This window comes from Aethalodelphis obliquidens, unplaced genomic scaffold, assembly GCF_003676395.1.
Source record: "Aethalodelphis obliquidens isolate GAN/ISIS:26980383/991018 unplaced genomic scaffold, ASM367639v1 scaffold25, whole genome shotgun sequence".
NCBI lineage: Eukaryota > Metazoa > Chordata > Mammalia > Artiodactyla > Delphinidae > Aethalodelphis > Aethalodelphis obliquidens.
The window spans coordinates 31827974-31971498 of record NW_020837969.1 but is presented as its reverse complement, the minus strand read 5'-3'; the positions used below and the strand labels follow the sequence as shown (position 1 = coordinate 31971498).

General features: G+C 48.1%; 1 protein-coding gene across 1 annotated transcript; it reads left to right on the top strand.

Annotated features, from left to right (window-relative positions):
- Positions 1–52019: 52019 nt before the first annotated feature.
- Positions 52020–95657, top strand: SFRP1 (secreted frizzled related protein 1). Its single transcript, XM_027122895.1, has 3 exons — positions 52020–52742; positions 57867–57944; positions 92302–95657. The coding sequence occupies exons 1-3, from the start codon at positions 52217–52219 to the stop codon at positions 92622–92624; spliced, it is 927 nt and encodes a 308-aa protein (XP_026978696.1). The 5' UTR covers positions 52020–52216; the 3' UTR covers positions 92625–95657.
- Positions 95658–143525: the final 47868 nt, after the last annotated feature.

Genomic DNA, 143525 nt, shown 5'->3' with positions numbered 1-143525 from the left:
ATAACTCATCTCACTAATTTTCATATGTACCATTATTTATTTATTTATTTTTGGCTGTGTTGGGTCTTTGTTTCTGTGTAAGGACTTTCTCTAGTTGCGGCAAGCGGGGGCCACTCTTCATCGCGGTGTGCGGGCCTCTCACTATCGCGGCCTCTCTTGTTGGGAGCACAGGCTCCAGACACGCAGGCTCGGTAGTTGTGGCTCATGGGCCTAGTTGCTCCGCAGCATGTGGGATCTTCCCAGACCAGGGCTCAAACCCATGTCCCCTGCATTGGCAGGCAGATTCTCAACCACTGCACCACCAGGGAAGCCCCATATGTACCATTTTTATTGTTATCCATTTCAAATATTTAAAATTTCCATTTTGATTTTGTCTTTATTCCATAAGTTATTTAGGAGTTCATTTAAAAATTTCCAAACATACATTTCTTAAAAATTACCTTGTTATTGTTTCTAGTTTAACTGGACCAAGCTCAGAGAACATGGTTTTTGTCATATTGGTTCTTTAAAATCGCTTGAAACTTTCTTTGAAATCTCAGATATGTTCAATTTATATAAAAATTTTGTGTGTAGTTTAAAAATTATGTTCCCAGTTTTGGGGTAGAGGAGTCTCTTTTATATGTACATGTGCTTCCAAGAAAGTTGACTCTAATAGTTGAGATTCAATAATTTGTAATTATTGAAAATTGTGACTTACCTCTACCATCTATTTTTTTTCTTTTTATTATCCTTTGCTTTTTTGTAGCCCCTATTTCCTACCTTTGAAGTATTTATAAATTTTTCTACATTTCCTTTTTTCCTTTCTCAGATGATTTGGAAACTCTGGGTCTTACTTCCACTCTTTTGAAACATTCATACTTAAGTATACATTTTTTGCAACAAAGTCTATAGTCATTCAGTGTCTTTCTTCCTCTTCTCAAACATGACAGAGAACTTATCAAATGTTGACAACTTTGGTATAAGAACAATCCTCTCTCCTGCCTCGCTGCCCCCATCGTCTTGAGATTGTTATCTAGAGCAGTGCTACTGTTTAAAATAACATATGTAATTTTTAATTCTGTAGTAGCCAACTTAAAAAAAATTTAAAAAATAGTGAAAATAATTTTAATAATGTATTTTCTGTAACACATATCCAAAATATTGTCATTTCAGTATGTAACCAATATGAAAGTCATTGAGATATTTTACATGATTTTTCACATGGAGTCTTCAAAATCCAGGGTGTATTTTACACTTCATCATACTCCAATTCAGATTAGTCACATTTCAAGTGGTCAGTGGTCACCTAGAGCTAGTGACTACCATATAGGACATCTTAGGTCTACAGTTTTCATTTTCACCTATTTCAAACATAAAAATTACCTATAATTACTAATTATAGTTAGGGTATATATGGATATATATTATATAGCAATATGTTATATATGTGGTATAGCTGTATGTTATATAGCTAATGTTAACTTTACCAACAAATCTACCCATTTTAGTGCTCATTATTATTTCATAAATCTCATGTCTTCCCTCTGGATTTGCTTTTCTTTTTGTTGAATCAAATGATTTGTAGTTCTTTGAGTGAGGGACCATTACATATATGTAACTTAATATATAGTTATTATATTAAGTTACATATATATAAAACTTTATGTAGGTCTGAAATGTTCTGCTTTACCCTCACTCTTGAATAATGGTTTGCCGGTTATAATCCTATGCTGACAATCATCTTCCCTTAGGGTTTTGAAGACACCACTCATTGTCTCCTGCCTTCAAGCAGTAAGTCTGGCTCCTGTCCCTTGTCTTGGTTATTGCACTTCTAGTGTCCTTTATCTGTAAGGAGCTGAACTCTGGAGTCATCTGCTTGTCTGTGGATGAAAGCTCAGCAGGCCCATAGCTTCCACTTTCCATAGTCCTTTGTATTTCTCTTCAGTTTCTGATCTGTGGTGATGCTTATCTTATTTTTGAATTAGCTATAGCTTTCTAGTATTCTATTTTATGTTTTATCCATCACTGACAAGGGTTGTGTTAAAGAAGGAGCCAATAGAACCATCTTGTCCAGAAATCAACGACTTTGTTAAAGTGGAGTCAAGTATTTTATTTATAGTTTTGTTGCATTTGTAATTTTGATCCTTTCCTTCATGGTATATAGGAAAGATATTGATTTTGGTACATGTGTTTGTAATTACACATCTTCCTTTCTAATTAGTTCTGCTTGGTTCTTCAGTTGATTTTGTAGATGAAAGGTAAAATAATTTGCATATAATGCATCTTTCTTTGTTTAGACATGATTTATATAATTTCCTTTTCTTATTTTATTACATGGGTTAGAACTTTCATGTTAATTAACAGTAGTGATAGCTAAAATCCATGTCTTGTCTCTGAATTTAAAGAAGGTTTATCTAATGTCTCATCATCAAATATGATAGCGGAACTTGATCCAAAATAAATACTCTTGATTAGGTTAAGGGAGTATCCTTTTATATCCAGTTTACTGTCTTTAAAACAAATCAGAAACAACTGTAAAATTCTTTTAAATACCTTTTAGTTTCCCTCAAGATATTCATATGTTTTGACTTATTATTGTACTAATATATATTGATTTCATAAGACTGAATCATCCTTCACTCCTGGAATAAGCCTTATTTGGTCATGGAGTATTATTCTTTTAATATACTGCTGGATTCCGTTACTAATATTTTAGCTGGACTTTTAGATTAAAATAACAAGTGAGATTAGCTTGTAGTTTTCCTTTTTGTGTTTTCTTCGGTTTTGATTTGAGAGTTATGCAGACTTTGTAAAATTAACTGGGAAGCTTTCCATCTTTTCATATGCTCTGAGAAAATTTAAATAGCATAGGAATTATCTGTTCCTTGAAAGTTTGAAAGAATTCATCTGTGAAACCATCACATTATTGTTTCTAAGTTGTTATTTTTGCATTGTGTTTCCTCTGTTTCACAAGTAATTTTTAACATTTGCAACCGGTTATTTAACCAGATTGCACCAGTTATACTGAACCCTTAACAGTGCATACTTAACCCTTTGTTTGTCTGATGTGGCTGCCCATTGCAATCATTTATTCCATAACTCTTCCATTCTTAAGCCCTCATTTGATTGAATTATATTTTAAGACTCTTTAAGGAAGAGTGTATATATTCAGGTCCCTTGCTCATATGATCGTATCTCTCCTTCATATATGAAATATCATTTTCCTGAGAGTAATTCTTGGACTACAACCTATTCTTCTCAAAACCATGTAAAACTTTTCATCTGACATTTATTACAGCAGTATAGAATTCTAAAAGTCTTGTATTTATTCCTTTGAAGAGAATATGTTTTAAAAATATGTGTATTACTCATGGATCTTTAGAAGATTTTTATCTGTATCTGATAATGTAAAAGTTCTAAGGTATCCTCGGGTCATTGCTTATTGATTTTCGCCTAGAACGTCATTTGCTCCTTCAGTATGCATTCCTGCTTCTTTTTTTTTTTTTTTTGGCCTTTAATGTAGTTTAGTTGTATGTATTTTACATACATATAAAGTTGTTGCTTTAGTTCCAGTTCTCACTTTTCATGAGGAATAATCCTTGGGCTTGATTATTTATTTGTATTACAGATATTTGAAGGGGGCTTATTCGGCACTGGGCTCTGATCTAGGTTCATGCACATAACTTGCAATTTTTCTTATAAATTTCTTCTCTTAGATTTTTCCTCTTTACTCTGGTTTGATTTGCTGATATACTTTTAGTTTCTTTACAGTTCTTTCTTATCTCAACCATATTTCTTTTCACCTCATCTTGTTAACCTTTTATCTTTTCATGTTGTATTCTTAAGAGTTTTATTCTTAAGAGTACTTGTCTCTGTTTTTGCATTCTTTGGCAGGTAACAAGATGTCTTATAAATTAGTCTCCTCAGTCTTGCATTAAATTATCTTCAGAAATATGTTCTGAAAAAAAAGAAAAGAAATATGTTCTGCTCCTGAATCTTTGGGTTGATTTTCCTTTCCTCTCATTCTGCTGTATCTTCTCATAGACCTCATTTGGTTTATTTCCTTTACGCTGGAATCTCTATGAATAATAGCCGTGTTGACTCAGAGCTTGCCCAAAGATTTTGAGAATCTCTCCAAGCACTCACTACATTCCCTCTTCAGGTCTGTTGACGTGTTCAGTTTTCAGTGCGTGGTAAACATCTATTGTTTTCCCTTCTCACTGCTCCACTTGTTTTAGGAACAACTCTTCCTGGAAGGAGTTTGTGCATATGTGCACATGTTTGTGCATATGTCTGACACCTGGGCTTTTGTGGCTGCTACCCAGAGGACGAACCCTTTGAATGCCTGGCTTTGGTGGCCAGTGGGGCTTGTGTTTGCAGGGTCCCACAAGATGTAGCAAACAAAGAAACAATTCTTAACTGGCTACCTGCCCCCAGTGCTCAGTGCAGAAGGAGCTGAGAGAAATTCCCACTTCCCAGTCTACCCCTGAAAGAGTCCTATTTGCATACTATAAAAGCTGCTGCCTGAGAGTTCAGCTTCCAATCATCCTGCATGAGGTGGTGACTGAGACCCTCCCCTTTGGGACACTGACAGGTCTTGGTACACCCTCAGCTACTGGGAGCCACTAAGAATGAGGAAGGTGGGTTAGACAATCATAAAGGTCTGAGAGACAACCAAGAGCTCAGGATGGGCTGAACAATAAGGTTCATCTCCTACACTCTTGCCACTCTGGTAAGACTGGGAGAGGTGGCTGTTTTATGCAGAAATCAACACAGAAAGTCAAGGAAAATGAAGAAACAGAGGAATATGTTCCAAACAAAAGAACAAGATAAAACTTCAGAAAAAGACCATAATGAAAGGGAGATAAGGTGATTTACCTGATAAAGAGCTCAAAATACTGGTCATAATATGCACACTGAAGCCAGGAGAATAATGCATGAACAAAGTAGGAATTTCAACAAAGAGGTAGAAAATATTAAAAAAGTACCATAGAAATCACAGAGCTGAAGGATACAATAACTGAAGTGAAAAATTCAATAGAGGATTTAACAGCAAACTAGATGAAGAGAAAGAAAGCATCAGCAAACTGGAAGACAGGGCAGTGGGATTCATCCAGTCAGAGGAGCAAAAAGAAAGAAAATAGCTTAAGGGACTTATAAGACACCATTAAGTGCACCAATATTCACATTATAGGTTTCACAGGAGGAGAAGAGAGAGAGAGTAAGAGGCAGAAAGGTTATTTGAAGAAGCAATGGCTGAAAACGTCCTTAACCTGGGGAAACAGACATCTACATCCAGGAAGACTAAAGAGTTCCAAATGAGAGGAATACAAAGAGACCCACATTGAGAAACATTACAATTAAATTGTCAAAAGTTAAAGACAAAAAAGAGACTCTTAAAAGCAGCAAGAAAAAAAAAACTTGTTATGTACAAGGACATCCTCAGAGGACTACTGACAGACTTTTCAGCAGAAATTTTACAGGTCAGAAGGAAATGGCATAATATATTCAAAGTGTTGAAAGAAAAAAAACTTCCAACCAAGAATACTCTACCTGAAAAATCCTCAACAAAATACTAGCAAACAGAATCCAACAGCACATTAAAAGAATCATACATCATGATCAAGTGGGGTTTATCCCAGGAATGCAAGGATTCTTCAGCATGCATGAATCAATCAATGTGATACACCATATTAACAAACTGAAGGAGAAAAACCATATGATCTTCTCAATAGATGCAGAAAAAGCTTTTGACAAAATTCAACACCCACTTATGATAAAAACCCTCCAGAAAGTGTGCATAGAGGGAACTTACCACAACATAATAAAGGCCATATATGACAAACACACAGCCAACATTGTTCTCAGTGGTGAAAAACTGAAACCATTTCCACTAAGATCAGGAAGAAGACAAGGTTGCCCACTCTCACCACTATTATTCAAAATATTTTTTGGAAGTTTTAGCCACAGCAATCAGATACGAAAAAGAAATAAAAGGAATCCAAATTGGAAAAGAAGAAGTAAAACTGTCACTGTTTGCAGATGACATGATACTATACATAGAGAATCCTAAAGATGCTACCAGAAAACTACTAGAGCTAATCAATGAATTTGGTACAGTAGCAGGATACAAAGTTAATGCACAGAAAAAAAAATTAATGCACAGAAATCTCTTGCATTCCTATACACTAATGATGAAAAATCTGAAAGAGAAATTAAGGAAACACTCCCATTTACCACTGCAACAAAAAGAATAAAATACCTACCTAAGGAGACAAAAGACCTGTATGCAGAAAACTATAAGACACTGATGAAAAAAATTAAAGTTGATACAACAGATGGAGAGATATACCATGTTCTTGGATTGGAAAAATCAACATTGTGAAAATGTATTACCCAAAGCAATCTACAGATTCAATGCAATCCCTATCAAACTACCAATGTAATTTTTCACAGAACTAGAACAAAAAAATTCACAATTTGTATGGAAACACAAAAGACCCCGAATAGCCAAAGCAATCTTGAGAAAGAAAAACAGAGCTGGAGGAATCAGGCTCCTGGGCTTCAGACTATACTATAAAGCTACAGTAATCAAGACAGTATGGTACTGGCACAAAAGCAGAACTATAGATCAATGGAACAGGATAGAAAGCCCAGAGATAAACCCACGCACATATGGTCACCTTCTCTTCGATAAAGGAGGCAAGAATATACAGTGGAGAAAAGACAGCCTCTTCAATAAGTGGTGCTGGGAAAACTGGACAGCTACATGTAAAAGAATGAAATTAGAACACTCCCTAACACCATACACAAAAATAAACTCAAAATGGATTAAAGATCTAAATACAAGGCCAGATACTATAAAACTCTTAGAGGAAAACATAGGCAGAACACTCTATGACATAAATCACAGCAAGATCCTTTTTGACCCACTTCCTAGAGAAATGGAAATAAAAACAAAAACAAACAAATGGGACCTAATGAAACTTAAAAGCTTTTGCACAGGAAAGGAAACCATAAACAAGACAAAAAGACAACCCTCAGAATGGGAGAAAATATATGCAAATGAAGCAACTGACAAAGGATTAATCGCCAAAATATATAAGAGCTCATACAACTCAATATCAAAAAAACAAACAACCCAATCCAAAAATGGGCAGAAGACCTAAACAGACATTTCTCCAAAGAAGATATACAGATTGCCAACAAACACATGAAAGGATGTTTAACATCACTAATCATTAGAGAAATGCAAATCAAAACTACAATGAGGTATCACTTCACACCAGTCAGAATGGCCATCATCAAAAAAATCTACAAACAATAAATGCTGGAGAGGGTGTGGAGAAAAGGGAACCCTCTTGCACTGTTGGTGGGAATGTAAATTGATACAGCCACTATGGAGAACAGTATGGAGGTTGCTTAAGAAACCAAAAGCAGAACTACCGTATAACCCAGCAATCCCACTACTGGGCATATACCCTGAGAAAACCATAATTCAAAAAGAGTCATGTACCACAAGCTCATTGCAGCTCTATTTACAATAGCCAGCACATGGAATCAACCTAAGTGTCCATCGACAAATGAATGGATAAAGAAGATGTGGCACATATATACAATGGAATATTACTCAGCCATGAAAAGAAATGAAATTATTTGTAGTGAGGTGGATGGGCCTAGAGACTGTCATACAGAGTGAAGTTAGTCAGAAAGAGAAAAACAAATACCATATGCTAACACATATATATGGAATCTAAAAAAGAAAAAAAAAAGATTCTGAAGAACCTAGGGGCAGGACACAAATAAAGATGCGGACATAGAGAATGGACATGAGGACACAGCGGGGGAAGGGTAACCTGAGACAAAGTGAGAGAGTGGCATGGACATATATACACTACCAAATGTAAAATAGATAGCTAGTGGGAAGCAGCCTCATAGCACAGGGAGATCAGCTCGGTGCCTTGTGACCACCTAGAGAGGTGGGATAAGGAGGGTGGGAGGGAGATGCAAGAGGGAGGAGATATGGGGATATATGTATATGTATGGCTGATTTGCTTTGTTATACAGCAGAAACTAACACACCATTGTAAAGCAATTATACTCTAATAAAGATGTTAAAAAGAATAAAATGAATACTCTACCTGGCAAAGCTGTCATTCAGAATTGAAGCAGAAGTAAATTGTTTTCCAGACAAGCCAGAGCTGAAAGAGTTCATCACCACTAGACCAGCCTTATGAGAAATATTAAAGGAAATTTTAAAAACTGAAATAATGGACACTAATTAGTAACAGAAAAACATATGAAAGTATAAACCTCACTGGTAAAAGTAAATATATAGTTAGATTCAGAATACTCTAATGTTATAATAGTGGTGGATAAATCACCTATAAATCTAGTATGAAAGTTAAAAGACAAAGGTATTAAAATAAACATAACTACAATATTAATTAATGGATACACAAGGTAAACAGATGTAAATTGTGACTTCAAAAACATAAAATGTTGGGGGAGGAGAGTAAAAGTGTAGTACTTTAGTATGTGTTGGAAGTGAAGATGTTATCAGCTTAAAATAGACTGTTATAAATGTAACATGTTTTATGTAAGCTGTGTGGTAACCACAAGCAAAAATCTGTGGTAGATACACAAAACATAAAGAGAAAGCATACCACTAAGCATAGCACTACAGAAAATCATCAAATCACAAAAGAAGAGAGCTGGTGAAGAAGAAAGGAACAAAAGAATTACAAAATAGCCAGAAAATAATTAACAAAATGGAAATAGGAAGATTATATCTATCAATAATTACTTTAAATGTAAAAGGACTAAATTCTCCAATCAAAAGACATAGTGGCTGCTGAATGAATGAAAAATCAAGACCCTATTCTATGCTGTCACAAGAGACTTACTTCAGCTTAAGGACACACACAGACTAAAACTGAAGGGATGGAAAAAGATATTCCAGGCAAATGGAAACCAAAAGAAAGCAGGGGTAGCTATACTTATATCAGACAAAACAGACTTTAAACCAAAGACTGTAAAAAAAGACAAAGGCATTATATAATGATTAAGGAGTCAGTCCAACAAAAGAATATAACAATTGTAAATATTTGTGCACCCATCCTAGGAGCACTTAAATATATAAAGCAAAAATTAACAGATCTGAAGGGAGAAATAAAAAGCAATATGATAGAAGGGAACTTCAATACCCCAGGTTTAACAATAGATCATACAAACAGAAAATCAATAAGGAAATATTGGACTAAATATTTACAGGATAAATTTCATCCAACAGCAGCAGAACACACATTTTTCTCAAGTGAACATGGAAGACTCTCTGGGAATTTTCCAACCACAGTGGTTTGAAACTAGAAATCAATTACAAGAAAAAAACTGGAAAATTCACAACTATGTGGAGATTAAATAACCTGTTCCTGAACAACCAATGGATCAAACAAGAAATCAAAATAGAAATGTAAAATATCTTGAGACAAATGAAAATGGAAACACAACTTAATAAAACTTATGGGATGTAGCAAAAGCAGTTCTAAGAGGGAAGCTTACAGCTATAAACACCTCTATTAAGGACAAAGTAAGTTCTCAAAAAACAACCTATCTTTACAACTCAAGGAACTAAAGAACAAACTAAGGCTAAAGTTACTAAAAGGAAGAAAATAACAAAGAGCAGAAATACATAAAATAGAGACAAAAAAGAGAAGAGATCAATGAAAATAAGAGTTGTGTTTTTGAAATGATAAACAATATAGACAAACCTTTAGCTAGACTTGCTAAGAAAACAAGAGAGATGACTCAAATAAATAAAATAAGAAATGAAAAAATATAAAATATGAACAGACCAATTTCTCTCTCTAGAGAACAAATCTCCAATTTTCTGCCAATGTAAGGGCAGGAGCAATCATCAGTGGCATCTAGAGATCTCAGAATCTCTTAGTCTTTTCTCCTGATTTTAGCTCCCCCTTCACCCCTACTTCCAGAGCTCTCTGGTGCTAACTATTGGGCATCCCATGATGTAAACTGGTTGCTACTCATATTTCTCCACTTTTCTCTTAGTATTCAATTTTCTGCAGGCTTGTGTAGTCAGTTGCATGTACATCCATTCACTTTCCAGCTTCCAACACTTCGTTGTTCTGCTTCTGTCCAGAATCTCTGTCTTATGGGGGAGGAAGAGGAAAATGATATATATGTTCAGTCCTCCATCTTTAACCGAAGTTCTTAAGCTCTGTGTCTTCTAGTTCATTGCTACTTCCATAGAGAAAGACTTGTGCATATGTCCAGGCTTAAACACACGTGACAAGGCAGCATTTGTTTGGGCAAGGTTGACCAAGGCCACCATCATCTTGATTTCTTCTGAGAGAGACCAAGTGCTCAGTGAACCAAGCAGTGAGCTCTGTGGCGTAGATGAAGAATTAAGGTGACTTTATTATTGTGAAAAATGTTTCAATAATCACAAAAGTATGTAGATTTCTCTAAGGCCCTATTTTAAAAGACAGTAAGTGACTTCCCTGGATGTCCAGTGGGTAGGGCTCAGCGTTTTTACTGTGGTGGGCCTGGGGAACTCAAATCCTACAAGCCACACAGTCCAGCCAAAAAAAGCAAGATAAAAAAAAAAAAGACAGTGCATATTTTTGTTAAAGTAAGGAGTGACTTCTTTTCTGAGCCTGGATTATATTACAAGAGCCACTCTGGTACCTGTAATGGCTCCTTCCTCTCCTGGACATGTGGTGCTACCAACAAACAGCATCTTTTAAGTTCTCCAGTGGAAGGGAGAGGGATATCTGGTCAACCCAACCATAGCAATATCTAAAAATGCTAAACAATACAGCCCCACAATTTAGCATGTTTTCCCATGGGATGATTTTGCTCTCCTGAAGTGTGATTGTCTTCTATCTGGTTTTGGGTGGCCTAGACTAACACAGTACTGTTATTGGAAATAAACGATATCCTGCAAGTCCTTCTGGCTGAGCGTCTCCTGTTTTACCCCATGCCTGGGACAAATGACTTACAGTGACTACACCTTCCAAGATGCAACAGAGCACGTCCCAGGACTACACCTCCCAAGATGCAACAGGGCACCTCCCAGGACTACACCTCCCAAGATGCAACAGGGCACCTCCCAGGTTCCCAGGCCGTTGACTTCCTGGGCCTTGATGTCCCTCTCAATGGATACAGAAAGCTTAGAAAGGATAGTTGGGGTGGATGGGAGCAGGACCTATCCAAAACCAACCAAACAAAATGGACCACACTTGGAAGTTAGAGGAATGACTATCTCATTTCCTGGACGTAGGTGAATCAGGAGGAAGACAATGAGTGTCGATAGGAGGTTTTCCAAACCTTTTTTCAAGCAGTCTTTATTTTTTAAAGCAAAATCTAGGGTAGGCTGTCAGAAGTTCTCTGCAAAAATACAGACCATTATCTGTATGTGTGGGAAACACATTCTTAGTCAAAATATTTATTTAAACATTTCAGCTGATCATTTGTTCCTTTTGGGAAGAATTATTTCACTGCATGTGAACCTCAGTGGAAAAGACATTGAAAAATTGAGTAGTTCATTCTACACAGCTCCAACTCACATTCTGCTTCCCTCACCCACACGTTTTTATTTCTATCGAAAATTCTTTTTACACCTTCCTTTGAGACAGGAACCGATACACAGCACTAAAACAATTTCAACAAATGTCAACACAAAACGCAAGAAGACATACACCAGGTGCGTTTTCCGAATCAATAAAAACGTTACTAATAAGAAAAGACATTTGTAGTTTGTAAATTTTCATTTTGCTGGGCAGGAAGCCAAAATTCTGGATCATCAGTTTAATAACCAGCCGCTCGGAAGCTGGCTTGAGAAGGAAGATTTTCCTCATTCTGCTTCCTTGGAGTGGCTTAGTGGCTTTTCCAACAGCGATCCCCTTCCTGGGGATGTTTCTCAGGGCTGAGCCTGTAAAGGGACTGGGGGCACAGGCCCTGCTGTTTGCTGCCCCCTGGGGCAGCCCCCTCAGTGATCAGGCCAAGAAAAGGCCCTTCCAGGCCTTGGTGGGCTCTCTAACCTGGTCCTAAGGGTTAAACAACCTTAAACTTCCAATCTCAGCTGTTTACCTCAGCTCAGGTGCATTAGAGAGATTATATAAAGGCCTTCCTACTTTTTTCTGGTTGTCGGATTCCAATGCTTGGGTATTGTGTTTTAAAAAGTTTATTAGTGAGACTCTTTTCTGAAAAAGTAGTAACCAAAGAATAGTTTTCTGCCTTTCTACTATGATTAATTGGTGAATCCTCTACCCAATTAACTGAGGCAAACTTCGCATTTGCATTATTGCTGCCTGTTCAGATTCCAATGGCACTTAAAAAAAAAAAAAAGTTCAATGGCTCATTTCAGCTCTACCTAAATGTCCTTACAGCACAAACGTTATTTTTGGCTCAGGGCACATGCTTTCAGCTATCTCCCTAAAGCTTTCCCCGCCCCGGCTGTGGAAACCCAGCTTTGCCGAGTCTATTCAGGCCCCCTCACATTTGCATGTCTATCAGGGGTCTTTCACAGCCCAGTGGCCCCAACAAGTACTTGCCAATGGCCGCATTGTTCTTCAAAACCACCCCAAATCAGGACTTGCAGCGTCCTTCTCGCCTTACCATTGAAACACCTGTTAGTTTTCCGGGACTTTGCTTTCTACTTCTGGGAGTTGTACCTTCCCTACTTGTTGAGATGGCTATTTGTGGGGAAATGCTTGAACTTCCTCTTGGAAAACTCTTTAGAAGTTACCTCAAGTTTTATATGATGCCATTTGATCCCCCTTAGCGCTCATTTCTGCTTGTTCAAAAAAGGCTGGATGGCCACATGGATGGGAGAAAGAAAAACTCTTGTTTCTCTCACTCTCATGTGCTTTATAAATTTAAAATTTCCCCGAAAAGAATCTGAAAAAGAATGGGTATATGTATATGTATAACTGAATCACTTTGCTGTACACCTGAAACTAAGACATTGTAAATCAACTATACTCCCATATAAAATAAAAATTAAATTAAAAGAATAATAAAATAAACTTTTCCCAAAGTTAAAAGTCTACATGAACGTAAAGTGATTATATTGTGAAACCAACATTTCAGATTAGACTATAAAACAACACCGTGTTCAGGGAGATGAATTAAAATCTATTGCAAATATTTAGTCCACAATTGCACAGGTCCAGGGAGCCCACTTAACATAAGAGCAGGGCAGGACTCTGAGTAGATATGTCTGTTTTGACTTGTGTGGTTATACATATGTGATATGTGTCTATGTGTACAGATACATACATTACACAGATATGTTTATTATAAATATATGTATATACGTGTATTTAAACATATATACTTTCATGGCTACGTAAGGCATTGAAGACTAAAAAGACAATATCTCTCATTTTTATTCTTTAAAATCTGTACTTAGGACCCACACAGGTTTCGGCTCATCTGGAAATCTAAGAAATGCTTTTGCAGACTCACATTTTGGTGTTCATATCAGGCCTGAGAGTAAGACAACTCACTATTTTTATTTCCATGTTATGAATGAGTTATTATTTTTAGTATTAATAACTACTTTATCATTCAGCTGTTCGGAAGTAGACCCAGGCTTTGTGACCTCTGGTCTTACTGTGCTTTTCTCCTTGTTCCCAGCTCAGTAGCAATTTCCCCCCAAACTGCAATCTTTTTATATGATCGTATAGCACTTTTATTGAGTTAGAGAATTTTAATAATAACAAGCAGATGATCAATTATAAAGCAAGTCGTAAAATATCATCGGTGTAGGTAATACTAACGTACACGTAAAAATAGTTTAAAATGGTTTATACTTATTGAGTTAAGGGAAGTTCTGTGCTTTAAGATTTCGCATTGTAGCTTTTTAAGCAACTTGGCTTCACAGCCCAAGAAGCGTTATTCACTGTTTCTCAGAAGGGTGGCAAATTCACATTTGGGCTGTTTTCAGCAAATCATTTTTGGGCTTCTTGGTAAATTGTATGCAAAATATTTACTCTATGGAGTCACGCAAGAGAAATGGTACACGTTGCCATTTTTGGACGTTTGTGAGTATAGCCAGACAAAGCTAAGTGGGGTGGAGTCTGAGAAAAAGCTTAAAAGCCTCGAGCACCTAAACAAATGTGGCATTCAGGCATTCAGGCTGGAGGTCCCCTGGTCCTCCAGCATCTCTGGGATACTGGGATGACCAGAGGAACAGTGGTGTGAATATTCAAAGCCTGACCTATTCCTCTGGGTGCCCCTTTCCTTCTCCTTCTGGGTGGAAGCATTTTCTCCACAGACTGACTCTAGTTCCTGAACTTACTGCAATAGGCAGTTATCAATTCCTCCAAATACATATATATTTTTCTTTTCTAGGGCTAGAGTGGGGCTGGCTGTGGGAAGGAAAAGTTAGGTCTATCTAACGGCAGGATGAAAGAATCAAAAGGATTATGTTTCAGAGAGAAACAATTGGCTGTGCCTCCTTGGGAAATGCTCCTAAACCGTTCAGGGCCTGAGATGGGATTAGACGCAGCCCAGCCTGAGGCAGCATAGATGCTCATTCAGCTCAGGTCTTTTTCTGCCCACTTTCCTCGGGGGAGTGACCAGGAGAGAGGGCAGCCGTGTCACCATGTTTCCCAAGGAGCAGACAGTGGAGGTTTCAGAGGTGAAAGGTTAAACACTGGTGTCACTAATGTGAAGGGGAGTTTGGGGACGGGGAAGGTCAGCAGGCAGGTTGGGGGAAAGGCGGGGGAGGTGAGAGCCAAGGCAAGCCAGTCCCAGGGTTGAGAGAAAACAGGCAGGCCTCTCCTCCCTCCCCTGACTCCAGACCCTACATCTGTGTGTTGGCGGTTGTGATGTGATCTCCTGCCTCTCTCCTTCAGCTCTGCGGTTTGGCATTAGCCTCGATGCTATGGCCTTATACACAGGATGTTCACAGAAGATGCTTGTTAAGTTATCGTGGTCCTGCCTAGACTTTGGCTCCCCTAGAAATACTCTGATTTTGGAATCACTTCCAGTCTTGGGGCACAGTTTTGCATGTGGCCTTAAGGGTTGCTAATTTCCCTAAAGTAAAGGTGGAATTGATTTTTGGAAGAAGTGTTGCATAATCGGAATAAAATCTGAAAAGGGTAGAAAATGAAGCATGGACTTATTGAAAATGAACCCCTTTGAAACATGGGGTTACCAGAAAGTAATACATTCACTTTTTTGTTAGGTATATATATATATATTTAAATATGTATATATGTAATATATTATATATAAAATATATTTATATATATTATATATATTTTATATATTTATATATATTTATATATATTTTTTTTTTTTCCTGAAAACATTCTAAAATAATTTTGCTAATAGTTAGTACATTAGGGTAAGTGTGCAACTTCTCAAAGTCAGTGGTCATTTTGGAGGTCCAGTCTGCATACAGAGTATTTATCTGGAAAGAAAGGCTGTTTTCTTCCCCTGTTGTCATATCCCCCATGATGGGCTCTTCCTTGAGAGCTGAAGAGAGGCTCTACTCACAGCCCAGGGGAAAAAAGACCCAGTTACCTCCTGGACCGCATTCAGGTTGGTTGCCAGGATCCCTCCTTTGAGGAATCTGCCACTTAAGTCAATGGAGAAGGGCATACTGTGTTCTGGGGTGAGATGCAGGCAGGGCCAGCCATTAGGGGACCTGGCTGGGATTGGGTCTACCTGGTAGCTACTTAGTGATATATTTCTTTGGCAGTTTCCCTCCTGACTTCCCGAATGAATTTAAAACCTCCCCCCACTTGGGCTTATATTTTCTTACCTATAAAGTAGAAAGAAAAAGAAGAAGGATTTCTCCCTTTGTGCAACCCAGTGCTATAGGGACGACTATGAAAACTCTTTGGGTTCAAAAAAGGAAAAAGAGAGAAAGACACAGAAAATCATAAGGAAGGATAAAAGGGAAAAACCATACAGAGAAAAGACTGGCAGGGAACAGGTAGGGAAGGGAACAGATGGGAAAAGGGAAGAGAGGAAGGAAGGACAAAGAAGAGAGGAAGAGAGTGAAAGGAGGGATGAGGGCAGAAAGAAAGAGCAGAGGAGAGGATGCCTCATCAGACCAGAGCCAGGGGAGACTGAGGAGCCCTAACGCCCCTGGGGAGACAGAGCAAATCTGGTCTGAAATCTTCAGGGATCTATTTTCTCAGATGTCCTGGGGACAGAATTCCAAGGCCTGGGAGACACCAAATTGTGTTCTTTCTGTGGTGCTGGGTCGTGGGGCTGGATGGAGGGGAGGGAAACCATCTGCAGAAGCAGAAAGTAATAGATTGTAGCCTCAGGCTTCTTATGTGGACACGAAACTGAGGCAGAGAGGGAGGAAGACAGATTCTCAGGTTTGGGGTTGGGGGGATCTGTAAGCATGTAAAGTGGGATAAAACTCTAATTTATGTGAAATCATATGTATAAAATTTGTAACACACAATTTTATTTGCTATAGGACAATGTATTTTTAAAAATCATTATAAAAGCAATCAAGATAGAAGAAATAATCCTAAAATTTATATGGAACCACAAAAGACTCAGAATTGCCAAAGAAATCATGAGGAAAAAGAACAAAGTTGGAGGCATAACCCTTTCAGACTTCTGGCTATACTACAAAGCTACAGTAATCAAAACAGGGTGATATTGGCACAAAAAATGAACATACAGATGAACAGAACAGGATAGCCCAGAAATACACTCACGCACCGATGGTCAATTAATCTAGGACAAATGAGGCAAGAATTTACAAATGGAGAAAAGACAGTCTCTTCAATAAGTGGTGCTGGGAAAGATGGACAGCTACGTGTAAACCAATGAAATTGGAACACTCTCTCACACCATATACAAAAATAAACTCAAAATGGTTGAAAGACCTAAATATAAGACTTGACACCATTAAACTCATAGGCAAAACATCCTCTGACATAAATCGTAGCAGTTTTCTTAGGTCAGTCTCCCAAGGCAAAAGAAATAAAAGTGAAAATAAACAAATGGGACATAATCAAACTTAAAAGCTTTTGCATAGCAAAGGAAGCCCTCAGGAAAATGAAAAGACAACCTATGGAATGGGAAGAAATATTGGTAAACGATGCAACCAACAAGTGCTTAATTTTCAAAATATACAAACAGCTAGTACAACTCAATATCAAAACCCCAAATGACCCAATCAAAAAATGGGCAGAATACCTAAATAGACATTTCTCCAAAGAAGACATACAGATGGCCAACAGGCACATGAAAACATGTTCAATATCACTAATTATTAGAGAAATGCAAATCAAAACTACAATGAGGTTCTCACATCAGTCAGAATGGCCATCATCAGAAAGTCTACAAATAGTAAATGGAGAGGGTGCAGAGAAAAGGGAACCCTTGTACACTGTTGGTGGGAATGTAAACTGGTACAGCCACTATGGAGAACAGTATGGAAGTTCCTCAAAACACTAAAAATAGAGCTACCATATGATCCAGCAATCCCACTCCTGGGCCTTTATCCTGAAAGACAAAAATTCTAATTCAAAAAGATACATGCACCCCAATGTTCACTGCAGTATTATTTACAATGGCCAAGACATGGAATCAACCTAAGTGGTCAGTAACAGCTCATTGGCTTAAGAAGATATTTTATATATATATATATACACATACATATATATGTATATATATATGTATATATATATGAATATTAGCCATAAAAAAGAATGAAATATTGCCATTTGCAACAACATGGATGGACCTAAAGATCATCATTTTAAGTGAAGTAAATCAGATGGAGAAAGACAAATATTGTGATATCACTTGTGTGTGGAATCAAAAAATAATACAAATATCTATACATAAAACAGAAATAGACTCACAGATATAGAAAACAAACTTTTGGTCACTAAAGGGGAAAGGGAGCGGGGAGGGATAAATTAGGGGTATGGGATTAAGAGATACAAACTACTATTTATAAAATAGAAAAGCAAAAGGGATTTACTGTACAGCCCAGGGAATTACATTCAATATCTTGTAATAACCTATAATGGAAAATAATCTGAAAAAAATGTGTAACTGAATCACTTTACTGTACACCGGAAACTAACACAATCTTAAAAATCAACTATACTTCAATTTAAAAAAATCAAGGTAGAAAAACCAGCCAACACTACCGTGGATGGACGCGTGTGTACCCACTCCCTGCTGACATCTTGAAAAGGTCCCAGCCCGGCTGTGAACCGGGAAGGGTCTCTGGCATCCTTGTTGGCACACTGTGTAATAGCAACCTTGTATTCCCAGCCCAAAATGGAAATATGCAGCTTCATGCACGGTCTGACACTGGGATGGAGTATTTAAAGTTAGACTACTGTGGGAACACATGGGATGTATAGGCTTCTCCATTTAGGCCCTAGCGATTCAGCCACAGACCTGCTTCCCCTCCCAGGAGTAACAGTCTCCCGTCTGCGTAGAAATGGAATCCGGGTTTTGCTCCTAGGGATGACTGGTCCTCAGATGAGATTTCCTTCCCCTTTATCCCTCCAAGGGGACAGTGTGAAGACCCCGGAGCGAACTCCCCGGGGAAGAGGCCGGGAAGGGAAGGAGCCACTGGCTGGGCCGAACTGGGGAAGCTAACAAAACGCAAACACCTCCCAGCCCCCAGCGATCCGCCACTTCCCACCCCCTCACCATCCCCGTCCCGCTGTAACGCACGGTGTAATCTCGCTTCTAAACACAGAATTACAGCAAACCAGGGGGAAAAAAGCCCCAAAGGAAGAATTAATTTCTGCTTCCTCATGCAAATCCTTTGGCCAGTCATTGAAGGTTCAGAGCAGGACCAATTCAGCTCCTTGTGCAAATTCCAAGCTGAAGGCATTTAGAAAAGAAGAGGGAGCGAGAAGGAGAGCAATTGAATGGATTTACTTTTCTAAGAACCAGCATTAACAAAGGTTCCATTTTCCATGGTTATGGGTCTGGCTAGCCGGCTCTCCCTGACAAGCTCTCCAAACACATGTGCTGGCCTGTTGAAAAGGCCTCGCTGTTGACTGACAGATAATTGAAGTGACAAATTGTTTCATTGTATTTGGCAGGGAGAGTGCTGTATTAGATAATTATGGGGAACGGAGGAGCTCTGGGGTCTCAGGTCACAAGACATGCCTGACCCTATTTTCTGCGAGGTCTGAATGGCGTTCTCGGTCCCAGAGGACCTGAGTGGGGGACTGTCTCTTTTTTCGTTGGTGTTGCGGTTTTTTTTCCTTCCCCTTTACCTCCCCCTCCCCCTCCCCGGCCCCCCCTCCCCTCCCCCTCCCGGCCACCCCTCCCCCTCCCCCTTTCCGATCTAGTGATTAAGAGCTAAAGCATATGGAGACCTCCAGAGCGGAGAGAAGGGCCCTGATCTCGCCCCTACCCTGCCCCCACCCCAATTCCTGGCCTTTTAGGAAAACAGTTTGTGGATTTTATCCACAGTAGAGAGTTTTCAAACTCTTCCTCTGATCGGCTGCCCACAGCGTCCTGAAAGGAGGCTGGCTAGTCTTGGAGGGAAAGTGGCTGGGGACGAGGGAGTCCCTTCAAATGGCTGGGGGTGGGGGGGCCTGGGGCGCGTCCTGGCAGGGTAAAGGGCGCAGAGCTGCTTCTGTGTGCCGCGTCCTGATGGGGGGTTTTCTGCGTCATCAGCTCTTTCTGATCCTGGTTTTCCTGAAGGAAAATTAGGAGACGCGGGAGACCTAAAGATTAGGAGATAGTAGAACCATCTCTTTTTTCCAGCTGAGCCCCAGGAGGACCACGCCGTTTGTCAGTGGAGAAGTAGGGGAGACCTCAGGTCGGGGGACTCCCCATCTGGCACTCTTTTCCCCCAAACACTGGAGCCTCCTGGGAGATAATGAAAAAAGTGTCTGCGAGTGTGAAATACAAATAACTTTGTCCGCCTCTGCCTTCCTAGCTGCCCTGACTGCTGTATAATCTTACATGAAGCTGAAAGCACATCACGTAGATGGATGGATGGATGGATGGATGGATGGATGGATGGGTGGGGGCTCCCTTGTGGCACACTTCCTGCCCTGCCCCACACCCTCAAGGCAGTCATTCTCAGGAGTTGGGGGAGAGACCCTGGGAATGAGACTTCCCCGATGGTTCAGAGGGACCCCAGAGCAGGCCAGAGGGGCTGGGAAGAGCCTGCTCCGTAGGCTACGAGGGAAAGTGAGTGGCAGGTCCTTCTGCCCTCAGCCTGCAGCCACTCAGGGAGGGGGGGGCAGGAGATTGGGGTCTGAGGATTTTCACTCTCAACCTCACTTGTTTTCTACAGAGCTTTGATGCTTTGGAAGATTCACTTTTCTTTCCAACGGGAAAGGTGTTAGAATTACGCAAACTCTTAAGATTCATTAGTTTCAGTTGAATTTTCACTTTGCCCCCATGGACTCTCTTTTTTTTTTTTTTTGCCTTTCTTTTGACTTTTCACTCTAAATATAAGTCCAGAAGAGAACCTCAGAAGGTGATTTGTCATTTGGTTTCCAAAAAACAAAATGGTGGGAACACCTGAAAATTTCTGCAGTGTGTGTGACCCATGCACTTTCTCTGACTGTTTAAAAAATCCAATAACTTAAAAAAAAGAGAGAGAGAGAGAGAGAGAGCTCTCTAGTGGGTTTTTTTTTTTTTAGATGTTGGGAGTTAATTAATTAATTTATTTTTGCTGTGTTGGGTCTTCGTTTCTGTGTGAGGGCTTTCTCTAGTTGTGGCAAGTGGGGGCCACTCTTTTTTTTGTGTGTGTGGTATGCGGGCCTCTCACTGTTGTGGCTTTTCCCGTTGCGGAGCACAGGCTCCGGACGCGCAGGCTCAGTGGCCATGGCTCACGGGCCCAGCCGCTCCGCGGCATGTGGGATCTTCCCGGACGGGGGCACAAACCCGTGTCCCCTGCATCGGCAGGCGGACTCTCAACCACTGCGCCACCAGGGAAGCCTAGGCGGGGGCCACTCTTCATCGCGGTGTGCGGGCCTCTCACTATCGTGCCCTTTCTTGTTGCGGAGCACAGGCTCCAGATGCACAGGCTCAGTAGTTGTGGCTCACAGGCCTAGTTGCTCCGCGGCATGTGGGATCCTCCCAGACCAGGGCTCGAACCCGTGTCCCCTGCATTAGCAGGCAGATTCTCAACCACTGCGCCACCAGGGAAGCCCTCTAGTGGTTTTAAGGCAGTCATTCTCTGAGTCAAAACCTGCTGTGCTCAGTTCAGGACTGGCTTTGACTGACTTATAGAACGTATGTCCCTAACAGAAGGCATTAATTAGAGGGATCGTGAATTTGAGGGGAAGGCAATAGAGGCAGCACAGGATCAGAAATGAATAAAATGGTTTTAGAATCTTGTGGTAAGAGAAGTTGTGGTACGAGTCTGAGGAGAGTTTCCAAGCATGGCTGCCACATGTTCCCTCCCCCAGCACAGGTATACTTCTCACCCCATCAGGAGGAGGAACTGAATTCCTCTGCTCTTGGACTGATCTTAGTGCCTTGCCTGAGCTGTAGGACGCGGTGGAAGGAACTTCCAGGGACTTCTAAGGCGAGGCCGCGAGCACTCTGCGGCTTCTATCTGGGTCTCTTACACACTTGCTTCTTGAGACACTCCTTCTTGGGACATTCCCTCTTGGGACGCTGCCACCATGCTGTGAGAAGCCATATGGAGAAGCCACACGAGGTTGTTCTGGTCGTCAACCAGCTGACCTCTAACTGACAGTATCACCTGTCAGCCATCGAGTTGAAATGAAGCAGGACCCTATGAAGTCTTCCCAGGACAGAACCACCTCCAACCATGTCCTCTGCCTGCCTTTTGTCTGTAGAAAGACTTTGGTCAAAGAATAAATTTAATCAGAGAAGTGAGAAAATGTAGAAGCAAAGGAAAGCATTCATATAGGACGAAATAATAATAATTGAGTCGTTAAACAAAGTCAAGGGCCTCTATTTAATTCCTCCTCGAGGGCTATACATAATATTCTGAGCCATGTCCTTTGAGTTGTTTTGTAGATACTGAAACCCCCAGCAGGTGGAAGAAGTTGAGTATGTGATGACCAGGCTGTCGCCATGATGCAAGCTGCCATAGTTCTGAGAAGTGGCCTCAAAGGAATGGGAAAAAACCAACCCTGGAACTGAAGACTAACTGTACTTAAAACAATCAAGATGACACTGATCAGACCACTGCATGACCAATTTCAAGATGATTGTCAGAGCTGACTGTGCCGTTCTGCAGGTAACCCCTCCAGCCACCCCTGAAACTCCCCTTTCAAAGTTCTTGCCCCCTGATTGGCAGGTGGGGATTTGGCCTTTGGACATGAATCTGCCTTCTCCCCAGGTTCCTTTCTACCAACACTTGCCTCTTGAGTATTGCTTTCAATCAGGGAGCAGCCGGACCTGAGTTCAGTAACAGACTGAAACAACTCCACTGGATGTCCAGTCTACTCAAGCCTTTAGATGACTCCAGCCCTGGCCCCTACCAAATACAACTCCATGAGAAATCTTAAATGAGAACTGCCCCGCTGACCCATCAACAGACACATGAGAGACAATAATAGATTGCTGTTTCAAACCACTATGTTTTGGAGGTGTTTGTTAATCAGCAAGGTGGACAGAACAAACAATGAGGCTTCCGTCCCTAAATCGTTGCCTTGGGGAAGGGGCTAGAGAGAGGGGGATTGCTCCAGAAGAAGTAGAACACCATCTACAAACAGTAGATAAAGCAAAGACCTAGGAGAAGGAGACATAGAAATTCTATGGTCCAAAGGATTTTGCCCAGCAACTGATGTAGGACATGCACCTGGCCCCAGATGCTTTGAAGTACTAGCAAAAAGTCTTCATGTTTTTCTCTCCTTCTTACTGAAAGGATGCTTTTCCTTATGAAATTGATCTGAAGGATTCATCATGGTAGGAAGCCTCTCCTCCCTGCCCTGCACTACCTGTGCAGTTGTGTGACAAGAGGGATTCAATTACCTTGAAGGGAAGGGAGTATAATATATGGGGCTCTCAGTGTGGGGTAAGTAGAGACTGAGGATGCTTTCATGAACGTGGGTTGTGAGTGAGGGTTCGCATCCAGAAGCTGGAGACGTTTGCAGAAATCCAAAGTCACCAGGAAAACAGGCTAGAGACTCTGTCAGCTTGGTCCCTTTGGCCCAACATAGAGCTGGATGCAGGAGAAATCACAAGCCAGTGACATCAAAGGTCCTTGTCATGGGGTTTCTATCTCTCTCACCCAGTGGACTTATTTGCTGTTTTCTTTTCCCTGCTGCACCATCCCATTGCACCCTCTGGCATAGACCCTCCTTCATTATTTAAAGACCTCTCTGGGGACTGATGATCTCAGCCCTTTCTCTTTCTAAACCTCCCTTTTGGAGTTAGGCTCCCATGTGGACCACATGCAACTCTGGCAAACAGGCACGCCCTCCTGGGGCCTTAGCCCTGCAAGGAGACTGCAGACAACCCACTCACTGCTAATTGTCTTCTCTGAAAGAAGAACAAAGAAGAGATGGATATTCCTTGAGAAAATCCAATATGAAAAATTCGGGTTTGATAGGATGTACATTAGAGAGTTATTCATATTGCAGGTAGTAGTCCTTTAAATGTCCACTAGTGCATTTAAATACAATTTGATTTAAAAAACTAACCAAGGTAGCGTTTCTTCAGGCCATGTTTACCATGTAAAGTGAGAGGGACAGATGTTTATAAGACGGGAATCCAGCAGAAAGTGTCTCAGTCTAGAGACAAAGGGAGCCCTTGATTGGTTTCCCACAGGGGGAGACATTTTTCCACCTTCTGGAGTTAAAACAAACAGCCAAAGAGGGGAACAAATCAGGCTTTCTGCAGTCAGTTCACTTCACCAAGTACTTTTTTAAAGAACCTACGTGCACCCGTTTGGAATATGCCAAATAAAGAGTTTCAAATTAGTAGAGCAGACTAGAGGAAAAGCCGTCTTCAAAACTATAACAAGGTGATAAAATGTTACTATTTTAAAAGGGTGTAATGTGAGACAACTTTCCTTATTTCTTTATTCCACACCATTTCTAGAAAAATAGGCTGACACTCTTAGGTGTCAGGAATGGAAAATGAATTTTGCCAGATTATCTAGGGAGAAATGTCTAGATCTACCTGTAAGGACCTTTACATTCTAAGTTAAACTTCTGCCTCAGGCAGATTCATTCTCTGGGTAAATCGAAATCAAATCCAAACAACGAAGCTAAACAAACTAACCAGAAAAAAAAAAAAGCCAACAACAACAAAAAAAGAAAATTAAAAAAAATAAAAGGCTTTGTGGAAAGAAATTACAGTCAGCGTGGAGGAGAAATGGGAGCTCAATTCGATTTGATTCCATTCACTTCAACTCAACCCAACCCAACCCAACCCAACCCAACCAGATCCAACTCATTCCAATCCAATCCAGTCTGATCCAACCCAATCCAATAAATATTTATTGAGTGCCTACTACCTGCTGGCAGAGCAGTACATTCCATGGATTCGGAATTGAGACACAGTCTCTGCTCCCAAGAAGTTCTGTTTGCAACATCTGCAGAGGATCAGACATTCATACATTAGAGAAGGTCCCAGGCTAGCCCGTTGCTTCCTGGCCCTCTGGGAAAGCCCTGCCCTTATGACCCCACCTCTGTGCCGCCAGGTTTAGCCAAGTGCCTTCTCACCTCTGCACAGAGGGGGTACCACTGCTCCGTGTGCATGGCCGTGTGGGTGTACATGGACATTATGCCTGGTCAGGTAGAACTCGTCTTTTCTAGCACATTTGCTAGAGCTTGAATTTCATTATGATCCCTTTTTTTCTCTCTCCACTGTCAGTCTAGCGCAAATAATAATTATGAAACCCCTTTTCCCACTATCGAAATAAAATACAGCCAGAGAGCTAAAGCACAGCCCGTCCACTGAGAGCCGACTGAAGCTGGGTGAGACCAGTAATTCAAAACAGATGAATGAGCGGCAAATACTATGGACTCAGTATTCCAGGCTGACCTGACCTTTAAAACTTGCTGAAAGTTATCCTTGAAATTCCCCAGAACTCCTTGAATAACTTCTGTAAAAGGCTTATTTATCACAAAGTCATAAATAATATTTGCTAGGTATTTGCTCCGTCCGTCTAGAAAATGAATTAGGTCAGAAGACACGAGCTCAGTGGCTGAGCTGGGGTGAGGGTGGGATGGCCTGGGTTGTGGGGTGACCGTTCACAGATCTGAGAAGGAAAGTACCGAGAAGCTGCAGCTTTCTGTCTTCCATACATGGGGGTGTAAAAGGAGGGGTGCTCAAGGAATGTGGTTCATTACGGCAGATTTTAATTTCATTGCTTCGACACAGAGGTGGCTGCAGATGGCTGTCAAGAGACATAGCTCTGGCAAATAATTCAAGTGATAACTTTTACAATCACTAAATTGTTTCTGGGCAAGATCCCAAAGTCCCTTCCCCAAGAGCTAGATGCTCTGTAACTGCCTTCCGTCAAAGCTGGAGGCTTCATTCATTCAACAAATCTATCCAAAGACAGCGTCCTAGTTCTTTGGGGGATATAAAGATAAAAAGGACTTAGTTACATCTTTCAAGGAATCTTTGTCTTCAGGAAGACAGAGAAATATGCAAACACCTAGGACACAATGTAGAAAGTGATAAGCATGTTAGTACAGGAACAGAGACAGGGCAGTAGGAATTCAGAGGATGACTTCCTGCTCATGGGGGTGGGGGGGCAGGCGGTGGTAAGAGGGGGCAGGGGAGGAGATGAGAGGATTTTTAGAGGAAGCCCCACTGAGCTTCTTGAAGGCTCGGTAGGATTTGGCAGGGCAGGGGTGAAGCCTTCCAGGATGAAGGAAGCGTGGGAAGATCAAATATAGGCGTATACAAGGCTTGGCCCAAATAGGCTGTGAATTTAAATACGGGGGTGATGGTAGGAAGGGAGGTGGCAAACCAGGGCTGGAAGACTGACAATGGTCCCTATAAGATCTAAGGAAGATGCTGTTGTAGGAATGAAGAGAAAGGGATGCTCCACAGCCATTATAGGGGGTGACAGACAGAAGTTGGCAACTAATCATGAGGGTGGGGCAGGGGGCGGCGGGAAGGAAGGGGAAGGGATCCTCAAGCAATAATGTTAAGATCATTTCCTGGGTCGGGCTTCCCTGGTGGTGCAGTGGTTGAGAGTCCACCTGCCGATGCAGGGGACACGGGTTCGTGCCCCGGTCCGGGAAGATCCCACATGCCGCGGAGCGGCTGGGCCCGTGAGCCATGGCCGCTGAGCCTGCGTGTCTGGAGCCTGTGCTCCGCAACGGGAGAGGCCACAACAGTGAGAGGCCCGCGTACCACAAAAAAAAAAAATAAAAAGAAAGAATAAAAAAAGATCATTTCCTATCTTGAGTGTGTGATGCTATTAAACCTCACGGTCTGAGCCTGCCTGCAGGGAATTGAGGCAGAGCAGGGAAGATAGGAAGTGATGCCTGCTGGGGGGAGAGGATCACAAAGGACAATCGACTGCATCTTCTGCTGCCGACAGCTGGGGACCGGGGAAGGTGTGGGGTGTTTGCAGGTGAAGGGAGCCCGTGGGGAGAGGTGAGATAAGGGAGGGGGATGACACACATTGTCGAGGGGTAAGGAAAGGAGGGATGCATGGCCTACAGGGAGAAACAATGAGCTCTGATGAGTGGATGCCCAGGAAGTTTGCGTGGGGAAAGGGGGAGTCGAGAGAGTGCCTGTCCCCACCCTGATGAGGTCAGAGGGCAGAGAGAGCTGCCTGGACATCTGGGGAGGTGGTGAGGTCTACACCAGGTTGGCAGGAAGCAGCGGTCAAGACCTCCTGCCTAGTGTTTTGCCTCTGTTTTTATTCTGTGCCCAGGACCAACGGGCTCAACCGGACACTGTGCCTCCACCGTTCGTCCTGGGAATACGGAGCTCTGAATGAGGCGACTGGGTGCTGGGGAGGCGGGGGCCCCGTGACAGGATGGTGGCTGCCTAGATTGGGGAGGGCAGGTTTGCCTTGCCAAGGAGCTGCGCTCGGAGATGCTCTGAAGAGCCTGCCTGCTTTTCTGTGTTCCTTGGTGGCCTTCTTGGTGACTCCCAGAGGACACATGCTTTCTTCACGGCACAGCATGACTGGTTGTGACGGATGCCTCACTCAGGGGCTTGGCATGGTTCCCGTTCTTATCCTAGAGCGTCAGAGCTAAAGGGGGCTTCGAGCTCATATCGGCCAGGGGCCTCCAACCGGTCCACCCGGAAAACCAGGTCTGGACCTAGTGTCACAGCAGCTGCCAGCCTGAGAAGCCCTCCAGGGATAGGGAGGGAGCCTGGTGGGGTAGCTTGAGCGGCCTCTCCCCTCCAGGGCAGGTGTGATGCTGGCTTCAGAGGTAGAGTGGGATAGTGTGCTGCTAAGAAGGTGCAGGAACCCCTTATGAGGATGACTTCCAGCTGGCAACACCATGAGCTTAGGGCCCACTGCCCGGCATAGAGTAGAAGCTCAATAAACATTAGTTGAGATAAAAAAAAATAAGGAAATTCATTAATTCCATCATGATTGGAGAAGGAATAAAGTTTGAGGAGTTATAGGGTTTTTGATTCTTAGTTCAGTTTCCTCTCACTGCACCCATAAGCTTTCTCTCCCCAACATCATTTTCTCTCATGATTTTGTACCTTCAAGAGCTGTGTGTCTTTCTTAGGCTTCTTCTCGAATTTCCAGAATCTTCCCCGGGGCCTGAGGATCTCAGTTTTCTTTAGGCACTTGGAGTGCTAGACCTACATTCACTCCCTGCTCCCTCCTTATTCACTCTTTCTTTCTTTCTTTGTGTGTTTATTCACTTACACCATTAAGATGTTAATTGGCCATCTGTCCTAAGTCACCTGACGTTCCTGTAAGAGTGGGTATTGTAAAAGACAGCCTGGCAGCTCAGGTCTCCTAGAGGTAGGTCACAGGATGGCCGCAGTCCGCCCCCTCCTTGGAGTCACACCCTCCTGCATGCACGCTGACTTCCCTCCTGGGCTTTGTCACTTGAGTGGCTCTGGATACTTGGAAACCAGCGGAGGCTGAGAAGCTCTTGTGCAGTGGGACTGGTCTTCTCTTCTGGTTTGTGGAACTCTGTGGCTGCCGCCGTGTGAAGAAGCTTCTGATGATGAGAGACACGTGGCCCAGTGGCCTCCGTCATCCCGGCCAATAGCCTGCCCACAGCCAGATGTGGGAGTCACCCCATTACGTTTCGGGACTGTTTGTCTTCTGGCAATAGGTAACTGATACAACAGTTACCTCGTCATTAGCCTTGAGAGGCATCTAATATCTTTCCAAACAAAAATTCCCTCTTGCACCAGGATGCGCCATACTTTCAGCCCCCAGATCATTCTCCAGCTGTTGGTCTCCTTTTATCTTGTTCAGACTTTCTGGAAAGCCACTGGCTCTCTTACAACCTCTGGGCCTGAAATCAACAATAAATATTGGCTTCCCATCCCAAGACACAAAGTGAGAGCAGTCATCACCATACTCCCAGCTCTGATGGGAGTGGGTGCACCAGAGGCAGTAGTGAATATTTGAGGGAGCGCCCTCCAGGGCACCCCCAGGGAGCACGGGACAGCTGTTCCTTCAGCCAAGGAACTTTGTAGACTGGACTCCATCCTGCCAGCTCAGGGCACGCCATCACCCCCAACCCAGCAGGATCCTTCGAGGGCCAGAGGCGGCTGTCCTGCTGCAGGTCCCCAAGGGGCAGCATCTCTGTTTGCCCACTCAGGAGTCTTCGCTGGGTGAGGGCAGGGTCTCAGGTTCCGGAACACGAAGACCCAGCTGAGGAGTCTGTGCTTTGTTATAAGAGGGGATGGTTCCAGAGTGTCGGGCTGGAGCCTGCTGTGGGGGTGCTCTGTGGCTCAGTGGTCCCTGCATTTGTGGAGAGACTTCTAGGAGTGGGGAGGGATCCACACTGTGTGCAGGATGCAGAGAATGTCAAGAGGATGAATAAATGATGCCGATACATGAGTAAGTGATGCCGCTGCTGGTTACAGTGGTAACAGCAGCAATAGCAGTGGGAATCGGGGCATCAGCAGCTCTGCTAGCAGAAGCGATGGCGCTTGCAACGCTGCAGGGCTAGGTTTGCATGCGTCTGACCTCTGTCCAGCCCACTTGCACTGGGCGCCCTTTCTCTGGCTTTCCCACCTCCAAGCTCAGGCTTCCCTCCCCCCAGTCACCCTGACAGCCCCTTAAACATCCAACACCCCCTCCGCCCCAAATCAGTGTCCCCTCCTCTGTCATAATCCTTTTGGGCTCTGGTCTCTACCAGCAGACAGTTAAGCCCAGATAAAGGCGGCCCCACTAATCTGTCCGTTAGTGTGTGTGTTCCTGTCCCAGATAACACACTCATTATGGCAGACACTTGGCTGGGCTCTTGGAGAGGGTCATGGAGCAGCAAGATGCGGGCTGGAGTTTGGTTTGTACCTGGGGGTCCTGGGGGAGCTTGAAGAGATGGGGTCTCAGTACCTCTTACACCATCCTGAGGGTGGATGTTCAGGCTCCCTCTGTGTGCCTGAAGCCGACCTCTCATCTGGGGCGTTGGAAGAGTCACAGGCTTTGGAATCAGATGACTCTGATTCGGCCTCTTATGAGCTCTGTGACTTAACAGTTTCACTTCCCGCCTCTGGACCTCAGTATTTCTCATCTGGAAAAATGGGAAAATTATAGCTACCGTGCAAGCTTGCTGTGAGAACTGGGAAGAATATATGAAAAACGTTTACCCACGACGGGACTCCCCCAAGGCAGTGCTGGGATGGGGAGTTTCTCCTGCCCGAAGCCTTGAGGATGTAGAGCGCCCCCAGGTGCAGGGGCTGCAGGCCTGGCTCTGGAGCCAGACCCCGTGGGCTCAAAGGCTGGTTCCACCGCTTATGAGATGTGTGACTTTGAGAAAGTTACTCTTCTGGGCCCCAGTTTCCTTATCTGTAAGGGACAGTATCAGTCCTTACGTCACAGGGATTAAGTGAGTATCTCGGCATGTGATGGAGCTGGCACTGTGCCAGGGCAGAAGGACGGTTCGAGGAGGCTTGGGGGAGGACTTCACCGGCTGACTGTTTTGTCTTCTCTCTGAGCTCTGTCCTTCCCCAGTTGTGGGGCATGGCTCACCAGGACAGGTGCCTGGCCCAGACTCTTCAGATCCAGGGGGCAGTGTCCCGGGGGGGTCTCAGGGTCTGATGGGTCCAAGCATCTCACCTTAGGAGGCCTGGTGGGGTGCAGCCAGAACCCTCTAGGAGGGATGGCCAGGGGCCTGGGGTGTGAGAAGTTTGGGAGGCAGGAAGAAGGAAAGGAAACTCAACTTTTCTTTAGCTCCTACGTGTGTTAGAGGATTAGACTCCATGATACGCATTATCTCCCCACCTGATGAGCGCATGTTATTATCACGAGGAGCCCGAGGCAGAGCGGTTTCTACCTGCCGAGGTCACACGGAGAGCGGCTGATGGGAGAGAGACTGGGACGAGCGTCTGCGGGACACCAGAGCTCCTCCTGGGCAGCGAGGCCATGCAGTGGCTCTGGTGGCTTTAGTCACAGCACGGTCCTCGGATCCTTCAGTTACCAGGGTGGGGAAAGTGAGCTGCGTACCGTGGGGCCACCTGGATCCCTGGCGTGCTGCTCTGTGAATCGGCCAATCGACAGGTGCAGGCAGCCTCCAGCTTCCAGCGAGGGCTTGGGGCAGCCGGGGAAGGAGAACTGCTGTGTTTGCTGATTCAGGGCAGAGTCACTTCCTCCGCCTTTGCTGAAATTGCCTCTGAAACTCTGGATGCTAAAATATCCCCCCGCTTTTTTTTTCCAGGAACTATGCTTGACCACAATTCTACTGTCAGTTTGTTTTCTTGGATTGCTTCTCTTTTTCCTCCAGAAAGGGTACTGGGATCTAAGAAATAAAACAAATAAACAAAAACCTCCATGAGATGAGAACTGTGACCAATGGAGCTCTGGTTAACCGAAGTATCTTGTGGAAGGTGGCTTTTGTCCCTGTCACTCAGTATCAGCTTTAGTGTGTCTGTGCAGCAGGGAGAATCTGTCACTGCCAGTGACCACCGGTGACTCCCCGGTTGAGGTGACTGTGTGTCTTCTGCTGTGTGTGGTCACACTAGCTTCCGGGGTATCAGGGCCATGGGATAAAGGGGCCCAGCAGGCGGGCCTGTATCTCATTGATTTCCTGTGGATGCAGTGGCCCTTGAAGAAGAGGATTCCATGGGGCAAGGCCACCCCTGCTCTGCCTTTGCAAACTTTCTCCTCACTGAGCCCAGGCCTGTGTGAAGGATGCTGCTGAAGGGGGCACCAGGCAGCGGGGAGGGGAAGGAGGGAGCCATTGAAAGGAGGGCCTGCACGTCTAGCATCTTCAGTGGGCCAGGCCTCTCTCATTACTACCTAGGACGCTGGTGGTCCCCAGGGCAAAGGGCCCTTTGTTTATTGTTCCTTCCCGTGTCTTCCTTCATTCCTCCCTCCTTTCCCCCCGCTTCCCTTTTCCCATCCATCCATCCATCCATCCGCCTATCCACGTATGACACTGTACAGGAGATGTGGTGGGAAATATACAAGATGAGGTCCCTGCCCTTTAAGAACCTCCAATCTAGGAAGACGGATGAGACAGAGACACACATAAAGCAAAGTAGAAAAAGAGCAGGGCCGTAGAGCAGAGCAAAAACTGCCACGAGCATTCAGGGAAGAGGTCTTGCTGATGTGGTCAGGAAGCGGGGTGAACCTGGAGGGGGAGGTGAGTGGGTTTTAAATGATGGAGGGGATAGGATTAGCCTCTCAGGGAACAGAAACAGCAAAGGTCAAGGTTGGCAGGTGGGAAGGCTGTGGTTGTTTAGGGAAAGGGGACCCGTTTGGTTTGGCCGTGGAGTAAGGGTGCGTGGAGGTGCAGATGGCGGGATACTTTTGAGCCAGGTTGCAGAGGGCCCTGGCTTTAGGCTTTGTTGCACGAGGTAGTCAGGATCCACGCAAGGCTTCTGGCTGGCGGTGCCTGTCCTGAGCGGTGCCGACACACAGCCGCCAGGGACAGCGCCCAGTGGGTGAGTCCACCCCCACTGTCACTCCCTGACCTGGAGGGCCCAGCCACTTCCCTCCTGTTCCAGCACTCCTGGCCACTCCCATTCGTGTGAGGCTCCATCGTGAAAGCCCCACGAGGCACGGCCGGATGACTAAGTGATGGGTTCATGGAAGAAAAGCATTGACCAGAAGAACTTGTCAAAGAGAGGCGGAGTCTGACGCAATTAAACTTTGTCAGTGACAAAGAGAAGCATCGCCCGGGGGCTGTAAGTGTCTCAGTCGTGACGCCTTTCTGTAAATTTTTTTGGCTGCGCCAGGTCTTAATTGCGGCACGTGGGATCTTCATTGCTGCGTGTGGGATCCAGTTCCCTGACCAGGGATCGAACCTGGGCCCCCTGCATTGGGAGTGGGGAGTCTTAACCACTGGACCACCAGGGAAGTCCCATGACAGTCCTTTTTAAAAAAATTTATTTTATTGAAGTACAGTTGATCTACAGTGTTGTGTTAATTTCTACTGTACAGCAAAGGGATTCAGTTATACACATAAACATTTGTTTTCGTATTCTTTTCCTTTATGGTTTATCAAAGGATATTGAATGTAGTTCTCTGTGCTGTACAGTAGGACCTTGTTGTTTATCCATCCTCTGTATAATAGTTTGCATCTGCTAATCCCAGCCTCCCACTCCCTCCCTCCCCCACCCCCTCCCCCACGGCAACCACCAGTCATCGTTGCCCTTTTAAATGAGCAGTGAGCTTACTTCTCACAATACTTTAAAGAGTGTTAAAAGGTATTTTGTCCACAGTAATTATCCCTGCCCCGCCAATGCCATAAGTGGGTGCCATTAGGCCTTCTTTTGGTTTAAGGACGACAAGGTCCCTGGCACGTACATGCCTACCTGGGAAGGGGAAAACATGAAGATCTGTTGGGTCCCTGACCTTCAGGGTGAATGGATTCCTTAGGTCAGCAAATCTGTGTGCTTCGGCTTCTGAGGGATCAGCACCCAGGACTGGATGGGTCTGGAGTATTTTTAACAAACATTTAATGAGCTTGTCGAGTGTGCAAAGGTCTAAGCTGGAGAGCTGGGGCTGGGGAACAAAGACGAACACACCTCAGTCTCTTGCTGTAGCTGCTCAGAGGGTCCTGGAATCCGGCAAAGAAGAGGCATCACTAATGTTCGCGTTACGTTTCTCAAGGCATCACCTCCTTTAAATGCATTCATACACCCTGACGAGATAGCTACTAGGATCCTCACTATTTTAGGCTGAGGAAACATGCTCAGAAACGTATATACGTAGTGTTACAAATCAAATGAAGGAGATCTGGGGGATGGGCAGGAGGTGGCGAGCCGCGGGGGGCAGACTTAGCCAGACTCCAGCATCTGTGTTACAACTGCAGGGCTATGAGGTGTGAAGACCATTCTAAAACCTGACCCCAGGAGCGAGGTCAGAAGGAGAGAAGCCAGTCAGACCCTGGGGCGGGAGAACAGAGCAGGTAGGAGTCAGGGCAGACCCTGAGGGTGGGCCCAGGGCGGTGGCACTTGGTCAGGGCTCTTGGGATTTGCTCCTTTCTTCTCATCAGTAAATTCTGGGAGCAGGACCAAAAGAAGCAACGGTGGAGGCTCACCAAATCCGTGGGGTTAACTCAGGCAGACCGAGCCCGGGTCCCCTCCCCATGGGACCCGCCGGCCCCCAGATGTACTAGAGAATCAACCTAATTCCTCCACTTGGAGTCCATGATAAATTTTGATGCAGCCGAAAACGGCGTGGAGAATAAAAGCCTCCCCTGGTGGATCCCAGGATGGTGCATGTGTGTGTGTGTGTGTGCACTCAACCAATCTCCCTCAGTCCCATGCAGACGTGCGGGGGCCCCTTTTCTTGGAGGTCAGTGACAGCCCAGCCTCCCATTCACAGGTTGGAGAAAGGGCGTTAATCTTCCTGACATGGCGGGGGTGGGAGCGGGGACTTGGGGGCCAGAATCCCTCAAACTGGGACGTCACTGAAAGCAGAGAGATCCTTGTCTGTGGCTGGGTGAATACGCTTTCGTTACTGAGCCCAGGACGTAAAAGAAGTCAGAGGAGCTTGGAGAAAATCAAGCAGCACTACAAGAAGCAAACATCACCTCTCCCTTTTCTCCTTCCTGCTTTTTTTTGGGGGGGTGGGTGGGTAGGGTATTCACGGAGGGGACTCTGTGCCCTTGGAGGAATTTTGCAGTGTTTTCCGAGGACAGACACCTATGTTCTCAGCAGAAGGGGCAGAAAGGGCAGGCCTGGTGAAGTCTGAACGTGTGCCCGGAACGTAATTCATACGGCCAATGGCTTGTACAGACTGACCAGCTGGTGACGCCTCACCTTTCTCCAGTGGAGCTCTCCTCCACCGGGATGTTCCTATATCTCCCCTGCTCCTCGCTGTTCACCTGGGCTCCGCAGCCACAGCCTGGGGCATCGGGTCCCATCCATTTGGAACGAGAGAGGCGGGATTGCGAGTGAGGGGAGGGGGAGGGGGTCAAGCACCCAGACCCATTGGTTACAGAAACTTAGGACCCTGTGCCTGCACCCTCCTGACTCATGGCTGGTGGCCCTCTCCCCACCCCCAGCTTTGCCCCAGCTCCAGGCTTCCCTCTCCCAGACTGTCCAGCCACCTCCTCTCCCGCTTAGCCTAGCCCCGATGTAACCCAAGGTAGGTTCCGTCTCTTTCCTGAAGTCTCCAGCCAAGTCCAGCTACATATCAGCCCCATACGACGGAATGCCTCCGGGGCCCTCACTGCTTCACACGTGACAGTCCCGGCCCTGAGGGCTCTGCCCTCTTGCGGGGGGCTTGCAACCATCCTAACTGCATTCGGCTCTCCAGGGAAATGTCACTTCTTCAGAGCGGCCTGATCTCAGCCCTTCAGAGCTAGTCACCCTGTGTGACTTTTTCCCCACAGCACTTCCCAATTTCTTAACATCTTGCTTCCTCGTGTGTTTGTTCTTTTCTTGTCTCGCTACGGGAAGGCCAGGCAAGGAGGCAACTTGAGGCGTTGTTCACTACAGTGGTCCCGGTGCCTAGAGCAATGCCGGTTTGCCAGAGGATTAGAGATGCTCAGGGCAGCAAAGCGAGCGGAGCAGAGGCTGGAGCGGTGCAGATCCCGGACTGGGCTTGGGGTTCTCACCTCCACGCTGTGGGTGACCCCGGGCAGGTCCGGCAGCCTCCCTGGGGCTGGACGGCGGCAGCCCTTCTTCCTGTGATCCCAGAGCCCTGGGTGTGGTGGGTACGTTTGCGGCTCTCAGGCTTGGCCAGCGGACGTGCCTTGGCAGCCGGTGCCGTGCACGCAGCGCACAGGTGCGCCCGGGGCTGCAAGGCTCTTTATGGAGCCACTGGAGCAGGCTTCGTTAGTGAGGAGAGGAAAGGGAAACAAAGGGCAACCTTCCCAATTATTAATAAGGCAGCAGCCCCGTCCATCTTAATGAGACAGGGCGGGGAAAAAAACAGCGTTTGGGCCGTCAGTACACAATGGGGTACAATAGAGACCTTGCTTTCTTTTTCAAAAGGAGGACAGAGACACAGACAGACGGGAACAAGGAGGCCAGATTGGAACGCCGATCCGAACGTGCACCTCCGCGCCCCTCGTGGAAGGAGGCCCCTGCGCTGCAGCCACAGCTGTCGGGAAAGTGCCAGGGGTCCTCTGCTGGGGCGGGATGAGGCAGCCTCTCTGGCAAGTGGGCGTGGAGCGGCACCAAGCCTAGCGAGGGCCTTCGATCCCTGGGTGCACGTGGCCCAGTGCGGACCAGTGGCACAGGACCTGTCACCTAACGCGGGGCTCCTTTTGATGCGTTAATCTTTTCAGTTAGCAGCCCCCTTCCTCCTACCCCTACCCCCCTGGCCACTGTGCCGTGTCAAAGATTTTCTGAGCCCCGCACCTGGGTCCTTCTACTCGTCAGCTGAGTGACTTTGGGCAAATTTCTTAATGTCTCACCCTCAGTTTCGTCAGAACTAACTTACCTCCCAGACTTGCTGAGGTTCTACTGCGCTCATCTGTGTATAAATGATTGTCAAAGTGTCTGACACAAAGAAGGCATTGAGTAGATCTTCACCAAGTCAGAATCTGAATCTCATCTCAGCTGGCGGACAGGCAAATGAGGTCTCCAGGAGGCTGGGCTACCTTGAGAGTGGATCTGCCTCGTGTTTGCCCTGATCGCTCCCCACCCAGCACAGAGTAGCTGAATGAACGACCAAAAGGCCAGAACTATAATAACTTCATCAAGACAAGAGGCTGATCGAGGGTTGGTCATGCCCCGAAAGGTGGGGAATCGTCCTTCCTTCTGGAGAATGTTCCCTGGAGTCTGGAGGCCCCACCAGCCCTGGGGTTCCCTCCCCCTCTACAGCAGGTCCCCCAGGCTGCGAGGTCCATCTTGAGCACCGGCCGCGCTCTTCTCCTTCTGGTGGAAATTCTCCATCTGCAGGAGACTGTAGGAAGGAAGAAGGAAGGCAGCACACATGGGCGTCAGAACCCGGACACGTGGGCGGCGCAGAGGCTGGCCAGGAGCCCAAAGCACTCAGGTGGGGCTGCAGAGAAGCTGGTCTCTCTAGCCACGTCTACTTAGGTCAAGGTGTCCTGCGTGGGTTATGGAAAGCATTTCAGTGTGGGGGGAAGGGGAGGGAAGAGGGGCAGTTGGGGGTCTGGTGACAGGCTGTAGAGTGTCCCGGGGCTGTGCCCTGCAGGGGCCCTACAGGCAGGGCAGGAAGTTCCTGGGGAGAACGGGCCCCAGCCCTCACACGCGGCCGTCCTCCACAGGAGCCAAGGCTAGATCCCAATTAGAGCCAGGATTCCTGCAGTGATGGCTGTGCGCTGCCAGCACCCTCATTAGCTTGGCAGGAAATCCCTCCAGCCTTGCAGGATCCCGCCACATGCCCAGACACGCTCCCCGATGTCCGAACCCCCGGCTCTCTGCCTCCCCTCTCTTGCTGGGTGACACCCCACGGGTGCAGCATTTCCTCAGAACAAACACCCCCAGGACTCCGCAGGAAACGCAGGTCCCCCATGTGTGCAGGGCAGAGTTCTCACCAGCCCTCCCCTCCCGGGACACAGTCCAGTCCAAATGGGAAAGGAAAGGTGTGTTTTGCGTGGCAAGCTATTACAGGATGAATTCCTGCAGCCTGGAAAGGGCAGCTCTCCTGATATGACAGGCATATGACCTTCCAAGGCTCCCCTCTTGGCCCCTTCCCATGGGTGGGTTACCTTGGGCAGAGCTTGTGCCATGCCTGGCAGTGGCCGGGAGGGTGGAGGGGACCGAGGCGAGTTTGCTGGGAGGGAGCTCAGAGGCCCCGCATCCCCCAGGGACCATTGCATGACCCCCAAGCCTGCTTCAAACCCTCCTCTGCTGCTGCCCAGAGTTAGAGCAGGTGGACGAAACTCAGAGTCTCTTCCTTAGGGGATGCAGAACGCAACGGAAAGATATCCAGACTGGGCCTGGGATGCCCCGGGAGGGCAGGCAGTCCACACAAAGCAGACAGGGGTGGCGAGAGGTCTTGAGGGGCAGTGAGGAGGGCACGTGCACAGGAGTGAGCAAGGATGCACAGCAAGAACCTTGCACGTAGTAGGAGCTCATTAAATACCTGTTGATTGATCACTGGCCCCAGAGTTCTCACACTAGCCTTCACTTCTGTGTGGTCTGGAAGATGCAGATATGACTCTATATGCATCGTGAACTGGACAATGGGGGCAATTATCCCCCATGTGAGCCATCACTCACCCCGTCCCACACGAAATCTTTTGCAATAATTACCTGACATTTCAAATGAAGCAGGATTTTTAAAAACCTATGTCATTGGGACTAATATTAGAGACTCACGTTGTTCCTTTTGCTGAGAAAAATAGTTATGCTGTTCTCTTTGCCTATCCTTTTTACTTTAAAGTTAATATCTATACTTGCACTTTTTGTTCCCCCAAAGTGATATATGATCATTGTAGACATTTTAGAAAATGACGAAAAGCCAAAAGTAGGTAGTTTAAATCCCTTTTTTTTTTTTTTTTGCGGTATGTGGGCCTCTCACTGTCGTGGCCTCTCCCGTTGCGGAGCACAGGCTCCGGACGCGCAGGCCCAGCGGCCATGGCTCACGGGCCCAGCCGCTCCGCGGCATGTGAGATCTTCTCGGACCAGGGCACGAACCCGTGTCCCCTGCATTGGCAGGTGGACTCCCAACCACTGCGCCACCAGGGAAGCCCTAAATCACTTTTGATTCCAACAACCAGAGACAATGAGCATTTCAGTGTAGTTATTTTCAGTTTTTTAGCTGTCTTTTTTCCTTCTTTCCTTCTCTCCCTCCTTTCTTTTTTTAAATTGAAGTATAGTTGATTGACAATATTGTGTTAGTTTCGGGTGTACAGCAAAGTGATTCGTTTTTTCTTCAGATTATATTCCATTATAGGTTATTACAAGATACTGGGTATAATTCTCTGTGCTCTACAGTAAATCTTTGTTGCTTATCTATTTTATGTACAGTACTTTGTATCACTCACTTCTTTCTCTTCTTTCCAGTCTTTCGGCAAAATTTGTTTTTTTTGTTTTGTTTTGTTTTGGTTTTTTTGCGATACACGGGCCTCTCACTGTTGTGGCCTCTCCCATTGTGGAGCGCAGGCTCCGGACGCGCAGGCTCAGCAACCATGGCTCACGGGCCCAGCCGCTCCGCAGCATGTGGCATCTTCCCGGACCGGGGCACGAACCCGTGTCCCCTGCATCGGCAGGCGGACTCTCAACCATTGCGCCACCAGGGAAGTCCTCGGCAAAATTTGAATCATACTATAGATAGGTTTGTATCCTATATTCTCCTCATTCACTCATTCGTTCATTCATCATTAGTTCATTTGTTCTTTCAGCAAGTGTCTCCTTCTTGAGTGCTTTCTAGGGACCAAGGCACTGTTCTGTGAGATGCAGTTGTGAACAAAACTGATACGGATCTCTGCCCTTGGGAAGCGTTGGTGACGGTATAGAGGGAGACAGACAATAAAATCAACGAGAAAAATATGTGGGTGTTAGAAGAGCGCAAGAGGTGGGCAGGAAGTTGGAGCAGGAAAAGGGGGCGGTCGCTGTGGAGAGGCCGGATGCAATTTAAATAGAGAAGACCCCCCAGAGCAGCTGACGTCTGGGCTGAACTGGCAGGACATATTCCCTCCTGAGATGTCCCATTTTCAATACCTAAGCTTTGGGTACTTGAAATGACTTTCTCAGGTGCACCAAAAAATCTAGGCAAAATTCTTGTATCTTCCATATTGATAAATGCAGTAGCGAAGAAGAAAAATGCCAAGGGAAGTGCTCAAAGCTTATGGCCGAGTCGTGCATCTTTCCCCGGGGGGATCAGAGCATGTCCACGGCAGAGAAGAGAAGGAGCTGGGAGAAGGCAGGGCTGGTGAAGGCAACACGGTAGCACCCAGTCCGCACTGCCAACCAGGTGGCTCTCTCATCTTCCCATTTGGACACAGTTGTTATAGGAATAAAAAAAGAAATCACATCAGCGGGGACTTCCCTGGGGGTCCACTGGCTAAGACTCCAAGCTTCCAATGCAAGGGGCACGGGTTCGATCCCTGGTCAGGGTACTAAGAGGCCGCATGCCGCGCGGCACAGCCAAAAAATTACAAAAAACAAAAAAAAACAAAGTCACCTCAAAACAGCTGTATCTCTGGTGGTGCCTTTGCTGTTTTCACATTCATCTTTTCACACCGATCTTTTTCACACTGATCTTTGCTGGTTATAATCAGCACTAATATTTGCCCTGGGCTTCTGGGTTTTCTGGTGTTTTCAGAGCTCCTAACGCAGTATGAGATGTAAAGTAAAGGAGGCATGGTCAGAGTTTTCTTTCTACATAAAATTTCAAGGTTTGAAGGGGTCTAGAGCCTAAATCGCCCAACTGCCTCACAAATTAAGGCCCCGAGGCTCAGAGAGACCGAGAGGTAAGTCCCTCTGCTTGGTCAGGCTGGAAAACTAGACCCCTAACATCACAGAGTTGATGTTATTACGGCACCATTCCCTTCCAGAAGCCAAGCTGGTTTTCCCTAAATAAAACTCGCAATACTTAAGACTGTTCTGGAGTTAACCACTGGTCCCAGGACTCTCAAATTAAACTGAGAATCTGCCTTGCCTGTGTTCAGGGTGGCAGCGTGGTCACCTGTCTCAGGAGCGGCGTGGCTCTGACCAGGATGGGGATGGGCTTGGCTGGCTGGTGTCAGCTGCTGGGCTCTTTCTTGGCCACTGGGATGCTTTGAGAGTGGGTCCCAGGAAGTAGCCTGGGCTGGTGCCCATTAGCCAACCCCTTGCGAAGCCCTGAATATGGACTTTGTCTGGCGGCCTCCATTCTGCTCCGAATGGACTAAAGCCAGTCATTTGGCAAAAATCAGCTCAGTGGCCGCCATTGTTCTTAAAGAGGCAGAGCTGAAAGGGCTGTGGGACTAATGTATTCTATTGTGCCCCTTGGGCTGGCCTCTGAGCGTGGGGAGAGGGCTGCATTCCACAGACGCCCCTCCCCCAGAGCTGGAGCTGCTCAGGCAGTCTTTGGGGCCATGGGTGCCTCACCTCCCAGGGAAAATCGGGGGGGGGGGAGGCACCCCATCTGGAACCCCTCGGGTGGAAAGAAAGGGTCTTGAGAGCAGCCAGGAGCCCAGGAAGCGAGCCAGGGATGGGAGTGGAAAGGTGGGGAGCTTCCACGGAGCCAGGCACTTCGCCCTGGTGGTCCAGCCCTGTCTCCCTCACCCCTGCTCTGCAGGGCACAGTCACCAATCAAGCAGCCCCTTCTCCTCTGCAATCCATTTCCCATCAAGAACATTCCACCTCCGAGGACAAGAGGGGTCACCGGATTTGTTTTGAGCTGCCTACAGATCTCTGGTTCCAAGGTCAGTTATGCCCGAAGCAAGAGAAATATGATGTGTGAAAGATAAGGAGGGAAGGGCTTGGAGACGGAGAGCCTGGGCTGACACATTTATCATATATGCCCTTTTAAGCACAGAGAAGGGGTCTGTGAGTCTGGGGAGACTACCTCTGGTTCCCTGTGTTTTTGCAAAGCTGGGCCTCCATCCCAGGCTTCCCCTCACTTTGGAGGGCTAGAAAGGACCTCAGCCAGCGGAGGAAGGAGGCAAGGCAGGGTGTGGTCCGCTGGTTTAGGTCTTTCCTAACAAGACAGAGGTTTGGAAGTGTGATTCCTCTGGACTTCAGCACCACCTGGTTCTTCCTCCCTGCCACCCCCTTTAATCTTTTACAAGTGTACTTATTCTCATGACAGCAACCATTCAACCTTTGGGGGCGGTATCACGAGGCTGAGAGCCTCCTTGTTTAGGATAGTCGGGGGTGGACAAAATGATGGCGTGGGGAGAGAGAGAGAGAGAGAGACTTGTCTCCCAGCTTGACAGAACGATGGACCTGAGGAAGATGGGGTCTCTGTGTGCTGCAAACCACAGTGGGGGTGAGGCGGGGTTCTGGGGGGCTTGTTCTGGGGCCGAGTTCCTAGCATGTCCCTTGGTTTCCCTGAGTTGCTGGACAATAGGTGGGCAGATGCAGCTCCAGGATAAAGCATGTTGTCCCGACAGAGTGTGACAACCCGTCACCCACGCTCTTCCTACCACCACTCCCCCCAGCTTTGCTCTGCATACACTGGCCCCCTCAGCCGTCTCTGATGTGTGTCTTTCTTTCCCATCTCTATGGTTTTAGGGATCTGGGGGTACCTCTTAGAAGACCTCTCTTCCCCACAGGACCCAGCTCAGGCAAAGCTTATGTCAGGAGAAAAGAGAGGATGGAATTAACCCCCAATCTGAAATCCCCACTGATTATGAAGAGGCAATTTCCTTGCAGTGGAGATGGAAATAAAGCCCCCAATCTGGGACTGTGGGTGAGTTAAAATTACGCAGGATGCAGAGCATTTCATCCTCCAGAAAGAGTATTTTATTCTCCTGTTAAGGCGCCAATGATGATGGCAATAAAGGAAAACATAAGTGATAGTGGTAAGGATTATGTGGCAATTCAGGAAGTGGTCGCTTATATATTTATGGACCGACGTGGCTGGAAAACTTTTCACACCCAAGGAGTTCATGCAGAACTTGGAAAGCACTCCAAGGCTGAGAGGCTATACTGGGGAAGCTGTTACTGATGGGGCTTACACTGTGTTTTAAGCAGTTTGGTTAATAGACTACAGTTAAAAATCAAGAACAAAGGGGTTTGATGGACAAATTATGCTTTCCTGGGGGGTTGGGGATTATGGCTTTCTCGCAACACTATAAGTGTTAGAAGGACCCATAAAAGGCCATGCTTGTCTAGCGACAGATATTAAATATGATACAGCTTGGAGCTGCTGGAAGATTACAGGAGCCTCCAGATGCACAGCTGCTTATATTGCAGCATGTGGGGAAGAAAGCGGGGTCTGTCTGCCCCTGGCTGCTGCAGTCAGCCTCAGAGGTGCCAAGGGGCAGCGCTTCTGTGCTGCCTGCCCTTTGCTTTGTAGCACCCCTGCAGCGCTGCTTCCTTTAAGAAAGAGAGTTGCCTGTCCGCCCTTTCGGCCCGTGAGCTCGATTTCATTGTTGAAGGATTGTCTGAATGCTCTGTCCTTGGGGTGGCTGACGAGCCTCTCTGTGACTTACTCTCCTCTTCTGAAAAGTAGGGATCCGTAAGCCCCTTCCAGTTGATTGCTACATCGCGGAATGCAGAGCAATGTGGGTGCCCATGTGTGACAAATCCACTGACACCTAGAAATAGGTTGTTTTTGCAGCCATCGGAATTGAAACAGGAGAAAGACAAAGCAACTTCCTAGCCTTGGAGGAGTTTCTTAGGATGGTACTTCTCAGTCTTAAATATGCATAATATGCATGTTGGAACCTTGTTAAGATGCACATTCTGATTGAATACGTCCGGGGTGGGGCCTGAGATTCTGCATTTCTCACAAGATCCCAGAAGCTACTGATGCTGCTGGTCTGGGGACTACACTGTGAATAGTAATGTCCCAGGAGACAGTAAAAATTGGAATGTTCAGCCTTTGAGCTTCCTGTCTGCTGTGAGAGCCTCTAAATGAGAGACCTGTATCACTTAGGTTTGTTTCTATCTGTATGAATGAGAAAACCCAAATGATTTTGGATTTCAACAAGTGAGGCAGAGAGATTATAGGTCCCGCCCAACAGGAATTCCAGGGTAAGCCACTCAGGTCATTGCTTATGATCCAGGTTCTTTCCATCTTTCTGTCCCTCCACTCTAGTGTGTGGGCCTTTATCCTCATGCTTGTGGTCTCATGGTTGCAAGATGGCTGCTGTACTTCTTGGTATCACATCTGAATTCCAGGCAGGCAGAAGAGTGGAGGGAGGGTCAAGGTGCATGCCTTCTAAAGTTATCTGGATTTTTTTTCCCCCCACTGCCCAGCTTGTGGGATCTTAGTTCCCCAACCAGGGATCGAACCCAGGCCCCCTGCAGTGGAAGCATGGAGTCCTAACCACTGGACCACCGGGGAATTTCCTAAGGCTGTCTGTTTTAAAATGCTTTCCAGGGTGCCCCAGTTACCAACCTGCACTTACTTCTTACTGCTCAGAGCTGGGTCCTAGGACCCATCTCATTCAGGGATCCCGTGTCTACAACATGGCAGGCAGTGGGCTGAGTACGGAAGATACAAGGACCAAAAGGATATAGCTTCTGTCCTCAAGAAGCTTCTGGAGGAGCTCCAGACATGTAAACAAGCAAATAGTATTTGAGGAGGGCTGCTTGGATAGCCATGGTGCACAGGGGCAGAGGACTGCCTTGGCTACTTCTAGCAGGGGGACCCTGGGGAGTGGCCAGCCAAGAGAAGATGGGGAGCTGAGTCTTGGGTACCGATTGGGAAGACAGCTGGCCTGATGCATTCTGGGAATGGTGCATCTTCTCACGCCTCTATGGGAACCGTCCCAGTGCTGGGATGAAGCTGGCACGCCTGTAGGGCTGCACAGGTGGTTTCTGTCTGGCATACAATCTGATCAGTTGTGCCATAATGGGTTTTAAAATTTTTAATATCCCCCCTGGAAAGACCACGTAACTCTCAAGGTGTTCAGACCCTGAAGAGGACCGTACACAGAACTCCTGCCTCACATCCTGGACCAGCTCTCACACAGCCCTCTTTCTCTCTCTCTCTCTCTCTCCCAGGTGTAGTGAGCCCCCCTTCTTTGCATGGCTCCCAGTCTTTTCTCCCCTAGAGCATTTCTTCTGGGCATCCACATGCTGCCTGCACAGAACTCTGTAGTCTCCTTGGCAACCCAGGACAGGCCGGGTCACCCTTCCTAGCAGCAGTTCCAAAGCCCCCAATTCTGACCCCTGCAGGCACCCGCTACTCCATCCCGCTCTTCCCTGGTTCTAGGACTCACAGGAAGACCCCTCATATACCTGCCCACGCTTCAGACCTATCTCTCCATCGCTCCCTCTTTCAAAACTGCACTGCTGGTGGCGGTCCCACCGCTCTGACGCTCCGGGTCTTCTTCTGAAAAATGGGAATAACGAGCTGCTGTGCCAGCTCAGAGGCTTCTTGTGAGGTCCAAAGGCGATAATGTGGGTAGACTGCAAACTGGGAAAGACTGAAGAATGGCAGCTCACTACTGGGGCTAGGGGCTAGGGACAGGGGGGCAGTGTGCCTGAGCTCAGGGGAGCAGGGCCTCTAGGACGCGGTGCGTTATTCAGGCGGAGGGAGACTAGGAGAGGAGACCCCCCAGCCGTGGATGGAGATCAGGGGATGAGCGCCTTCAAAGCGCATGTGTGGTCACCACACCTGACGGGTGCTCACTCATCCTCTCCCCGCACCTCGTTTATACCAAACCCATGAGAAAGGCGGCTCGCGGCTCCTTGGGGAATGTGTCCCCGTTGGCCTTCCCCACCCCATCCTCGGAAGCAATCCCAGCGATTTACGGGCCTCCGAAGCCTGTGTCACTTCACTTTCACTGCCTGGATCACCGGAGGGGGGCTTTCCTAAAGAACCATTTTCCCTGCTCTGTGATGTCCAAGCAAAGCCCGGGGCTCTGAGCCAGGACCTGGCATTAGGTCGCACCCTGCGGAGCCCTCTCCAGCTTCTCTTTGCCCCTTCTCCACTCCCAGGTGCTGTCAGAGGCTCTCAGGAACCCCGGCCTTCTGGGTACCAGACCCTGTTTTTTTTTTTTTTTTTTTTTTTTTTTTTTTTGCGGGACGCGGGCCTCTCACTATTGTGGCCTCTCCCGTTGCGGAGCACAGGCTCCGGACGCGCAGGCTCAGCGGCCATGGCTCACGGGCCCAGCTGCTTCGCGGCATGTGGGATCTTCCCGGACCGGGACACGAACCTGTGTCCCCTGTATCGGCAGGCAGACTCCCAACCACTGCGCCACCAGGGAAGCCCCCAGACCCTGTTTTTAACAGGGTTGTGTTAGGGTCAGTGCCCACGCAGGATTTGCAGGAAGTTCTCTTCTCCTCCGGAAATCGGCCAGTACATTCACCAACTTGCCCACCTTCCATGCCCATCTGCAACTGAGCAGCCTATTTGGTGCAGGCCCTGGGGAGAGGTGAGTTGGATACATGTCTGTCCCCAAGGCCGGATGTGAGGATCAAAAGGATGCAGGAGAAAGGCTCAACCCGCCATTGCTGGCTCTGAGGATGGAGGAGGCGACCTGGAGCCAAGGTATGTGGGCAGCGTCCAGAAGCTGGAAACGGCGGAGAATCCCAGAGCCTCCAGGAGGGACGCAGCCCTGCTACCACCTTGATTGTAGCCCAGAGAGGCTTCTGACCTCCCAAGCTGTAAGATGATAATACATCTTACAACAGTCCCACACTCTGTTTACAGTCTTTGTATAAGGCGCTGAGGATCAGTTCCTCTGCAGAAGGAGAAAACCATGTGAGTTATTCATTCTTACTTACTGCCTTGGTTCTCAGGAAACACAGCGTAAAATCGACGCTCAAGGGCATACCTCTCTTAGCCTGGGTCTTTCACACATCTGCCTCTCTCTACTACATATTTATGCATTTATTGGGGAGTGCAGAGCCTTATTGAGCACTTACTGTTTGCCTGGCACCATGCTAGATGCTGGGGATGCAAGGATAAAGGAGACAAAATAAGATCCTCCAAGAGCTCCCAGTTGTGTAAAAGACACCCCAAAGCAAGTAGTTATAAAAGGTCAACAGGAGGAGAGAGAGGTTAATCCGATTGGGGTGAAGGAGGGAGGTGATGGGCCGAGAGGGAGTCAGACAAACCTGCTGGGGAGAAGCAATGCTAGAAAGATGAACAGGTGGGTTTGCCACATAAAATACAGGATGCCGATTTCAATTTAAATTTCAGATATACAAGAAATAATGTATAGTGTAAGTATATTCCATGCAATATTTGGGATATACTTATACTAAAAATCTTTTTTTTCTTGTTCATTTGAAATTCAAGTTTTACGGGGGCATCCTATAGTTTCATTGCTAAACCCGGGAAGTTTATGAGCTGGAGTTTGTACGAAGGTGAAGGAGGGTGTTACTGACAAAACAACATGTGTAAGAGGGAGGGACTGGAGGGACATTGGAGGGCAAGATCTTGATATTCTTCTGGAGTCTGGGCTTTTTCCTGTGGACAATCAAAAAGTCTGTGAGGGTTTTAATCAGAAAACCAGCCCATTAGAGATTTTAAAAAGTTATGTTAAAAATGTGTGTTTTCGTTCCTTCTTTTCTGGAAGGCGGTACATAAATTCTACAATGTATATATCTATAAATAAGGTAGTATATTCAAAATTGAATACAAATTGCCAAGCCCAGTTTGACAATGCCTCTTCTGGGGAGAGAGAGGTGGGTCTACCTGAGCAGTGGGGCAGGCAGGGGCTGTGTGTCCGTGGCCTTGAGGTAGATTAGGGTGGGCACTAATGCTTGGGTGGCCTAGGGAGGAGAAATTACAGGGAGCAGAATTTCCCTTCAGGAAAGGAAGAACATTCTCATGAAGTTGCCTGAACCTGGTGGCTGTGTCCCCAAGAAGTGAAAGGGTCCAGTGGTGGTGGCTTGGTGCTCAGCCAGCCCCCATCAAGAATGGTGCAGAGGTTTGGGGACTTCCCTGGTGGTGCAGTGGTTAAGAATCCACCTGCCAATGCAGGGGACATGGGTTCAAGCCCTGGTCCGGGAAGATCCCACATGCGGCGGAGCAACTAAACCCGTGCACCACAAATACTGAGCCTGTGAGCCACAACTACTGAGCCTGCACTCTAGAGCCTGCGAGCCACAGCTACTGAAGCCCGCGCGCCTAGAGCCCGTGCTCTGCAACAAGAGAAGCCACTGCAACGAGAAGCCCGCGCACCGCAACGAGGAGTAGCCCCTGCTTGCCGCAACTAGAGGAAGCCCGCGTGCAGCAGCGAAGACCAAGCACAGCCACAGATAAATAAATAAATTTATTTTTAAAAAAATGGTGCAGAGGTTCACCAATACTGTATTGGACACTTAAGAATGCATTTGGAGGGTAGCTCTTATGTTAAGTGTTCTTAGCACAGTAAAAAATGAATAAAAAGAAAGATGCAGAGGGGTGTTTGCCTGGGAGGAGGTGGAGCTGGACTATGCCTTTAACTCCAAATGTTTATGATTCTTCCCAGACATTCCCAATCCCAGACAGCAGGTCAGGCCAATTCTTTTTTTTTTTTTTTTTTTTTTTTTTCGGTACGCGGGCCTCTCACTGTTGTGGCTTCTCCTGTTGCGGAGCACATGCTCCAGACGCGCAGGCTCAGTGGCCATGGCTCACGGGCCCAGCTGCTCCGCGGCATGTGGGATCTTCCCGGACCAGGGCATGAACCCGTGACCCCTGCATCGGCAGGCGGACTCCCAACCACTGCGCCACCAGGGAAGTCCCTAGGTCAAGCCAATTCTTGAGTCAGAGGGGATTGGGAACCTCCGGGCATTTGCACCTCCACAGAGGCGGAGCAGAAAAGCAGCTCATCCAAGTGAGAACATTTCTGTGCTTTGTGGTGTCTCGTATGGAATGCCATTTTAAACGTTGCAGACTGTAGAACACAGTTAGGACTGTGTGCCTCCCTGACACTGGATGTTGAGAATCCACATATTTTATTTCCTGAGGTAGCAGGGCAGGCATGAATAGCCCTGATTTACAGATGAGAACTCAGCGCAGAGAGTCAAGTGTGAGTCATCCAGCCTGTAAGGAGCAGAACTGGGGCCATACTCCATACATCCTGGGTCTGAACGCAGACCCATCACCACCCAGCCACAGGCAGGAGACCCTCCGCCCTGCACATTCGCTCCAGGATGATGGGGAGGACGCTGAGTGTACCTCTGGAGAGTGTCATCAAAATCACTGATGATATGACAGTGAAACAGAATGGGAGAAACCGGCCGGAAAGGTCCACCCCGCAACCCTTGTTTTTTCGGAAGAGGGCAGGATGGAGCTCTGTGTGTAGGCGCCGGGGAGGCCCTGCAGTGACCCTGCATAGCCTGACATTCAGCTTTCGGCGACCCGGGAGACTGAAGAATGCCTCCTTAAGCTGGGGCTATGAAGCAACAGGGAACACGCTTCCACGTTTTTTTTTTTTTTTTTTTTAATAAGTTTATTTATTTATTTTTGTCTGCATTGGCTCTTCGCTGCTGCGCGCGGGCTTTCTCTAGTTGCGGCGAGCGGGAGCTACTCTTTGTTGTGGTGCGCAGGCTTCTCATTGCGGTGGCTTCTCTTGTTGCGGAGCACGGACTCTGGGCACGCGGGCTCAGTAGTTGTGGCGCATGGGCCTAGTTGCTCTGCGGCATGTGGGATCCTCCCGGACCAGGGCTCGAACCCGTGTCCCCTGCATTGGCAGGCGGATTCTTAACCACCGTGCCACCAGGGAAGTCCCACTTGCACTTTTTTGAAACGAAAACCACAAGTTTAAAGGTGTATTTTGCCCCTGTTCATTCAAGAAGGAAAGATGTGCCTGGCTCACAACTCCCATACTGGAGACCCCTGGTTCCTGAGAGCTCTGTCATGTCAATAACATGTTTAAAGAACCTTTGTTCTAGAACTTTCTCCTCCACACACACACATTCTTGCCATTAGGGCAAGGGAGACTGGGCTTTGAAGTGCAAAGTTTTGACAATATGACAAAGCACCACACAAACCCAACAGCTGCATATGCACCTCTAAAATATGAAGTGTTCAGGCTGCTCTGCCTGGCGCTGTTCTGGGGGAGGGGGAGGGGGGAGGAGGAGAAAGAAGAGATTGTGTTTATTCTTAAAAAGCAGTAGGTCAACTTAGGGTAAATATTCAGGTATCAAAAACAATGGCTAGGGCTTCCCTGGTGGCACAGTGGTTGAGAGTCCGCCTGCCGACGCAGGGGACGCGGGTTCGTGCCCCGGTCCGGGAAGATCCCACATGCCGCGGAGCGGCTGGGCCCGTGAGCCATGGCCGCTGAGCCTGCGCGTCCAGAGCCTGTGCTCCGCAACGGGAGGGGCCACAGCAGTGAGAGGCCCACGTACCGGAAAAAAGAACACAAACAAAAACAATAGCTAAAGTGTTTAAAATTTATTAGATTAACAAACTTGCTCAATTATATTATTTGATTTAATTTAAAATTTATTAACTGATAGCTGTTCCACATATTATTTTAGAATTTATAATATTTGTACTGTTTCAGTAAATTTTCACCAGAGTTGTCTGCTCAGAGCTACTCATTTATTCAATTTTCCACTTACCCTCTGAATATCTGGATTTAGAAATCAGTACATCTCTTGTTATATATGAGATGACCTTATAAAAATTAGTGCTAGCTTCCTCCTCAATTTCAAGAAAATCAAGACATTTTCTTTAAAAACATTTTAAAAGATTACCTGGGCAGTCACGCTCAGTGCAGTTCCAAACTCCATGGGCACTGATTGGTGGTGGGCAGTCATTCTCCAAAATCCTAGGTGTGAGTTAAAGTCTGTCAGTGGGACAGACTTGAGCCTTTCCTTTCCAGCTGGGCCTTGAGAGGAGCCAGAAATGTACTGAGTTTAGGATTCTGGGGTCTTACATCCACACTCCCTGTATTTCTCAGAACAGTAATGTCCCTGGCTTGCCCCAAGAGGCCTCTCGCTAAGGCCATTTGTGGGTGATCAATGAGAAACAGCAAGACCTAGGCTAGGCCCTCCCATGAACGGATTTGTGAGATTTACTCCAGACTCGAGACCCCCCCACCCAGGACTGGTGGAGGTGTAGTCACTTGGACTAGTTTCCAGAATTTTCATGGTGGGCAGACCCAAGTCCTCCCACCATTTGGGGAAACAGTGCAAACATGAGTGAGAGCTGGGCAAAGCCTGGATCCAGAGGTGACAGGATGTTATCTGCTAACACAACTCTTTGCAATGAGTACGTAAACAGACACATTTGTCTTGGGACTGAGGGCCTGCCTGGAGGAGAGAAAAGGACCCCTACCAAACTGCATTTTTCTCTAACTGCCCCTTGAATCGAGTCACAGTTGCCTGGTTTCCTGAGGTCTATTCTGTGTCTGTGAAGAATGTCTTCCCCAGCTTCTGGGGCTGAGCATTACCAATTGTTTAGGGATTAACCCTTCGCCACCCAAAGTCTTGCTCTCCCGCCATCTCTTTGCCTCCACGCTGCCCCTCTCGTGTTAATGCACCTTTCATTGGCTTAGAAATGACAGGGAAGGTGACCACTGGCAGTTGCTTCCTGTGTGCACAGTGGAATCACCATCTCGTTAGGGGCACCAGGGCTTTAAGAAAATAGCCTCGCTTCTTCAGAAACTCTAGTCGTTTGACTTGGAATGTGTCCATCAAGAAATTTGGTCTGCAGAATCTAAAGCAAGCTTCCCCAGAGCTTTACAAACAAGCTGGCCCAGCAAGGCAGCGCCTCCTCCGGTGTCTGCCTTGAGCCCGGAGCTCTGTGGCCATTTGCCACCTGGGGAGGTGCCACACTGCTCAGATGTGGTCTGCAGCGTTCTTGGCCGCCCTCCACCCCACATTTCAGGACACAAGCAGTGTGGAGACCCAGTTAACCTCAGGAACTGCTGTTGCTGTCTTCTGCCCCTGGGGTCAGTCGTGGTCACACTTCAGGTCCCTGAAGCTTGAGCCTCCCCCTCAGGGTCCCGTTTGAAACATACAAAGAATCCCCAGGAACTCTGAGGTGGCAGTGGCAGAGGGACTTCATCTCCCGGGGGGCTGGATGGGAAGGATGGGCTGTTTCTGCTAAGACTTCCCTCTTGCCTCCTGCTTTAACGGAACCCCTGGTTTTTGACTTGAAGTTCCTGGGCCAGCTCTGAATGTAGCATGTGTGCCTGAGTGATGGACTTGATATTTACACAAGCCACGCTGATAAGTGCACATGTGTTTTTAATGTTTTGGCTTTCTAGACCACAAACATGTCAATGTGCATATGCGTGCACACACAGACGTGCTCTTGGGCTGGGCCTTGAGTAGGGCTCTTTTTTTTTCTTCTTCTTTTTCTTTTTTTAAACTGTTCTCGCAGAGTTAACACCTTTGTTAGCACCCTTTCCTGCCTCACTGCCTCCGGGTTGTCGGAGGGCCGTCATCCGGTTATCCCACCTGGAAAGGCGCTGCCTTTTTAAGCCAGCAAACAGCCCGACGACACCTTCGCCTGGCCCTTGCGGGAGCCGAGACCCACGGGCTGGGGATTGAAAAGCAGACCTCCTTTGCCGCAGCCTTCCTGAGCCCCGGTCTGTCGGAAACGGCCATCTTCGTCTGCAGCCACAGAGAACAACACCGAGGAGGTGGGCTGCTGCATAAAGTTAGGGAAAACTGTTTGAAAAAAAAAAAAAAGTCTTGATTATCTCATGGACTTGCAAGTACTGTTAAGGTTCCTTACTTTCCTGCCATCTGACTCAAGTTAACAGCAGCATTAAACATCGTCTTGACCCACCGCACGCTTCTCTTCGTCTCCAGTCTCTCTTCCTTTTTTTTTTTTTTCTTCTTTTTCTCGTTTCCCCCCCTTCTTCCTTCCTTTATTTATTTTTTGGTTTTGTTTTTTAAGGGGTGTTGACCTGCGCTGAGTTCTAGGGAGCCGACCCCTCCCGCCCGCGAGCCGATTGGCCGGCCACGCGGGTGACTGACGGGCGGGCCCGGAGCGCTCGCGGCGGCCGGCGCTGATTGGCCGGCGCGGCTCGGAGGGCTCGGCCGCGGGAGCGCCGGACACTCGGGTCCCGCCGCCTCGGGAGCCGGGCCGCACTCGGGCCGCGCGCTCGCCTCCCCGCGCGAGCTCCCCAGGGTCGCCCCGCCAGCGCCTGGCGCGGGTGCGGACGGCGCCTTTTGTGCCCGGGGGCTCCTGGAAGTTCGCGGCGGGACGCGCGCGGGGAGGCGGCCGAGGACGCCCCGCGTCGCAGGGGCCGGGGCGCCGAGCATGGGCGGCGGGCGCTGGGCCGCGGCGGGCGCGCTGCTGGCGCTGGCCGCCGGGCTCCTGGCCGCGGGCTCGGCCAGCGAGTACGACTACGTGAGCTTCCAGTCGGACGTCGGCGCGTACCAGAGCGGGCGTTTCTACACCAAGCCGCCGCAGTGCGTGGACATCCCGGTGGACCTGCGGCTGTGCCACACCGTGGGCTACAAGAGGATGGTGCTGCCCAACCTGCTGGAGCACGAGACCATGGCCGAGGTGAAGCAGCAGGCCAGCAGCTGGGTGCCCCTGCTCAACAAGAACTGCCACATCGGCACCCAGGTCTTCCTCTGTTCGCTCTTCGCGCCCGTCTGCCTGGACCGGCCCATCTACCCGTGCCGCTGGCTCTGCGAGGCCGTGCGAGACTCGTGCGAGCCCGTCATGCAGTTCTTCGGCTTCTACTGGCCTGAGATGCTCAAGTGCGACAAGTTCCCCGAGGGCGACGTCTGCATCGCCATGACCCCGCCCAACGCCACCGAGGCCTCCAAGCCCCAAGGTGAGGCGGGGGGTTCCCGGGGCTGTCCGCGCTGCGCCCCGGGACTGGGGACGTGCTCTCGGCCGTGCCCGACCGCCTTGAGAGCTACCGGCCCGTCCGAGGTGGTGCCCGGCGGGGCGAGCCCCGCGCGCACCCGGTCCGGGTCCTGGAGCCGCTGTCCTGGGATCCAGTCAACGGTGAAACAAAGCCTTAGCTCTGGCTCCCAGAAGAGCGCTTCTGTCCCTTGCGAGGGAACCGAGTGCCTATCGGAGTTTTGAACCCCCCAGACGGGATGCGCCGGGGGGAAAAAAAAAAAAGCCTAAACCCCAAATCTGGGAAGCTCAGAAAGGCCGAGCAAATGCTAAGGTGCAGCTTTGTTTATTTGCTTAGGTTTCAGGAGGATTTTTTTTTTTTTTTAACGCTTTCCTTAGCTAGTCATTCAGCCAAGTAGCTCCAGGACTGGTTCAGAACTGGCCGAGAAAAAAAGTTCAGAAGTTGCGAGGCTTTCTGTTTCTCTACCCCTTTCAGTTAACAGCTTCGGGAAGGTTTGGGCGGGGGCGGGATGGAAAGGCTCTTCTCCCTCATTCTTGCATACCCCCTGCTTCTCTCATTTACACAAATCCTCAGGTAATTAGAAAGATAAAATTGTCATTAGCTCATGGCTCAGCTCCCCTTGGGGAGCGAGGCTCCGCAGATTGGAGGCTTTCCTAACAGCCCCAGGGATGAGCCGGAGGTACTTCTCTGAAACCCCTTCCACTTAAAGGGCAGTTCTTGGTGGGGGTGTGGGGGGGAGGAAAAACCATCCCGGGGAGGCAACAAAACAGAACGAAACAAGTTAACAAGCAAATAAACCAAAACAAAACCCCACAGAACAAACAAGCCAACGAAAACAACCCAGCACTGTGGCCTGACTTTTAGAGAGTGAATTCAACCCCAAATTCTTCGGAAGCGGAGTTGAGGCTCAAAGAGGTAGAGGTCCATACCCAGGGCGCCGAGCAGAGCGGTCCGCATCCCAGGGGCTTTTGAGGAACGGGTTTAGGGTGGGGGGAACCTGCTCATGGCTGACTCAGTTCATCTCCAAGGGATGCCAAAGCACAAAGGTCCCCCGAGGGGCGTACTCCCCAGAGTGAGGGCGGGGTAGTCCCGGGAAAGGGCACCCCGAACTTTGAATGCCTTGGCTTATTCCAGGGAAGGAGGAGGTGGTCCAGAGGGGCGGGTGTGGGGTGGCAGGTCTGGCGGGTGGGCAGGGCAGCGGCCCGCCTGCGGGGGCAAGGTCTGGGTCCCGCTGCTCCCCTTTCCTGGGGGTCTGCACAGAGTTCACCTTCGGGGAGGCGCAGCCCTTTGAGAACGGGAGCCGAGCCGTTACCTGGAGCGGACAAAGCGCTTTGTGTTCTGTCCGCGTGGAACCCACGGGATTTTCCTTCTCCCCGTCGGCACTGCCGGCGGGCAGACTAGCCCAGCCCTGCCCCCGGAGGCCGCGGCCAGCTCTGCTGGGGCTGAGTCCACCCCCCAAGTGCCCCTTTCTGGTACAATCAGCGACAGAACACTTCTGAGGGGGAAGCCCTTCTGACGGGAAGGTAGGGGTGCTGGCTGGGCTGCCTACTTGTGAAGGGACGAGCATCCTCCACCTCGATGCCCCAAAGGCAGGGGTGGCGGGGTGGTGGTAGGGAGACCAAACCCGTGCCCTCTTCTTGGAGGCTTTGACTCCTTGGCTGTGTCCCACTGGGCTGCTCCTGAAGTCTGCCCTTTGCACCATCTCCTCTCCTCCCTCCATCCCAGGAGTGCTCAGGTCGTCACCCTCCTGAGACCAGCTGCACACAGAGAACAGTTATGAAGGGACCAGTCCTGTGTGGGACTTGGGACCCGGTTGTCCCCACCGAGTCTTTGGTGACAGGCTCTGGGGGAGGCTCCGCTCCTGCCCAGGACTGTGGGCCCTCAGTGGGAGGGACCCCCTATAGGAGTCAGTCCTCTGGGGCCGAGAGGCCACTGACTGTCAGCTGAGCCCGGAGGTGGGAGGGCTGTGTGTGTGTGTGTGTGTAGGGCAGGTGGAGACTGGTCCTCGTAACCTTACGGCTGGTGGCTCCAGCATCAGAACTGGTACTTTGGAGGAGACCAAGTATACATGCCCTACTTTTATTCTTTATTTCTTTTTATTCTGTAAACTTAAAATGGAATTTTCAAAGCAGCGGCATATCTCTGCATGCCGCAGGCTGGTTTCTGTTCACATACTTGGACAAGCACCGTTTGGGGGTATTGGGCAGGCCTTTGGGGCCGCATGTTATCAAAGATAAACTTGATAATGAGACTGAGTCAAAAGACACCCCCCCACACCCCCAAAGGCTTCAGCCCAAGCTGCTTCAGCATCTGTTATGGGAGAGGAAAAGTGTTTGTTTGTTTGTTTTCAGGAAAGTTATTTCTAAATCTTGCCCTTGCATTAGACCTGTACATTCCCAGGCTGATAAATTGTCGTTCCTCCTCCCAGCCAGGTTTTACTGATTCAAGCTCTGCGAACGAGCACATACCTTTAGTTTTATTTTTTTGTTGATTAGGCATGTTGTGTGTTAAAACAGCCTGGCTGTTTTAGTCACAGATTGCAGAGGCCACGGTGCACTCATCCTTCCCGGGAGCCTTCCTTAGGGTCCCTTCCCTGTATTGAAGAGCTGGCCAAGGAAGACCTGCTCTGTGTGTGTGTGGGGTGTGTGTGTGTGTGCTGTGTGCATGTGTGTGTGTGGGGGTGTGTGCTGTGTGGGGGTGTGTGCCGTGTGCATGTGTGTGTGTGTGCTGTGTGTGTGTGTGTGCTGTGTGGGGATGTGTGTGCCGTGTGCGTGTGCCGTGTGTGTGTGTGTGCTGTGTGTGCTGTGTGTGCGTGTGTGTGTGTGCTGTGTGAGTGTGTTCTCTGTGTGTATGTGTGTGTGTGCTGTGTGGGGGTGTGTGCCGTGTGCATTGATTTTTAAAAATCCACTTACTCTTGATTCCAGTGTTGGACTTTCCCGTCCTCTCCCTTAACTACTGATGAAACACAAAACCTTTTGGGTTTTGGTTCTTTTGCTTTAAACATTATTTTAAATACACCTTAAAACAACCATTTAGTTCTGCCTCTCCGATGGATGACTGGGTGGATTTCTCCTGCTCGGGCCGCTCGCAGGGCCCCCCAGCACAATCCAGAGAGGCCACAGATTAATAGCGCCCTACACAGTCTAGAGCTGCTCCACAGTCGGCTGTGGGTGGGGGCAAGCCGTGCGAACGCACAGAACTCACTGCAGCCAGCTCCTGCCCGGCTGGGAGACGCTGAGGGCCAAACGTAGCTGAGCCCGGGGCGCCAGTCGGATAGGGATAGGGGAACTCAGAGCGTCTAGACAAGGTGATGTGAGCGAACAAGGGGAATCCGGTGTTTGTATTCAGATAGTCCTGCCCTGCAGGTTGTTTGGTCAAGGTCACATTCATAGAACTTTGCAACGTGATAACTTCCACTGAAAAAAAATAACCCAAACAAGGAAAGCCCCAAAGCACAGTCCACACTCCCGAAGTAGATACCACGGTCCTTCCCACATTGCGGGATTTCCTTTCCGTTTTTCTCCCCGTGGAAGCAAGAACCATGATGCAAAATTCTGGGTGAGTTTTTCCCTTTTGTCAGAAACACAACCTCTGGAATCCGATCTTAAGTTCTGGCTGAAAAGCACATTTTCAGCATCCGGGCCAAAATATAGCCCCATGGTCTCCTGCTCGGGGCGTGGCTGTGGTTCTTGCTGCAGGACTCTGGATGGAGTGCGGCCCTGGGCACAAAGTAAAGGTGGGACAGGGATCTGTCAGTAAAGACTAAGGTGTACGGCCTCTGCTGCGCCTCGCAGGGACCCTGCTTGGAAGTGGGGCAGGGGGGTCGCGCATCACCTCCCCGGAGCTGGGGACCAGCTGCGTCCTGGGGCCAGCACTGGCCCCGGAGGGCTGTACAGCTCCCTTCTCATCCACCATGGGAGGCTCTGCCTGTTTCTCTGAGCCATAGAAGTGCTCGAAGGTGAAGGAGATGCCGCCAGAGGAGCCACGAAGACGGAGGGGGAGGAAGAGGATGAAGAGCCTGAGTCGGAGCGAAGGTCACTCAGCGCCCCATCCTCCCTGGGGGTGACTGCTCCCCACCCCCAGCGTGGCCGGGCATGGCCTCCACCAGTGCTGCCGAGGTGGAGGACCCTTAGAATGTGCTCATGCTTTCCCGCATCATGGATAAAACTCCAAGTTGTCTGATAGACGACGGAGGTGACGGTGGGATGGCGGCGGTGGTGCCAAGCCGCCTTCCCTTCTGGCGATCCCACTGGGCCGCTCTCTCCCTGCCCTTCCACGGAGCCCCCTTACCTCCCAGGGGTCTCTCCAGCATCAGCAGCATTTGGCTGGGAGGACCCGCTGGCCCTGGCCTCCAAGGCCTCCCCCTCCCCCGGGGCCTCAGCTGCCCCCGGTGGCCCCCATCCCTGCAGCACACACACCTCCTCTTCAAAGCCCTTCACAGTGTGAAAACGCCTCCAGAGGGTCTCTCCCATGTCTCGCCAAGTCCTTCCCTTGGGCAGCAGGGCTGGTGCCGTTCCCAGCCCCCACCAGCTTCTCCTGCTTCCCGCCCCTGGCAGGAGCTCGCTGCAATAGCCCTTCTGGGGAGGGGTGTTCAGGGCCTGTGGTTGGCGTTTGTGAGTCGGGCTGATTTTCTTTCTTGGCTCCTGGAGAGCTGGTCGGACGGATCGGCCGTCTTTTGGGGAGTTTGGGAACAGGAAGTGGGCAGGAATCAGAGGGGGGTATTTCAAGGAGAGGGGAGAAAGAACCGGGGGGCAAACAACTGGGGTAGAAGTGTTTGGTTACAAGTCAGCTTCTCCTAGGGACCCACCACATCCATCAAGCCACAACTCAGGACCCATCCCATCCAGCCCCACATCATGTTGGTTTTCATAGTTGTACCATATTCAACAGCTCTAGTCCCCAGATTTTCAAGAAACTATGCGTCTGTTTTGGTCTCCAGGACTCATCTTTTCTCAAGTTGCCCTATCAGAATTCCAGAAGACCTTTAACTCCTTCCAGCCTGGTCCCTGGGCTGATCCGGGCCCCAGGGGCAGGTCCTCCCCGCGTTCCACCGCAGTCACTCAGCTCCTGTTCTCCCCTTGCCCTTCCTAGGCACGACGGTGTGTCCTCCCTGTGACAACGAGCTGAAATCTGAAGCCATAATTGAGCATCTCTGTGCCAGCGAGTTTGGTAAGAAAGCGTCCCTGGCCGCCTCTGGGAGGTTGGGCACCCCTGGCTGCTCCCATTCTGCATCCGTGGTACAGAGCCTGTGGGAGCATCTTTTTGGAGATGTGTATTCTCTCCCTCCATCCTCCCCGGACGGCTGCTGTTCTCAGGCAGATGGAAGGCCAGATAGGATGGGGAGCCGGCCGGTTTTTATGAAAGTCAAACTTGGCTTCTGTTCTTCCGTGTGTGGGATCACTCGGCAGGTTTGGGGGGACCTTCTCGAGGAGTGGAGGGAGGCAGGCTTGGGGAGAGCTGTAGAGGAGCTGGGGGAAACCGGGCGGCTTGGGCTGGCCTCTCGGCACAGCTCTTCTTCCATCCACCCCTAGGTGTCAGCACCACTCTGCCCAGGATCTGGGAGGGGAGTCTCCACGCGCTTAGGGCATTGCCGGGGCGGGCGGGTAGTGGGTGCGGCGGCTCTCAGGTCCTTCCAGGCCAGGAAACTGACAATCCCACAGTGAGGGGTTTTCCTTCCCTTCTTCGCAAATCACTCCGGGCTAAAAGGCAATTCTGGATGAGCCCTTGCAGCCCTAGGAGAAGGGCTGGATGTGGCCCCGGGGGCTGATCTCAGGGAGCCTCTCAGGGACGGTCCCCGGTAGTCTGCCCCGCAGAAGACCGAGCTTCACACACTGTGGGCGGCTGTCCTCCGGAAAAGTAGACGTGAACTGCATCCTTTTGAAGGGCCGACTCCCTCCAGCCTCTATTGTATATGGATGCTGAGAAGTGCCTGCCGCCAGGCCTGCTTTGCCAAGGACAGGTTCTCACGATTCTGGCCATTGTGTCCCCGAGGCTGGATTTCTTACAGAATTCCTCCCAGGGAAAGCATGATGGTAGGTAACGTGAGTGTTTACGTCCATCCAGGGCTACCTACTCCGGGTTTTCACTAACCAAGCATAATAAAGTACGTGAAAGGGCCTCGTGCTGGCAAAGTGCCGTGCTGGAGAGCTGCACACGTGTATGTGCGCACTTGTAAGCTAAAGGAAATGGTTCATGTGACAGGTGTAGTCTCAGGTATTTGTCATTGTGACTGAAGGTGGGAAGTGGCGAATTCTGACCCTTTGCCACGGAGAGCTTCTTGAGAATGCACACGTTTTTTAGTGCCTTATTTCTGCATTAAGTATCTCTCCCTGCCTTCTTGGTTCTTGGTGAATGACCGCTGGGACGATTTCGTCTCCCAAGCATTCCACTGCTTGTGTTTGAGTCACATCCTTTGTTCTGGTTGCCATTTTAAATGAACTCAGATAAATTGTAGAGGGACCTGCAGCAATGTTCCCAAACTCTCATGACCCTTCCGTCTGACGGCGGTGACACTTGCTTGTTGACGCTCACACCTTTGCTCCATCAAGGGGAGCCCAACGCCCAGCAAGGCTGGCGGGTCTCTGCGGCAGAGTCTGCGCGGCCCCAGCCTGTCTGAGTCACAAGCTTTCCTTCCGCAAACGGCGCGAGATACCTTCCCAAAGAGGCATTTGGGCATCGAGAAAAAGGCCAGAAATAAAATCTCTCAGAAGTCCTGATGAGAAGCCTTTTGCTGCGTGATTGGGGGGGTGGCAGGAAGAATCTGCTCGGATGTGGCTGTTATCCCGAAGCATCCTTCCTTGCGGGGGGCCGGAGGCAGTGTGGATAATACTCAGGGGCCACCTTTAGATTTCACTGACCCTCTTCCGATAGTGTAAATCACCACACTCACTTTTAGAAGTCGACTCCCTGACGTTTCAGCAACTCCAGGCAATCGTATTAGAGCCCACTCTGAAAGGTAATATATTAGCTGATGTTCTACGTTCAGATGACTTCTCCCGGGATGACTTCTCCCGGGACTGCGTGTGCGGAGGACGCGACTCAGATTCAGTGTGTCCAGTCATTGACTGAGCCACGCGTCCAGTCGGTCACTCAACATTTCTTGAGTGCAGAGCTCTGTGCTAGATACCGTGTCCTCAAATACGGACCTAGAATAGACGAAAATTTCATTAAAGAAATTTCTTCACCCCGACCAAGCACGAATCGGTGATTTCCTAGAGAATCGTGGTGTCATAGAACTCACCGCCTGAAGGGGGCGCCGTGGAGACTCCAGGCGAAGGATGTTCGGCAGCCCTGAGAAGAGAATCTGCACCTTCTCGTTCAGATTCTCAGTAACCCACCAATCTGCTTTTGTTGGGGGCTTTAGTGGCAACTTGTTAAACTAGAGCCGTTCGCTAGACATGGGCTGAAGAAGCAAACCTTGGGAAAGAATTTGAGTGTGAAGGTTGACCTTTGGGTGAAGGGGAAAGGTGTGGAGGGGGCTGCGGTAAGCCTACTGGGGAGGGACAGCCTCTCCCCGCGGCAGTGGCTCCCTGCGTGCAGGCGCCAGGGGTGTATCTTATTTTAATAACCAGTCAGGGCCTGGGCAATCTGATTGGCTGTTTGGGACTGTGTTCCTTTCACCGGGAGATTATCTCCTTCTTGAGTTCCTAGAACTTTTGAATTCTCCTGGATCCTCCAGGTCATCCTATCAAGTCCACTTATTTCACAAATAAGGCGTCTGACTTGCCCCACTGGAGTTCTTTTACTCGCTGTCACGCTGCCTTCCCCCCTTAGGAGAAGATGAACAGCCGCTGGGCTCCCTCCTGGAGGCATTTATCTCCTCCTTGCTTGGGTGTCCTGGACGCCAGGCTTCTTTATCTGAATGCAGGAGAGACTTTTATGGGTTTTCTGTGTGTCATGGTCTCATAAGGCAGTAAATAGGATTTTTTTTTCCTCTCTCTCTCTCTCTCTGCAGGGGCTGAGCTCAGCTCTGCCCTTCTCGGCACCCTGGAGAATGCAGCCTTGTTGAGAAACTTGTTTCCTAGCTCAGCTCATTTCAAGTAAGGGAGGTAGTCAGCCACGCTGATGGGATTCAGTTAAGAGACAAAGAAATGCAGCAGGGCAAGCTGACACACAACAGAGAAGAAAAAGAATGCTTTACTCCCTACTCCAGGGATCAAACTTTGCTTTAAGCGGCCCTGACATCCCCTGTGGGAAGACATCAGGTTGTTGGAAGGCTCCCTGGGAACTCCAGGAACAAGGGGTGCTTTCCTTCTGGGTCAGCACGCCCTCGCCCTCTCCTGCCAGTGCGTCCTCAGACCCCTGCCGCCCCCGTAGAGCTGGGCCTGCCCGGCCTATCACCGGCTCCCCGGGCGGCACAATTTTTTAAAAAATTGTTTATTTATTTTTGGCCGTGTTGGGTCTTCGTTGCTGCGTGTGGGCTTTCTCCTAGTTGCAGTGAGCGGGGGCTACTCTTCTATGCGGTGCGCGGGCTTCTCATTGCGGTGGCCTCTCTTGTTGTGGAGCACGGGCTCTAGGCGCGTGGGCTTCAGTAGTTGTGGCACGAGGGCTCAGTAGTTGTGGCGCACGGGCTTAGTTGCTCTGCAACATGTGGGATCTTTCCGGACCAGGGCTCGACCCCGTGTCCCCTGCATTGGCAGGCGGATTCTTAACCACTGCGCCGGGCGGTGCATTTTTAACTCTCTGGCAGGTCTGCTTGGTTCTCTCCACCCCTGCACTGTACCTCCTCAGTTCAGAGCACATATTCTGCCCCCAGCAGGGAAAAGCCTCAGTAGAAACACCTGTGGGCTGATGCTCAGGAATGCAGCTGGATCAGCCTGGATCAAGCACCAGATGTGTGACGGCCAGAAGTTAGACGGTGCAAAGTCTGTGGATTCAACATGGCGGCCAGGCTGCCTGCTGGGCTTCAATGAGAACACCGGCCCTGCTGCTTGTTTTCTCGCTGCTTTTCCTGCTCCATGACAGCAGGGTGCTGCTGTTCTCCCTTCGACGGGTCAATATATTATTTGCAAGCTGCCACACTAATAATCCTGCTGTTAACAACTCAGCACCCATAACTGTCTTTCCTTCAGCTCAGCTTATCCCAGGGATGGGGGATCTGATTTATAATGGCTGTGCGGTTAGGATCCTGCCTCTGGCCACTCTCTAGCTTCTGGATCTGTAAACACCCTTGAGCTTTCCTGGTAGAAATGTGTGGGATAATATACTTCTGCTAAGACAGTTCAGAGCTTCCTCTCGTACTGGCTTCTCCTCTTTTTTTTTTTTTTGAGAGTTCAGGTTCTCCTTTTTTTTTTTTTTTTTTGAGTTCAAGTGGCCACTTCTTTAGCCCAGTATTTTCTGGTTGTGGAAAAGGATTTCTTGGCCCCTAGAAATTTTTCTTGCCTTCTGGAAGTATTTTTTTCCCCGTTTATATGTTTCCTCATAAAGAGTAAAACTGTACACTGCAACACTAAACTGAGTCAAAGAGGAAAGAGAAAAAAATTGGCTCTCACCATTAGTGTTTGGGAGTATTTCCTAGAAGAAGCATTCTCGGCGGTTTCTGGACCTTCACTAATTTGTTCTCACTCTGGCTCACTCTGCTTTCAAGGTGTTTTGGCTGGGCTGCTGTTTGGAGGTGCATTGTTTGATTTCTTGCATAAAGGAGGCTCAGCCTTTCCAAACTAAACCTTGGGTTTCCTCCCACAGAGGAGATGGTAGCTGCCAGCACGGTAATTGCAACATCTGTAAGCTGCTTGAGAGCAGAATCTGTCTCTGATACCATATTTTACCTAACGGTAAGACACCCATTGATCGCGGGATACACCATCCATCACGGGAGATGCCCCGCCCACAGAGAAAACATACTTCACATTAAAATGTGAAGAGAATCTGTGTCTTAGAATGAACAAAACAAGGCCTGTGTGTAGTTAAATCGTCCTTGGTATGGTGTCTTATCCGCGGTAGGCATAAAATAAAAGTTCGTTGGACATGTGTGTGAATGATAGTGTGTGGGCAAGGTAGGGAGATGGAAATTCGCCTTTTTTTTTTTTTTTTTGAGTGGTTTAATTTCCAGTTTATTTTCTGTTAAAGTAACTACAACCTGGTTTTATGTTGCATCATCTTAAAATTCACAAAGATGAATAATATAGGAATTTTTAAATCCAAAAATATTATAATAGTACGCATCTGAGTACAAATCCTAGATTTTCTACAGTGTGCATGGAAATGCCTTTCCTTAATGTTCACAGTTGTTAAATGGGAACAAGTACATTTATATCACAAGATTAGGTTGTATTTAAGTGAGAAAAACAATGTAAAAATTATGTAATATTAAAATGTTCCCAGATGACTAGCAATTGGGATAATTTAGACTTACTTTTTAACTTATTGTACGGGTCGCTTTTTTTTGACCTAACCATTGTATATCCTCCTTTTTCACTATTATCCCATTCCACTAGTACTTATGGAAAACCGGTGAATAGACGATATTATTCTGGCAGTAGACGCACCTTGTAGGCAAAAAGTAACAGAGCATTGGTTTTATTTTGTTTTCCAGTTTTCTTTCTTTTTTTTTTTTAATGAAGTATAGTTGATTTACAATGTTGTGTTAATTTTGGCTGTACAGCAAAATGATCCCGTTATATATATACATCTTTTAATATTCTTTTCCGTTATGGTTTATTATAGGATATTAAATATAGCTCTCTGTGCTGTACAGTAGGACCTTGTTGTTTATGGCTTTCCTTTTTTGTAAAAGGAGAAAACGTCTTTCCAAACGAGTATGTGTAACTTGTTTATTAAATTCGAGGGAAACTGCATCCCTGTTTTGGGTGACTGAGTGTATATGTTAAAAAAAAAAAAAAAGCCCTAATATCTAGAAATCTAGTTCAGTCAAAGTAAAATTAAATAGACAGAGGAAGGAACTGTAACCCCGGGGTGGAGTTGGTAGGCTGAAAACAACTGGTTTTTATTGTCAGTGAAGGTCTCTAAAATACACAGCCCATCCACAGATCTGGAAGTAGTTGGAAGGAGCTGTATGGCATTTCCCATTCAGGGAAACACGGGGTCAGAGCTTTAGGTGCCCTGGAAATGCCACTCCCAGCTCGTGGCCTGTGGCCCGTCCTAAATCCTTTGCCCGTGATGGGGGGGCTTGTTCCGTGCAGAGACCACTGCTGAACCCTTGAGGGCCTTTGAAGCCCTCCAATGGGCTGGGTGGGTCATGGTGGCGATTCCACGGCCTCCCAGTGGAGAGCTGGGGGCCTGGCTGGGGGAATCAAGCCCCGGGCAGTTCGGGCCGAGATCCCATGGGGACCACTCTGCGCTCTGAAGCCATGTTGAGGCTCCGCGAGGAAACGCTGGGAAAAGAGCCAAGTTTCCCCCTCTGGTGAGCACTCTGCGCATTTAATTCTCTCTTGGCTGTACCTGGCAGGACGATTCTTAGATAAGGCGAATGTCAATAGGAACACTTTGCTTTAGCATATTTGGCCCTGAGAAAGTGTATTGAAATGAGAAAGGACCCAGAAACCCAGGATCCACGGGTGGAGGCGGCTCCCCTGGAGCTGAGTTCATCTCTCCCTCTGCCCCTGTACGTACGCCGGGCAACACTGAGAAATCTCCGAACCTCTCCAGGCCTCGGTTTCCCTGCGAGGTGACACTGATACCCAGCATCGGTTTTAGTGAGGAGCAGATGAGCTGGTGTAAGGAGCCCAGCCCTGGGCCCCGCACACCCGCTGGACTCACTACCTGTTCATCCTGGGGGTCTTGGCAAGGACGGGTGGCCCAGCCCTCCGTTCCCAGCAGACGAGGCCTCCCTTCTCTAGAGGAGCCGGGTGCGCAGCTCCAAGGCTCTCAGTTGACACCTCCCCCGAGCCGAATCCTGTTTCCAGCCCTTCCCTGTCTCACATCCTGCTGGAGTCGTTGCTTTCTTTGACCCAAGGCACGTGGCGGGGTGGGGGGGGGGGCATGTGACTGCTCCCTCTTTGTCGATGAGTCCAGCTCCGAAGAGGTTATTCCTTGGGACGGTCAGTTGCCAGACCGCGGGGTTTGGGTGCCCTTTGACGCGCCCTCCAACCTGCCATTCCGTGATTCTCCTGTTGAGTGGCCCCGCCTCACTGCCTTCCCCTCCTTTTTTAAAAAAAACTTATTCTGATGAAATATACATGACATAAGATGTACCCTTTTTTTTTTTTTTGCGGTACGCGGGCCTCTCACCGCTGTGGCCCCTCCCGTTGCGGAGCACAGGCTCCGGACGCACAGGCTCAGCGGCCATGGCTCACGGGCCCAGCCGCTCCGCGGCATGTGGGATCCTCCCTGACCGGGGCACGAACCCGTGTTCCCTGCATCGGCAGGCGGACTCTCAACCACTGCGCCACCAGGGAAGCCCAGATGTACCCTTTCAATCCTTTTTAGGTGTACAGCTCAGTGACATTAAGCGCATTCACACTGTTGTGCCGCCATCGGCACCATCTTTGGCGATTTTTCTTCGTCCCAAACTGAAACCCTGCACCCAAACGCTAACTGCCCTTCTCCTTCCCCCCAGTTCCCAGGAACCGCCACTGTACTCTCTGTCTCTGACTATTCCAGGTACCGCGTGTAAGTGGAAGCCTGCACTGTTTGTCCTTTTGTGTCTGGCTTATTTCACTTAGCATCATGTCCTCCTTATCATTTGATGTGTATATAAACGGTCATGGAGAAGGGAAGCCAAGGGAAGGGTTTACCCTCAAGTTCACCTCTGTTCCCTGGAGCCTTTCTGGGGGTGGGTGGAGAAGGAGGGGCGTAGAGGATGAGCTGAGACAAGGGGGGCTTCTCGCACATTTCTCTGGGTGCTGCTTTGCTCCTCCGTACCCCTTTGTCATTCTGAAGATCTGCTGAGCTGGATGGGACCTCAAAGATCAGCCAGTGCAGGGTGCTCAGCTTACAGATGGAGGAAAATAAGACTCAGATAAAGGAGTTAGTCATCAGATGGCCCAAGGCCACTCTGCCTGGCATCCCTTACCGGTTTTGTTCCCAGCAGCTCTTAGCTGGGTAGCCAGTCTGGATTCCACACCCTTCTTCCTTCATGTCCCCTCATGCCCATCACGTTCCCATCCTGCCAGGAATGGGAGACGAGGCTCTCTGGGAAGGGGCACTGGATGCTCTCAGAGTTTGCCGGGTATAAATGGACTGATGCCTGTGCCTGACACAGGGAAAGAGCTCGGCGATCGTTGGTTTCTTTGTGGAGGGGCAGGCGGTGCTGTTGCATAGAAAGAACATAGGGTTCAGGCCAGACAGACTTGGATGAAATCCCACCCTTATAAGCTGAGCGGCCACGAGAAAGTCTCTTAACCTCTCTGAGCCTGTCTCTGTCACCTGTGGATGGTGATTCCTGTGTGACTGTGTTGGGAGGAGAATTGGGTCAGTCAAGCATGTTCAGTTCCTGGAACATGGCGCCTGCTCCAGCCATAACCATTATTATCTCTTCTTATTGGAAAGAATTGTTTCAGGATGGAAATTGGCCTCGGTAGGAGGATGCAAGCACTAATCAAACCAGCTTGCTTGGCACAAAATGTTAGGAAATGGAATGGAATGTCCTGATGAATTTCTGGTTAGTAGAGGATTAAACTGGAGAAATCTTTTACAAACCCCACTGGGGAAAACTTTAAAAGGTTGATGCGGCTTCAAGGTGCTGAAGTTCACAAAACCAAAACCAAACCAAAAGCAACCCTATAAATAGCAGAACAGTCCGGGCTTTAGTGAAATGACACCCTAAAGCCACTGGAAGGCATCGGACAGTGATGGCCGCGGAATACGCAGCGCTTGGATTGAGTATTTGCTGATTCTAGGACACGCCCACTGAACTGTGTTCTTTTGTTTTTGAGTGATGTTTAGAATCTTATTCCTGATATGAGTTTTTCTGCTCATGATTTATCGGGTCTAAGAGAGACCATAGAGGCGTCCGTGTTGTCCCCTCCTCCCAAGCACTGTCTCTGGGGCAGTTTTCACGTTTTTTCCAGCAGCTGTGATATCTGTGATATGCACTCCCGTGAGCCAAAGAAATAGGCCATATTCAGAAGCAAGTGAGCGTTTAAGTATTGGCAGGTTTCTTCCAGTTTTTCAGAAATGAGCCAGCAGCTCCAATCTGTATTTATTTTCCAAAGGAGAGCAAATGGCCAAAGAGATGTCAGGCCCTCGCCCTGCCCCCGCCTGCGTGGAGCGGCCAATTAAACGTGCATTAGCTTTGGAAGGCTTCTCAAAGCCCTATAGATTGCACTTGAAATCTTTGTTTAGTCTTTCAGGAACACTGTCACATGGATGATTTATCAAAGAAAGTTGTTTATCTGCCAGTAAAATAAACTCTGGGCCTGTTCAGACGAAGATTTCCCGTGAATTTCTACCAAGGTAAACACTGGTAACTGGCAGATTGCAAATTCTGTGTGAAAGCCAGACGCATACAATAAATATTTGAGCTACAGATTTGCTGTGTCAGAGGCCCGGCCTGTCACCAGCACTGTCACTCCCGCCGTGCCCCGGAGGACCTGGCCCTGCAGCCGGGCCGGTGGGCTGCCAGGCCCAAGGACTGCCCCTGCTGCGTGGGCCTCCCTGGGCTCGAGTGCCACTGAGTGTGGCACAGGGAACTTCCTGGTTCAGAGGGGGCAAGCCTCAGTCCGGCTTCCCTCTGCATCACACCGACAGCCCGTCCAAAAGTGGCCACCTTAGTTTTCTTTGCAAATAGACATTTGTTGAACCAAATTGGCAGGAGGCTGGGGCGTGTTGAATGATTTGGGAGCTGGGGCCGGGGCATGGTGGTCGGGGGTGAAATCACCTTGAAGATTCTGCTGAGTTTGAAGGATGGGGGCAGAGGGCTGAGATGCTTTCCCAGGGTCTCTGGCTCTGCTCGTTGGGGGTTGTGAGAGCTCCATTTAGGAATAAAGGGGGAAGATCCAGCCCCGTGAGGGCGGCACAGGCACGTGTGCCCAGGACCTGTCTGAGGGAGGGAGGGAATGAACGGATAAATGGTGATGATGGAATGAGAGGAAACGGAGCCTTCTAGGTCTTTCTGAGGGAGACAGTACAGCGGCTATCTAGAGTGGCTTTTCAGGGAGGGGCTGCTGGGTTATATACTGCTTGTTCCCAGACAGCCCTGGAGTCTGGAGTTTCTGGGTCACCCTGGTCTTGGGGTCCTCATGGAAGGCTGAGTTTGAAGGGGTTTGTGGGTACCACCTCTTATTTAGGCACCATCCTGGGTCCTGCTCATCCTGATTTCCTTGGTGGGTCAGGGAGGGGAAGCAAGGACCCTAGAAGAGATGATGTCACTTGCGAGGGCTTTGGGGGTCGGGGTCAGGGCTCACGTTTGAGGATGGAGAGGAAACGGTGCTGGTCTTTCACGGCTGGGGGAGCCGTGGGTGTGTAACGCCCTAGGGATTTATGTGCAGGTACTGGATGCTTGCTGGCCTGCGGGTATTTAGGGGAATAAAGGAGTATTTCTTCAGGGCAGGAATTAAGGGAAATCCTTTACAACAGATTCTGAAAGGATGGCTGTGAGTTGGAAAGAGATGCCGAAATAGGATTTGACAGAGGGAAAAATTAGGAACCAGCTTCCCTAAGCGACGCTCTGTCTCATTCAGGCAGGAGAACCAGGAGGGATTTTCTTCCGTCAGCATTTTCCCTGGGACGTTTCCTCTGGGAGTTCCTCAGACGTGCTCTCTGCTCTTTGTGAGCCCTTTGAAAATGAGTTCACACTGGTGTGTCTTTCACTGCAAATCCAGCTGGCTTCTGGAGACGGCTTTAGGGCTGAAGGAAGTCCCCACCGCCGTGGCTATGGCCGCAGAGCTAGAATCGGGGCCTGGAATAAGCACGTGAAGCCCTTCAGGCTCCACTGGGGCCTCTTGGACCCAGGTCTGTGCCTGTGGCAGGGACGGCCTGTGCTCCTTCCTGTGGCCTCAGCTCCGCGTCAAGTCCTGAACAGATCTGAGGGCCTGGAGGATGAGGCAGGCCGGAGCCAGGCTTGTCAGGCCCTGTTCTCTTGCTTCAGTGCCGGGTTCCAGCTCTCAGGCCTGTCGGAGGGCAGGGTCTCCCGCGGGGGTTGGATACATCCAGGGCGGCTCCCTAGAGGAGATGAAGGTTAATGGAGAAATTCAAGGAAGGCATCCTGGTGTCAGGAGGTGAGGGCTGGGAAAGGAGTTAAGACTCAAAACAAATAGTACTTAAAAAAAAATTTTTTTAAATTTATTTTATTGAAGTATAGTTGATTTACAATGTTGTGTTAATTTCTGCTGGACAGCAAAGGGACTCAGTTGTACATATATATACGTTCTTTTTCATATTCCTTTCCATTATGGCTTATCACAGGATATTGAATACAGTTCCCTGTGCTCTACAGTAGGACCTTGTTGTCCATCCATTCTCTATATAATAGTTTGCATCTGCTAATCCCAAACTCCCACTCCATCCCTCCCTCCCCCCCTCCCCCTTGGCAACCGCAAGTCTGTTCTCTGTGTCTGTGAGTCTGTTTCTGTTTCATGGATACGTTCATTTGTGTCATATTTTAGATTCCACATATAAGCGAGATCATATGGTATCAAATAATACTTCTTAAGTTGACAAAACCCGATTCAGGTAAATCCGCACAGGTAGAGGTCATCTGTTGGTTCAGACAGCTGACTCGGCGTCCTGTTAGGACTCGCTTCGGCCGAAACCCAGGGACTCAAGGGCTGAGTTGAGGTGTGAGGAAGGAGGTGGTCTTTCTGATTCCAGGTTCCCCGCTGGTAGGATGCTGGGGCCCCAGAAGGAGCAACAGCCGGAGTGAGCAGGTGTGTTACAGGGGTGACCCAACCAGCATGTCTGTGGGTCCGAGTCAGGGATCCTGCCAGCGGGGCATGGCTGCAGGGGGAGTGTGGCAGTCTGCCCTGGGCGACTGAGCCTACGAAGACAGCCTCTAACTTCATGTCAACTACAGCGGCTTCCACGAAAGGGAGGGGGCTGACTAGAGAGAGTCACGGCCTGGCCTTTGTTCTGAGATGCGGAGGCTCGGATGCCCACAGCGTGCCAGGTGCCGGCTAGCACCCAGCCTCTAGGGTGACAGCTCCTTTACTCTTGGCATGCATTCGTTTAAAAACAGGCATATGACGTGTGCGTGTGTTTTCTTTTGAAAAGTCTAACGATCGCAGAAGGTGGGCAGTCTTGCACAGATTTGATCCTACAGATGATTGTTGGGCTTCTGCTGAGGACACGGCCCTGCTTATACTTTAAGCTACGTATTCTGACTTTGGGATGGACAGACATCCAGAGACAGGAGTGTTTGTACTGTTTCTTCCCAGAGCCTGGGAGGAGGGGGGTCCGCACAGTCAAAGCCAAAGAGAGCGGCTGTCTCCTCTCTGCAGGTGCTCTGCCCTTGGCGAGGAAGGTCAGACCTCAGGCAGAAGATAGCTTTTACCTGTGCACATCAGGGAAGCTTTGTAGTGGGGGCAGTTCCGTCCATCCTTTTGTGTGCAGCCTTTCAAACTGCATTCTCAGTGAGAAGGCGTGCACTGAGCTGCCTTGAGGGGGCGAGTGGCCCACGTTATCAGGCCTCCATCCAGACGTGGTGGAGGTGGAGGGGGGTGTGGTGTGTTCGGGGGGCGGGGTTCTCTAGGTGACCTCATAGGAAGACCAGGGCCCCTCACCCTCCCTCTTCCTGGAGCCAACTTGAGGCCAAAGCTTCATCTGGGGGCTTCCCCATGGGGCTTCTGTTCTGCCTCTCGGGACCTGGCACCCGCCAGTTCTGTGCCAGTCCATATGGTGTTCCCTGCCCTTGAGAGGGAAGTGAGTGGTTGACCCAGTCCCGCATTTGCGTTAGAGATGTCATAAATGCCGGCGGAATTGAAGGCTGTATCACGTGCAGACTCAGGAGCAGTGAGTGCGCACGACAGCGACAGCGGTGTGCTTTCTACCTTCAGAAGGCTTACGGTCTGGAGGAGACAGAGGGGAGAAAACAGGCAAGTATAAGATCACGTCGTCAATGCTGAAATCCCTGTAACAGGTAAGCACTGGGGCCATGGGAGCACAGGAGAGGGAGCAGGTCTTCCTGGGGAGGGGTCGGGACAGCTCCAGAGAGGAGGCGCCTTGTGCTGTCCACTGAAGGATTGGTTGGAGTTTCTCACCAAAAAGATGGACATAGGAAGAATATTCTAAGTGGTAGACCCCTCAGAGACCAGGACACATAGGCATGACGTCCTCTGTATATGGGGGAGTGGTGATTCTCTTTGTGGACGGCTTATAAGGCGTATGGGGGCGGGTATCTAGAAATGAGATTGACAGCGTAGTCAAAAGTCAGCTCAGGGCCTTGAATGCCATGCTGAAGAAAGGAACATTTGTCTTGTTGGCAATGAGGGGCCAGGAGCCTATTTTAAAGTGAAGGGCTTGGGTGGAGAGCAGAGAGAGGAGGGGGGAGGGGGAGGAGGGAGAGGAGGAAGGGAGGGGGGGGGGGGAGGAGGGGGTGGGGAGGGGGGGGGGAGGGGGAAGGGGGAGGAAGAGGGGGAGGAGGAAAACTGAAGGAGGAGGTGCTCATTCATCCAAAGCAATGATGTGCAGAGCCTCAGGTGTCAGGGGTGAGAGGTTTGGGACAAGAGGGCCTGTGGGCTCAGGGCAGCGCCGGCCGGTGCCGGGCCACCCACTGGAAGGCGCCGCTGTCGGCCGTTCTGATGAGGTTGGCACGCGGCTCGGGCAGCTGGGCAGGCCGTCTGCTGCGGTCAGGGCCCCGGGAGACCTCCGTTGGGGTGCGCGGGACAGGAGCCCGAGAGTGTCATCAGCCCACACGCGGGTCACCGCCGAGCCGGTCATTCCCGAGAGCGGCGGTCGTTAGGAGCCGAGCCGATGTAAACTGCACACTTGCTCTCCAGACGTCGTTAGTGGCCGGGCGGGCGGCACGCTTGGCGCCCGTGGAGCCAGGCCTGTGATGGTGGGGCCGAGTCACCCCGGGGGTCTGGGGCCTCCTGGAGGGGGAGGCAAGAGGGGCTGTGGCCACACGGGGGCGGGGGCGGGGGAGGCCTCGGCTGGGGTGCGAGTGTGGTTTGTGTGTGTGCGCGCGTCTGAGCGTGTGGGTAGGTCTGAGCGCGCTGATCTGTGCACAGCGTGTCTGCCTGGTGAGCGTGGCTTCCAGTCACCCCTCCGGGGGCTGAGTTTCCACGGCCGAGGTCAGGGGCCTCCTCCTTTCCCCGTCGCTCCAGAGAGACGCCTTCCAGAACCCGCCACCGATTCCCCAGACTCGGGAGGGCTCTGGAGCCTGGCAGGGATTTCTGGGCAGCAGGCACGCCCAGGGCCATCTCTGCGGGTCGGCGAGCCCTCCTCCAGTCCCCGTGTTTTGTTTATTCCTCCAGATGCCAGCCGGGCTGATTCTGTTAGGTTTCAGTGTTTGCAGCAAGTCCACTTAGAACCACTGCTTCTCTGGGCGAGAGCCACCTCCTCGGCAGATCCCAGCGGTTCGCAGGGGTTGTTGGGAAGGGCATGGTGTAATCCCTGGGATATGAAGAATCCATCCGGAGAAACAGGCACGGCCTGAGGTGTCATACAGGCCTGAGTTCAAGGCCTGGTCCCACCACCTACTGTGTCAGCTTGGGCAAGCCGCTTCACTGCTCCATGACTCAGTTTACCCACCTGTACACAAAACGCAACAATAAAACAAACTTAAAAACTTCTGTGCGAGGAGATAGTGAGATGTGACCGACAATCGCCCCAATCCTGGAGTCCTGCGATGTGACCCAGCGCTGCCACTCGGCCAGTCGGTGACGTCTCTGAGCCTGTTTCCTTAAGCAAGTTGAAGGGGTCACCCTGGGTGACCTCTAAGGCTCCTTGCAGCTCTGAAATCTTATGGTTTTGCTCCGCAAAACTCTGTGACTTGGTTTCTTGATAAATATCTCTGCGGGCACCTCCCTGCTTGCTGGGGACCTGGGTCTCCATCTCAGGCGCGTGTGGAAGAGCTGAGCAGTGAGTGGGAGGCCGTCGCGAAGGAGCTGGGTTGCGGTGCAGCTGTGGGACCCGCAGCCTGGGAGCGGCACTGGTCCACGGCAGGTCCGCATCCCCTGACGGGGCCTGGCTGGCTGCTGGGCACCCCGACCTCAGCCCCTCTCCTGGACGTGTCCCCCCATGCTTCCTCAGAAACCCAGGGACAGTGGGGACCCTCTCCACCTGTGCGGGGAAGACAGCCTGTTGGGAGACCAATCTGCAGGCACGGTGCGGGTGATTTCCAAGGAGGACTTTCCAAACCTCAGAACCGATTTTCTATTCCAGCCCCATGATTTGTCAGCCCACGAGACTCTGGCCAGCTCCAGTTCTCTGGGCCTCAGTTTTCTCACCTGTCAAATCGGGATAATTGTGTATACTTCTCAGAACTGGCGGATAGACCCCATGAGATTGTACCGATGTGTCCTGCAAAGGACACACTGCAAATCCACCCCAAGCCTGTGACCTTGGCTGCGGTCCCACGTGCCATCTAACAGCTCTGCTGGGCAACCCCGCGTGGCCGCTCTTCCCTAAAGCATTTCTAACCTAAGCCACACACTTGGCTTTCCTTAAAAAAGAAAAAATAAAATGAATGCATTTTACAGATAGACCAGATCTGAACCAGGATACTTAATGGTGATGCTTTTCTCAGAGGAGCTTCACAGTAATTTTAGAGGTTATTAAAATACACACAGACTTCACCCCCCAGACATCTCTGGGGTCACAAGGGGAGCAAATCTTACCTGAAGACTAAAGTTCAAAGCATCAGGTGGAGAGGATACTCAGAACATCTGGGACGGAGACTTTGCGTCAGTCTTGTCCCCGAGAGGGGCCAGTGGCCATGGCAAGCCGGGTGCAGACAGGGCACCTCTGGGAGCCTCTGTCCCTCAGTGGCAAGTGACCCGGGGCTTTTACTGACACCCTCTGCACTGATGCCGGCGTGTGGAATGAGCACCCAACATCCCTTTGGCCCGTGGTAGCCCATGCTGGATACTTCGTGTGGGCAGCAGCTTGAAGTGTCAGCAGGTAGGTTGTGAGCATCACACCTAGGTGCTACAGGGTCAAAGTTGGGTGTTTCCCGCTTTCTCTGGGGCCTGGTGATTCCCTTCCCACTTCCTCCTTCAAACGACAAGGCTGTGTTTGCCTCTCAGGACCACAAGTGCCAGGAGGACAGTGGCTGAGAGAACTGGGACTGGCTTGTCCAGCCAAGGGAAGTCGTGTGCTGTGTAGCTCAGGTAGAACCCGGCTTGCTGAGGAAACAAAACCTTGACCAACAAGGTGGTGGGGTCCCCCCTCCCCAGGGAGCCGTTCACAGACGGGATGGCCTCTTGCCTGCGGACCCGAGAGGGCTGCATCTGGCAGGAAGCAGGAGGATGACTTCTCCGGTCCTTCCAGCCCCACAGAGTCCGTGGTCCGCAGGGCACCTGCTGGCGGCACTCCTGCTGGTGGCTTCCCCAGGGAGGTGGCTGTGTCGGAGGGCGAACCTTCCTTCTCGGGAGGACGTCGCCTGATTTTCCGGAGGAAGGTGGAGGGACAGCCTGCGGCCTGGTCAAGTCACCCAGCAACCTGGGATGCCAGCCTCGAGTCCCCGCCCTCACGCGTAGACCCTTCAGGAGGGAAAGGCCGGCTCCGGTGTGCACAGTAGAACCTCGAAGCTGGTCCGAGTTGCGTGTCTTTGTGGCGAAGACCAGACGGCTTGGAGCCCCTGACTCCTGGGGACTGGTCCTCTGGTTGCCAGGGAGGAGGCCGACAGACCTGGAATGAAGTGCAGGCCCGGACGGGCCTCCCTCCTGCCCTTTCCTTCATGCAGGCGGGACATCTGGTCCACCCCCCGCTCCGGGTATCAGCTTTCCTGCGGACTTGGCTTTCCCAGTTGTGTAACTGTGTGTGTGAGGGTGTGTGTGCGAGGCGCTGGGGGCAGCGGAGCCCGGGACCGGCTTCTCTGGAAGGACGGGGCTCCGTGGCTGGTGTGGGTTTGCTCGTGACTGACAGCTCTTCGCCTGCAGCCTTCTTTCCTTACAGACCTAATGTGTCTTCTGGCAGGTTTCCTTGTTCGAATTACTCAGGCCCCGCAGAGCACCGGTGCTTTCCTTTTCTTCTGCTCACCACCCCCATCTTGGTCCCCCCTTCCCGAGCGGGTTGGGGGGTGGAATCCGGTCTGGACCAGCTGAGAACTCTCTGTGCTCCTGCCTGGCCCCGGGGCCTTAGAATGAGGAACCCCAGCCAGAGCTGAGAAGCTTCCTGTTCCTCCCTGGGAGCCCTCAGCGTGGAAATTCCAGGCGGGCCCACACCCCAAAAAGCTCTGGCTCAGGAAACCGACACGCAGCTCCTTGTGCAGTGGCCTGGAGGGTCCCTGGCGTTCCCCCCGGGTCTGGCTGTCACGGGGGTGTGAGGCCTGAGAGCCCATTTCCCGGGCGGCTCTCTAACGAGGGTACGCATGGGAGTGCAGCCTGCCGTCCAAGCCGCTGACTCACCCCCAAAGGCCCCCAGAGGAAGGCAGGTCTGGGACTCACGAGGACAGGCCCCAGGATGGCTCAGTAAGAGTTTCCAGGACCGGAGGGGATGGAGTGCTGGGCCGCAGCCTGCTGTTCTGCCTGATGGGTGGTCCTGGGTCAGAGTGAGGGGCCAGGTTCTCCTTGAAGTGGTGGGGGGACTGGCAGAGGACCTCTGGCCCCGGCTTTCCTCCTCCACTGCAGCCACGTTTCTTGGAGGAAGTGACAGATGTGAGAGCGAGCTGGGGTTGTCCTGCAGCCCGGCTGCAGCTTGGTTTTCCGGTTTGGGGCATCTTGTTCTGGCCTTGGAGCAGGGGGAGGGTTGTTCGCATTCGGAGAGGAGGGAAGGGGGCTGTGTGATTACATGCGGTGGGAGCCTGAGGGGCTGGGGGTCCTCTTTCTGAGACGGAGTGTGTGTTGAAGGACAGTACTTGGGGATCGAGGCGGGGGGCAGCGGGGGTCCTGGTTCCAGCTCTTGATGAGCCGGGTCCTTGTTTCCTCTCAGCCCCGTTCACTGATCTCTGGAAGAAGGCTTTGGCTGGATGGCCTCTTAAATCCCACGTCGCTGTCAGCATGTGCTGTGTCCTAACGTGGCGTTCTTTAAACACACACACCATGAAGCGGAACCTTTCTTCAAAGGAAATCTCACCCTGACCTTCATCATAGAAACTGGTCCACGGGGGCCTCTACGCTGGAGGAGGGGGGCCTGGACCTGGGTTGGCCTGGCCACTTCTTACTCACGGCACATGACTGACCCTTACTCTTTTAAGAGGTTCCTGGGCGTGTGGAAGGGTGTCTGACCTCAAGGAAGAGGGGCTGTGATTATCCGATGAGACACTCGCTGTGTACTTCCTTCCTGGACGGACATCGGGGCCTTTACCCAGTGTCCCCTGGCCTGTCCCCTGTGGGTATGGACGATGACATTGCCGCCCACAGCGTGTGGCCCTGCCAGCCTGCACTTGCTGGGGTCCACCTGCTCACCAAAGGCGGGGTGCTCTCCAGGGGACGCTCTGGGGAGACTCTGCTGCAGGGCCCTCTCCTGGCTTCTGTTGGCCGCCGGCAATCCCGGCATCCCTTGACTCATGGCTCCAGTCTCCGCTCTGTCTCCACGTGGCTCTTGTCTGGTGTCTGTGTCCTTTCTACTCTTCTTGTAAGGATACCAGTCGTTGGGTTTGGGATCCACCAAATCCAATGTGGCCTCATCCTAACTAATTGCATCTGAAAAGACTGCATTTCCAAGTAAGGTCATATTCTGGGGGTCCAGGTGCATGTGAATTTGGGGGCACGCTACTGAACTCTCCGTTACTCACTAGCTGTTGTCTTTTGGAAAACTGTAGCCTAAATCCTCTTGTCTTACAAGGTGAATGATAGTTGTACCGACTTTACCAGGTCTCTGTAAGGCCCTTAAGGATGATGCCTGACACTTGCAGTCAGTACCGGGGTCCCTAAGGTGGACTTGGGAGGTGGCAGCAGAGGGCGGTGTTCGTCAAAGGCGTGATGGAGTCGCAGACAAAGAAAGCCGGCTTCACGCGGTGAGTACCAATGCGCGAATCGTGGAAGGCATTTGTAAGGGATAAAAAGCTTTGTTGGTCTGGAGCACCTGGCCTGGCAGAGAAAATTCTAGATGTGAGATGGTGGCCCGCTGAGTGCCGTGTCACACACAACAGGGCCTGGCTCCTGGTGGCCCCTGGGAAGCAGGGAGCAGCTCCAAATACAGCCTGGCTCTGTTGTTTAGCTGCTGGGGGCAGCGGTGTTACAAGGCTGATTTCTAACATTATAGGTGAGCTTGGGAATAGAACCGCCGAAAACCAAGAACCTCAAGGTGCAGCATCTAGAGCATCAGAGGTGAGAGGATGTCTCCCGTCAGCCAAGCCAGGGAAAGTCAGCTGCAGATGTGGGGCAAGGTCGGCTCCCAAGGCATCTTTGGAACAGGTTCTAAAGGGTGGCGCGAGCGATCGTGGAGCCCCCCTCTGTGCCCCTGGCCTGCAGTGCCCCGAGGGTCTCCAGCAGCCCCACCCGAAACCCTCCAGCTGGATGGGTTTGCCCCAGCAGCTCATCTGAAGCGCTTTAGAAAATAAGGACGCTTTAAAAACCATTTATTTGTTGAACGTGAGGCAGGAGAACGTGAGGCACAAAATCTGCATTCACAGGAGGGAGGAACTTTGGAGAAATCGCGACTGGGGGAGATCAGAACTCAGAACGCCAGAGAACGGCCAGCAGTGTTGCCCGGGGGCCTGGGTCTTGAAACCGCATCTTTCCTCACTGGCCAGCAAGTGAAATTCTTCATACAGAGGGTGTGTCAGCCCCTCAGGCCACCAGGAGTAATTAGTCACGCATGCAGGCCGTGTTAAGGATGGTTTCACTGCAAACCCTCAATTTACGACAAATTGGCACTGTAGCTGTTGGGTGTACGGTGTCTATACGTCTGTCCACCAAAGATCAGAACGGGTGCTGACAGGTGACAAGGTGCCTCCTACGTAGTACCAGCTTATCTGCAATGGCTGGGTGGTGGCCGTGAGCTCGAGCATTCTGGGTCCTGAAGTGTCTGTGCTGGTGCCGGAGCTCTGATCGTAGGCCGGGTGACATTCGTCTTCCACCATCCCTGGTCAGTGGCGGTGACATCAGTCCCCGATGCCTGGCGCGTGAGCAGGGCGGTGACCTCCGTTCTTGGGAAGATCCGGGGGGACCCGCCCAGCTTCCCGACTCCTCCTGCTTCGTCCCAGCTCTGGGGGGACAACTGGGGGCAAGCGAGTGTGTGGGCTCAGAGGGTCAGCCCTCTTGACCTCTGCCAGTGAAGGGCACGCCTGGCCAGGGAGCCAGATGCTGGGGAGCAGACTGAGCCAGAGCCGTCGCCCGGAGCCCCAGGGTCCTGACTGTCTTCAGCAGGAAGGGATGCACCGCACACGGGGCGTCCTGGGGCCCATTAACCAAAATCTGTCGGTTCCAGAGCCAGGAGCTTGGTAAACACGTCAGAAGCACTGGCCGCCTGAGTGGTAGGCGTGCCTTGGCAGTTGGCACGCCGCCCCAGGATGTGGTCAGACACCTGCTGCCCAAGAATCTCTGTCCCCGTCATCCGAGTCCTTGCCCATCCACCGGCTTCCCCAGGGGTCTCCTCTGGGCCAACTCGGCCCCGGGGCGCAGCGGCTTCTGCAGCCATGAGGAAGTTTGTTTGTTGATGTATTGATTTTTGTTTCCGTCTCTTTTTAATAAGTAGTTTTCCTGGAGAAGCAGAAAAGAGCCCCAAGGGGGGTACCCAGATCTGCCCCCTTACCTGTGTGTGGGGCTGCGGGTGAGTGGAGAGAAAGAAAGGAGACCCAGTGAAGTCAGGACCTGGAAGCAGGACTCGGGACCCCCAGCTCGGGGCCGACACCCCGGGCCACGTTGCGCGCCTGCTTGCTGAGCTCGGCGGGAGCAAGGAGCCTGGACAGTAGAGAGGAGGCCAGCTTCCAATGTATTGTATCTGTTGTTTTATACAGTTTTGAAAGGTTCCTTTCCATTTACAAAATATTAGCTACATTCCCTGTGTTGTATAAGACATCCTTGAGCCTATCTTCCCCCCAACAGCTTGTACCACCCCCTTCCCCATCCCCCATCATGCCCCCCCATTGGTAACCACGAGTTTGTTCCTATATCTGTGAGTCTGCTTCTTTTTTTTATATTCAGTAGTTAGTTGTACTTTTTAGATTTTTAAGTGATATCGTACAGTATTTGTTTTTCTCTGACTATTTTCACTTAGCATAATGTCCTCCAAGTCCATCCATGCTGCAAATGGCAAATTTTCATTCTTTTTCATGGCTGAGTAGTATTCCATTGTGTCTGTAGTATTCCATTGTGTGTGTGTGTGTGTGTGTGTGTACACCACATCTCCTTTATCCATTCATCTGGATGATTTAGATTGCTTCCACGTCTTGGCTATTGTAAATAATGCTGCTATGAACATTGGGGTGTATGTATCTTTTCAACACACATAGCGTTTTTGTTTTTGTGGATATATGTCCAGGAGTAGGATGGCTGGGTCCTACGTTAGTTCTATTTTTCGTTTTTTGAGAAACCTCCATCCTCCGTAGCAGCTGCACCAATTTACATCCCCACCAACCGTGTAGGAGGGTTCCCTTTTCGAGAGGAGGCCAGCTCAGAGCTAGGACCGGGTGCCGACTGCCATTAACTTTTCAGATTCTTGGCTTCATCCAGACCTACCTGAGGCCACGACAGACTTCACCTTTGGGAGACCAGCATTCCTCTCCATCCTGATTGCATTACGTTGTAATCCAAGGGGACACACGTCTGTCTCTGGTGGGGCAGTGCCGGGCGGGTGGCAGGAGAACGTGTGTGCTCTTGCCCCTCCCTGGGGCTTTGGGGTGAAGCCGGGTGCTGCCCCACCTGATGGACGGGGAAGGTGTGCACGGCGGGCTGGGCTCAGGCTGACGCTCGGCGCCTCCCAGGCCGGGGTCAGGCAGGCTGCTAGGGTGCCTGGGCCTTCTGCCCTCCCTGCTCTTTATACAAAGCCTAGAAAGACTGAAAAAAAGAAACAGAAACATTCAAGTGCAGTCAGCTGGGTAGCTACGTGGTCAGGATCTCGGATGGGCAGGAATAAGCTTCATGGCGGGCGAGGGGTGGGCTCAGGTCTAGGACCAGCCTCTGTTTCTGCCTGTGCATCCTGTGATGGTTAGAATGAACGATTTTGGACATAGGCTGCTTTTTGCCTTCTTTTGAACTTGGTACTTGAGAGACATCTGTGACGAAGCAGAGAGGTACTTCCCTTTCCGAATCCTTTTATACCTCGAACGTCCTTGGGAGGGAAAGGGGGACAGTGACTCCTGAGTGAGGACGCTGCCTGCCCCCAGGCCGCGTCGGCGGAGGAGGCCCTAGGACACGGGTCTCCTGTTCTGCTTATTATTCCCGGCGGCACTGGCACTACCGGGCCTCGCCGTCCTCACTGCACTGAGGGAACGGGACGTAGGACGTAGGGCTGTGGCAAAGGCTCCTTCCAGCCCGATGGTTCTGTATCCACTGGACTCTGCTTCCCCAGCCAGGGCCGTGGAAGTGTGGGCAGCCCCGCGGTCAGACAGGGTGCGGACCCTCTGACCTCTGCACCTGCCTGGTAGCTTTGGCAGCCAGGAGAGGGAGAAGAAGGGCCTCCGTTGCCCTCTCCTCCGCCAGGCCACTCGTCACCACCTCCATGCCAGCCACACCTGTGAAGCATGCACCTCCCCGTTACACACGGGCCACCTGCTCGTTAGGGTGGCTACATACCCTGTTTGCTCAGGAAGGTCCCCGTTTATTCCTGTGGTCGCAGCATAAAAACGAATGGCCCTCAGGAAGGTCCCCGTTTATTCCTGTGGTCCCAGCATAAAAACGAATGGCCCTCAGGAAGGTCCCCGTTTATTCCTGTGGTCCCAGCATAAAAACGAATGGCCCTCTTTCTGTCTCCGAAGTGTCCTGGTTTGCAGGCTCAGTTGTATTCCTTTCGCTTCCCTGCCCGTGACCAGGGCTTTTCCCTGCTGGCTGCCCCAGGAAGCTTCAGGGGGTAGCAAGGAATTTGATTTTTTGTTTGTTTGGGAAATCTGGTCGAATGCACACAGGGTTAATCGATGTTTAATTTGGTGTCGTGGGCTTTCTGTGAAGACCCGCTGAACACCTGCTGGAAGAGTCATGAACTGTAAGCTGTAAACTTCTTATTTACCCAGAGTACAACAAGACTTACTTCTCTTTGGGATACTTTTTTTTCTCACTATAAAAATTATAAAACCTGGAAAATAAAGGGAAACACAATAAAGAACTTAGACATCAGCCGTTCTCAGAGCCCAGAGGCAGCGACTGCCGATGTTTTGCAGTATTTCTCTCCTCTGCGTCTTTGATGTGCACGGTTTTGCGTAGAGATTGCTTCCCAAATAAATTTGCGTGGTAGACTTTTACGCCCCTAAAATTGCTCTGCAGTTTTCCTCACCCTAGGCCTTTCAAAGGCAGAGATTTTTTTTTTACTTACTGTTTCAACGTATCAGTGTCCTCTTTTTTTTTTTTTTAATTGAAGTAAAGTTGATTTACAATGTTGTGTTAGTTTCTGAAATGTTCTCTTAATTATAGGTACCATGCAAGGGTTTCACAGGCATACCTCTGTTAGGGACAGTGATTGGGGTCGGTTTGTCGGAGAACATTCTCTGTGTGTTAGGGAAGAATTAGTGAGACCCAGCCTGCAGCGGCCACCGGCCCAGGCCTCACACGAGGCCTGGGTCCCCTGGACCTTAGCTGAGCGCTGTCCGTGCTTCAGGCGGTGGACGGTGATGGCCTCACCTCCACTCCTCCTGGCACAGTGTCCCCTCGAGATCCGTGGCACCTCGGCCAGTCTCTTGAGCCATCCTGCCTTAGCCTCCCGATCAGCAAGCCAGTTATCAGGGTTGGTTGCTAGAGAATTCGGTGAGTTAACATGTAAAGGCACCTACACCAGGGCCTGATCTGCCAAGTAGCCGTTGACCATCGTTGTTGCTGCTGAAGCAGAGGTTTGAGCGAATGATGCCCGTCTCACCAGTGAGGCTGTGAACTTCAGGGCAGACTGTGCTGTTTATATCTCTTCGTTCGCGTGTGTATCAGTGTTAGCTGAGCTCTGGGATGTGTGGGACACCCACTAGTCCAGGGGCAGGGGTGGGTAGGTGGGCCAGGCCTGCAGGCTCACGGTGGGAGGGCGCTGAGAAAGCACACTCACGGGTACTTACCACCTGTGCTGAGTCCATATGCAGATGGCGGGGTGGGACCTTGAAGGTCAGGGCTGGAGAAGTTCACCTTCGGGGAGAAGATGGTCTGTAGCTTGGCCGGAAGGATGGGTAGGAAAAGCATAAATTTTGTCTGGAGCACACCCTCTGCTCAGAGGGATCAACTATGAGAACAGTGAAGGGAGGAGATCTGAGGTGTGCCTGCCGCCGCTTCTCAGAGGCCTGACTCATAGCTGCTTTGGGGATCTCCCAGCCGAGGGGTCAGGGCACTGCCAGGCCTCTTCTCCCATCCGTCAGTTGGGATAGTGTGAAGACCTGCCTGCCGCCGTGCTGGGAGATGATTTCTGGGAGCTGTCTTTGAGTTTAGACAACTCCACAGTCAGGGCCAGGCTCTTGTGCCATTGTGTTCTCTGTGGGCTTGGGCTGTGACCACTGTCAGCAGGGTCCCCGGGCGCCGTGAGCCGGCGAGGGCACCCGGTACCATCTGAGATAGAGGCTACTTTCCCTTGGATAATCTATACTGAGTTTCAAGACAGAGAAAGGAAGTATGAAGACTTAGACAGATTGCCCGTGCTGGAATGGAAATTGAGATTCACTGGTCCAAATGGCTACATGAAGACCCAGAGAAGTAAAATGATTTGTACAAAAGTTAGTGATGGAATCCCAACCAGGAGCTGGAGTTGGTTGACTTAGAGTCCTTTACTCTGAAAGATGCTGCCTCTCGCTAACAAAGCCTTGGTTTTCCTGACTTTGCAAGATTCCACCTCTGCCGGGTAGGGGCCCCAGAGACCTCAGCGATTCTGAAAATGGCACTAGAACAGCTTGCCCAAGGTCAGCTGGGTCTTGGACCTGCCCGTGCTGACTTCAGCCTGAGTTTTAATGAGTTTGGAGGGCTGCCCTGGGCTTCCAGTAAGTTTAAACACCATCCAAGAAAGCGTCCTCAGAATGCGTCACTGTGAATAACCAAGGTGACAGACCAAAAAGCCCACCCTCAAACCCTTTGGACCAGTGGTTCTCAAGTGTGGTCCCCAGACCAGCAGCATTAGAGTCACTTGGGAACGTGTTAGAAATGCACATTCTCAGGCCCCATCCCATTACTGCTGAAGCAGAAACTCTGGGGGCAGGCTGGCAATCTGCATTTTTTTTTTTTTTTGCGGTACGCGGGCCTCTCACTGTTGTGGCCTCTCCCGTTGTGGAGCACAGGCTCCGGACGCGCAGGCTCAGCAGCCATGGCTCACGGGCCAAGCCGCTCTGTGGCATGTAGGATCCTCCCGGACCAGGGCAGGAACCCGTGTCCCCTGCATCGGCAGGCGGACTCCCAACCATTGCGCCACCAGGGAAGCCCCCCAATCTGCATTTTAACAAGTCCTCCAGGAGATCTTGAGGACCCCTCTCTGGAGCATCTCTCAGAGCCAGGGCTAGCTCATGGCTTTTCCGATTCTTGGTTCTGAAACCCACTCCCCATCGTCTTCTTTCCAAGAGACCATTGCGCACTCCAACGTGCCGTGTGGCGTGAACACTGCGGGGTGGAATGGAAAACTAGTGAGCCCTCCGGCAGGAGGACTGTTTGCCTTGGCCGGTTGGCCCGGACTTGGAGCCAAGGTTCCATTAATCCTTTTGAGTGACTTTATTTAAGCAAGTCTCCTATTCTCCTCTGCCGACTGCTTGGGGAGGCATGGGGGAGGGATGCGGTCCTTACTGGGAGGAGAGGGGCCCAAGCCCCTGCTGCCTGGGCCGCGGTGCACACGTCGTCCCTAATAAACCCACGCCAGGCAGCCCTTTGCTCTCGAAGTGGGGCTTCCATTTTGCACCATTAGCTTCGATCAGTGGGGATTTAACACAAGCCACGAAATCAAGCGCTTAGGCAGCGGGATTCCGATGGCTGACACCGCCGCCGCCGTGCTGCGTGCGTGAGTACTTGTAAGTGGGTTGGGAGGGCACAGAGCTGCAAATTCCACCCTCCCGCCTGACCATCCCCCCACCTCCCCAAGATGTCTGGGATCCAGAAAACAGGACAATTTCAGTTAAATAATTTGTCTCAAATAAGTCACTCAGGAGCATTTTTTACATCTGCTGTTTTCTTGTAAATGAGGAAAAAAGAAAAGCTGCTTTCAATCTTTTTGTTTTTTTGTTTTGTTTTGATTTTTCTTTGTTTTCCCTTCTCTCTCTGTAGCGTCTGTCCTGTAGCCAGTAGATGCCTGTAAGTATGCAGCACGTGGTTTGTGGTCGGGGAGAGAGTCTGAGTTATTGTACCAAGCGCGAGCCCCTTTCTTTGCTAAAGGAATTAATGATGCAAACACTGGCCCCTGCTGGGAACGGAGGTCTGTTGAGCTGCCTTTGCAGGGCCTTTGTCAGCAGGACTCATTTGGATCCCAGTGCCTGCGAGCCAGCCTGTGCCGTGCCCAGACCCTCTGCTGAGTGTTGGAAGCGGCGGCAGTTTCTCCCAGCCCCGCCCTTACCCAGCGCTGTTACCAAATCTCATTTGCACAGTTGGCTTTGGGGATGGCGCTTTCTGCCTCAGGGTCGCCCACCCAAGAGATTTGTGAAAACGGGGCTGGGACGTAGAAAAGCAGGTCCTCTCTGTCTGACTGCTTAGTGAGGTCTTGCTATCTGAACAGGCTCTTTCACCAGGAGGCAGGGTGGGAGGAGGGGTGTAAGCTGAACCCCCAGGGCTGATGCTCCAGGCGCCCACCTGTGGGCTCTTCCTGGTCCTGGGGTCTGGGAACAGGCCACTCAGTAAAGAGTTTGTCCATCTGCTGCACAGATCATGTGTTTGGGAACTTCAGCCCTGTCTGTCAGAGAAAGTAATTTAGGAAAGCAAGCAAGTCAGGAGTCAGACTGTGTGGTGGGTTACCTGCCCCAGGATGATTTTTTTTTTTTTTTTTCTTTTGCGGTACGCGGACCTCTCACTGCTGTGGCCTCTCCCGTTGCGGAGCACAGGCTCCGGACGCGCAGGCTCAGCGGCCATGGCTCACGGGCCCAGCCGCTCCGCGGCACGTGGGATCCTCCCGGACCGGGGCACGAACCCGCGTCCCCTGCATCGGCAGGTGGACTCCCAACCACTGCGCCACCAGGGAAGCCCCTAGGATGATTTTTTATTAGCACCTATTGGAGATAGTATATCTCACTGCTGGTCACTTGTCCCCAGAATCTGCAGGGACCCCATGCTTTCCTGCTCCTTTCTTGGAGGAACTGTGGCTGGGCTGAGAGGCAGGGAGCTGTGGGCACCTCCAGCCTCGGGCAGCCTATTCAGCTGAACCAGGTTTGACGTCCCTTTGCATTCAAAGTAAATAATCCGAATTCTAACCTAATTGGTTTTTTATCTGAAAAATGATCGGCTTGACAAGCTCTATAGGCTACCCCGTGCTCCCAAATAAACAGTGGAAAAGGCAGAATTCTTAAACAAAACCCTTCCTGAGAAGCCCTAATGCCAAGCTGCTCCTGCTGGACGGGGAGTGAAGGGCAGGAAATGTAATCTTTGTGTTTCTGTTAAGAGCTCCCATTTTGTGATTCACTGACATTTTATATACATTTCAGTTCTTTACTAGACAGCAAGCTTTTTTAAAATCTAAGTTTTTTGCTTCAGAATAAATGCAATTTAAAACGTCAAATAGTATTAAAAGGCTTTTAACAAAAAACTGCAGGCCTCTGCCCCATGCCTTCCAACCACTAATTTCCACAACCCAGAGGTAATAATTTTCAGCTATTTTAGTTATTTCTTATGATAGATAGCAAAATCGAGTAAATAAATACCATACTTAATTTTAATTTTGATTTTCAGACATTGCTTATTGATTTTCTATTAGTGAAGACAAAGATCCGTCTCACTTTTGTTTCTTAATTTTAATTTTTACACAGTTTTAATTTTTAGTTAAATTCTTCGTTTTAATTTTTAGACACTATTTATTGCTTTTCTATGATTGACGATAAAGACATCTGTCTTATACCCTATTCCCTCTTCTCCCCATTCTTTTCAATATAGTTATATCACACTTCCGCTTAAATTGACATTCAGCGTTTAATTTTTGTAATTATGTCAATATTATCTGCAGCTGAGCCATGTAGTGTGCTGCATTTATATTTCCTTTATTATACACCATTTTGTTTTCCCTTGAGATAGTAGTTGCCTCATTTTATTTTCCTGGCTCCTCGTGTTTGTGCTTCGAATTCCGCCCCAGACCTTCCTGCAGATGTACATGTATCCCTCTGTCCTCCTGTTTCAGTCTGGACTGATTGAGCTTTGCGCCGGCCACACAGTTGTTCTGGAGGAACCATTCTAAGACTTCCATTGCTTTTATCTTATGTGAGAGCTTTAGTTTCCTGATCCTGGGTCTTGTGCTGCATTTTTGGGGCAGTTTCCTAAGAACAGATACATGGAAGATTTTTTTTTTTAACCATTAAATGCCTGAAGTTGTCTTTATTCTCCTGTCCTACATTGACTGGCTCAGTATTGAATTTGGAAATTGTTTTGGCTTCTAGTGTTGCTATTGACCAATCCAGGACCATTCTGATGCCTGGTCCTCTGCAGCAGATGTAGCCTCGCTTTGTCTCTGGAGGATTTTGTAAGTTCTTTTTACCTCTGGTGTTTCTAAATGCTGATTCATCGACCCCGGGCACTGTGTAATCTGAGAACTTGCATTCTTCATTTCTGGAAAATTTTTCTTGCATTATTTCTTTGGTATTTTCTCTCATTTGTCTTCTTGGTTTTCTCTTATTCAGATGTTGAACCTCCTGGTTGGGTTCTCTCTTTTATCTTTCTCTCTCCTGTTTCCACCTCTTTGTCGTTTTTTTCCAAGCTTATCTTAAAGCACGTGTGTTGCATTCTTTATTTCTGCTCTTACCTTTTAAAACTTCAAATACTCTTGGTTCTCTGAACATTCCTTTTAACAGCATCCTGTGCTGGTTTCATGAACACAGTATCTTCCATTATCTTTGTAAACAGTTTTCTTCTGTGCCATAGCTTGTTTCTGTTATCTCTGATTTCTTTTTTTCTGTGTGTTCCGTGCGTTTTGGTCTCTCGTTCACGTTTAGAGTCTTTCCTTTAAAAGCCTGCTGATCTTGGCCGGCCGCTGGAGCTCAAGAGTAAAGCACTAACTTGGCGCTCTTTGCGTGTATGCATGGCCTGTGAGTGGTTGGGCCTCATTTTGGAATTTTGTTAGGGGGAGCTGTAGGTCTTCTCTTTGGGGCTACTAGTTTCTTAAGATAGAAATCCTATAATCCTCTGACTGGGGGTATTGCTGTAGTGTTCTAAGACCTGAGGGTCTCGCCCTTCACTGTGCAGACTTCCATTTAACCCTTTGGTGTCGGGGCAGCTCCCCCCTACTCCGTCCTCCTGTGAGGCTGGTGTCCGCAAGCCCAGTCTGTCTGGGTTCAGACCTTCTGTACGGAATAAACGTCTTGGCTGCCTCTGGAGTTGGTGAGGGACAGTCATCTGGATTTATGGCCAGGCTGGTGGATCTGGGTGCCCTGATGCAGACTCCTCAGTTCCTATATTTAATACAGTCTCTGTCATGGAGTGCGGAAGCACCCAGTGGCCCCAGTTCACGAGCACGTCTGGGTCCTGCCATGTGGACCTGCTGCTTTCTTACTGTCAGCTCCCTCTGTTAGCAGCTGGGTTTCAGCTTTTCTCTTCTCATCAAGCCAGGACCCACCATCCATTTGCTTCCTATTATACTAAATGTGATGTCCTTGTTTCTTTACCATTTTCTTGCGTGTGTTTATAACTTTTTTTAAACTATAATTTTAGAGGGGTGGAAATGATTGTGTGCTCAATCTACTATGTTTGGCTAGAAGTGGCCAGCGATGACTCCACAAACATTCCAGACGCTTGGTGGTTGTCAGGATGGAAAACCTTTGCACTTCCCGTTGGTTTGGAGCTCTCTGGGAGTCTCCCTGACCCCCTGGGATTGTGGCTCCCACAGGTCGTCAGCAAAGCCCCCCACTGCCAAGGCTGGCAAGCTGGTCCCACGCTCGTTCTTAAGCTCCTGCAGCGTTGGGGATGAAGGAGCATTTCTTCCACTTGAAGCGCCTTCCCGCTGTGCTTTCCGAGACGCTGAGCTACCTAGTTTTCCATCCGTGCCTCTGATGACTTTGCAGGGACTCCCCAGTGGAGGTTCCTCCTTCTCTTCTCTGTCTCTGTACTTTATTCTTCACTGCAACCGTTATCTGTAATCAGAGGAGTCACAAAGCTGGGGACTGACTCAGCCTCTTCGGCACCTTCCCCATCTCAGGCCCTTTCTTGCACTCCTGCAGCGATTCCACACTGTCGATCGTGTAAATGCCTGGCCCTTGGCCAACAGTGGCCTCTCGTCCAGGCTCCCTGTCTGGGTATTTGGAAGGATGGCGGCCCCATTAGCATAAGCAGGTCAGGAGAAAAAGACGGTTTTGAAGAGAGTGTGGGTTTGGGATGAGTGTAACAAGCTTCCTCTGCTCGTTTCAGCCTCAGAAAATGGCCAGGCTTTGTGGGGAGGCTACCAAGGGGGTGTCATTTGTGGGCAAAAAATATGGTTTCGGTGACTGCAAGTGGGATGAAACTTTCAGGGTCTAACCTGAATAGAAGGGGTTATTTATTTTAAGGTTGTGGAGAAAGACCCAGACAGCCCCTAACTGTGACCTTAAGTTTTGAGTTTTCAAAGTTTCTGGTCTCTGCATCCTCGCTGGCCCTGACCAGCAAGGTGAAAGGCAGGAGTCATATCCTACTGTTGGAGGGCGTTCAGTTGCTGCTAAGAAAAACCGCAGAGAAGGGTTTTGTTTCTTGTTTTGTTTTGTTTTAGTTCAGGGCCTGGCTGTCACGGGTAGCTGAGATCAAGGGCCTGAGGCAGGTGTAGAATCATCACCCTGTGGGAGACAGGCTTGGGAGGGGGCAGAGAAGGACGGGGACAGGGTGGGCGCAGCAGTCTGCCTGGGATTGCCCAGCACGGGCCCTCTGCATGCCCGACCGGCCAGGCCGGCAGGCAGACGGCACTCCACGCTTTACAGCCTCCAGGAGCTCAGATCCAGGTTCTGTGGCCACCCAGTTAGAACCCAGGACCGGGGACTCCAGCAGCGCCCCAGTCGTGAGCCCAGCTGCTGCACCAGCACCGGTTGCAGCGCAGACACAGTCCCTGGGCAAGCGAAATCCCTGGGGTCCAGGCTGTCTGCATGGTGGAGGCCGGGTGGGGGAAAAGGAAGTGGTCAGTCTCCCCCCACCCCATCCCAGCAGCCCCTGGGTGTATGTGGTGGGCGGCTGCACACATACCCACAAGGCAAGGGGAAGTCGACCTGGGATGGCTAATCGCCTATCCAAACATTGCTGGTAATCTGCATCCCTGAAATAAAGCCCTGAAAGATGGAAAGATGTTAGTAATTTCTGGCCACATGTGCCTCCTTCTTCCCTGCTCTCCCTACCTCAAAAAGAGAAAGGAGCCAAATGGCAAGAAACGAAGAGTCTAATGCAGAACACATTTCCATCGTTTGCTTTTCCCTCTCCCCGCCATGCTCCCACCTATGTAAACTAAATTCCTTGACACGGTCATGGCAAAGGAACATTAATTTTTGATTTGAGTTGTGATTAAAAGCAACACAATCAAAAGAGGGAAATAGTTTCCACTGAAGCAATAGCATCTGAAACCCCGTCATGGTATAGTAGGAACCAGCGTGGTCTTTGGGGTCAGGGGTGGGTTCTATAGTCCTGAGTCTCTTTTCACAAAGTGTGGCCTCGTGTCGTTCCTTAACCTGAGTCCTTCTCCTTGATCGTCGTTAGTAATAACAGCGGTTGCTGTGCATTAAGTCAGGAGAGCCGCACAGAGAGCACCTGTCCTGTGCTTGGCACACAGTGGGTTCTCCAAAAAACATGATGGCTCACTTCTCTGCAGAAAAGAGGCTGCCCAGTTGTCACTGGAAATGCATTCGTCCCTGCCAGTGATGTAATTGATCCCAGCTTTAGACCTTGGGTCACGTGACACGTTGGGGCACTTCTCGGAGGGTGTCTTCACCGCCTCGCCTTCCTGCAGTCCCTGGCCGCCTTCCTTGGGTCAGTCGGTTCTCGCAGTGCGGAGGGCGGGCAGAGATGGAGCCCTGATCTGCCCGGGCCTGGGCAGGGAGTCTCCTCTGGCTCAACCCCCCGGACACATTTCTAGATGAGCGAACTATAGACTGGCCCAGGTGAAGTCTTTTCTCAGGTGGCCCACCGGGTACAAGGATGGTAAGCCGACAAGGGGAGCTGAGCCGGGGTGGGAGAGGGAGGCTGCTTGGGCAGGTCTGGGCGGAGGTCCCAGAGGGGTGGTCTCTGCTGGTTCCTAGTTGCGGCTTTCCCACCTGCTGGTCCCCCTGCCTCTGCCCTCAGGGTGGGAGTGGGTGCAGGAATCGAGCAAGATCAGAGGTGCTGGGCGGTGGCTGGTTCTGTGGGGCGGGGGCAGTAAAGAGAGGAGCTCACTGGGAAACTGTGCTCAGTGCACTCCCGTGGGCAGAGGGGCTGGGCCAGCCTGCGAGGTCAGGGCTAACCATCTGCTGCTTGGGCCAGTCCCCCAAACCTCCGCCACCCTTGGGGGCTGCGGGCCTGGGGTATCTGTTACCCGGGGCTCGGTGGCTGCAGAGCCGGGACTCCTGTAAGCAGAAGGGATGGGAGTGCATTTGATTTCCTGATTTTGACACATCCACTGAAGCTTTGTTCCTAGGATTTCTCCCAATTCTTGGGGTGGCCAAGAGTGTGCTTTCTAATCAGCTAAAGAATAAATAATAAAGCCTTCGCTCTTGCGGTGTTCCCTTTCAACCAGGAGGAACTCTTACCATTTCGTAAGTAAAGTCATTTTGAAATGTGGGTAAACCTGGGAAGAGAGCCCGAGCCCTTTTCCCGTATTGTCTTGGTCCATTTAATCAGCACTTGAAATGTCAGCTTCATTATAAAGAATTTTGCAATTCGGCCTGGACAGCACGGTGATTATAAGTGCACGCTCAGTCCGTGGGTTTAGTTTAGGGTCAGTGACTCTGGGCAAGTAAACGTAACCATTACGCCTCAGTTTTCTCATCTGTTCAATGGGGGAAATAATTGCACCTTCCTCGTGGAGGTATCAGGTTTCACTGAGGAAGTGCATGGAAAATACTCAGCGCTCCTGAGGGCATCCAGATGCTTTCCTAGTCATTAGCTACTGTCCGTAGCTCGATTCAAGTCTCTCCTCATGGGATGTGGGTGGAAGCTTTGAGTTATTCGAAAGAGAGGGCTTGATGATTTGGAATTCACAAGAATTCAAGGGGTGGACACATCATCTGGCGACCAGAATCTAGAAATGCTTTCCAACTCCTTTGGAACTCTCCAGGGCTGGCGAGGCTTCCAGGGGAGTTGACTGTTATAAGCACGCTGTGTTTGTGTTTCTGGTGCATTTCCGATGACTAGAACGCCTCCACGCTAATTTGTCCTCACCAATTAACCCCATGAAGCCAGCACTAGAGTGTGTGGTCCACACACTAACCCTGAAGCACCGTTGACTCAGGCTCTGTAGAGACAAAGAGGCCGGAAGGCAGAGCTGGCAGAGGGCTGGCTTTCCGTCTCTTCGGGGAGCCGTGCTGAGAATGGAAGAAGCCCAGGTACCATGTGAGATTTAAGGAATCACCACCTGGATTTATCCATCAGGCCCTCACCAGGACTTGCTCGAATGGGTCGAGAGGTCAAAGTCGGGTTTGGTTCTGTGGGTCTACACGGTGGGTAGGCTAGCCCGTTAGTGGCGCCATCTAGTGGTTGATGAGTGGTGGACAGCACGTCAATGGTACCTGCTGTCTGAACGCCCTGGAGGCCCAGTGGTTGGAACCCTGGTTTCTCTGATGACAAAGTTGGACGCTGACGTTTGATGCAGTCAGCTTTCCCTTGCTGACTGCACACACACAGGTTCTGTCTGTCTTCTTTCCAGGACCCAACTGACAAAGAATTTTAGGTCCTTTGGATATTTAAAAAAAACGTAAACCAATAACTTTCTCCTTAAAACAAACAAACGAACAAAACAGCGTAAGTTTTTTCTTTGAGTGCTGATGTTGGTAGCATTGGATTATGTGGACTTGATTGGATTAGATGATCCCCTTCCTCTCTTAAAGCATCGTATGATAGTCTGAGTCCTGGAGTTTTAAAAAAGAGACACATGATTTGGTTTTGAACTTTTATCTGAGACTCTCACGGCATCCTGTGACAACCATTGAGATACCATCAGATACTGCAAAACCAGGGGGCAGGATTGGTACGTGAAGCTGAGACCTTGGTCCTTATCTATAGAATAGACAGATAGGGCCTCCCTCTTTTAGGTGATCTTTGCCTTTTATGTCTCCTGCTCTTCTGCCCGCGGGTGGGTTGTGGTTTCTGATGAAAAGCCGTGTTCTAAAACTCTCTCTCTCCCTTCTCTCCTCTTCCCTCTCTGTCCTCCCCCTCTCTAGCCCTGAGGATGAAAATCAAAGAAGTGAAAAAGGAAAATGGCGACAAGAAGATTGTTCCCAAGAAGAAGAAGCCCCTGAAGCTGGGGCCCATCAAGAAGAAGGAGTTGAAGAAGCTGGTCCTATACCTGAAGAATGGGGCTGACTGCCCCTGTCACCAGCTGGACAACCTCAGCCACCACTTCCTCATCATGGGCCGCAAGGTCAAGAGCCAGTACCTGCTGACGGCCATCCATAAGTGGGACAAGAAAAACAAAGAATTCAAAAACTTCATGAAGAAGATGAAGAATCACGAATGTCCCACTTTCCAGTCGGTCTTTAAGTGATTCTCGTGGGGTGGGTTAGGGGGGAGAGGACACCCCTGGACCCTCGGCGGTTCACACCCCCTGATCCTTCGAGGTGGAGGGCATCGTAATCCAACTACTTTGCCCTTGCAGCATTTCCCACTCCTCCCTCCGTCCCCATGCTCCAGACCCCAGTATAGCCGATATTTAAAGCCGCATGCCCAGATGAGGAAACCCATTTAGATCAGGAAGCTTCTGAAGACCTACAGTGTGGAGCAGCATGTCCCCAGGGGAAGGGAAGTGCAGCATGATCTCAATCAGAGACACAGTCACTACAAAAGAAAACGCTGCCGGTAAAGAAAGGGGGTGGGCAGCAAGGGAGAGGCGGCAGCAAACGTTAGGTTCTGCCACTCTCTTTGTGTCGTTACAGATTGCTTATGGATCTATCCGCTAATCTACGCCTTTGGAACTAGAAAATTCTAACTGTTGGTAAGATGCACGGCTTTCAGTTCCAGAGGAGTTTCTCTTTCTGTCCGTCGTGGACAGAAACAGACACCACACTCAGAGAGTGACAGTGCACAGGAGAAATAGTAAGAACAAAGGGAGGGGCCTGCATTGCTTGGCCCTGTGGCCATGTGTCATCTCTGATACGAACCAGCCAGTCTCAGATGCCCTGGAGGTGGTTACCGTCAGCCTCGGGTTTGATCTCACCTCCTGACACGTGGAGGGCGGCACGGGCCCGCCTTGGTGACAGAGGTGATGATTCGTAGACTGAGAAGGCAACGGTGGTTTTCAAAAAACAGAGTTAAAGGAGAAAAACAGAAAAAATTGAGAACAGTCGAGCAAGTTGCTAGTGTAGGGTGAATTGTCATTGGGCAAAGAGCTTAGTATTCTAATTCCCTTGTTTGTTCATTTCACATTGTTTTAAAGCGACCAACAGACCCACTTACTTTTCAAGGTTTTAAAAAAAAATCTCCACTGAGCATTTGAAAGGTGTGGTAGGACTGGGGTCTCTTGGTGCCTTTGAGGCAACTTTCTAGCTGAGTGGCTGTCTCTCTGAGCATTTCCAGTGGGAGGTGGATTCTCCTGGTAGTGTAGCTGTGGGTCCTCCTTCCTGAGGGGTTCTGGCTTGCCCTGGCCCGAACACAACGCTAATCAAAACTCACAGTACATCCCATTCCTGTCTTTCCTGTGAAGAAATGGATTCCTTTGAACTTGATTGCCTAGAGAGCCGAGAAATTCAGAATAGCCTGCCTGCCTGTCCTCTGCACTAAAAAAAAATGTTTGTTTGGCTTTGCTTTTTTCATTTCTGCAGAGGGAAAGCTAAGCTACAAGGGTCCCAGTCCAAGGAGGGAGTTTAAAAGGCAAAGCAGCTACGGTTTTCCCCCAAGGGCCCTAAGATAATTCTCAAAGCCATCGTGTTTAATGAGTGATGTACATAAACCCATTCAGGGAAGCAACTTGACTTCTGTTGTTCAATGTATAGGAAGTAATTCCTCCCAGATTAATTTCTCCCTCAAGCCTGATTCTTAATTCTCTGTAACACCTCGAGGATTTAACGATTGTCCCTCTGGGCAAATGTTTATACCCAATACAATGCTTCAGTGGGGCTGGAAGGCGTCACCCGCATGGCCTCTGCCTGACACAGAAACAGTGGAAGAGTCTGTTCACTTCCCAAAACTCCAGTCTGAAAGCCAGCCTGCCGACTTCAGTACGTTCTTGAGGGTTATCCTGATCTAATGAACCCCTGACAATTAGTGACCCATCATTTAATACTTTTTTTTTTGGTTCTCTCTGACCTTTAATCATAAAGTGTTGGGGATCTTAAGTGATTCGCCTGTAATTTTGGATGATTTTTTTAAAATGTGTATATATATTAGTTAATTAGAGATATTCTGCTTTCCTGTTGTCAACTGAAATTCAGAGCAATTTCGTGAGCGTATGGTCTTGACTGATTAACTCAAGAGTTCTGTGCTCGTTTGCATCTGCTTGTTTGGACAGAGTGGGTCAGGCAACAAGGCCTCTGTCCAGGGCGAGGGCCTTGGGAAGGGCTTTGTGTGGGCCATAGCAGTTACCCCAGGAAGGTTATACATGAACAGGTGGACTCCCTAAATGGGAATTCTCAGGTAGGAAGCAGTAAGAGAGTTCAAAATAAGTTGGAAATGTGAATTGCAATGGTAGAGTCCAACCACAGAGTCCCGGGACTGAGTTTCACCGTGGACTTGGGACAGCCTTGACTATCACACATCAACCATTGCAGGGCACAGGGAGGCTCTGGGCCCAAAGCCGCATTTGATCACAAACCTTTGTTTTTCTCAACAAAGGATGTAACAAAAACGATGTGCAGACTCATTGGCTTTCTCAGTGGTTTCCAAAAGAGGTCTGTGTGTGATTTGGTCATTATTGCTAGTGCAAAGGTTGTATTCGTGAAGGTTTAAAATCATCATTCTGGGTGGAATCCAGTGAGGTCGTGGGCAGAACTCAGCTAAATCTTTGAAGAATATTAGTACTTATCTTAGAAGATAGAAAGTGAGGTGAGAATTCCAAGAACACTTTATTTTTAGAGCATCCTGTGTCACACTTGGCTTTGGGTGTCGGTGAATTAGCACTGAGGGCTCCCTAAGGCGCCTGGGTCTGTAAATTACAGAAACCCCATTGCCCAAACCTAGAGTCTGTCTTTCTCATCAGACTCCAAGTAACTAATGGCTTTGCTGTAACCCCGTGGTTGTGTTGGGCTCAGGCGTTCTGTTTTAGGAGAGACTGTCGTGGCATAATGTGCTGGCCCTCCTGACCTTTCACCAGCAGATGCACAGGACACAGACGAGATTCCTGTTTCCTCTAGTTCCTCCACGTAGCACTCCTCTTATAGAGTCTAAATCTCTTACAAAAGCTTTGAATACTGTGAAAATGTTTTACATTCCATTTCATTTGTGTGTTGTTTTTTTAACTGCATTTTACCAGATGTTTTGATGTTATCACTTATGTTAATAGTAATTCCCGTATGTGTTCATTTTATTTTCATGCCTTCCTGCCATGTATCAATATTCACTCAACTAAAATCACTCAATTAATCAACGGTAATGTGCATGGTGACTTTTTCCCGCCAGTGATGCACCATTCACCCTCCTCCACTGCACACATACCCCTCTCTTGATTTTTTTCGGGTCCCAGTTTAACAGCTTTCAAATGGTAACGGGGCATGGTGGGCCAGAGGAGTACCTGGGGTGCCCTGCAGACACCCTCACCCCATCCCACATACACCACCTGCTCCCATGAATCATTTCCAGAAGTTTCCCCCGGCTGTGTGTTTCAGATCAGAGAGAAAGTTAAATACTTGCTCTCCAAGAATGTATTTTTCAACCTGCCTGCGTTTCTTTTCCATGTTTTTGGTTTCAGATGATCTTTCCCCTCCAGCCAATTCTATGTTAAAATTCCAACTAAAATCTGAAAACTCTTTGGGACCTGGAGTCTGAGACCCACATGAGCCGTAGAGGAGACCATGTCTGCCCCTTTAATTTACAGATGGGAAGCCAGATGTGAGATGGCTAGGGTTTCCCAAGGAGGGTGGGGCTCCCAGGTCACTGGTGTTGCTGGAACCAGAACCCAGGGCTCCCAAGTCCCAGTCCTATGGGATCAAGGTCTGAATTACAGCTGAGCCTCCCTCTGGACCCAGACTGTGTCACTTGGCGAGCCCAAGCTCTCTGATATGAGGCTATAGGCTGCTATAGGCTTCTTGCCTAAGGAATTCCTCGCTGTGATTTTTAATTCTGTGAGCGATGACACTGACAACTTCAGTTCATGTCTTTCCCTGACTAACAAGGCACTTCCAAACCTCAGGCAGTCTCACCCAGAAGTGAGCAAATACTCCAAGTGACCCCAGACCACACCTAAGCACAGAGACACCATTTTTAAGGCGTGGTATGAGGACTTGTAAAAATTCCACTAAGTCGTGCTCTGGTATCAAAAGATTTTCCCATACTAGTGGACCTGTACCTGGAATGCCAGCCCAGCCAAGGAAAATACTGGCATTTCCTTTTTATTCCTCTGTGGTTAATAAGAAGGAAAATCTCTTTTAGGCTGGGCGTGGATATCATTGTCACCCCACTGAACCCTACCACCACGACCCATATGTTCTCACTGCTCTTTTGCATTTTTAAAAATCAAATCAGTATAACTGAGTCATTTTGCTGTATCGCAGAGACTGGCACAACATTGTAAATCAACTATACTTCATTAAAAAATTAAAATTAAAAAAATTTAAAAGTTAAAATAGAATTATCAAAAAAAAATCAAATCACCAAAAAGATGATGAAGTGTGTTCAAAGGCATCCCGGCTTCAGCAGCTGGCGTCGCCCTGGAGTTTGGGTTGTTCCAAGTGTCAGGACTGCCAGAGCCGCGTGACTAAGAGAGGGTTGGCAGGGCTGAGAACAGCAGCCTTACGCTCAGGCTCCATAGCGCTCACACCTCTTGAAGGGATTGTACAGGTGCAGAAACTCCAACTCAGGGACAGAAAGAGATCAGGGTCACAGTGTCATCCAAGTTAGGTGGGTCTTATTTCCAAGGCAACCACGGATCCAGAAGTGCTAGCAATTCACTTTCTCTCTGGAGGAAGAGAAATCCGTACCAACAATCCAACAGTACTTAAAGGAAATAGGGAGGCTCATTCTTAAATGTTAGCATGTGTCCCCGAGGGGAGCTTACTAACGTGCAGTTTCTGTCTTCCACTCCCAGAGATTTAGATTCGGGAGGTTTGCCACGGGGCCCTAGAATCTCAACTTTGAGGTAGTGCTCTAGGTTTTCCAGATGCCAGCAGTCCTCTGGGTCTACTTTGCATGACTTTCTAGTAGGACATACGTGGTGGCTTGGGAATGAGAGGCAGACGATTATTTTGGTATCTCTTTTCCCTACTCACACACTTCATATTGCTGCAGCCCTTTCTGAAGTTCTGTGAGTTATTCTTAACTAGGTATTGATTAACAGAGGTAAGTTAGATACACGAGGGAGGGGATGAACCTAACTCTTTACTGCCAGGTACATCCTGCTCTCCAAGGAGTACTTCTCAACCTCTAAGATGCATATAAGTCACCAGGAGACCGAGTTAAAATGCAGGTTCTGATTGGATAGATCTGAGGGCGGGTTGGAATTCTGCATTTCTGATTGGCTCCCGGGTGAGGGGCGGAGCTGGCGCTGCCGGTCCTCGGGGGCTCTAAGCGGCACATAGTAGAAGGGCTGCCCGCTCAGCAGTGTCCTGGCTCCCTGCGCTACTAATGTCACCTCTGGGTCCCCACGCAGCACCCATCTCCTCGGAACTCAAAATATGAACCATGCTTTGGGGTGGAAAGAAAATCAAACTGTGGGAGAGTCGCAGTTCGAAACCCAAAGCTGTGGGCCCATCCTCTCCATCCACTCGTTAGGGTTCTTTGTCCTAGCTCTCCAGGGTTGATTCTTCCCCAGACTCCTTTCCCTTTTTTTTTTTTCCTTCCTCAGCAAACTATTAGCCATCCAGACCTGTCCTGTCCAGGTCTGCCTTTGGACCTCCCCTCCATCCCTCCCCCCAGCCCCGCCCACTGGGGGGGCCTTGGAGTTCACCTCTCGATGGTGTTCCCCTCCACCGCCAAACAGAATCAGAATCTGACAACAGAACGGGGGCTTTTCATGTTCCGATGTTCACATCTGGGCAGCTTCAAGCGCAGGTTATGGGAGAGGCCACGAAAAGAGGGGTGGCGGGGGGAATGAAGTATTTGGAGGGGAAATCCCACCTCTTTGATAAATTGAGGACAGCCTGCCGAGCAAGGCTGCTTTACCCGGGGAACAGGCGTGAGGAATTTCTGTCAGCAAAGGCCGAGGAAGGCTGCTCTTTGTAGGTTTGGAGAAGACGGGAGCCAGAACAAGCTCCGAATAGCACCCGAGAGTGCCTGTGTCTTTATAGATCTGTGGACTATTTAGATAAGCGGGGGCTGTACTTAATCACGGAGAGAGTTGTTTGCTTAAATGAAGGGAGGGACGGTTGCATGTGTTTAAGGAGAGACAGAGGAGATGGGAGGCAGGAGAAAGGATCCAGCAATTTTCCCACAGCTGAAACCCCACCACGTGGCTTTAATTAGGATGACCTTCCCGTCACCTGAGCACCAGAGTTGGTGGATAGGGCGGGGGCGAAGGATTCGGAGTTCTCACGGTCCTGTCCTCGGCATTTCAGCTAAGCTCTGCTGTAGGCATCCACGAGATGCAAGCAATGGTTTTACCTTCTCTCTTCCCTGGATTTCCTGAGTCCTGGGCCCTGAAACTGAGCACACCGCAGAAGCCTGTCCATCAGCTAGCCAGGTGGGATCCTGGGCTAGGGCTGCTCTGAGATTCCTTGGATGTCAGGACTTAGAGATAAATAAAGCCATCAAACCCCAGAAGTGCACATTTGATTTCCTTTCAAAAAAAAAAAAAAGAGAGAGAGAGAATTAGAAAGAAAAGAGGAGATGCTGCTGCAGTGTTTTGTACATGATCCCACCTCTGTTGCACTTTTTAATAATTCACACCAGCATCACCGTCACTATTTGTACCTGGGAATGGATTGGGGGTGGGAGGTGCTTTAAGGGCCTCGGTTTCCAGTTTTGCTGTTGAGTCCTCTGGAGAGTCTGTAATGACCAGATCTGGGTAATTTTGCCTCTTTGCCTAGAAGATTTAGCCCATCAGCTGAAGGAATAAAGGCATCGCATGCCATAACCCGAGTGTGTGTTTCACAGTGTGACCCAGAGACAGCCAGGGTGGGTTCCACAGAACTGACTGGATTCCTGGGGGGTCAGCACTCCCTCCAGAGGCTGGCAGCTGAGAGCACGGGAAATCCAAGTCTGGCTGCCCATCCCGCAGGCTACTCAGTGACTTCTAGCAACAGTAGCTCCCCTCCAGCATGCAAATCAGGCCCTGACCTGGGCCAGGCCTGGGGGAGGCCTCAAGGCCCCTGCAGAGAAGGAAGAGGTGTGGGAAGACGCAGCGTGGAGCCGGCTAGAGGAAAATTGCACCCCAGTCTGCAAACGGCAATTAATGGCAGCAGGAAGCCTCTCTAGCTCTGCCCCTGACTTGCCTACCACTGTCACAGCTAAACTCTCCGAGCCCTCTCCACTTCTCCGGAGCTGACTCCTTACTCTTGGACGTCTCCTCTCTTCAGGCTGTTTACGAGGTGGGGGCTGGAGAGGGGTGATCAAGGCGTCCCACGATGTAGGGACAGTTGAGACGGACAGCTGGACCCAGAGACTTACTTTTATTTCCGTTTAGTGAGTGGGAAGGAAAAGAACTCACCTTTAAAACCCTAAGAACTAGCTCGACTGTGCTGTGACTCTTGATGAAAAAAAGGACAGCTCGTGGTCAGTGAGGCTCCTAGCAAAATATTTGCATCCTAGACCCTCCTCGCTGTGATCCGACCTCCAAGCCTGAGCTGGGGACCGTTCTTCTCGGGTCTGAACGCTTCCAATCAGGACTCCACTGAACCTACAGCAGGTCCAGAAAAATCCTCCCCTCTTTTCTGACTCACTATTTCCTCCCCTCCTGGTGGATGGAAATGTGTTTGTTCAGGAGAAGTGGTTTCAACTGCAGGGGAAAGAGATCCAGTTTTAAATCAAGTCAAATGAAATTCATGTGTTTCAGAAGCCCCCCCACCACCACACACACAGTCACACACGTGCCTGAGGACAGACAGCTCCGCCCCAGAAGGACCGTTTTCTCAAAGTGCAAACAGCTCCAGGTCTCAATTTGTTGCTATCGTTTTTATAATCACTGTTATGTGTTGGGATGATTGTGAGTGGCGCTGGGAATGTTTGTTCTCGTGTAATTGCTTGTTTCCTACTGAAATTTCCATGTCAGACCCTTTCATTGTTCTCATTATCACTTGCCTCCTATTCTACCTGCCTGCCCCTCGAGGAGGCCATCACGGGTGGGAGCGGTGGGAATTGTTGGTATCCATCATGAAGCCGGTGTCCCCCAGCCCTCCCCAGGCAGGCCGTCAGGCAGCTGTCACCCACCAGCACAGGAATTCAAGGCTGTGAGCCCCTGCTCTGTCCTGACCATCTGGGGTCCTGGGTGCTGAGCCAAACCTGGGGACAAGGGAGATGTGACAAGGGCCTGGCCTGCCACCTGATTTGGGATTAGGCTAAATGCACCCCGACCAAGTATTTCCGAGGAATGTGACCCCTGTGTTTCTCACTGTGTGCTTAACTCCTTAAAATGTTGATTTACAAGGGGTGGGTGATATCCAAACAAACCTCAGGGCCTCTATTCCAAGCCAACCATTTTTTTTCCTTATGACTTTTTGTGAGGAGGGTAGGTGGGAAAAAGGAATCAAGGATCTTCACTTTGAACCGGGAAGCGACGTTCCATTAGGCATGAAACTTGACCGAGGGGCAGGAATGCCGACCTTTGGAAGCCCCCGATTCTCTAGTGGAAAAGCCAGGCGTCTCTAGACCTGATCAGAACCACCTGGACTTGCTCACGGCCCAGTAACTGTCTAGGCAGCATAAAGCATTTGAACTTGACCTGTGCTGGAAACGAGCCAGAGTCCATGAAAAGAGAGGCCAGCGTCTGTTCATGGGATAAACGCTTAACCGCAAGAGCGTTCGAAATTCCGGGATGAACGCTTCGCACTTTTCTCTTCTTCACCTGAAATTCCAGCGACCACCTCCCGTGGACACTAATTTACTCCTTCGAAAAGCCCAACCCTTCCAGGAATTTAGGGTGCATTTTCTTATGGATTACTTATAAAGCCTGTTTGGAATGGGGCAAAAGGAGGATGACATTATACATTTAGCCAATGGAGAGGTTGTGAAGAAAAGGGAACCCTCCTACACTGTTGGTGGGAATGTAAATTGGTGCAGCCACTATGGAAAACCGTATAGAGGTTCCTTAAAAAACTAAAAGTAGAGTTACCATATGATCCAGCAATTCCACTCCTGGGCATATATCTGGAGAAAACTCTAATTCAGAAAGATACATGCACCCCAATGTTCATAGAGGCACTATTTACGATAGCCAAGACCTGGAAGCAGCTTAAACGTCCATTGACAGATGAATGGATAAAGAAGATGTGGTAGATATATGTATATGGATATTACTCAGTCATAAAAAAGCATGAAATAATGCCATTTGCAGCAACATAGATGGACTTAGAGATTAGCATACTAAGTCAGACAGACCAAGGCAAATGTGAATGCTATCACTTATTTGTGGAATCTAAAATATGATACAAATGAACCTATTTACGAAATAGAAGAAGACTCACAGACACAGAAAACAAACTTATGGTTACCAAAGGGGAAAGGGGGTGGGGGAGGGATAAATTAGGAGTATGGGATTAGCAGATACAAGCTACTATACATAAAAGAGATAAACAACAAAAGTCCCACTGTATTCAATATCCTATAATAAACCATAATGGAAAAGAATATGAAGAAGAATATATATGTATATGTGTGTGCATATATATATATAACTGAATCACCCTGTTGTGCAGCAGAAACTAACACAGCATTGTAAATCAACTATGGTTCAGTAAAAAGAATTCAGCTGGGAGTGCCTTCTTGGGCCACCCAAACTTCTTTAGAAAGCTATGTGCTTTTGTCCATTTCTCATTTCTTTCAGCAGAGGAACTTAAAAACTATTACCCGGGGCTTCCCTGGTGGCACAGTGGTTGAGAGTCCACCTGCCGATGCAGGGGACACGGGTTCGTGCCCCAGTCCAGGAGGATCCCACATGCCCCGGAGCGAATGGGCCCGTGAGCCATGGTCGCTGAGCCTGCGCGTCCGGAGCCTGTGCTCCGCAACAGGAGAGGCCACAACAGTGAGACGCCCGTGTACCGCAGAAAAACACAACAACAACAACAACAAAAAACAATTACCCGTGAACTGGTGTGCGGAGAGCACATCTCTTTGCAGGGTGTGGATGTGTATGGAAGGCGTGTGTGTGTGTGAGTGTCAGAGCGAGCAGGAGCTGATGTTGGGACTTGTGTGCTCGCCTTGGTGTTGGTGTCTGTGTGTGTAACGTGGCTCTACTACCAGACCGTGGGGGGGGGGTCCCCTCCTCACAGGCCCCTCTTCTTTGAGCACCCACCACGCCTGATATATAATGGAACGTTAAGTGGTGCGGTGACAAGTCTCTCTCATATGGGTCTCTCTTGTTCCTGGGATGTCTTTTAATCCCTTCAACCTGTTTGTAGCACATGAGGTCTAATACTAATGTAATATACATTATACCATGCATTACACATGGTAATAAGTTATACCCGCATTATACCTGTGTGATACTAGTTTTGGGTCACCCCCCTCCACTGCCTTGCACATGGCCTGTACTCAGGTAACTTGTCCACATGGGTAACTTGTTTTTATGGTTAAGAAACAAGAGGGATGGGTGGAAACAACGGGACTTCCGAATCTGCAGATGGGGGCATGTGTGAGGCCTCCCAGGAGGGAGGAAAGTGAGTGGAAGGGTGAAGAGGGTGGGCAGTGTGGCAGTAGCTTTGCTGTCCCTGCCCTGGAGCCCTTCCTCACCTCCTGTGGCACCATTTGAAAGTGTCTTCAATTAAACGAGCTTTGCTTTTTCCATTATGAGAGGAAGGTGGTGAGTTCATGCCAGTAGACTGGAATGTATTAAAGGCTGGTCTGGCCTCACAGAAGGTGACCTTCAGCTGCTGGCATACCGAGGGAATTAGGGAAAGCTGGCTTGCCAGTATTTCTTTGGCAGAGGACTCGGCAACTGACACCGATCAGAGCTAGGACTCATAAAGCACAGAGCCAAGACCTGAATGCTCAGCGCTTTCTTCTAAGATGCTTTCAGCTCCTTATCTTTCAGAGCAGTTAAATGTTCGCATTCACTCCCCTGGGGACCCTTTATTGATTTTTAGGGTGGTCCCGTCGGATGCAAGTCATGAAGATCTGAACTGGCCAGAAAACCTGGGATATTTTCTCCTAAATAAGTGGCTCATTTTGGATCTTGTATGTGAAGTTAATTCTTTAAGATTCCTTGCTGTACGACGGGAAAATGTGTACCCAGAAGGCAGGGACAAAAAAACACCCAGCGTCGAAACAAAACCCCACCAGCAACAACAAAACAAAGAAGCCAAAACCCAAACCCCAAGTTTAGCATAGGTCTGGAAAAAAAAAAAAAAAAAGATTTCTTATAACCTCGTACAAACTCTGACTCGGAAAGTAACAGAAAGGGAAGGTCAGCTCCTGTCCTGGGCCACACTTGCTCATTGTGGCCACTGAGATCCAGGCCACCCGTTATCAGCACAGGGTTTTATCTTGTTCTCTCACTTAAAGGCATCTTGAGAAGAGCCATGGTATTGAAATTGGCTAAAATACTCTTCTTACAGGAAACAAAAGAAAAAAATGGATGAATTGGATTACATCAAAATTAAAAACTTCTGTGCATCAAAGGACACAATCAGAAGAGTGAAAAGGCAACCCATGCAATGGAAGAATTTCAAATCATGCATGTGATAAGGGTTTAAGACGCAGAATGTATAAAGAACACATACAACTCAACAACAACAACATAAAGAACTTGAGTAAGAAATGGGCAAGGGACTTGAATAAGCATGTCTCGGAAGAAGATATACAAATAAGCACATGCAAAGATTCTCAACATCACTAATCATTAGGGAAATTCAAATCAAAACCACAACAAGATACCACCTCACATCCATTAGAATAGCTACTATCAAAGCACAGAAAATAACAAGCATTGGCGAGGATGTGGAGAAATTGGAACCTTTGTGCACCGCTAGAGAGAGGGAACCATAGCACAGCCGCTGTGGGAAATAATATGGCAGTTCCTCAAAAAATGAAAAATAGAATTATCATGTGATCCATGCAATTTCACTTCTGGGTATGTACTCAAAAGAACAAGAGGTTGGGCTTCCCTGGTGGCGCAGTGGTTGAGAGTCTGCCTGCCGATGCAGGGGACGCGGGTTCGTGCCCCGGTCCGGGAAGATCCCACACGCCGCGGAGCGGCTGGGCCCATGAGCCATGGCCGCTGAGCCTGCGTGTCCGGAGCCTGTGCTCCGCGATGGGAGAGGCCACAGTGGTGAGAGGCCTGCGTACCGCAAACAAACAAACAAAAAAAGCCAGTCACAAAAAGAAAAGTACTGTGTGATTCCGCTTAGATGAGGTCCCTAGAATAGTCAAGTTCATAGAGACAGAAAGTAGAATGGTGCTTGCCAGGGGCTGGAGGCGGGGAAAATAGAGAGTTGTTTCATGGACACAGAGTTCAAGTCTGTGAGATGAAAAGGGAACAATGTGAATGTACTTAACACTACTGAGCTCTACACTTCAAAGTGGTTAAGATGGTAAATTTTGGGCGTAGACTGGTGGTTGCCAAGGGGGAGGAGGGGAGGGAAAGATTGGGAGTTTGGGATTAGCAGATACAAACTATTATATATAGAACAGATAAACAACAAAGTCCTACTGTAGAGCACTGGGAACTATATTCAGTATCCTGTGATAAACCATAATGGAAAAGAATATAAAAAAGAATGTATATATGTATGTATAACTGAATCACTTTGCTGTACAGCAGAAACTAACACAACATTGTAAATCAACTATACTTCAATAAAAGATAAAGTTTTAAAAAAGTTGGTCAATTTTGGCATGTGTAATTACCACAATTAAAAATAATTTAAAAAAATACTGTTCCATCTCTCCTGGGCATTTCTGGGACAAAATAGGGTTTCCAGAGCCCAGGACGATGTGAGTTGGAAGCTACGGGTGCAGCAGACCCTTATTTCTGAGCTCCTTGTGCAATTTCGTGGCCTCCGTAATGGAAAAAACCTCAGGGGTGCTTTTTCCACTTCCTCTGCTCACCACACTGGGGATTACAAGAGGAAACCAGCTTCGCCCAAAGCAAAAGTGAGCAGAATTCTCCGAGGGGCGAGATTCTCCAACCCGGGCAGGCAAGCTCCTCAACCGTCCCTCCACACAGGCATGCACGCTCACAGGCACACACTCACATGCACACACTTTCCAGCCAGCTCAGCAGATGTCCTGTGTGAAATGACACCATTTCCCAGTGCCCCTGCTGGGCTGGAGTGGAACCCTGAACTTGCCCCCCACCCCGGGCCCCCAGGACTTGTACTGGGAGGAGAAAGGGGATGGGGCTGCTTTGGGCTTTGCTGAGAAGCTCATGGCTTCACCTGTGTGGCCCTGCTCCTTGCTGGTGTGAGAAGACGGAGTTTGGACCAAAAGCCCCAACTCGGAGGGAACATGTTATCCAAGCAACAGCACCCATCAATCCACGAGGCTCTGCAAACATTATTCCCTATTTGCCTTCTCTTCCCCACCCCCCACCCCCGGCTTTTAAGATTTCTTTATTTTCCTTTCTTGCTGCTCATTCTTTCCTTTTTTCTTTTCCATTCTCTTTCTTTCATCATCTTCCATTTTTAAAATTGAAGTAGAGTTGATTTACAATGTTGTGTTAGTTTCAGGTGTACAGCAAAGTGATTCAGTTATACACACACACACACACACACACACACACACACACACACGTATAGATATTCTTTTTCAGATCCTTTCCCTTTGTAGGTTATTCCAGGATATTGTATATAGTTCCCTGTGCTGTACAGTAGGTCCTTGCTGTTTATCTATTTTATATATAGTAGTGTGTATCTGTTTATCCCACACTCCTAATTTATCCCTTGCCTTTCCCCTTTGGTAACCATAAGTTTGCTTTCTATGTCTGAATCACCTTCCATTTTTATACGTTTGGCTTTTTTAGATTCCACATTTCAGTGATATTATACAGTATCTGTCTTTCTCTGTGTGACTTAATTAACATAATGTTCTCTCAGTCCATCCCTGCTGTGTGTGTTGGGGGCGATAGCACAGAGGTTTAAGGGTACAAAGTTGCAACAAGCAGTGAATAGCCCTAGAGACCTAATACCCAGTATAGTGAATACAGACAAAAGTGTTGTGTTATAATCATCAAACTTTCTGAAAGACTAGATCCAAATTGTTCCACCCACTAAAAAGAAACTATAATTATGTGGAATGATTGTGGTGTTAATTATTGCTATGATGGCAATCATATTACAATATATACATGTATCAAGTCAACATGTCATATGCATGAAATTTATACAGAGTTACAGGTCAAATATATTTTAATAAAAATATTCAAAGTCACAAAAAATCATCTTTCCTCATAGCTCTGCCTCCGGCCCCTCCTCCACCCTCAATCTTCCTACCTGTTTTCCGAGCTCTCCCCTTGTCTCCCCTTGCTTTCTCAGCTCCCCTTCACAGCCAGATACAATCCTTGGCTCGGGGACTTGTGTTCTGAGGCGGGATGCAGCAGGGACTCTCCCGCAGGCTGGAGCACACTCGGGGACTCTGTCCCCACGGTACCAGGTCAGGCAGCCTCCTTTACAGAGGCTGCCCTGCTCCCCACGCTTCTCAGCCAGCCGGTTCACACTGCCTTTGACTTGAGGGCATCCAAGCTTGCTGGGCAGCAGGGTCATCACGGCAGAGTTGAGAGGACGGCAGCCTCACTGAGGGACAGGAGGGGCGTGGTCCGTTCCCGTAGGGATGAAATGTGGCACGTTTTGCCTGCGTGCTGTCCTTGGATGCAGGAAAAAAAACAAGCCACGATGGTTTCCCAGCCCAGGTGGCGCATTCCTCCCATGGTTCATCACCCTGTAATCAAGACTTGTGCTTGCCGTGCACGCGAGGCTCTGAACAAAAGTGCTTCCCTTCACACACAGCTGACCCGTCTTCCATCTGTCAGATCTGCTTCCCCAGCTTGGGACAACTGGCTCTGGGCTGTGACACCCTGCTGGGCAGGGAGAGGCCTGAGTGAGATGAAAGGAAACGTCCTGCTTGACTGAGGCAGGGGACAGCTGGTGGCCTCATTTTCTGAAGAGCTTTGAGAAGCACAGAGCCCTTCAAAAGGGTCCCCTTAGCAATCCACTGCTTTTCTTAGTGCTGTTGGGATTTCCCTGGCCAGGGGCCTTCAGGGCCTGGACACTCTTGGCCCTCGAGGTTAGGAAGAACAGACAAACAACCATTTCTCTCTGCCCGGCCTGCTCCATCCAGACTGTGGGAGACGGTTCTGTTGTTGCCAGTCACTGATAAAAGCCAACTCTCTCGGGTAACCACTGACATGGAGGCAATTCACTATTTGCCTTTATGAAGGCTGCAAAGATCAAGCAGAAATGAATCCTTCCCCCAAGTATCCTACAGTCTCCTAGGGAAGGGAAGACATGGACTTGACCACAGTGCTACGTAGAAAGTGGAGCACCAGATCAGAGAGGCCTCAGAACAATGCTGTCCAGGAGGATGGAGAAAGTCGGGCAGGTGGCACTGACATTGGGCCCCAGAGAAGAGTGACGATGGGATATGCCGAGTCAAGAAGAGGGTGTCCCACGCAGAGGGAACAGCACGAACATTGAGAGAGAGAATCAGGGCACGGAGCTGATGCCGTGGGACCCACCCATGCTCTGGAGACGGACCTAATCAGAAGTTGCTTCAAGGAGCCTGGAGAGGCCGTCAGGGAGGAGGACAGACACAGCCTGGCTTGAGCTGCTTGAGAAGCGAGTAGCTGCCATTGAACTGACCCGGCTTGTGCTGTTCAAGAGCACGACCATGGAGGGCGGTCACTATACACGTGAAATACGAAATGCGTGCAGAAATCGCTATTTGATGGAGTGAGTGCATGTCGAATCTAATGATACGAATGTTGAACTTGGATTTTGTATGCTTTGCTTTTATTCAATTTTTTCCTAACAATTTGTTTTTATTGTATCTTACAATATATAGAGTTCTTGGACAGACTGGAAAGAAAAACCTCACAAGTCTTTCATGACAGAGAGTTGGGGGAGCAGTCCCTTCACTTACCGCTGTGGTCTTTCCTGAAACAGACCCCATTCTCCCTCACACCGTTTGCTGGGGTCTGTCATGTGAAGCGCAGTCTCTTTCCTCTCTCCAGATGGACCACACGTGGCACCTGCTGTGTCTGCATAGCCATGTGAAGCCCACACAGTGGGGCAGGACACGGGTCTAAAGTGTCCACGACAGGAGTGGGCACTCTGGGTGGTAAGGTAGATCTGGACCCTGGCTCGGCCCCAGCAAGGCCACCATCGTGGGCTCAGGGGAGGCCCGGCAGCAGCTGGCCTTTGTCTTTGACCTTTGGAGCCCCATCTCTTTTCCTATAAACTATTTTCACATGTTTAGTATTTGTACCTGGTTTATTCCACGAACTGAACTTGGCCTGAAATGAGGAAACAGTACTCCCTTTTCCAGCTACTGCTTTTCCCACCTGCTGGGTTGGATCCCGATTCCGAGAACTCATGCAGCTTCTATAGTTTTCTGGTCCTTGCAGGTACTAAGGAGGAATCTCGTTTTCATGGACCAAAGAGTCCAGACTACCTAAAAGTTTTAAGTTCTTATTCAGGTTTGACTTCTCCCTCCCTCCCCCCTCCAGCCTCTGAAACCTACGGGGGAGAAAGGGGAGGTGGTCTCTTCCTCCCCTTGTCCTGCACCCACCTGCACTGGGAGCCCAGCGGGAGAAGTTCTCATTCTTCCAGCATGTAGTCGTCTGGACTAGAGGCCACCTAATTTGGATGGTGCCCCAAACTAGACACTTTCTCTCATGGTTTTTAAAATATTTTTTTATAAATTATTGGAAATCCTCCCTCCCTGCCCCGCCCCCCACCCCATAGAGATATCTCGATATCTCATCTTCCAGCTGACAATCCCAGAGCTGTCTGCCAGGGTCACCTGGGCCTTTTAGATGGGCTCCTCCCAGCCACCTGTTCTGCCCCAGTGGGAAAGCCTGGTCCTTGAAGCCACTCCCAGGGCAGCCCTCTCATGACTTTGGCTTTCCAAATAACCACCCACCTGCTGCCTTTAGAGGTCTACTGTTGAGAGTCAGACACATGACCCTAGGACTTCCCAACTCCAGGGGACACTTTTATTTATGCTCCTCTGGGAACTCTCCTGCTGACCTCTGCTCTAGTCCCAGGGCCCCTTGGCTTGAGGTGGTACACAGAGAGATCACATCTATATCTACTTTTATGAAGCCACCAACCTTCTTCAAGAAATGTATTATTTGTACAGCAGAAATTAACAGAACATTGGAGATCAATTATACTTCAATTTTAAAAAAAGGCATTATCACCAACCCTCTCCCTCCATCTCTTTCTTACCATTTTAAACTGAAGGAAAGGACTTCCCTGGTGGCGCAGTGGTTAAGAATCCGCCTGCCAATGCAGAGGACACGGATTTGAGCCCTGGTCCAGGAAGATCCCACTTGCCGTGGAACAGCTAAGCCCGTGCGCCACAACTACTGAGCCTGTGCTCTAGAGCCCACAAGCCACAACTACTGAGCCCATGCATCACAACTACTGAGCCCATGCGCCACAACTACTAAGCCTGTGCTCTAGAGCCCGCGAGCCACAGCTACTGAGCCTGTGTGCCACAACTACTGAAGTCGGCACACCTAGAACCCATGCTCCGTAACAGGAGAAGCCACCGCAATGAGAAGCCCGCGCACCGCAACAAAGAGTAGCCCCCGCTCACCGCAACTAGAGAAAACCCGCGCGCAGCAACGAAGACCCAACACAGACAAAAATAAAAATAAATAATTAATTAAATAATAAATAAATAAGTAAATGGAAGGAAGGTGATTGGCAGAAGACAGAAAACACGTTATTTTGATGGAGAGAGTATAATATAAATAATTATTAATGATACAATTTTCCAGTTGTATTGGAGAACTGAAAAGGCAAAACCAACTACTAAGGTATTATGAAAGTTGTAACCCTAGAATGTAGCTACCCTCAGTTAGGGAACTCAGGGAAGAGATAGGAATTATGGAAGTTTCGAAGTAGTTCCTCACTGAGTAGTGAGGAACTGTTAGTCAAAATATTCCCACACCCCACACAGAACTGGGAGTAATTCAATTCCACCAGACAGTGTGGAGAGACATTCTTCTATATCATTAAGGCCTCAGAAGGGACATACCTAATAGAAGGACTTAATGAATCTGAAGAAAGACTCTCTAGACGTCCTGAAAAGAGGTTTAATAAAAGCCCAGAAGATTAAACTGATGTGGAAATAACTTACTTGACTGCCAGAATAAAGTCCATCACTCTTTAAAGCAATGCAACAAAATCTAGCATTCAAGAACGTAAAACTCACACAATCACTAGATTTGCAAAGGAGCAGGAAAATCTAACTCATAACTAAGACAAAAATATTACTCAAAGGAAACTCAGAAACAGACATGATGGAAAGAAATGTCAAAACAATACTTCAGCTTTCCCCACCTCCACCGCCATGAGTGTGGCTGGACTTGGAAGCCACTCACTTCCAAAGAGCATGGAGTGGGAAAGGTAGTCATTTACAGCAAGAGACATGGCAGCCTTACTTTAGTCAAGCAACCAAGGTTCATATCACCAGTGATATTTTATTATCTTTGATCTCCTGATATGATACCATGATAAAGGCATTTCTCCTCTGTGGTATTCCTCCGAAACACCCATATAACCCCAGTCTAAACATGAGAAACACTAATGGAGAAACATTTTAGAAAATATTTGACCAGTACTTGTCAAAACTGTCAAGATCATGAAAACAAGGAAAGATGGAGAAATAGTCAGAGTCCAGAGGTAACTAAGAACCATGATGACCATGTGCAACGTGGTATCCTGGATTGGATTCTGGAATAAAGGTATTAGTGGAAAAAACGGGTGAAATCCAGTAAAGTCAAGTCTGGAGTTTAGTTCATAAAAATGTACCAGTGTTAATTTTTTAGTTCTGAGAAACATACCATAGTTATGTAAGATGTTACTATTAGGGGAAACTGGGAGTTGGTTATATAGGAATTTTGTGCTATCTTTACAACTTTTCTGTAAATTTAAATTGTTCCAAAATAAACAGTTTATTTAAGTAAGAGAGCTATTGATAGAATGCCCAGAGATAAACCCACGCACATATGGTCACTTTATCTTTGATAAAGGAGGCAAGAATATACAATGGAGAAGAGACAGTCTCTTTAATAAGTGGTGCTGGGAAAACTTGACAGCTACATGTAAAAGAATGAAATTAGAACAGTCCCTAACACCATACACAAAAATAAACTCAAAATGGATTAGAGACATAAATGTAAGACTGGACACTATAAAACTCTTAGAGGAAAACACAGGAAGAACACTCTTTGACATAAATCACAGCAAGATCTTCTTTGACCCACCTCCAAGAGTAATCGAAACAAAAATAAACAACTGGGACTTAATGAAACTTAAAAGCTTTTGCACAACAAAGGAAACTATAAACAGGATGAAAAGACAAACCTCAGAATGGGAGAAAATATTTTCAAATGAATCAATGGACAAAGGATTAAGGTCCAAAATATAAAAACAGCTCATGCAGTCAATATTAAAAAGACAAAAACCCAATCAAAAAATGGGCAGAAGACCTAAATAGACATTTCTCCAAAGAAGACATACAGATGGCCAAGAAGCACATGAAAAGCTGCTCAACATCACTAATTATTAGAGAAACGCAAATCAAAACTACAGTGAGGTATCACCTCACACCAGTTAGAATGGGCATCATCAGAAAATCTACAAACAACAAATGCTGGAGAGGGTGTGGAGAAAAGGGAACCCTCTTGCACTGTTGGTGGGAGTGTAAGTTGATATAGCCACCATGGAGAACAGTATGGAGGTTCCTTAAAAAACTAAAAATAGAATTACCATATGATCCAGCAATCCCACTACTGGGCATATACCCAGAGAAAACCGTAATTCAAAAAGATACGTGCACCCCCATGTTCATTGCAGTACTATTTACAATAGCCAGGTCATGGAAGCAACCTAAATGCCAATTGACAGATGAATGGATAAAGAAGATGTGGTACATATATACAATGGAATATTACTCTGCCATGAAAAGGAATGAAATTGGGTCATTTGTAGAGACGTGGATGGACCTAGAGACTGTCATACAGAGTGAAATAAGTCAGAAAGAAAAAACAAATATCGTATATTAACGCATATATGTGGAATCTAGAAAAATGGTACAGATGAACCAGTTTGCAGGGCAGAAATAGAGACACAGATGTAGAGAACAAAAGTATGGACACCAAGAAGGGAAAGCGGGGTGGTGGGGTGGTGGTGGGATGAACTGGGAGATTGGGATTGACATGTATACACTAATATGTATAAAATAGATAATAACCTGCTGTATAAAAGATAAATAAATAAAATAAAATTCAAATAAAAAATATTAATAATAAAAAAAGTAGTAATGGACTTCAGATCTCTGTTGGTAGTCTTTATGGGAAGAGTTTATCCGTGTGTGTGTGTCTGTGTATACATATACATATACAAAAAAATAATAAATATATAAATAAATAAAAGAGCTATGATAAATATGCTCAAAGATCTAGTAGAAAATATGGAGATAATGAGGAGAATGGAAGATATAGAAAGAAACCAAATAGAACTTCTAGAGTTTAAAAACTATATGCTATCTACAAGAGATGCACTTTAAAAAGTACCAGGGAAAACTAGAAAGTATTTTGAACAGAATGAAAATAAAACCAAACAACACCAAAATTTGTGCGGTGTAACTAAAGAAGTACTTGGAGGAAATGTTATAGCTTTAAATGCTTATGTGAGGAAGGGAACATCTAAAATCCTGGACCTAAGTGTTCATTTTGAGACTGTGGGAAAAGAGTAGCAAATTATCCTCAAAATAAGTAGAAGGAAGGAAATAACAAAGGAAAGAGTAGAAACTGATGAAAAAGAAAGAATAAAAGACAGTGAAATTTGGTTTGACATAAATACACTACCATGTGTAAAATAGCTAGTGGGAACCTGTTGTATAGCACAGGGTGCTCTGTGGTGACCTAGATGGGTGGGATGGGGGGTGGTTGGGAAGGAGGTCCAAGAGGGAGGGGATATATGTATACATACAGCTGATTCACTTCACTGTACAGCAGAAACTAACACAACATTGTAAAGCAATTATACTCCAATAAAAAATGATAGTGAAATATTAATAAACTCCAAGCTGTTTCCTTGCATAGAACAATACAACTGATGTACCTCTAGTTGGACTGATCAAGAAAAAAAAAAGAGAGAAGACAGAAAATACCAACATCTAGTATGCAAGAGAACACATCATTAGAGGTCCTACTGGCATCATAAGAATAATAAGAGGATATTATTTTTTAAACTTTATGTCAATAAATTTGACACCCTAGATGAAAGGCGAAGTGCAATAAAAAATCACCAACAGGGCTTCCCTGGTGGCGCAGTGGTTGAGAGTACGCCTGCCGATGCGGGGGACGCGGGTTCGTGCCCCGGTCCGGGAAGATCCCACATGCCGCGGAGCGGCTGGGCCCGTGAGCCATGGCCGCTGAGCCTGCACGTCCGGAGCCTGTGCTCCGCAACGGGAGAGGCCACAACAGTGAGAGGCCCACGCACTGCAAAAAAAAAAAAAAAAAAAATCACCAACAACCAAAACTGACTCAGGAAGAAGGGAAAGTCTGAGTAGACCCAAATCAATGAAAGAAATTGAATTCATAATTTAAAGCCATGCCACAAAGAATAGTACTCCAGACCCGGGTGGCTTTGCTGGAGAATTCTATCAAACATTTAAGGAAGAAATTACACGAATCCTACACAAATTTAGGAAAAAGAGGAAGAGGGGACACTTCTCAACTCATTTTATGAAGGCTGTTTTACTCAGGCTGTTTTACTTATTTTGGCCTTAAGTGACATTTACACACCTTGAAATCTCCCAATTACTTTAGAGCACTCGACTGTCTCCTTTCTGAACCCTGGTTGCTCCAAGCAGCCCAGTACCTCCTTGTTCATTATTCATGTGACTCAATCTCACTCAAGATAGATTAAAAACTCATTGAGGGGACTTTTCCATACTTCATATGGTGTCACACACACCCTGCAGGTCTGACCTGGGCTTGAGTCCATATTTGCATCTCAGTGAAGAGTTCCTGCTTGAAACTGGGATGACTTTTCTCCAACTCATCCCCACGTGTGAACATCCCCAGCACCAGCATGTCCCGGCCTCCGGCATTTCCCAGGCACTGTTTCCTGCCTTTCTCCTCCCTCCCACTCTGTCCATTTCTCATTTGAGACAGGATGTGATTTTCAGCCTGGTCACAGAGTGACCAGCAGGAAGCAGGAGGAGAGTCCCAATCCCTGCTTCCCAGGCTTGTGTCAGGTGCCTCTGCTGGACCTAACAGTACCTGTGGGAACCATACGTCCCGGTTTGCCTGGGTCAGTTCCCAGTTACACCTGTTGTCTGTCATAATTATTCATGGTGCCCCTTTTCATTCTCAAAATGTCCTGTCTGGATGATAATAATAAGTGTTATGCCCCCCCGCAGAGGTCCATGGGAGGAGGAATTAGAGATTCCAGATTTTCATTAGGGGTTGGATTATGTCCTCCCAAAATTCGTGTTGAACTTCTAACTCCCTAGCACCTCAGAATGTGACTTTATTTGGAAATGGGGTCATTCTGGTATAAGTAGTTAAAATGAGGTTATACTGGTGTAGGGTGGGCCTCTAATCCAATATGACTGGTGTCCTCTAAAAAGAATAACTGTGTGAAGAGACAGACAGACAGACAGACACACACACACACACACACACACACACACACACACACATACAGAGGGAGAAGGCCAAGTGAACATGAAGGTAGAGATTGGGTGAGGTTTCTATAAGCCAAGGAATGTCAAAGGCTGCCAGCAAACCACCAGCAGCCAGGAGAGAGGCCTGGAACACTTCCCCGTCACAGCCTCAGAAGGAACCAACCCTGCTGACACCTTGATCTTGGACTTCCAACCTCCAGAACTGCGAGACATTCAATTTTTGTTGTTCTAAGCCTCTCAGTTTGTGGTACTGTGTTACAACAGCCCTAAGAAACGGTACAGTGGTGAGAACTGGAGTGGCCCCAAGAGATCTAAGTGTGTCTTTCTACCCATGAAGAAACTGAAGCCCAGAGAGGTTAAGTGGTGGTGCAAGGTCACCCAGCTCGTTAGTGGCAGAGCTGAGACTTAAACCCAGATCTCTGACTTGCTTACAGACTCCTTCTGTTCTCCAGTTTTGCAGGCTGATGCTCAGTCCCCTGGAGCAGCCAGCTGCCCTGGGTGAGCCTTTGTAACAGCCCTTCCCAGAGGGTCCTGCCAGAACCAGAAATTTATCCTGCCTGAGTGGATGTTTTGAGTTTGGAAAGTTATGGCTGTGGCCTGCTGCTCCTGGGGGCTGAGCTAGCAAGGGACCTGGGCGTGGGGAATTAACAATGTTTATGGAAGAGACATGCAGGTACTTGAGTCGGGTGAGAGGAGAGTGCACCTCGTAACTCTCCCAGATTCATTGCTGTCCGGAGCCGGGGGCCCTCTCGTCTCTGCCTTCGGGGCTGGACGTCAAGTTCTGGTTGGGTTGCCGGGAGGATGAGTTCTCTAGCGCAGATGTCCGCACGCTTATTCAGAAAGTATTTGCTGAACGAACTGCTGAGTGAATGGTTGTCACAACTAATTTGCGAGCTCTTTGGGGGCAGGGAACACATCATCAATCTTTGCAGCCCTGCTGCAGGGCGAGGCCTAGAGCAGGAGCCCCTTCTTTCTTGCCCTGACATCCCACCGCTCGGGTCACCCAGATGCAAAGTCCCACTTTCCTCCATGACACCGCGCCTCCCCCGCGACCCCAGGGCCTTGCCCTCCAGCCGGGTGGCCTCTAGCTCCAACACTTCCTCTTCCCTCCCCTTACACCTCCAGGCCCTCATTAGCTGTCAGCTGGACCACTCTGAGACAGGTGCTTCTACTTCAGGCCTAGAAAGCTACAAGGATACCTGTGACAATGGGGACTTTGGTCTGGCTCCCAATCTCTCCCAAGTGCCAACAGCAGTGCCTGACACCTAATGGTCACTCGATGGATATGGAATGAAAAACTCTTTCCGTCAATACTTTCACTTATACTCTACAGATAAAGTGCACTTATCGTATAGTTTGCCCCCAAATTACATGACCTGTATCCTGAATTTGGTATTTATCATTTTCATAATATTATGTATATATAATTTTCTATGTCTGTTTCATAACCATCTATTATAACAGCAATAGCATAATTTTGCATTTTTCAAATTTCATTTGAATGGCATCACATTTACGTATGTATATATCACCTTCCAAATTTAAAAAACTGAACCTTGTGTGATTATCCATGTTGATAAGAGCATGGAGAAAGTCTATGGATTCGTGCATGTTAGATTGTGTATTTAAACTATGTACTCTATTATATGTATGGTCATAATTTATTTATAAATACTCCTGTTGATGGATGAATCGTTTGCTTCTATTTATTTTCCAGCGAAATCTAAGAAGACTCCCTGGGCTCTGTTTCCCTTCTCAACTATTTTCTGATCTTGATAATAAAAGCCCAGAACTCTGAGGGGAGGCAGAAATCTCTCCGGCAGGTAAGAGGAGAGGAGAGACACTGAATACTTGTCTGTACATATCTTTTCCTCTTACACATCAGCAATGCTTGCTGGGTGCCTTCCTGACTGCGTGCCGGGTCTCTGCTAGGCACTCAGTAGGCCATCCTGAGCTGAACAGTCTGGATTCTGCCCTTGTGGAGTTACCGGCCAGTGGGAGAGTGGCGTGGAGAAAGGGCCATAACTGATGATGCTCCAAAGAGATCAGGAAATAATCAGGATTGGAAAAGTGTTCTTTATTTCAGGGCCAACAGCACTACCTCAGGTCACTAACGCGTTCCTCCTGAAGACCTCCCTCCATACTGACCTCAGGCTGGGACATCGGTAATTACACAGCACGAATAGAGTCTTGGGCAATAGGGTTGATGCCCAGGGAGGAGAGGTGGAGCCAGGTGTGTGCCCCTGCTCAGATGTGAAGGAGGATTTCAGGGCAGAGCGAGTCCTCGGGGACTGGCTGCGGCTGGGCACTGAGCATGAGGACAGAGTACAGTTGTTCCTTGGTATCCGCAGGGAACTCGTTCCAGGATCCCCATGGACACCAAAATCCAAGGATGCTCAGGGCCTTATATAAAATGGCAGTTGGTTGAATCCGTGGATGTGGAAGCTGCAGACACAGAGGCCGAATGCACGTAGGACCAGACAAGGACGAGTGTAGGAACTAGAGAATGAGACCCTCAGAGCCCCAGAGATGCCTGAGGCCGCCAGATCCCAGCACTAGGCGCTTAGGTGGCAGGTGCGGCTGAATTTGTGGGAAGGGACAGTCTTCCTCCATAAATCGTCTTTACGCTGTGGTCCCACCTTCGACAGGGAGGCCTTTCCCACTGGCTTCAAGAGAACCGTTCTCTGAATCCAGTATCCGAGAGGCTAAATGTAGACACATTCTCTTATAATAATAATAATAAAAACTAACCATGCACCAGACCTGTTCGAAGTGCTTTATTTCTGTTAATTCATTGAATCTCCGTAATAACCTGAGGGGCTGGTGCAGCTGAGGAAACAAGGCACTGAGAGGGGATGTAACTTGCCCGTGTTTACACAGCAAGGACATAGAAGAGCTGGGATTTGAACTCGATCTCCTAATGCTTGGATCTCTGAGGGGCAGTGTGGTTGAATGGCTTAGGACATGGTGTTTAGAGTCAGATTGCAAACCCTAGCTGTAAAACACACATCTATTCAATGACCCGGCAGTTCCATTCCCAAGTGAAATGAAATCACACGTATAAACAAATACTTCTACAAGAATATTCACATCAGCCTCTTTCAAAAAAGCCCCAGACTGGAAACAACTTGAACGTTGATAAATAAGAGAATGAAAAAAACATACTATATTTACATAATATATTCATGGGATCAATTACTAGTGTATTCACAGTATATTCAGCAATAAAAAATGACTGAGGGCTTCCCTGGTGGCGCAGTGGTTGAGAGTCTGCCTGCCGATGCAGGGGACACGGGTTCGTGCCCCGGTCCGGGAAGATCCCACATGCCGCGGAGCGGCTGGGCCCGTGAGCCATGGCCGCTGAGCCTGCGCGTCTGGAGCCTGTGCTCCGCGACGGGAGAGGCCACAGCAGTGAGAGGCCCGCTTACTGCAAAAAAAAAAAAAAAAAAAAAAAAATGACTGAACTACTGTAGACCAAATAACATGATTGAATCTTAAACATTTTATGCTAACTAAGCGAACAAAGAGAGTAACAAAAAAGTACTTTTGGATTTTTATAAAATCCAAATAAAGGAAAAAAAAATCTATAGTGAACGATGTCAGATAGTAGGTGCTGATGGTGGTAGACATATCTGTATCTTGGTTTGGGGGGTAGTTACAAGAGTGTGTCCAATTGTCGGAACATATCAAACTGAATACTTAAGATATGTAACTTTTATTGTGTGCTAATTATTCTTTAATCGGAAATAAAATCTTGGCTTTTCTACTCACTGGCTGTCTCCCGGTTTTTGAGTTACTTTGCCTCCTAAGCTTGAGTTGTCTCATTTATAAAATGAAGAACACAGAGCTTTTCCAATTCTTCTAGGTTGTGATTTTATAAATCTTCTTAATTATTTAAAAGAAACAATAGGGGAACATTGAACTGATCTTGGGATGCGGAGAGCTTTCTAAGCATAAAGCCATTGGATCCATCACAGAGGGAACTGTTACGTTTAACTACGTAAGACAAAGAAGAAACCCAAAACTGTCTGTATTTTTTAAAATCCCTCTATAATAAAAATTAAAAGTGAAATGAAAAAAAGGGCAAAAATATTTGCAATAAAATTGACAAAGAATAACAGCCTTAATTACATCAAGTCAATAAAAGATACTAATACCCCAATTGGAAAATGACCAAAGAAAATAAACAAGCAACTCATAGAAGAAATGCAAATGGCCAGCAAACCTAAGAATTGGTCAATAGACCCATTAATCAAAGAAATATCAATCAAAATAATGAGATATCATTTCCTCCTATTAATATGAAAAACACTTAAAAATATTGACTTGTTTCTGCAATGCTTTTGCACTAACCCATGCTTGCTATTAGGGCTATAAATTGGTGCAACATTCCTGGAAACAATTTAGCAGTAAGAATTTTCGTAAAAATATTTATGTCATTTGTCAGAAGGATCCCACTTTCAAGTATCTCCTAAAAAAATAATCAAAATGTGATTAAAGACTTATGTCTAAGGATCTTCATCACAGTGCTATGTCCAATCATTAAAAATTATAAACAACCTGAATGTCTAAAAATATTATTCTGCAATAAATATGGTATTTTGAAAGAGTATTTAATGGCAATAAAATACTTATCGTAGGATGTCAAGAGAACAAAGCAGAGTAATAAAACATTTACACCATGTGATTCGATTTTATTTTAAAATAGTTTGTATTTTTTATATCCACTGAGAAAAACCTAGAAATGAAGACACAAAAATGTTAGCGGTGGTGATCCTGGGGAGAGGAAGAGAGACCTTGGGTGACAGTCGTTTTCCTCTTAAATTTCTCAATATCCAGACACACCTCAATTTATTGCTGTTCATAAATATTATGTCTTTTTTACAAAATAAATTTCTGTGGCAACCCTGCCTTGGGAAAGTCTACCAGCATATTTATCCAACAGCATTTGCTTACTTTGTGCCTCTGTGTCCCATTTTAGTAATCCTCACTGTATTTAGAATTTTTTCATTATTATTATATTTGTTTTGGTGACCTGTGACCAGTGATCTTTAATGTTACTATTGAATGACTTTGGGGTGCCACAAACCACGCCCATATAAGATGGCAGACTTCACTGATAAATGTTGTATGTGTTCTGACTGCTCCACCAGTGAGCTCTTCCCCCATCTCTCGGGCACCCCTATTTCCTGAGGTACAACAGCATTGCAGTTAGGCCAGTTAATAACACTACACTGGCCTCGAAGTGTTCGAATGAAAGGAAGAGCCGCACATCACTTGTGTCATATCAAACAGTAGAAATGTTTAAGTTAGTGAGGAACGCATGATGAAAACAAGATTGGCTGAAAGCGTGCCTCTTGCACCAAACAGTAGGCCAAGTTGTGACTGCCAAGGAAAGGTCCTTGAAGGAAATTAAAAGTACTACTCCAGTGAACACACGAACGATAAGAAAGGGAAACAGCCTTATTGCTGATACGGAGAAGGTTGCAGAGGTCTGGATAGAAGATTAAACCAGCCACAGCCTTCCCTTAAGCCGAAGCCTCATACAGAGCAAGGCCCCAATTCTCTTCAATTCTGCGAACGCTGAGAGAGACGAGGAAGCTGCAGAAGAAAAGTGTGAAGCTAGCAGAGGGTGGTTCTTGAGGTTAAATGAAAGAAAGATTTAACTGACCTATTTCATAGGGTGGTCATTCTTCAGGTCAAATTAAGCACAAAATGTTTTTAAATGAAAGGATTTGTAAGCTATTAATTGGTCATAAACTTATAGCTTAGAGGCCTATCAGTTTTTCTAGTTGCTTTGAAAGAGAAATCTTACAATCTCACTTGTTGAACGTAATAAACATCTATTTCTCATTCACGCAGAGTCCTATTTGTGGGGACTGGGCTCTGCTCCATGCGAGCTTTCAGGAACGTGGGCTGATGGGAGCTCTGTACACGTGGTTCCCAGGGCTGCCCTGGGTGACAACACCCTGCCAGGATATAGCAGAAGAGAGTATGGAAGAGGCATGTTCATTTCTTGTCCATTTTAGTCTGAAAGACATCCAGTTAGTTCCACTCATCATCCCATTGGCGAGAGCTAATCACAAAGGGGTCTGGGAGATGTAGTCCTGGCCACAGAGCTGCTTTTCCAGCAGAGACTAGAGTGCAGATCTTTGGCATATTTAACATCTCTGCCAAGGAGGCCCTCTGGTCCTTCCTTTATTTAAAGATGCAAACTAAGCCAGGAAAGGTGTCACCTACTCAAGGTCACAAGCTTCACTCAGAACAGTGTAAGATCTTGACTGAGGTCTCTAACTCACGCCAAGTGTTGCTATTGTTATTGTCTGTTTGTCATTATTTTTCAGAGGTAACTCATGGGATAAACTCTTTTCTGTTCACTTCCACTGGAGAGCTCTGCCTGGGGTGACTCTTTGCTCTGGATTTTCTGTACAATTGTCCAAGCTTTGCTGAATCGGGGTTAGCAATGGACCTGTCCTGGGATCCGTCCCGACTGTCTCTTTGACTGAGAGCCCTCTACACCTTCCTCTCTGACTGTGTGCAGTTCTATTTTCATGCTGTTTCAGAAAGGTAGCCTCCTTCCAGGTTCAGCCGCAAGCAGAATGCTGCAGGAGAGCTTCTGCTCCCCGTGGGGGGGCGTCCACCTGCTCCTCCCCCAACCTCCACCCATTCTCTCTGCTTTCCTTGCTTCCAGGGCTCTGCTGGGGACTGTCATGATCCCACTGACGAGGATCACGGAAGCTTTTTTGGGGCTCACCCATCTTGATGTCCTCCCTCCCCACAGGCTTTTCCGAGGGAAACTTGACGACGTGACGACTCCCCCTCCTGGGAGAGCTGGCCAGCGTGTCAGGTTTCTTTGTCTTTGAGGGTACCTAATAAACACAATTTTGGGATACCTTACACATTTATAAAAAGATGTCCACAGGGGTAAACATTAACAACTGGGTCTTGGGGGTGAACACGGGTGTGACCCCCTAACCATCTCAACATTGAGCACTCTGTGGCCACCACGTTGGGCAGGTTTGACACAGCTGGCAGACCAAAGGCTAAGACTACGGGCTCTCCATGCCTTTTAAGGTTGGCCGGTCAAAGTCTGGGACAGCATTGTGTCAGCAGGCTTCAACCAGAGAAGCAGCACCACTAGGACTGTGTCCATATTTTCTCCAGAAACATCTTTGCCACAAGCAGCTTTGTTGCACAACTAATTGGCTATAATGTAATTTTGCCGTAAAAGACAAGACAACTGATTGACAGTTGGGTTTCATTTCTCCGTGGGGACAATACTCCCTTCTTCTATTATATACATCTCAGGCCCCGTAATGATCTCTACAGTGATGTAGTTATGGTGATCTTGAAAGAGTGGATGGGGCTTCCCTGGTGGCACTGTGACTGAGAGTCTGCCTGCCGATACAGGGGACACGGGTTTGTGTCCCGGTCTGGGAGGATCCCGCATGTCGCGGAGCGGCTGGGCCCGTGAGCCATGGCCGCTGATCCTGTGCGTCCAGAGCCTGTGCTCCGCAACGGGAGAGGCCACAACAGTGAGAGGCCCGTGTACCGCCAAAAAAAAAAGAGTGGATGAAAACAACCATGTTTATTGACTTGATAAAACACAAGATGATAAGAAAACTTAGTGGAAGTGTAAAATAAGAGTGTGCAGAGCTGGATTGCATACCATACTAGAAAATGATGGCATATTAGTTTGCAAATCCTTCCATGAGCACAGTCATCCCTTCTGCCCCTTGGGGCCACAAGTCTACAAGAGGCGGCAATTCAGAAGAGTCTTTGAGAGCATTAATGATAGATTCATTGGCTGATTTAGATACACCAGCTTGTTCTCTCTTGCCAGCTTTAGCAAATTTATCATTATCAGCGGTATTAGAAGTTGGAGGCAGAAGAAGAATCAAGGCCCTCCCTCTCCCCCCTAAAGATATGGTTATGTGATTTCTGATGAACGTAAGTTTCTTGAAAATGGTGACTTTTTTTGCTATTTGGTAGCAGAGAACATGATGTAGATGGAATTTGGGTATTTGGCACAGAATCTGGCTTAGATGATTTGGTGAAATATAAGGGACCGGGCAGGTGATGGAATATTCCAGTGTAGCCCAGATACGTTCTAGCAGTTACATACATTGATGAGAAATAGCAGCATCCCTAGTCTTACTTCCGGGGAAATCTGGAAAGACTTACAGCCGATTATATGTACATAGTAGAGAACTTATGTCCAACATTAGATCCTGAATCCTTATTGATCGACTTTGAGAAGGGAAGTCATCATCACTTTCCTTAAGATATACCTGAATACGGGACTTCCCTCGTGGTCCAGGGCCTAAGACTCCACGGTCCCAGTGGAGGGGGCCTGGGTTCATCCCTGGTCAGGGAACTAGATCCCACATGCCGCAACGAAGAGTTTGCATGTTCTAACTAAAGTTCCCGCATACCGCAAGTAAAAAAAAAAAAAGTTCCCGCATGCCGCAGTGAAAATCGCACGTGCCACAACTAAGACCTGGCGCGGCCAAAAAAAAAACCGATATACCTGAATACAATGATAACGAGCTGTTTTGCCACCCAGCATGAGGGATTTTAGTTCCCTGACCAGGGATCTAACCCATGTCCCCTGCAGTGGAAGCTCGGAGTCCCAACCACTGGACCGTCAGAGAATTCCCCAGCTGTTTGTTCTATATGGCAAAAACCATTTCTACAAAATCACTGACATTGGACAAAAGTTGCTCTGTCAAACAGATGCTGAATTTAACGTGAAAATTAATTGCTTTGCAGTGTTAGCATTTCTTCCGGTTAGTGACATTACTGATGGCTTTATCCAGCTGACAGGTGACAAAGAGTTGCTTTCTTATCTTGAAGCACACGACATTGGAAGAGAAAGAGGATGAGGGTCTCCCAGGCACACAGTTGAACGCACATTTCCCGTAGAACTTTGGAACGTCTATCAGCAGCCATGTGACAATATGCCAAGAACACAGAATAGTGTAGAAGCTTCCGCGATGAGACACAGAATGCAGTTACAAATATACAGCCTAGGATTTGGAAACTGGTATCTGTCTTAATAAAGAGGGATATTTTAGTGCAACAGGAAAAATGGAATGCCATACTAGGAGGGAATTAACAAGGAAAAAAAAAAAGCGTAGTACTATGAATGAAGGAAAGATTTGGAAGACAAATGCTGAGATACAATCCACAAGTTAAAATCAGTTATTTGTGCAGTATTGCCATGAACCCAGAGACATTTTACATGTATTCAAATTTTTTGTGTGTTTTCATTTTTCACCATAAAATCTTTAAAAGTTTTTGTCATTAACTTTTCCTGATTCACTATGTCCTTTTTAAATGTCCATCTTTATCTTATTTTTATTATTTTATCTTCTATGGCAAAATTGCCTTACGACCAATTAATTGTGCTGAGAAACTGCTTCTGGCAAAGATTCTTACAGTGAAATACCTAGAACCCACCAGGATTTATAATGAGGGGTTTATTGTGGGGATTTGACCTCCCACAACTGTGGCAGTTGGTGAAAAGCTGTCAACAAAAAATTAATCAATCTAAGAAAGAAATGGAAAATTTTATTCGAGCCAAATTTGAGGGTTGTAACCCAGGAAGAGCATCTCAGAAATCTGGGAACTGTTCCGCCCGTTCGAAGTCAAGACACAGTTTATATAAGTTTTTTGAGACAGAGGGCTGTACATCAAATGACGTATTATTGAAAGTTCACATAATCCAGATATCTAAGTGTCATCCTGGTGGGTCATGTGACCCCTTACAAGATCAAGAAGGAATGTTATCTTTTATGGAGTTGTCTTCTTGATGCAGGGGGAGTGCTGCTTTTTATGGTTCAGCAGGTATTCCTGCCAATGGGGGAGGTTTGATGATGCTTAATGCAGATACACAATGCACAGTGGGGGGAGAGAGGAGGCCAAAGGGCAGAGAAGAATTTTTGTCTAAATTTCTCTTGTCTTGCCATAAAAATATGGCTTTTATTTCACAAAGGTTAAGAGGTTGTCGCTTCTTTGCCTGGTGCTGGATCTGAACTCAGCAGGCAGGCAGTGGGGAAGAAAAGGTGCACATAATACAGAAGAAGAAAGGAGAAACTGAAATTGACACAGATGGTCCGGAAGTTATGAGAATGGACTAGAATCTGCATTGACCTCTTGTCACCTCTAAGCCTCCAACCTTGATGATGGGTGTCGATGGGCAGGAGAAGCTGGCGGGAGCTGCCACAGAGCTAAACACATCTGGCCCAGGAATTGAGCTGAAGAGAGACCTGGCCGGAGATGCAGCTGCTGCGCCGTCACCCAGGCGAGCTAGGTGAGAGACAGTGTGTGTCTGCGGCAGCAGGGTCAGCAGCCCTGCACCAACTTTCCGAGCATGAAAGGAATAAGGCTCCAGCTTCACTTCTGCCTTCCAGATCTCACGCAAAATGTGTTTTGTGGTCAGTGCTAACCCAGAACTTCTGGGAAACAAAGTTTCATTTAGCTAAGTTGACTTGAAACAAATTTACCACAATATACCCTTAGAAACTTCCTATCCACATGTATCACTATTAACTATTTCCTGACAAAGACAATAGCAAAACCATGCTTTCACCTAATATGATACACCTATCCTCTACACAACTGAAAACATTCTAACCCTCTCCTGAAAAGAAGAAACAAAATCCCTTTATCCATCTGTGGGTGAGGTTTATTCCACTTCTGGCTGAGTTACACTCCCTTACTAACACATTTTTGACCAGAGACATATTATGGCCACAGGTATTCGTTTCTGCAAAAATCCCCTGGTCAATAATGTGTTAATATCTCTGACTTAAATACTGAGGTATAAGGTAAACTATTGTTAACACAGCTTAGATGGTAGAGAATTGGAAGAGAGTAAGAAAGAAAAGAATTGGTTAATATATACTCAAATATATTCTTATCAAAATAAGAAAAATGATTCATAACTATTCCAATTCTCATTCTGCAATTGTGTCCATGGTTGCAGCTACGGCTCAAACATATCTTCTTATATTTCTCAGAACATATTTATTCCTTTCGCTCTTAGCAAGCACCTTGGCTGGTCATGGCTCCCTACCTAGTGGGGTGAGTACTGTCTGTAGTTTTCCATCAATTTATTCTCTTATAATGATAATCCCATTACATTAATTTAATCACAGGGCGTGGGAGTACTTAAGGCAGCCTATAATTGGTTAAATTGTGTATTCCAAAAAAAATATGTTGAATTCCTAACCCCCAGTCCCTGTGAATGTGACTTTATGTAGAAATAAAATCTTTCCAGACATCATCAAGTTGAGATGAGGTCATTAGGATGGGCCCTAATCCACCATGACTGCTGTCCTTATAAGAAGAGGGAAACTTGGACTCAGACACACACACAGAGGAGAACACCTTGTGAAGATGCAGATGCAGAGGGAAGGTGACAAGGTGATGATGGAGGTAGAGGTTGGAGTGATGCTCCACAAGTCAAAGAACACCTGGGCCTGCCAGCGCTGGAAGAGGCAAGGAAGGATCATGCCTTACAGGCTTCAGTGGCTGTTTTAAGGGCCACTCAGTTTGTGGCCCTCTATTATGGCAGCCCTAGAAACTAATATAGGTACATAGAAAAAAGCATTTACCAATTCAATAGCTACATACAGATTCTATAGGATATATTGATTTCCTCTGTCAATTAAAAAACACCAGGAACAGTGGCTATAATTGGAGTGACCATCTAATCAAGTTTATGATGATAATCCACTGTCATTTCCCAAGATCCGTCTTTCTTCTGTACAGGTTAAATGGGTGAGTTGAAAGGGAGTGCAGTAGGAATCACCACCCTTAAATCTTTCACTTGCTTGGTTGTGGTATTAATCTCTTTTGTTTCTTTAAAGATTGGTATTGCCTTTTGGTTGGTAGATAGACGCAATCGTGGCGACTTCCGTTCAGCTTTCCCTACCGTGATAGCCCTCACTCTATGGGATCTTGCCAGTTTCTGAGTGTATGTATTCCACTTATACGTTCCCAGACTGGGGAAATAGCTATAGAGTGGGTTTGGGGTGTGAGGACCTCTCATGAGATGGACTTGAGCCAAAATTCCTTTGATTTTCTGATCACCATAAGCCTCTACACTGACTACTCTACTGCTGTGGAGGTTGGGGTGTCTAGGAATTACTGTGAGTTCAGAATCACAGTCCAGTTATCTCTCCAAATTCTGATTATTTCCCTTCCATGAAGCTCAGTCTTCCTGGCAAATGTGCAGGTGCCTTTGGAGGGGATGAGGATGAAGATTCCCAGGGCAAAATTTGGGCTGTGTAGCAGGTGCTTCCTCAAGAAGACCTGGCCTCCCCTTCCTTCAAGGGTCTCTGGAACAGTGAACTGGCTTTAATAGGGAGTGAATTTAGTGTCCATGACTCTACTGTGCTTCTCAGACCTAGAGCTTCTCAGCTTGTATGGATCAAGACATGAGTGGGATCCCCATCCTGTCAGTCCTACGGACACCCAAGTCCTCTACTGTCCATTACGGTCACCGTGCTGGTAACATCTCCCTACCATGTGCCTTGGAAATCTTGACATTTCAGCCACCTGTAGTGTGAGCCACCTTTTGGTCCAGATTTCTGTCCACCAACCAGGAAAAGTGTTAGAGAACTCTCAGCCCGTACTGCGAACACATTGAATCTGAAATCTCTGCTTAGTGGCCCGTATCAATCAGTTTGGCTTGATCCAACTTAATTTTCCTTCCAATCTATTCCCACACCATTTGGAACCATTCCACATATGTTTCCCAGGTTTTTATCAACATAAATGGGCATCAGATGATGTCCATTCTAACTGGTGTGAGGTGATACCTCATTGTAGTTTTGATTTGTATTTCTCTAATAATTAGTCATGTTGAGCAGTTTTTCATGCGCTTCTTGGCCATCTATATGTCTTCTTTGGAGAACTGTCTATGGGTTGTTTGTTTTTTTAAATACTGAGCTGCAAGAGCTGTTTTTATATTTTTGAGATTAATCCTTTGTCCATTGATTCATTTGCAAATATTTTCTCCCATTCTGAGGGTTGTCTTTTTGTCTTGTTTATGGTTTCCTTTGCTGTACAAAAGCTTGTAAGTTTCATTAGGTCCCATTTGTTTATTTTTGTTTTTATTTCCATTACTCTAAGAGGTGGATCAAAAAAGATCTTGCTGTGATTTATGTCAAAGAGTGTTCTTCCTATGTTTTCCTCTAAGAGTTTTATAGTGTCTGGTCTTACATTTAGGTCTCTAATCCATTTTGAGTTTATTTTTGTGTATGGTGTTAGGGAGTGTTCTAATTTCATTCTTTTACATGTAGCTGTCATGTTTTCCCAGCACCACTTATTGAAGAGACTGTCTTTTCTCCATTGTATATCCTTGCCTCCTTTGTCATAGATTAGTTGACCATAGGTGTGTGGGTTTATCTCTGGGCTTTCTATCTTGTTCCATTGATCTATATTTATGTTTTTGTGCCAGTATCATACTGTCTTGATTACTGTGGCTTTGTAGTATAGTCTGAAGTCAGGGAGTCTGATTCCTCCAGCTCCGTTTTCTTCCCTCAAGGACTGCCTATTCGGGGTCTTTTGTGTCTCCATACAAATTTTAAGATTTTTTTGTTCTAGTTCTGTAAAAAATGCCATTGGTAATTTGATAAGGATTGCATTGAATCTGTAGATTGCTTTGGGTAGTATAGTCATTTTCACAATATTTATTCTTCCAATCCAAGAACATGGTATATCTCTCCATCTGTTGGAGAGACATCATCTTTAATTTCTTTCATCAGTGTCTTATAGTTTTCTGCATACAGGTCTTTTGTCTCCCTAGGTAGGTTTATTCCTAGGTATTTTATTCTTTTTGTTACAGTGGTAAATGGGAGTGTTTCCTTAATTTCTCTTTCAGATTTTTCATCATTAGTGTATAGGAATGCCAGAGACTCTGTGCATTAATTTTGTATGCTGCAACTTTACCAAATTCATTGATTAGCTGTAGTAGCTTTCTGGTGGCATTTTTAGGATTCTCTATGTATAGTATCATGTCATCTGTAAACAGTGACAGTTTCACTTCCTCTTTTCCAATTTATATTCATTCCTTTTATTTCTTTTTCTTCTCTGATTGCTGTGGCTAGGACTTCCAAAACTATGTTGAATAATAGTGGTGAGAGTGGACATCCTTGTCTCATTTTTGATCTTAGAGGAAATACTTTCAGTTTTTCACCATTGAGAATGATGTTTGCTGTGGGTTTGTCGTATACGGCCTTTATTATATTGAGGTAGGTTCCCTCTATGCCCACTTTCTGGAGAGTTTTTATCATAAATGGGTGTTGAATTTTGTCAAAAGCTCTTTCTGCATCTATTGAGATGATCATATGGTTTTTATTCTTTATTTTGTTAATATGGTGTATCACATTGATTGATTTGCATATATTGAAGAATCCTTGCATCCCTGGGATAAATCCCACTTGTTCATGGTGTGTGATCCTTTTAATGTGTTGCTGGATTCTGTTTGCTAGTATTTTGTTCAGGATTTTTGCATCTATGTTCATCAGTTGTATTGGTCTGTAATTTTCTTTTTTTGTAGTATCTTTGTCTGGTTTTGGTATCAGGGTGATGGTGGCCTCATAGAATGAATTTGGGAATGTTCCTTCCTCTGCAATTTTTGGGAAGAGTTTGAGAAGTATGGGTGTTAGCTCTTCTCTAAATGTTTGATAGAATTCACCTGTGAGGCTATCTGGTCCCAGGTTTTTGTTTGTTGGAAGATTTTTAATCACAGTTTCAATTTCATTACTTGTGATTGGTCTGTTCATATTTTCTATTTCTTCCTGGTTCAGTCTTGGAAGGTTATACCTTTCTAAGAATTTGTCTATTTCTTCCAGGTTGTCCACTTTATTGGCAGAGTTGCTTGTAGTAGTCTCTTAGGATGCTTTGTATTTCTGCGGTGTCTGTTGGAACTTCTCCTTTTTCATTCCTAATTTTATTGATTTGAGTCCTCTCCCTCTTTTTCTTGATGAGTCTGACTATCAATTTTGTTTATCTTCTCAAAGAACCAGCTTTTAGTTTCATTGATATTTGCTATTGTTTCCTTTGTTTCTATTTCATTTATTTCTGCTCTGTTCTTTATGATTTCTTTCCTTCTGTTAACTTTGCGTTTTGTTTGTTCTTCTTTCTCTAGTTTCTTTAGGTGTAAGGTTAGATTATTTATTTGAGATTTTTCTTGTTTCTTGAGGTAGGCTTGTATAACTATAAACTTCCCTCTTAGAACTGCTTTTGCTGCATCCCATAGGTTTTGGATCGTCATGTTTTTATTGTCATTTGTCTCTAGGTATTTTTTGATTTCCTCTTTGATTTCTTCAGTGATCTCTTGGTTATTTAGTAATGTATTGTTTAGCCTCCATGTGTTTGTGTTTTTTCCTTTTTTTCCCCTGTAATTGATTTCTAATCTCATAGCGTTGTGGTCAGAAAAGATGCTTGATATGATTTCAATTTTCTTAAATTTACTGAGGTTTGATTTGTGACCCAAGATGTGATCTATCCTGGAGAAAGTTCCGTGTGCACTTGAGAAGAAAGTGTAATCTGCTTTTTTTGGATGGAATGTCCTATAAATATCAATTAAATCTACCTGGTCTGTTGTGTCATTTAAAGCTTGTGTTTCCTTATTAATTTTCTGTTTGGATGATCTGTCCATTGCTGTAAGTGAGTTGTTAAAGTCCCTCCCTCTTATTGTATTACTGTCGATTTCCCTTTTATAGCTGTTAGCAGTTGCCTTATGTATTGAGGTGCTCCTATGTTGGGTGCATATATATTTATAATTGTTATATCTTCTCCTTGGATTGATACCTTGATTATTATGTAGTGTCCTTCCTTGTGTCTTGTAACATTCTTTATTTTAAAGTCTATTTTATCTGATATGAGTATTGCTACTCCAGCTTTCTTTTGATTTCCATTTGCATGGAATATCTTTTTCCATCCTCTAACTTTCAGTCTGTATGTGTCCCTAGATCTGAAGTGGGTCTCTTGTAGACAGCATATATACGGGTCTTGTTTTTATATCCATTCAGCAAGCCTGTGTCTTTTGGTTGGAGCTTTTAATCCATTCATGTTTAAGGTAATTATCGATATGTGTGTTCCTATTACCATATTCTTAATTGTTATGGGTTTGTTTTTGTAGATCCTTTTCTTCTCTTGTGTTTCCCACTTAGAGAAGTTCCTTCAGCATTTGTTGTTGAGCTGGTTTGGTGGTGCTGAATTCTCTTGGCTTTTGCTTGTCTGTAAAGTTTTTGATTTCTCCATGGAATCTGAACGAGATCCTTGCCAGATAGAGTAATCTTGGTTGTAGGTTCTTCCCTTTCATCACTTTAAGTATATCATGCCACTCCCTTCTGGCTTGTAGAGTTCCTGCTGAGAAATCAGCTGTTAACCTTATGGGAGTTCCCTTGTATGTTATTTGTCATTTTTCCCTTTCAATAATTATTCTTTGTCTTTAATTTTTGCCAATTTGATTAGTATGTGTCTTGGCATGTTTCTCCTTGGGTTTATCCTGCCTGGGACTCTCTGTGCTTCCTGGACTTGGGTGGCTATTTCCTTTCCCATGTTAGGGAAGTTTTAGACTATAATCTCTTCAAATATTTTCTCGGGTCTTTTCCCTCTCTCTTCTCCTCCAGGGACCCCTATAATGCGAATGTTGTTGTGTTTAATGTTGTCCCAGAGGTCTCTTAGGCTGTCTTCATTTCTTTTCATTCTTTTTTCTTTATTCTGTTCCGCAGCAGTGAATTCCACCATTCTGTCTTCCTGGTCACTTATTCGTTCTTCTGCCTCAGTTATTCTGCTATTGATTCCTTCTAGTGTATTTTTCATTTCAGTTATTGTATTGTTCATCTCTGTTTGTTCTTTAATTCTTCTAGGTGTTTGTTAAACATTTCTTGCATCTTCTCGATCTTTGCCTCCATTCTTTTTCCGAGGTCCTGGATCATCTTCACTATCATTATTCTGGATTCTTTTTCTGGAAGGTTGCCTATCTCCACTTCATTTAGTTGTTTTTCTGGGGTTTTCTCTTGTTCCTTCATCTGGTACATAGCCCTCTGCCTTTTCTTCTTGTCTATCTTTCTGTGAATGTGGGTTTTGCTCCACAGGCTGCAGGATTGTAGTTCTTCTTGCTTCTGCTGTCTGCCCTCTGGTGGATGAGGCTATCTAAGAGGCTTGTGCAAGTTTCCTGATGGGAAGGACTGGTGGTTGGTAGAGCTGGCTGTTGCTCTGGTGGGCAGAGCTCAGTAAAACTTTAATCCGCTTGACTGCTGATGGGTGAGGCTGGGTTCCCTCCCTGTTGGTTTTTTGGCCTGAGGCAACCCAACACTGGAGCCTACCTGGGCTCTTTGATGGGGCTAATGGGAGACTCTGGGAGGGTTCATGCCAAGGAACACTTCCCAGAACTTCTGCTGCCAGTGTCCTTGTCCTCACACTGAGACACAGCCACCCCCTGCCTCTGCAGGAGACCCTCCAACACTAGCAGGTAGGTCTGTTTCAGTCTCCTATGGGGTCACTGCTCCTTCCCCCGGGTCCCGATGCACACACTACTTTTTGTGTGCCCACCAAGAGTGGAGTCTCTGTTTCCCCCAGTCCTATTGAAGTCCTGCAATCAAATCCCACTAGCCTTCAAAGTCTGATTCTCTAGGAATTCCTCCTCCCATTGCCAGACCCCCAGGTTGGGAAGCTTGACGTGGGGCTCAGAACCTTCACTCCAGTGAGTGGACTTCTGTGGTATAAGTGTTAACCAGTTTGTGAGTCACCCATCCAGCGGTTATGGGATTTGATTTTATTGTGATTGCACCCCTCCTACCATCTCATTGTTGCTTCTCCTTTGTCTTTGGATGTGGGGTATCTTTTTTGGTGAGTTCCAGTGTCTTCCTGTCAATGATTGTTCAGCTGTTAGTTGTGATTCCGGTGTTCTTGCAAGACGGAGTGAGAGCACGTCCTTCTACTCCGCCGTCTTGAACCAAGCTCCCAGTATCAAATTTTGTATGAGACAAGGTTCAGTTAGAGAAGCCACAAGGAGTTCTACACAATAGGGGTTTATTGTGAGACTTAGCCTTAGGCCATTGTGGGTGTTCTATGAGAGGTTCTGGCTTTTGAAACTGGTGCTGGGTCATGACCAGCTGGGCGGCCAGTCTGTAAAGATGCTCATGAAGCGGAAGAAGCAAGGACAAGCAAGAACCTATACAGATGACGTAGAATCCCTGAGGATGAACTAGAGCCCACATTGGTCTCTCACCATCCGCACCTGGAACTTGGGTGATGGGTATTCTGCAGGAGCAACCGATGTCCTATGTCACGGTGCTAAAACCCACCTGGGCCATGAACTGAAGGTGCTCAAGAGGGGATCTGGCAGCATCTGGAGTCGGCCTGGGCTTGGCTGCTCCCCCATGGCAATGGGGTAGGCCGCAGGCAGTGACGGCGTGCGCGAACAGACGCAGGCAGCACCTGGCATGCTGCCCTGACCTTCTGACTGTCAAAGGAATCTGGCTTCTGCTTTACTTCTGGTTTCCCAAAGCTGACACCACAAAAATCCATACAGTCCCAAAGCTTGGGAAAGTACTCTTCCCAAGGCTCCACTGTTCTTTTAAACGCTGACACCTTGAGAGACAAGGACATTTCCATCCGTGTCTCTGAGAAAGAAAACATGTTACTTTGACCTGTGTAGATGCTGATGTCTCGGCATCAAGCAGTTAAACCCGGCGTGAGTGGGAGCTTGGGGTTCAGGGTTGAGAGTAGTCACGTGCCTGTCTCCCTGCTTTATGTCTCCCCCCAGCCAAGGTCCTTGTCAAACTTTGTCTCAGATTCTGGACGCCCAACCAAAAGTCCATGATATTTATCTCAACTTTGCAAAGTGCTTTCACACACACTTATTTTCTCCTTCGGTTCTCATAGAAACTAAGCCAAGAGATGTTCAACTCGTCTAAGTCATCTCCAAAAGAGACAAGGTGGCCTGAGAGTCCTGAGTCAGGGCATCAGGATCATTTTTACCTTCAGTGAATCTTCTTGTTCAGGGCTAAGAGCCGTTATGCTGTTATGAATGATCTCCTGGGCAACGTGGATGGGAATTTGCAAAAACAGGAACAGTCGTGTTCATTACTTATCACTGCAGCTGCTGGGAAACCAATCCTGCTTCGACACACATCCAGGAGGCCCTCAACCAGTGGTTGGGTCTCCTGAGCAGCTGTTTGAAACTACATACAGCAGTGAGGGGCTATCATAGTTTCAGAGGCATGTTTGGGGTGTAGAGGGCTGTGTGGGTTTCTGATACCCACTTCTCCAGTTGTGAGCTACTCTTCTATTCTTGACACTTGTCATAATGCCTGGATATGATTATTCTAATAATAAGTTTTGCCTGGTGAATGGACCTATGCAGTTATAATGATATGCAAATATTTGTTGGAGACCTTAAAAAAATAGACTTACATCCAATGGTGACATTAATTCAGGAGATGGTAACATTCATAGGTCCTTTTGGACTCTGTACAACAAAACTATGTTCATATTCAATCAGATGACCCAGAGGAATACTGCGTTCTTGATCTCGTTATAATCAATCCTCCTCAAGGAACATCGTGGCTCCCCTCCATGAAAGAGTCGTTTTTGGTACTGGAAATGCTCACGTTCTCCTTGCACAGTGGGCATGTGGGAAGAGGAGAGGGGAAGTGACCAAGGCTTTTGGATTTCTTCCTCTTCTGCCGTGACCTCTCTCAAGTCCATTCCTTTGCATTGCTAACATGCCAACAACTAAATCAATGTCCCAATCAAGCACAAATCTAAAATTGGCCTCCCAACTCCAGATCTTGGAGGAGGAGGGTAGTATTGACACAATTCATTCGTGTCCTCTTTTGAATTTAGAAAACTTTTTTCCCTGGTTAATTCATTTTGCAGCAGATGGACTCGGCTCTTTTCCATGGTCAATCCCTGCCCACTAGGTCAGCAGGATATCTTCAGTTGGACAATGCTTTTTATAACAAATCCAGTACGTACTCTGGTTTCCTAAAGGCAGGGGTCTCTTCCTCTTGACATTGCCTATGCTAATTTAGTGTGTAGCACATAGTAAGTGGCCAAAAATATTTGTGGTTGAGGGTGATGAAGGACTTTACCCCAATCTGGTAGGAGGCTTCCAACCGAGTCATGGAATAATATGATACTTACTTATTGGAACCTGCTGCAGAATCAACTTCTGAAAAATAGTAAGGGTTAAGATATAAGTCTTCAGCCACATCTTTTCCCCTGGAAATAGTTTTCGTCTTCTGTTGAAACCTATAAAATTCTGGAATGGAGGATGGGTGAAATATAAGAAATTAATAAGCAAGTATTTATTGAGTACGTATTATATCCCGGGTACCACACATGAGCTCATGGGAGTACTGAGAATAAGGCAGGATCTTTGTTCTCAAGGAACTCATGGTCCATCTGGGGAAGAAATTAACCTACAGAGCAATAGTAAGAGGTTCTATAGGAGTGAATGGTGTGATTAAAATGGAAAGCGAGGAAGGAGGTTAGGGTGTGTGGGAAAGGTTTCTAGGGAAGCTGAATGATGAATCAGGCCCTTGAATAGTAGGTAGGATTTACACGAGAAACACAGAGCAGTAGACAGAGTGAGGCAGGGCTCCCTGAGCTGACCGGTGCCAACAGTAGCTCATCATTTCAAAGAGAGAGATGACACAGGTCTGTGATGGTTGTGTCTGAGGAGTCCCCTCTCATTTCTGGATTGCCCCCAAACAACAGGCCCACTTCAGTCCAGAGCTCAGTGGGACCACAGCAGGCACATCTCATGACCCATCACTGTCCCTTCCAGAAGGTGGTCTTTCTGTCCTTAATGAGGGGTACCTCTGTGCTTAGGAGGTTTCTTTGCTCCATTCTGCTTGGCCAGTGTGTGTGACTACCTTGTTGCTTTGACTCTCCAATATGAGAGGACCCAAACACCCAGGCGACCTCTTCCCTGGGAGCTAGGCCCTGTTCTCACTAATTCCAGTTCCCGGCAGATGCCTGCCCTAAACCAGGGGGACAACCGGGCAGCACACCACGGCTCTTCACTTGTCCTGTGCACACCACTTCCCAAGACTCCAGCTGTGAGGCCAACTCCACCCTCCTGGGCTCCTTGGCCCATCCTTGCACAGGCCAAGTTCACCACGATTATGACTGCTCTAAACTACTGTGCATATATGGGCCAATTATTGTGCACTCTGTGATGTTACTTCCTCCTCTCTCTCCCTAGACATTGCAGAGAGGCACAAATTATTATCCCCTTGAAGTGGGTTAAATTGTGTCCCCCCAAAATATATTCAAGTTCTAACCCCCGGTGCCTGTGAACAGGACCTTATTTGGAAAACAGGGTCTTTGTAGATCTAATCAGATTAAGATGAGGTCATACTGGACTGGAGTGGGCCCTCCATCCAATGACTGGAGTCTTTATATGAGAAAGGAGAGAGATACTCAGATACAGAGACACACGTGGGAAGAAAGGCCACCTGACAGTGAAGGCAGAGACTGGACGATGCAGCTACAAGCCAAGGAATGCTGGCAACGACCAGAAGCTGCTGGGAGAAGAGAGGATTCTTCCCCAGACCTTACAGAGGGAGCACGGCCCTTCTGAAAGCTTGATTTTGAACTTCTAGGCTCCAGAACTGTGAGAAAAATCATGTCTGGTGTTTAAGCTCCCAGTCTGTGGTATTGTGTCATGGCAGCCCAGGAAACTAATACGAGTGTTTTTCGCAGGAATAAAAATAAAGGCTCTGAGAGACTCAGTAACTCGCCCAAGGGCAGACAGGTCTCAGTGGCAGAACTGGAAGCAAAGCCCACGTCTTGATCCAGAGCCTGGGCTTTCCTCCGCCCACAGCCTCTTGCCTGCACACAGCTGGCCTTCCCCCCTCCACTCCCTCCTGGATGCTTTTGGGACTCAGTTCCCGACACGGGCACTTCTACAGCATCTTGAAACACATGCCTGTGGAGACTGCCTCACACATAAGATGTATCATTACATTAAAACAAAAGCAGAGTTAAAAATCCCGGGCTGCGTAAGCAAACACACATGTTTGAGGCTTCAGACGGGCCCTGCCAGCTGTTGTAATCGCACAACTGGTTCTTTGAGTCCTTGTACTATACTATAAAAATAACTCTAATTTGGAAAAGATGGAACCTTGTTTGTGGAAGTTCATAACTGATTCAACATGTAACAGAGAAGGCTATTTTAAAATTCTTGCCCCTCTCTTGGTGTCACTGGGATTTAGTTCAACACAAGAGAAATGAGGTCAGGGTTTGATTTCGGAGGTCGGGGTGGAAGCTCTGACTGACCTGGAGAGGCGCCGAGCTTTCATTAATGCTCTGGGGTCCCTGGAGTGTATCCACTTAGATCTTGGACGGGCCCGTCCAGCCAGGGCCAGGCTGCTGGCCTGACTTTATCACAGAGAGGATAGATGTTCCTTTCCCGGCTAACTAAGCAGGCCTCACGTGCCAGGTGGCAAAGAAACAGCAGCTGTGGCCTCTGAGCCCGGAGACTGAGGGTCTAAGAGAGGAGTCAGAGTTCATTGCCTCAGCGCAAAGGAAGGCAGCCGAGCTCCAGGCTTGAGGCTAGAGTGCTTCGGGGAGGGGGTGTCCCTGGAACTGGCAGCGGGAAGGGAGTCTTCCTGAAGGGAAGGTGGAGCCGGGCCTCACGGGAGGGCAGAGATTGGAGAAGATACAGAAAGAAGGAGGGAGGAAAATCACATGAGGAGACCCAGAACTGGGGATGCAGAAGGCACCTGGGATGGGGGACAGACAGCAAGAGGCTGGCTGCGTGTTGGCAGCTACCTGGTCCTTCCTGCTGCATTGTGGGAGCCTCGGGCAGCTCTGGGGAAGGAAGCAGAGAAGCAGCTGGGGATGCAGAAAGCGTCTGTAGACGCGGGCAAGGCACGGCCTTCACTGAGGCTCTGGGGGAGACGCTGCTGGATGCATCTGGCTCCGTGGTTGTTTCTCTTGCACTTATTGAATTATTGTTTATTGACTTGCTTTGTTTTGTTTGGTTAAGTTCTTATATCCTCCAGTTACTAAAGCAAGACAGTGCAGCCAAAGGCCCCTGGTGGGGAGGTGGTGGGCCTGCGACAGCCGCTGGTGTTCAGCCATCCTGGTTGTCAGGGGAGAGGGCAGCGTGTGTGTGTGTGTCTGTGTGGGAGAGTCCTAAGCAGACACACTCGCTAATCCTGCGCCTGTGTCTTCTGTGCCTGCAGGAGATCAGGAGCATGTAAAGCCTTGAGATTATTTAGCAGACTTGAGCCCCTGTGGCAGAAGATGAGGACAGGCTTTCCAACTCTGCTGATGGTGACATTGCCAGGACTCAACCCGGCAGCTGGGAGGCTGGCTGGCCTTCCTCTGACTCAAGCTTGCTCGTGCTGCCCTTTGCCTGGATTGACTGGGGCCATGTGAGAAATGAATCTTCTGCAAAGTAGGCACTGAGACCCCCCAGAAAAGCAAGGAGGGGTGCAGCAGATGCTGCTTCCTGAAGCTTCGAGGTCCGTGATCTCTGCCATCGGTGCCGCCTTGTCACTTGCTCCTGTCACTTTGGGCTTGGCCCCCTTTCTCTCCCAGTCTTCATATTCCCTCGCGGTCCCCCCGAGGGGAGCCTGGTGGGAGCCCCTTGTGATACTTCCTGGCAATGCGGGAGTGGAGCTGGAAGGATGGGCCCCGGGGGCACACGGATTGGAGTCCCAGCTCTGGCTCTGCCACTCACTGTGCAACCTTACTCTCTCCGCCTCAGTTTCGCCCGCTGGTAAGAACATCTATGCCATGGGTGTGGTTTCGAAGCTTAACTAATGTATTTGGCAGTCAGCGGGGGGCTGTTCAGTCCCTACACTGGATTTCCCATTGCTTTACCAGTTGGAGTGTCTTGGAGGGTGAGGTCCTGAGTCAGCTGAGCTCCCAGGACCATCTAGACTTGGGGACCTGCCCAGCATCTCAGGGCACAAATCTGACTGTTGAGACAAACAAAGAGACCTCGTTCCTTTGCTCAGAATGTCTGCTGATTCATACTTCGCCTCCAAAGGGTAATTTTATCTTAAGTATTCGGTAGCTTCATTCAGGTCCCTCCTAGCATCCTTGCAGCCCCATGCTCAGGAGACAATGGAAGAGCGAGGTCTCCCCACCCACAGAAAGTGTTTATGCTTTCCCTTCCCTTTTATATTCTGCCCTCTCAGTCATCCTAAATGTTTATTTAACGATGCTCAAAGCCCTTTTAAGCTTCCTTGGTTTAATGTTTGCAAAACATGCTGTCACTTCCACTTCTACTGATAATTTCCTGCCTGCTGCAGAGCTGCTCCGCTTACGCACCGTCTGGAAAGTCTTAATGGCATGACTAAAGCCTCGGTCCCCGCAAGTGCGTGGACAGCCCGGGAGGTCAGGATGCTCTCTGGGGCAGAGAAAAATGAAGAGGAACAGGGATGCTGGGAATTCATTTGGAATTCAGGGCTTTTTAAGATCGAGGGGCAAAATTTCAACTAGATTGTGTCAATTGTCAGAATCCCAGGCAGCACCTAGATGGCTCCCAGGCCCTTGGTTTGACCTCAAGCCTGGCCCAGAGTTTCTCCATTGTGAGGAGAGAGGAGGGGCGTGACCAGATGCCAGGTGGTGGTTCAGCGTGATTCCTGGCACGTAAGCTACAGAGTGTGGAAGAGAGAAGCTGGCTCTTTCTCAGGCCACAGGCTGATTCAGCCAAACTCCATGCTCAGCTCATCTCTGGTGTCCTTTTTCTTCCTCGTGGCCATAGATGGATAGCTCTAAAAACATGGGCTTCTGGCCACACGACCACAGGAAGTTGGATACTATTGCCATGTGTGGTTGTGCAGGTTCCGCACTGAGCAAATCTAGGGGGCTAAGTCACACCATAGTCTAAGTGAATGGCCCTCTCTAGAGTTGTGCTTAGCTGTCGACCCGGAAGCAAGCTGGGCAGTTCTGTGTCAAGGAACTGGGGCCAGACTGAAGGTGATGTGTGCAAGGCCAGAGCGAGAGGTTTTGAGTAGGACCCTCCTTATCACACCAGCCCCATCCAAATCCCACCTCAGTGCAGCAATTACAGGTTGGAAAGGTGCTCAGAGGTGGGCAGTGGCCTAGGAACCTTGGCACTTGAGTCTGGAGTCCCTTCATTCACATGAATGATGTTTTAAAAAATTCAAAGGTTTACTCCCCTTCAAAGCTGACGGTCTAGTGGGAGTTATGAAACTACTAAGCACAGGCTACGTCAGGACTTGAAGTTCTTCCCATAAGGAAACCACACAGCAAGAACGAGTGTTTCAGGGAGGTCAGTGTCAGCAGGGGTGATTGGGGAACACTTCTTGAAAGAGTTGGATCTTCATACATGGCTTAGAGAATGGGGTAGTATGGACGGGTGTGGGGTCCAGGGGAGCAGAGTTCACACATGGAGCGATTGGGGGGAGCCAGAGGGAGGGGCGCATGTGAGCATCGGCTTGGACTGAGGGATGAGCAGGGGTGAGGAAGCCAAGATCGCATCCGTGTCAAGTGCGGGCAGACACGTTGGGATGGTCAAGTGGGACCACATTTAAGCAGCTTCAGTCTGGGCGTGCAGTTTGGAATCCATGCTGTCGGGAAGCCACGGGAGGCTTCTGAGTGGGACAAACTTATGAAGTGAGAAGAGCCCTGTAGAGTGCCCTCCCTCCCGATCTTTTCCACCCAAGCCTGTGTCAGCTTGGGGACAGCTGGGGAGACCCTAGTGGGAAGACTTAGTAACGTTCAGCTAGGCCCCCAACTCTGCCCTTCCCCAAGCCAGGCTCCTTTCCCTCCGGGCCAGGGTAGAGCCATCCACAGGGACAGCAAGTTGCTGTCTTTCCTGGAGGCATGGCCACGTCTCTACCAATGAGCAACACACAGCGGGCCACAGAGGCCACATCCCCTCCCGCTGCCCCTCTTCGTCCATGGCTGGCTGCTTCCAAATGGTGGGGGGACCCAGACATCTCCCATGCTCTGCAGAGGCCTTTCCTGACCCCTATGGGGGTGGGGAACTCAGGCAGGAAGAATTCAGTGAGGCCAGGAGAGGAGCGCAGCTCATCAGGGGCTGCTGCCACATGGCTGTCCCTCTCCAGGGTGGTAGTGTCGATTGTGCATCCATAAGTTGCCACTTGGACCATGTTCAAGAAGATGCGGATGTGAGATGACGCTGTACGAGGAGCCTGCAGGCAGCAAGGGTACTTCAGCCCCAGAGACCTCAGCTGGTTTTAGCAGTAGGGTCTCCATCCCAGTCAGCTGTGCTTCTAAGAGCCATCCTCTCTCCTTTGGAGAGCTTGCATCCCCTCTTGGCTGGGCTGAGGCTCCTCTGGGAATTAACTCACCCTTTGGCTTCTTTCTGCTTGCAGCCTCCCCGTCAAGCTCCTATTCCCAGTCTGAGAGCAAACTGATGATGGACAAGAGCCACGGGCACGTCCTGCTTCATTCAGCCTGTCGGTGTGCAAAGCCGTCTGCTCCCAATTACAGCTCTGAGGTTGAGCCGTGGATTGACAGGGAGGACTTCCCAGGCCTGGAAAACCCCACTGACCTGTAACTTCCCCAGAAAACCATCACTCTTCTCCTTATCAGCCCCCGCAGACCTCAGACAGTGACTGGCATCTGGTGGACCCAGGCCCTGCAAACTGAGAACAGAAAAGATGTCTCCATCCCAGCAGTTCTCAGTCCTGACTTGTGAGCTTCCTTCTAAAGCCAGTGAGAATATAACTCAGCCATAAAAAAGGAATGAAATCATGCCATTTGCAGCACATGGATGGACCTAGAGATGATCCTACTAAGTGAAGTAAGCCAGACAAAGACAAATATCATATGCTATCGCTTATATGTGGAATCTGCAAAATAATACAAATGAACTTATTTACAAAACAGAAATAGACTCACAGACATAAAGAACAAACTTCTGGTTACCAAAGGGGAAAGGGGGGTTGAGGGGTAAATTAGGAGTTTGGGATTAACACACTACAATATATAAAATAGATAAACAGCAAGGACCAACCGAATAGCACAGGGAACTATACTCAATATTTTGCAATCACCTATAAGGGAAAAGAATCTGAAAAAGAATATATAGCTACATACACACACACACACACACACACACACACACACACACACACATATATAAACTGAATCGCTGTGCTGTACACCTGAAACTAACACAACATTGTAAGTCAATAAAAAAATAAAACCAATGAGGATTTGGTGCTCACAGCACTGGGGAAGATGGGCCAGCAGCCCTAACCCCGTGGTTTCTTGTGACTTTGGCATGCAACAGGGACACTGGTGAAGCCAAGATGAAGTCCCATTTCAAATTTTAAAAAGGGCGATCCAGGATGTCGGTGCCCAATAACACTGTCTGTCGGGCTGAGAGTGACTCAAGACTCGGGCTGTGGAAGGTTCTAGAAGAGACTTTTCTTGTCTCTTTGGGTTAGGAGGCCTCTAATCTTTTCTGTTCCTTGGAAAATGCTATTTGAAGTTCTCCCTTGGTGACCTTAAACCAAGATCCAAGATCTTAAACCACCAAGAGAGTGGGGGCAACTTAGCAACCCCTCCTCTTCTGTTTGAGAGACCTGAGTCATTGTATCAAGTCATGTGTATACCCCCCGGACCTGAACCAAGGAAACCGAGGCTCAGGAGGTGGGGCGGTACATTCAAGGTCACGGAGCTAGTGGATGAAGAGCTGGACTTTGGAACCTGATCTCCTGCCTTCCAGCCCACCAAACTGCCTTCCATTTTCTGAATGCTTGTATCTCATCACGCTTGAAAGAGGTGGGGATTCATTCCACCTTTTAGGCCCTGGCAAATGTGTGTGTTAAATCCACCATCCTCCCCTGTACACTAATATGCATCGACGTGAACACGCAGCTGATTCTGATGGAGGGTGAAGTTGAAAACAGAAATTCTGAGACAGATGCCTGGCTCCAGCCCTGACCCACTAAATCAGACCGTCCCCCGGTGGGTCCCAGCTCTGCGGGTAATTCTGAAGTCCGGCCAGCCTTGGCACCATGGTGCCATGAACGCTTTCTGAGGGACCATGAGGATGGTGGTGCTGCTTGGGTGGAGGTGAGGGGCTTTTGTAGGGTGGCTTCAGGGGGAAATCTCTGCTTTTCAGTTGTTTGGAAGGAGGCTGGCTGGTGACAGGGAAGGAGCAGGGAGAGTATGCGAGAGCTGCCTAAGGTTGCAGGGCGGGTCCCTGCACGCCCGGTCCAGGGGCAGCGCAGGTTCGCTGGCAGCCTCTGTGGCTGTTAGTAAATGAGTGGCTGCTGCTGCTGGAAGC

What these genes read in the sequence shown, in the direction of transcription:
- SFRP1 (XM_027122895.1), top strand. Translation starts at nt 52,217, where the DNA reads ATGGGCGGCGGGCGCTGGGCCGCGGCGGGCGCGCTGCTGGCGCTGGCC. An exon ending in CGAGGCCTCCAAGCCCCAAG is followed by an intron (nt 52,743 to 57,866) that starts GTGAGGCGGGGG and finishes TGCCCTTCCTAG; the next exon opens with GCACGACGGTGTGTCCTCCC. An exon ending in TCTCTGTGCCAGCGAGTTTG is followed by an intron (nt 57,945 to 92,301) that starts GTAAGAAAGCGT and finishes CCCCCTCTCTAG; the next exon opens with CCCTGAGGATGAAAATCAAA.